The sequence below is a fragment of the Callorhinchus milii genome, unplaced genomic scaffold (assembly GCF_018977255.1).
Source record: "Callorhinchus milii isolate IMCB2004 unplaced genomic scaffold, IMCB_Cmil_1.0 Scaffold18, whole genome shotgun sequence".
Lineage (NCBI taxonomy): Eukaryota > Metazoa > Chordata > Chondrichthyes > Chimaeriformes > Callorhinchidae > Callorhinchus > Callorhinchus milii.
In genome coordinates, this window is record NW_024704759.1 from 7,922,885 (window position 1) to 8,044,780 (window position 121,896).

A 121,896-nucleotide genomic window follows, 5' to 3' on the forward strand; every position below is an offset into this window, starting at 1 on the left:
TCCTTCATCAGTCCTAGGCTATACTGTGGAGAAATGAATATGTCAGCAATATAAAGAGATAAACAACCGAGGGACAGATTCACAATTCTCTCCAAAGGCTTGTTGTGATATTCTCACTTTATCAATTCTTTTGCAGATCAACTTTTGGTGTCAGCTTGGCTCATCTCTGAGTCAAACTGATGTGGGCTCAAGTCCCACACTGGAACTTTCAACTCACACAGGCCAACACTCTAATTCAGGGCGATGGTTTCGTCGCATTGCAGGAGGTGCTGTCCTTCAGAAGAAATGTTAAACTGAGGTCCTGTCTGCCTATTCAAGTGAAGTATGACACTATTCGAAAAGAGAAGAGATTTACTCTCAATGTCCTGGCCAATACTCATATCCTGGCTGTCTGTTGGGCATTGCCGCGAGCAAATTGGCTGCTGCGTTCACCTGCAAATACAGTCACTACACTTTATATAAATCCTGTGAAGCGTTTATCCTCCTGATGTGAAAGGTACTACATCAAATATAATAATTAGTAATATTATTATTATCTTCTGTGCATTGCAGTACAGGCAATTTATCAGGCTCCTACCGTTCATTATTTTCGTGTTATCTTTAGCCCATATAATTTGTAATAATATTATAATTTGAGTTTTTAATTATTTCTATTCCTTGACTATTTCTACTGTTTACTTTTCACCTGTAAGCTCGGGTACCCATGCAGAATTGTCAAGCTCTTTGAGACATCCTCCTGATGTGAAAGGCGCAACTCTATATTTGTTAATTACATTGTATTGTAAGATCTTGATTTAAAATCCAATAGCATGTTGGAAAATTCTTAGCCGATGTTGTTTTCTGTAGTTTGTATCTTCAGGACAAAGAGTTTCCAAATCCCTGACTATCTGGTGCATTGGGGCATCCTCACGATACTGTAAAATACACTTTCCAGTATATTCTGCGAAGCGCTGGTTTAAGCCGAAGAGGAGAGCGCAATATAAGGCATCACTCACTGACTATTATATACGAGGTTCAGCTGTGATGGATTGTCAGGATGAAGGCTGCTTTCTGTGGCTCTAGACTAAAAGAGATGGTATCTGCCAAGAAAATATTGACTGGGAAAAAGGGAATCAAAAAAGTGACGCCTCTGACAGTCCTTCAATCTTCCGCCGCCAATAATGAGCTAATATATCTTTCCCAAAATGGGCGATGGGGTTGTGACGACTTCACTTCATACTGTCAGACAGAGGATGTGAGCTTCTGAAACACGCATAAGATTAGAATTTGTGTCATTCTGACTCTGAAAGTGCTCTGGAAGGCTGCAAAATGCTGGCATTACGGCTGTTAACCTCTTTTCTATTTTGTCCGTTTCAAAACCTATATAAAATAAATATCACAACTCTAATGAAAACCAACTATTCCAGTAAATAATTGGCTCTCCAGCCCAGTCCCTGGCTAGTTAAACATTGATCTGTCAGTGTAGCAAAGTAAGAGATTGGGTGCAGTATAGTGATGGAGCACAGAATGTGAGCAATGTCAGCCTGGCACTGCTGGTAATAATAATAATCCGTGCTATTTGATATAGCGCCTTTTTATGTCGTTGAGGTGTCTCAAATAGTAATCTTTCCACTGTCTTTATAATGGGATTTCATAGTGAAAGATTCACCACAATAGAGTGCCAGTTTTATCGCTAAATTGGAATTAGCCCCCATCATGGATGAGATAATTGGTTACCTGCAAAATACAAATTGGCTGCAGTACTACTCAAAAACACCTTCCATCATACTGTCACAAGAGTATCACACTGTGCCAATAATTCTCTCTGTTTGACTCTACCAACTTCTTTATTTGTTAGAATCTTTGCCACGCCAAGTCTTTGTCTCCTTTTGGCCCTCTTGCTCTCTGATTGTCTAGCTTTCTATCTCTGTCTGTCTCTGTCTTTTTATTTATCTGTATGTCCCTCACTCTGTCTCTGAATTTCTCTTGCTCTCAATCTCTGACTCTTTCCCCTGTCTCTAACAGTACAGTGTAACTGTGGTAGATTGCTAAATAAATGTTTACCTTCATATTGCTGGTTTACATTTTCACCGCGGGGCTAAATCATGAATCATATAACCTCACATGTGTACACTATTTGTTAGTATCAGTCCTCGAGTTCCATTCCATATCGTAGGAACTGATGTGGATCTCCAGGTACATAGCATTCTACTGCATTTTAGTAATCAGCAAAGACAGGTCCCAATCACAAAGCAACAACTTGCATTTAAATGGCATCCTTGATGTGAGGGAGAACTTCACCATGGCAGAGCCTGATGTTGTGTCGAGGGCGAGAGGAGGTGACCATAAGCACAGTCAAAAAGGAAGCTCTTCAACTGTGATCTGAAAATGGGGAAGGAGAGAGCAAGGCAGAGAGAGAGTTCCAAAGTTTCAGGGTGTAGTGGCCGAAAGCTGATGGTGGAGATGAGGGGATGAGGCACAATCAGGAGGCCGGAGCCAGCTGTGAGAAAGCAGCGAGTGATGGAGTGAGGAGAAAGTAGGCCAGAGAGGTAAGGATGTGCCAGGGCATGAAGGGATTTGTAGACCAGTTTGAGGATATTAAAGCCGATCCATTCTGTGATAAGAAGCCAGTGGAGCCTAGCGAAAACTGGTGCGATGGGGGTACAGAGTTTAGAGCGGGTGAGTACACGAGCAGAGGTGTTTTGAATTATTTGGATTTTGTGGATAGTGAGCTGGGGAGACCGGCGAAGAGGGCATTGGAATAATCAAGGTGGCAGATGACGAAAGCATAGACAAGGGTTGTGACTGCATCAGGTATGGTCGGAGGTGGGCAATGTGACGGAGGTGGGCAATGTGACGGAGGTGGGCAATGTGACGGAGGTGGGCAATGTGACGGAGGTGAGCAATGTGACGGAGGTGGGCAATGTGACGGAGGTGAGCAATGTGATGGAGGTGGAGAGACATCCAACACTCACAGTCATGCATAATGGTTAAATGCTCTGCTCCAGACTTTAACTTCGAACAAGCTGCTCCTACCCACCAATGTGTACTTCCATTCCCAACCGTCCAGTGAAAATACCAATTTGATGTCAGTAAATGTCACCTCCTTGCAATGCCAAATTGCATTAGCCTAAAATCTGATTTCATTCCCAGTGCCCCTGTTATTAATATAATCATTAACCTTATGCAACTAAGCAATGACGAGCGAGGTGAAAACGTTGATCATTGCTGCCTCTTAAATTTTCTGATGCAGTTACTGAAAATCAGAAAAAGTAAATTATAAATCCACTTAAAAATTGAATTGTCCTGAGAGTTGGGGATCCATAGAGACAGGCCTCACCATGGAGTGGAGCTGCCCCACATTCCTGCTATTTCATTAGTGTGGGAATTGACTAGTCTCACGCATTTAAAAGGCAGCAATAGTTGTTGTGTGCTAGAAGCACTGCTTGCCCACTACTGGGGAAATGAACCAGAAAGAGCAAGTCTATACTCAGAAATAGCATCTTGTTTTGTAGTATTTCAACAGCTCGAACTGTATGAATTTACATTAAACCTATTATGTAAATGATAATCCTTCCGTTCGAAATAGCGCCTATAACATTTTAAAGCTTCACATGGAATTGCTGGGTAGAAAAGTGACTGTGTACTTCCAGGCAAATGAGGCCAAGCATTTTAGCGCAAACAACTTACATTTTTATATAGCCCCTTCACACAGAATAACATCTTGGAGAACTTCACAAGGATCGTTGTCAGACACTGAGCAAGGATGGCGGTCGAAGAGGGAGGTTTTTAGGTAGGATTTAAAGATTGTTAGGGAGAAGGTGAGATGGAGGGGTAGAAGGAAGGAGTTCATTCCCGCAAACAGCCATGAGGTGAAAGATCAATTTCATCTGGGCCATTGTTGGAAACAATATTTACATTCAAATGAGTACTTCAACAGAAAGTACAGTCCCTAGAATTAATTTCCCCCATCGAAAGATTATATGGAATTAAGAAATCTTTGAATCCATGGAATGTAATATTCTTAGAATGGAAAAAAAAGCTCTTTTGTTTCCTACGATGAAATGCTCTTGTGTTCCCCAAAATATTCAAGCTTCTTGTCTAAATCATGTTAAATTCAATTTAGGTTATGAATGGAGATTTAGGTTATGTATGATTTATGTAATTCTAGCAGAAGTTAAATACCTAATTTCCAGATTCCCGATTCTCTTAATTTCTCTTATTTCTAAATATGGTCACGTTCTTTTTGGCTGTGATTTGCTGGGCATGAATCTGAATTCAGAAACCAGATCATCACCTGTTCCTCTTGTATATTCCTGGCTCAACCCAATACAATCCCCATTTTCCCCACAAAATATACAGTCAATTCACTTTACAGTATACTCTGTGAAGTGATTTGAGCCGTCTCAAAGACATAATAAGGCGTTATATCAAATGCAAGAATTATTATCATTATCCCCAGTTCATCCACCATTCTACCCCAGAACAAATCCCTGACCCAGTCCTCAGTTTGACTCCTGGGCCCAACCCCGATCTGGTCCGAAGCAAATTCCCAACTAAATCCCTGACTCAACTCATCGCAGCTCTTCAGTACTCATCTTATGGATTTGTGTTCTTGCAGCATAACTGCATAAGTAGTTTCTATGTGTATGTGTTTGTCACCTGAATGAGATGTGTGGGTTTCAAAATATAATTGTTAGCAAATCATTGAGCTACAGATGGAATAAGATATTGCGCTGGAACCCTACTGTCAGTAACCCAGAGGGTTATCAATCACAGACCCACTGTTTTTTTCCCCCTAATATTAGTGGGTATTACAGGCTGCTAGACAGACTGTGGATCTCTTCTCCCACTTAAGTGTCTCTATTGCTCAAAATGGAATAGAAGGAACATGGATCATTTTTCTTACTCCTCTTGGGATGTGGGTAATGCTGGCAGGGTTGACATTGTTTGTCCAGCCCTGGTTGGCTTGACCTTAAAGCACAGCAGTGCTTGTAATCAAAAACTCGAAAAGATTTTTTTTAATGATCTTATTGTTTGTGATTTGGGGCTGAAATGCCTTGTTGAGCTCCGAGGCAAAGGAGAACTCTGCTCTGCAGGTGTCTGTGCTATCAGTGTGAGTGCTGAAATCGCACATTACCAAATCAGTGTTCCATTTCTAATCACGTTGATGGGGCACAGAGTTCACCAAATGTAAGACAGAGTTGCTGTGTGTGAGAGGTTGCTCTAGAGACCACTTCACACGACCCAATTTCCCGCAAAAAATTATTTCAGTTCTACTGGGTGATTTGTATTCCAGGAGCCTTTCTCTTTTTTTCCCTAAGTGACCCTGAATTTGTGAATTTAATGTATCCATCTTGCACGTTTACAAAGGCAAACTACTGCCCTGTTGAAGCACTGGAGGCGATTTACATTTTGCTCCACTTTCATTACAATCCTTTAACAAACCTACTAATGCAACCTCAAATTAAATTAAAGAACAATTCTTTAGGCAAACTGTTTCTGCAGGACATTATTTTTGTTCCGTAATGGCTTTGCTTATCTTTCCCTATAAATTAGCTCGAGATCTCTCATCACTTTCAACTATATTTTAACAAATTGTTTGGAATTTGTTGAAGGAGCAATCCTAACATAAAACATCCTGTGCAATAATAATGGACCCCCAACACAGCCTTCCTTGCTGTTGATGCTCTTGCTCAGCTATTGGCAGGGATGAGGTGTGCCTGTTGTGGTCAAATCTGAGGCAACATAGATTTAACATCCAATTAATTTATCGAGGAGATGCAAGATTGAAGGGTGTCTAGAGCAGTCACAAAGGGAGCATTTATGATCAGTAAGAGACCACAATGAAGTTGTTTAGTTTTAAGTAATGTACCAATCGGTTACATTTATGAAACAGATTGAGTGGTTTTCACTTGACAAGTTGCAGTACTTGGGGAGCATTGCACTCTTGGGGTGCCATCCTTCATAGAAGCATAGAATTATACAGCCAGAAGGAGGTCATTCTGCCCATCGTGTCTGTGCTGGTTCTTTGAAAAGAGCTATCCAAATCAATCCCACTCCCCCACTCTCTTCCCCCATAGCCCTGCAAACCTGTCCTCCCCAAATAATTAACTTCAGATGAAACATTCCTTCTGCTTGTTCTTAAAATGGATGTGAAGTATCCCATACCACAATTTGAAAAGAGATGTGAGTTTCTCCCAATGATCAGCTAATTGAAACGCTTTCAGTTGTTGCAACACTATCAACACTGTAGAAATGCAAGTTCTTTCGTTTCTCGCATATCAGTGTAGCAGATATGCAACCAAATTCTTGTTACTAGTCAGTGGTTTCTCTGCACTGCCTCGGAAATATACTTAAATCCTAATCTCAAGTGAGGCTTTCCTCAAAGCAACATTCTGACATTTCTTATGCAGACAATTCTTTTCTCTCTCCTGCCAAGCCAGCATCCCTTCACTCTAGTTCAATTACGAAACTGTCCATGTCTTCTTTATCCTTTTACTGGAGTCTATATTCACTGCTCTCAGCAGAACTGGAGGTTAAGTTCAAGGTCTAAGGGATATGAATCTACAATGACTGGAAGTCAACTTTTGAGAGGGATAACAGCATCAATTAGGCAAATTTAAACAGCGCAATGCCCTTTGAAATCTTATGAATGAAACTTAAATAAAAAGGAACTCTTAAGTGCTCCTCTATTCCTCTTTTTTTGTCAGGACAAAACAAAATAAGAAAAAAATGAGGGAGATGGGAAAAGAGGGGTATGGGAGGGAGATTAAGAAGTGTGGAGGCTCATATGGTGTATAAATACCAGCTCTGACTGACTGGGCTGAAGAGTCTATTTTGATGCTATCGATTCAATGTAATGCTATATGAACTCAACATATACTACACATCAGAGTTCAGACACCACGCCCCAAAACTCTGGAACTCTCTCCCTCAACTCCTCCTCCATCTTGACCTCTCCTTCTCCCATTTTCAGATCAGGCCTTAAGACCTTCCTATTCGACTGTGCCTATGGTCACCTCCCCCCTAACTCCTCCTCCTGGCTCAGCATCAGGCTTCGCCACTGATAGCACTCTCAGACCTACCCCTTGTGAAGAGTGCCGTATAAATGTAAGTCGTTGTTATTAAAACTTTACTAGCCGCTGAGCTCATCCTGAATAACTCACTCACTCACTCACTCACTCACTCTTGCAGCTTGTCACTGATGTGACCTGACTGTCATGAATCTTGTGTTTCAACCTTATACTGTTGTACTTTGCATCAATTAGTTCCAATTGTGCCTGGTTTGATAAAACTACACCCAAGGCTACTCATTTGGATCTTCCTCAGACAATTGCTATGAGGACTGTACAACTGAGTCTTGGACAGTGTTGAAAGGAGATGCTAACCCGTTCTAAGTACCTGTATTTTTGAATGATTCCCTTCAAACCATCTGAGGGATTAGCAATAATGAGCATGCCTTTAGGAAGATGCCAAGCCTCTGCCAGTGAGTGCTGCTTAATGAAGGTGGATACGCTAAATGAGTCCTAGTCAGTTGCATCTTTGTTGGAAATTCCGAATGTGGGATCAAAACCAAGAGAATGAAACAGTTCGTGAAGATCTATCGTCATTGAATTCCCAGCTTTGCTGACAGCAGGCTGGGCAAGGTATTGCTGCCAGAAACAGCAAAAGAAGATAACAGCAATGGGCTGGTTTGAGCTGAATCAATTCAAAAGTGACAGTGCTTTTGTTGTCTGAATTCATGTTTTTGGAATTCATGTTTGTGGCAGCTGAGTACACATGAAAACAGCCTTCGGAATCAAACTTCAGTTACTTCAAATTCCCACTGTATTATATAATTTTAGTGCCACAGAAACTAAGTAATCTCCACTGACACGTACACAATCAAGACATTTATCATTTCACTTGGATTAGTCGCCAGATCATATGTCACAAGATCACAAAATTGGTCTTGGATGAAGAAGGCCTTTTGGGCCATTTGATCTCATCCTTCCACAATACCCAATCTACTGCCTTCCCAACGTCATCAACTACAATAACAACGTGCATTTACATAGTGACCTTCATGCTGGTAGTATCTCCCGAGTTTAATGCATCACAAACTCAAGCTGTGTTTGAAATGAGTCCAACCTTCCTGTTGTTAATCACCCTCTGGGTAAAGAAAAACGCCATGGGAGTCAGGTCTGTTATTCAAATCTTTTCTGGTCATTAAATATGTTTGCAGCATAGATTTCTATAGGCATCTCATGCTCTGACTTTTTGCAATATTGTCCTATATTGCTTTATTGGTAAAACAACAACAACAAGATTACATTTGTATAGGGCTTTTCACATCGGGAGGACGTCTCAAGGCACTGGACAGTGTACAGCATTTCAGACCTGAGCTGGGTTCAGGGGGGGAGAGGGGAGGGGAAGGGGGTGGTCGATGGCATGGTCGAAGAGGAGGGTCTTGAGGCAGGACTTGAAGGAGGCTAAGGAGGGGGAGAGGCAGAGCGACTGGGGAATGGAATTCCAGAGATTGGGGGCAGAATGGCTGAAGGCTCTCCCGCCAATGGTGGGGCGGGTGGGTCGGGGGACGTGGAGCAGGCCAGAGCCGACTGAGCAGAGGGAACGGGCGGGATGGTAGGGGGTTAGGAGGTCGCAGATGTAGGATGGGACGAGGCCATGGAGGGCTTTTTATGTGAGGACCAGGATCTTGAACTGGATCCTCTGAAGGATAGGAAGACAGTGGAGTCGGGTGAGAGTGGGGGAGATGAGGTCACGGAGTTTGGTGCGGCAGAGGACACAGGCTGTAGAGTTCTGGATTATCTGCAGCCTATGGAGGGAGGAGTTGGGAAGACAAGCAGGGTGTTTGCATAGTCGAGCCTGGAGGTGATAAAGGCATGAACAAGAGTTTCAGTGGCCTGAGGGGTGAGGTAGTGGTGCAGTCGGGCAATGTTATAGAGGTGAGGGAAGACAGAGTGGGTCATGGCTTGGATGTGGGGAAGAAAAGACAGTTGAGGGTTGAACAGGACACCCAGGTTCCTGACTGGTTTGGTGAGTTGTAGTGTGCAACCGTGGAGATTGATGCTGCTAGAACCTGAGGTGCAGAGGTCCTGGCGTGAGCTAATCAGGAGGGCCTCAGTCTTGTTCGCATTCAACTGTAGGAAATTTGCCCTCATCCAGGACTTGATGTCCGACAGGCAGTCTGTCAGGACAGAAGTGGTCCTGGAGTGGCGGGTGTAGGCAGAAAGAAAGGCCTGTGGAAGTTGACCCCATGTCTGTGGATGATGTCAGCAAGGGGGAGCATGTAGATATTAAAGAGGAGAGGGCCAAGGACAGAGCCCTGGGGGATGCCAGACGTGACAATGCGGGGGCTGGGGTGTACACATAGATCTCTTCCCACGTGCTTGTTCAGGTGAACACTACTTTAGCGACTTTAGCCACTGTTGATGAGAGAGTAGCCCGCCAAGCTCACCAATGGGAATTGGAGGGGCAGCAAGGTGGGAATAGAGATTAATCCCACTCAGCTCTTGTTAACTCTGTCAGCCAAAGCCTCAAAGGGCCGAATGGTCTTAGCTGGACAAGCAGTTTTTTTCTCTCTCAGCACAACGGTATTCTCAATAGCAAGGTATGTGGTTTTAGCAGGATAAACGCCAGCAATATCCCCAGTGCACATTCTGGGGTCCCCGAACCTCGGCTTTCAACAACTTGAGCCTAATACTCTCTGGAATTATCTAAGCAGGGTGTGTCTCTCCAGTGGAGAGTGTGCACTCCATTCTAGACAAAGAGAAATTTCCATGTATAGGTGGCATATATATCCGAACTCTCAGTCTAGGTGGAACCCTTAAACACGGTGATAGTTTTCTGTGTGTGTTATAATAAATAATAGTAATCCTTGCATTTGATATAGTACCTTATCATGTCTTCAAGATGTTTCAAAGCGCTTCACAGAATATACTGTAAAGTGAATTGACTATATTTTGTGGACGAAACTTGGCAGCCAATTGTGTTAAATACAGCTGACTAAAAATGAATCTCTATAAGATACTAACTAATATGTCTTTGTTCACGGCTGAAGAGCCCAAGTTTGTTCAATTGCTTTTTTGCTGCATCTTGTTCTGGTGCTCAGAAATATTACAATTCTCTTCTGATGCAGTCTTGATTCAGATTATGCTGAGAAGACAAGGAGCTTCCAATTCAGGTCCAATTACTGAATCAGACTTGAGTGATTGGAGCAAGCCATTTCCAAGAATATAGCTACACTTTCCGAGTGATAAAACCTCATCAATGTATTGACAAAGCCACTCACTGGCCTCACTTTTTGATGTAAAATTGAGCACGCTGCATCAATAAGTATCCCCAGACACAAAAAATTGACTCGTCGTTTCATCAACTGGAGCTTAAAAGTCCCTCATTGGCAACGTACGTTGGATACTAAATACAAATAGATATTGAGAGAACAATGTGATGTCTGGTGTGTTAATTGCCACCAGTGAAAAGTGAGCTTGAAAAACAGTCATATGATTTAGGTGTCAACACTCTCTCTACCTTACCTCCCTGCACCCTCTCTCTCACTATAATTTTGGCACAATACATGGACATTTCATTTGGCCAGCACATTTTGCATCCCAGTATTGAAGATAATCCTTTTCCATCCAAAGAGCAACCATAAGTAACAAGTGTGTTTCTGTTGGGAAATAAACAGAAGTTCTTGGAAGGGAGGGAGAGCAGGAGGGAGTGGGCTGCACAGCAAGTCACAGTTGTCCTTTGAACTCCTCCAGCTAGACTTGAATCTGGGCCAGACAGAGGGAGATGAAGGATGCCTCCTCTCTTCTGTATGTGAGAGTCCAACATGAAATTAATGTTGATTGTGAGTAAACCCACTTCCAAGTGGTTGGCATCAAATCAAGTTGGCAAGACACCTATGTGAAATTAACACTCTCACTTGGAGAAACTACAGGAATAGGGGCTGTGAGAAATTACAGTGTTACATCTGGGTAGTACGAGTGCTGTTTTGAAGATTTTGGTAAAGGCCACATTGTTGAAGCTGTACGTATATCGAACCTGACCTCATAGTCCTATCAGTGATCCCCAACATTTAGGCCCCTGACCTTGATGGGCCCAACAATTCACCTAAAAAGCAGAGAGGTGAAGGAATGTATGGTCCTCTATGTTAATAGGGATCCCAGTAGAACCTTTCAACATTGGCTGTACTTTGATTGTCATTTCCAATTTGCCAACTGGACAGGGCAACAATAAGTTGAAAAATTACAATGCTGCGACATGACTCTGAAAGTTGTCCTTCCTTGGAGATGTATTCAAAAGGAGCAATTACTATGAAATTAGTCTATCACTGTACATGGGGTGGGCTGTCGCTTCAGGTCTGCATTTCTTTGGGGAAATTAAAAGGAGCTGAGAAGATTTGCCTGTGGCTGGTTAAGGTGTCAGAGAACTGTGCAGAACTGAGAATGAATTTCTCTGATGGTGAAAGGATTAAAGTGTGAGGCACTCATAAACTAGAGGTATTTGTTATGTGATTGGTGTGCGGTTCCTTTTCATTTGTCTTTACATCACAAATCCGGTAGTCTCAAAAAATAATTCTCAGTAATAATAGTCCTTGCCTATAGCATTGACATGTCTCAAAGTGCTTCATAAGTATTACTGACAAATATAGTGATTGCATTTGTGAAGGGTGGTTCAGACGTAAACTAATTGATCAATTTACGATGGAGGATTGATGTCTAAGACAACAGAAGGAACTCCCTTCTATTTTCAAATAATGTTATGGGTTCTTGAATCTTTATTAGAAGAGGTACTCAGAACGTTGGGTTAACATCTCATCCAAAGAACACCACCTCTAACTAAGCAGCGTTTCCCTATCTCTGTTCTGTCGTGTCATCCCAGACAATCAGATAAAGTCCCAATGTGGTTCTCTTCTGAGCCAGAGGCGAAAGCACTACCAGCTGAACCAGGCTGAAAATAAAATGACACTTCGGGGAGAGAAAATTAGAATAAAGATATTAATGATATCAGAAAAGAATGAGGTCAATCCACGACTGTTTGTGGGACACTGCTGTGAGCAATTGGCTGCCGCGTTTTGCCCACAAGTATACAGTCAATTCACTTTACAGTCTATTCTGTGAAGCGCTTTGAGATGTCTAGATATCTAGGTTAGATATCTCAAAGACGTGAAAAGCGCTATATCAAATGCAAGGATTATTATTATTATTAAAGGTCTTTTCGAGACTGTTAAAGATTAGTCAATTACTATTAAACTCCAATATCTTTCTTGGTATCTCTTCATTTACACGGCAAAATACACACTCATTACACGTACAGTAAATCCAATAAAGCACTTTGGGATGTCCTCCTGACGTGAAATGCACTGTTTCAAACATCAGGCGCTCTGGGAGGCTACCTTGCGTGAGTGGTGCTATATAAATGCAAGTTGATATTGTCATTATTATTCTCCCACTGGCTGTTGTCTACTGACACCCCTTTCCATTAGGTCAGCTAAATTTGAGTAAAATAACCCTAAAGTAACAAAGCAAATAATTCTGTGGAGGAAACATCGGGGTAAATTTTCTATTGGATAATATAATAATAATCTTTGCATTTGATATCGCGTTTTTTCACGTCTTCTCGATGTCTCAAAGCACTTCACAGAATTTATTGTAAAGTGAATTGACCGTATATTTGTGGGCGAAATAATAATAATAATAATTACCAGTGTCAACTTCTTGCAAAAACTGCCAATACATCTACAGGACTTTGTGGAATTTGAAAACTTTGCAAGGTGACATTTTGCCCCCATTCAAATTGTCTATATGTATGAAATGAAAATGTTACAGAAATTAACTTCTCTCTTCTACAAATCCAAATCTTCGTGCTTGTGAATGCTTTTGGGGATTCTCACTGCTTGTCGGAGGATAAAAATAGAATATTTATTAACTTAAGCTACACTCCACAGATATACTGCAATTTTTTGTGACTTTATTGGCTGTGTTGTGTCTCTCCGGGGGGGGTTTTATCACAAATATGATTAAACCTGCAAGAGAGTGACAAGGAGCTAATATTAATATAAATATTGAAAACTGAAGCTACATTGTAGAACTGTAAATTGCAGTTACGATATATTTATAGGCAAATTGCAACAGTTAATTGCCAACTGCGAGGCGATGCTGGACTTCCTTGAAACCAAAGTCCACTCAGCTGGCTCTGTCCTTCCGTCTACTACCCCCTCCAAATCTCCCCCTCGTACCCTGGCTCCTACCCATCCCTCCCTCCACACCTTCGAACCTGTCTCCCACTCCTCTCTCACCATTACTATAACCCACATGAAACCGACCACCTGCTCCCTCGATCCAATCGCTACCCCTCTACTTACCTCCGAGGTCCACTTTTTTGCCTCTCTACTCACAGACATCATAAACCTCTCCCTGTCACTGGCACTGTTCCCACGTCTTTAAAAACGGCCACCAGCACTCGTATCCTTAAAAAAACCTCCCTGGACCATTCCTGCTCTCAAACTACTGCCCCATCTCCAACCTCCCTTTCCTTTCCGAGGTCCTGGAGTGAGTTGTTGCTTCCCAACTTCGCTCCTTCCTGTCCCGCCACTTCCTTCATGAACACTTCCAATTGGGTTTCCGTGTCGCCCATAGTACAGAAACAGCTTTGGTCAAAGTGACAATGGCATTCTGTTCATCTGCGACCAGGGCTCCCTCTGCCTCCTCATCCTCCTTGACCTCTCTGCTGCCTTTGATACAGTTGACCAATCTATCCTTTTCCACTGCGTCTCCTCTCAACTCAACCTTTATGGCTCTGTCCTTGAATGGTTCAGATCCTACGTCTCACACAGTATGCGGATGATACACAAATCTATCTCTCTGCCTCCACTGTTGACTCCAGGACCACTGCCGTCCTGACAGAATGTCTGTCAGATTCAATTCCTGGATGAGAGCTAACTTTCTTCAGTTGAACATCAACAAGACCGAAGCTCTCCTGATTGGCTCCCGTCAGCGCCTCCTCACCTCAGGCACTGACAGCATCACCATCTATGGTTGCACACTCCACCCCGGAACTTTGGGGTGTTGTTTGACCCTCAACTATCCTTTCTACCCCACATCTGCGCCATGACCCGCTTCGCCTTCCCTCACCTCCACAACGTCGCCCGGCTCCGCCAATGTCTCACACCACAGGCCGCCAAAACCCTCATACATTGAGGCTCGACTATGCAAACTCTCTGCTTGTCGGCCACTCCAACTCCTCCCTCCACAGGCTTCAGATCATTCAGAACTCTGCAGCCTGTGTTCTCTCCCTCACCAGGCTCTGTGACCCTATCACCTCCATCATCGCCCGACTCAGTTGGCTTCCCATCACACAGAGGATACGGTTCAAGATCCTGGTCCTCACCTTCATAGCCCTCCATGGTCTCGCTCCCCCCTACCTCTGTGATCTCCTAAGCCCCTACCAACATGCCTGCTCCCTCCGCTCAGCGGGCTCCGGCCTGCTTCACGTCCTCCACCTCGCCCTCCCCACCAATGGCGAGCGAGCCTTCAGCCACTCTGCCCCCATCCCCTGGAACTCCATGCCGGAATCCCTCTGCCTCACCCCCTCCCTTGCCTCCTTCAAGACCCATCTCAAGACCCTCCTCTTTCAAACAGCCCCCCTTCCCCCCCGCCCTCCAACCTTCCCGATTGCGACCCCCAGCTTGGGTCCGAAACATTGACTATCCAGCGCCTTGAGACGTCCTCCTCATGTGAAAGCCGCGATACAAATGTAATTATGTCATTGTTGTTTATCTGGGGAGACTGTTGGCCAGGACATAGGAGAATTTCCCTGCTCTTTTTCCAAATCTTTAATGCCCGCCTGTTCATGTGATTTGAATCCTAATCTTAAAATGCAGAAATATTTTAAAAATAGTTTTGTTTCATCCAGTTTTTTTTCTGACTGGAAGGAAGTGTGCAGTGGTGTCCCCCAGGGGTCGGTATTGGGACCACTGCTGTTTTTGATCTACATAAATGACTTGGACTTGGGTATAGGAAGTACAGTTTCCTAGTTTGCAGATGATGCTAAGGTAGGAAAAGTAGTAAACAATGAGGAGGATAGTAGCAACCTTTGCTGTGTGCATGATATACTAAGGTGGGCATTAAAGATTTGAAAACAAAAGCACAAAACCCTTGTGCATGCATTTGTCACCTCCCACTTGGATTATTACAACGCACTCCTCGCCAGTCTCCCCAGCTCCACCATTCACAAGATTCAGCTCATTCAAAACACTGGCGCCCACATACTGACCCGGACCAAACTCCGTATCCGCATCTCACCAGTTCTTGCCCAGGCTCCACTGGCTTCCCATCACCGAATAGATCGCCTTGAAAATCCTCACTCTCGTGTTCAAATCTATTCACTCCCTGACACTTCCCTACCTCTCCGACTTCCTCAGTCACCCAATCCACCACCCGGCGCCTCCACTCGACTCGCACTGGCCTTCTGCTTTTCCCTCGCACCCTCCGCCTCACCATCGGAGGTCTTGCTTTCAGCCGCTATGCCCCAAAACACTGGAACGCTCTCCCTCAATCCCTCTGCCTTGTCCCCTCTCTCCTCCTCTTTCAAGTCCCGCCTGAAAACTTTCCTCTTTGACCCTGCTTACGGTCACCACTGTGCTCCCCCCGGCTCAGAGACAGGATCCGCCACTATGAAGCACTCTGAGATGCTACCCTGCATGGAGGGCACTATATAAGTACAAGTTGTTGTTATTGTGGCAGACTGCAAGAGGACACAGACAGACTGGTAAAATGGGCAGACATGTGGCAGATTAAGTTTAATGTGGAGAAATGCGAAGTGATGCGTTTTGGGAGGACGAATGAGGAGAGGCGATATAAGCTGATGGTACAATCATAAAAAGGATGAAGGAACAGAGAGACCTGGGGGTTCATATAAGTAAATCTTTGAAGGTGGCAGGACACGGAGATAAAGCTGTTAAAAAAGCATACGGGGTACTAGGCTTTATTTTTAGGGCCATAGAATACAAAAGTCAGGAAGTTATGATGAACCTTTATAAAACATTGGTTGGGTCTGAGCTGGAGTACTGTGTTCAGTTCTGGGTACCACACTTTAGGAAGGATATCGAGGCATTGGAGAGGGTGCAAAGGAGATTTACCAGGATGGTACCAGGAATGAGGGACTTCAGTTATCAGGAGAGGCGAGAGAAGCCGGGATTATTCTCCTTGGAGCAGAGAAGGTTAAGAGGAGACTGAAAAGAAGTTTTCAAAATTATGAGGGGATTTGATTAAGTGAATGAGCAGAAATTATTTCCGCTGGCGGGTGGATCGGTAACCCGAGGATACCAATTTAAAATAGTTGTTAAAAGAAACAGAAGGGAGGTGAGTAGAAATTTTTTCACACAGCGAGTTGTTCGGATCTGGAATGCATTGCCTGAAAGGCTGGTGGAAGCCGATTCGATAATAACTTTCAAGAGAGAAGTAGATAGAAATTTGGGGAGTACAAGTTTGCAGGGCTATGGGGAGAGTGCAGGGGGAGTGGGATTGATTTGGATCGCTCTTTTCAAAGCCAGCACAGACACGATGGACCGAATGGCCTCCTTCTGTGCTGTATAATTCTATGATTCTATGATACTCATTGGAAAATATTTCTCCTACAGACATTAAAGATTCCATGGCACTATTAAAAAAAAGAAGTGATTTCTCCCATTCACTTCATGACTATTTGGGGACATTAAGCAATGTCCTAACACTTCAGGACATCCTCCCAATGTAAAATTTGCTCCACCAAATTATTATTTGTTGCAAATTCATTATATAGCAAAACCCTAATCGATTGGATTGTGCAACGGATTCACAAAGACTGATTATTAAGTCAGTGTTTTAAGTGCTTATTTATGACTTCTTAATAATAAAGGTACGACTTATAGGAACATAGGAACAGGAGTAGGCCATTCAGTCCCTCGAGCCTGTTCCGCCATTTAATTAGATCATGGCTGATCTGTACCTCAACTAATCCTTTCAATTCCAATTTCCCACTTTCCCCCCACATCCCTTAATACCTTGACCAGACCTATAAACGGGTAAGATCAAATGCTTGTTCAAGGAAAATGTAGCTATAAAATAGGATGTGGCCAGATTGCCTCATACTTTTATCATGGTCAAATAACAATGTGATGTGATAATTATGACTAATGGTAATTATCACATGGTGCAATTTTAGCCCCAATGCTCTTTTACCTCAGTGAATCGGGTAAATGTAACATGATGAGGCTGGGACTTGATAGTGTGAAACCAGATGTCGATTTGAATCAAAATGAGAAAGATTGAATGGGTCATTGTATTGAAGTCTAATATTCTTATCTTTCTTCTGAGAAAAATCTTCAATTATCTCTTCTCAAGTCTTTCCTGCTTCCCTCATGAGTTAGCCGGCTGAATCTGAAGGGGTTCTGATTAACATCCAGTCATTCTATCATTATGTTGAGAAGCTTTGACGTATTTGAAAAGTCTCTGCTCTAGAATATTGCAGACAATTGCTCAGAGGTAAAGCAATCACTCAGCCAATTCTTGATTGCACATAATTGGTCTATTTTATACGGTGCTAATTCAAAGGGCCTAATTTTGGTTGTTGATAATCGGCAATCAAAGAAAATGCTCCAAATGTCTTTCTACTTCACAGAATACATATCTATTCCAAATGCTTTTATTCCTAGTTTATTTTTAATGCTGTCATTGGCCTTTTGAACTGATTAGTATTCAGGACAGGAGCCTGCAGCACAGATAGGAACGGTGAATGCCAAAAAAATAACATGCATTCAAACTTTTTCTCACATGCAAAGTAACAGAGCAAAAAGATGTATACCTTTGTCAAGGTTCTCATCTGACTCAGTCTCACAAGGTCAGTCTGGCTCGTTTGGTAGTGATCTTTCCTCCGAAGCAGAAGGTGATGGGTTGAAACCCATATTGTTACTTTGAGCTGATAATCTCGACTGACATTCCAGTACAGAACTGGGGGAGTACTCCATTAAATCAAAGTCCCTTCTGCCTATTCAAAAAGAGAAGGCAGTTTCTCCTGGGGTCCTGGCCAGCAATGCTCAAATTGGCTGCCGCTTTCACGTACAAAATATACAGTTTACTTTACAGTAAATCCTGTGAAAAGTTTAAGATGCCTTCCCAGCATGAACGGTACTAAATCAAATGCAAGAATTATTTGATTTGATTTATTTTAATTCTGCATCAGAATGCTCTGTAGATTAGCATAGATGAATGAAATAGATGTAGAAAGAAATGAGCTTATTTTTTGAAGCATTAAGACATCAGGATCATAAAATACATATTTATCAGGCAATTAATTTTTCGTTAGCTAAGTGCTGCATTTACTGTCACAAGCAACTTATTATACTATGCGCTAAGTCGCCAGGCTTCGAAAGGTCAGCCTCTTCAACATAACAATGAGCCATTAACTCTCCAGGTCTTCATTAAAGTGAAATCATCTGTCAAGTAGCTTCGATTGAACACCACCTGTTGACATTCACTTTTTCCTTCGTGCCACATCTGTTTAATGGAGAGATCTTTAATAGATTAAAGGAAGATCCAATTCCATTTTCTGAAATAGGTTTCCCTGGACTGGTGCAATGAGCATCATGAATGAAACAGAAGAAACTTCACAGTCCATCGTGACCGTCCGGCAACTTTGGCAATTTTGTACATCCAAATCCTACTGAGTAAATTGTTCAATCACCTGAGCTGTCTATCACTCTCGCCTCAAAAAGAATTTCATTCTGGGACACTCCTGGTTCAGTTTGCATTTGAGAAAAACAAATGTACATTTCCCCCTGTTTTGAGTTTCTACAAGGATGTGCTGATCATATTGCAATTATGATTTTAATAATAATCCTTCCATATTGGGAGGGTGTCTCAAAACGCTTCACAGGATATGATAATAAAAATTGTGGGGTTCAGCTGACAGTCTAACACACGCGGAAACTCATCACCATGCTTAATAGTTTTCAATTTTATCAGTGGATAAATAAATTAGTTATAATAAATTATTTAAAGTTAAACCACAAGTCAATATACTGATCTTTCCTTGCCATTAACCCACATACATAGCAGTGGCAGCCTAGACTGTGAGCACAAAGTTTCAAAATGGGGATTGAACACACAAACTTCTGAATCAGAGCCGAGAGTGCTACCAACTGAGCCAAGATCACAGCAAACAGGAGACAATTAGTTATTTTTCTCTCCAGCCTCCTTTGCATCTAGGAACATCCATAACCATACAATATAATAGCCTCTAACGTATAATAGCTTTGTGTTTGGATTAATTAGATATTGTGCTTGACCTCTTGACCAGAATCATCATACTGTATGTGGGATGTGGCTGACCTGTAACTATCCTGCTATAACTGGAGAAATAAATAAGTGTGTCACATTAAAATACTTCATTCACATCGTTTCCACCCATGACTTGGCAAACCTATTAAGATTATACTAACTATGCCACATCAAAGTTACTGTCACGAGTAAAGGAAGAAAGGGGTAAGGAAGAGATAAGTGGAAGGATCATTTCTGTTTATGAAGCCTGTCCATATTTGTGCGCATGATTCTGCCAATAACTGAGATTAATAACAGGAAAGATTCTCACTCCACAGATAAATAGATCTCATGAGCAGCCAAGACGATATAATGCACGAGCACTGGGATTAATAACTGTAAGAGTTATTGAAGCAGTTCTACATGATACATCAACATGCTATAAGGCAACGTTCCAGTGGAGAATACACTTCAGTGAACTGAAGATTACAGGAGATAAAAGATATCTAGTTTTGTGGCTGCTGAGTTTTGATTGCTGGGAGCTCTGTAAAATTTAAAGATGGAGTGGAATATCAGGAGTGCTGACCGAGCGGAAGGTGGGGGAGAAGCAAACGTGAGCGAGGGGCAGATTTGAAGTAATAAACTGAGACACAAAGAGTGCAAGATCGATCATCCTAGAAATATCCCCTATTTCAGTTCCTACCAAAATACAGTGGAGCATGGTTATAATGTGGTAGTTGGGAGTCCTTAACATCTCAACCAGGACTATAATGGGTCACATTTTCTGGTCAGCACTTCACTGCACAAACGGTCAGAAAGATATTGACACTTCAAAGCACTGGCCGGCATGGTGGACAACAAAATGGCTGACTTCAGGGTTAATCAGTTTGCTCCTGATGTTGCTTCCTGCACCTTGTGCACACTTTGGATTTCTGGTAAATAAATATCGGGGTCCAGACCCGAATCATATTATAAGTCAACCCCCATTATAATAAAGCGTGTTTTAACAAAGTTCTACTATATTATGACTACATTTCTCTCCTGGTGCTAGACACTCAAGGAGAGAAAAAAAACACAGCCAATTTAAGGCGAGAAAGTAAATTGGATGCGTGGAAGAACAGAACGAGTAAAACAAGGGCTGGCTAACAGCTGGTCACACATTGTAGCATTGTGATCAGCTCTAGGGCTTTCAAACGAGACTCATAATTCATAAGCCACTGCTGTAAAGCTATGCTATAATACATGGTCAGTCGAATCAGGCAGAAGTAAAACTTAGACTTCAAATAGCCCCATTGTCTATAACCATAACTAGGAGTGCAATTCACTCCGGTTCCCTCTTTTCTATTATCATTCATCTTGTTTCAACATGTTGGTACAAGAAGCCCATAATCACAAGTTTATTGTGTGGTAATGTAACACACAGAATGTATCCTTTCCTAACAATGACAGATTATACGATGTTCAATGTAAATGTGCCAAAGGCTGAGAGCATTGTGTTTGAACAAACCTCATTTTTTTTCTTGAAGGATCTTTACACAACTAGGAATTAGTTACATTCAGGAGCCAGGCTTAAGACTTAATTAATTTTGGCCTCTCCTCCGCATGGTATTCCTGCCTTCCACAACTGGTGATATATTCCATTTCTTCACTTTTATATTTTAAAACGTTCAAATCCTGCTCCTTCAATGTTATTTAATTAAGCAAACGAGGAACTGGATTGGGGATTTTCAAGAAGATTGAAGTTGAAGCCAGTAAAAGTCATTTGGGATCACATTGAACTGAATTATCTCCTTCCTGACTGCGTAAATGGAGAATTAGTCATTAGCTGAGCTTGTAATTGAAAGAGTTAGACATGGAAGATTCACTGTTCATCACACCTGTCCCCAGAATAGTTTCTGTTTACTGAGTAACTCCCAAAATGCTTCTCAGATGGCTCTGTATCTTTCATGCATTTCCTACTAAGATAATCCACCATCAGCCATCTCTCCATCTCAGCAAATATATTCATCAGTTGAGAAAATAGAATTTGCTTTCAGTAACCCATTGTGTGACTCTACAGCCTTGCTCCTTCCTCCTCTGTGACCTGCTGACTCCATATCAATCTGTCGGCTCCCTCCGCTCAGCAGGCTCTGGCCTGCTCCACGTCCCCAGGCCAGCCTACCCCACCATCGGTGGTCAGACCATCAACCTCTCTGCCTCCATCCTTTGGAACTCCATCCCACAGTCCTTTTGACTTTCTCCCTCCCTTGCCTCTTTCGAGGCACGTTTCAAGATCCTCCTCTTTAACCAAGCCTATGGACACCGTCCATGCCTCCCTGCCCTCAACCCGCCCCACTTCCACCCCCTCGATTCCAATCCTCTGCTTGGGTCCAAATCTCTGACTGTTCAGCGCCTTGGGATGTGCTCCTGACGGGAAAGGCACTATGCAAATGTAATTTGATTAAATATATGACAGGTTTGACTATATATCTATCTATTCTGTTTTATTCAGCAACACGAGTGAAGGCAAAGTAACCCTGCAGTGTTGTGAGGCACCCTCTATGGAATCTAAATTAAAAAGATACACTTGAATAATCCAAGCAAATATCTTCCATTTTAGCGATTGGGATAATTAAAATCAGATCGCTAGCCTGGAAGCATTCATCAACTTCAGGTTGTCCACAAGTCTTGAGGACTGAAAAACCCATGTTATCCTGAATTGTCACTTCTAGGTTTTTGCTTACCTCCTCTGAGACCTCCCATCTTGTGAGCAAGATGTTTGAATTCTGTGTAACATCTGGAAGTAAAAACTGGTGGATTCTGAGCCCTTTGAGCAATGTTGCGATGTGTTTATTTGCAAATAGAACTGATCCCACAAGGTAAAAGATGAATTCCCACCCACTCCAGTCAATGCAATTATGGGTTATTGAAAGCAAATTCTATTTTCTCAACCGATGAATATATCTGCTGAGAACTAAATGCCATCAGCAGAATACATTCCGTTTGTCATTCATTTTAGCTTCATGATCAATCTATTGTGATAGAATTCCTGAACACCAATTTGCTAAAGCTTTACATAATTTATCTTATTTTATATCACCAACAAGAAGAACAAATCACATTTGTATGGAGCCTGCACATCAGGAGGACGTCCCAAGGCATTGATTCAGAGTGGAACCAAATAAATATCGAGGTTACCTCCAGTGTCTGCTGAGTTAGTTGCACTGTAATTTGAATTCATTCAGTAAATGGGCTGTCTAGACAACATAATTCCCACTACTATCTAATAAAGATGACAGCTGCCTCCAAATGGGCTGAGGGAAACATTGAGTATTTCATTGTAAATGGTGATCACATCTCCTCACAAACCCAATAGTTTACCTTTCCTACTTAAAGGTCAAATCCTCTGATGCTGCAGAGACAGTCACCATAACAAAATCAACGAGATCAAATAAAAAGGAGGAATTCATGGATTTGAAAGAGAACCAACTGGTTATCTCAGTGTAAATGAGTACAAGGATTGATCTACTGTGGTAATAAAGTTAAATATCTTATTTAAGGTAGCATGTGTTTATGGATTTAGCCATCAATAAGATATCTGGGTTCTGCAAGTTAACATCTGCCATATTTATCAATAATATCTGACGTCAAAACCCCTTTAGCACATGGTTAAGCGGGCAACTGTTCTGATTGTATTGTAAAACAATGAAGATTTAATGAGATTATTTTAACAGAGTTAATAATGTATTAGCTGGATTACGTCTGATTTATTGAACAATGTAATCGAACAAATTCCAGAGATTGCTGTGCTGCTATAAATTATACCTGCTGCTGTACAGTGGATTACTTAATATTTGCGATAGGATGATCAGCTTTGAATTCATTTGAAATTTAACTCCAGGGAAGTTGAGGATGGGATTTTATGTGATGCTTTTAGAAAACCCATCAAAAGTGATACATTAATGGGGAGATAGTCCATCAGAAATTGTTGTATTTATGTGTAGCATTTTAGAGCATCTAGAATTTGGCAAATTGATGAGTTCTACAATAATAATTGGAATGATACCTTAGTAATGGGAATCAAGGAGAAGATTAATTTTCAATCTGTTTTTCACCACTTTTCTAAGTTTATCTCAAATGTATTTAGCTGCTCACAAGCACCAAGTCATCTTGACTTTCTTGAGTTCCTCACTGGAGAAAACAATTGGATTGCACCCTAAACAAATAGATGTTTCTTGCATGACTTTGAAATGCAAGTTACCATCTGATCACACATGTATATGTGGATATTTGTGTTGATACGTAAAGTGTTTATATTGAGAGCCACATGGCTGTCCAGAGAATAAGTAGAATGGGAACAACTGTATTCCTAAGGGAGTAACATTAAAGGAAAGTGCACTGATGTTGTTTGGAATAACGTGTGTTAGTCCACAAGAACTGGTTCCATTATCTCTCTCCCACATCAGGTTTGAAGAGTTAGATGGGAAGGGGAAAGGCGTTGGGCCACTGAGCTCCTTAAGATTAGGTGTGCTGTGTGATAATAATGGAAAGGTATGAAAATCTAGACAATTGTTCTACCTTCGCTTCATCTATTTATGAACAGCTTTGTAACCACTCATCATTCTGTTTTTTTTAAAAAAGGCGTTGGACAAGCACCTGGTTCTGAATGGAATTCAAGGTTATGGAGATAAGTACTGACATAAATCATCAAATGCTCTGTGACTCCGATCCTGCCCTGACCATAGGAACATCACCACAGGAATGCAGCAATAATCTCAGATTGATGTTCTGTAGCTTTTTTATTCGATTCCACTCAAGGTCAGAGATACATTTCACAGGAATTTTGCCCCCTTAAAAGTGTTGCTTCCTGCTTTGGACTCAAGTCTCTGATTCAGCAACTGCCTCCCACTGGCTATTGGCATTTCACTCACTGCGATACGTCTTCTGTATGAACTAACCTGTGCTGATCCACAAAACACCAGATTCTTTTCAAAACACTCCCTCCATCATGGTAACAAAGCAAAAATCCACTGTATATGATTTTTCCACTTACAAATAAAACTTTCCTTCTTTATTAACAGCCCTTCAATAGCTTCTCCGACTTCAAACACATCCTCGCCGCCCTCCATCCCTCATGATCCCAATCCCTAGCTCGGGTGCAAATCCTTGACTGTCCAACAACGTGGGATGTCCTCCCAACGTGAAAGGTGCTATGCAAATGTAATTTGTTGTCTTTGCAAAAGCTAAATCCTGCCCGCAATACAGCAAGTCCAGCCTGAGCACTGATCAGTAAAGCTTTACATGCAGGATACGATCACAAGACTGGTTCAGATGAATAACTCATCCCATTTGATCTCATCCTTCCAGAATTCCCACCTTTTATTTGCTCAATCCGATTTACAATCTTATATACTGTCCCCCTATAAGGTGCTTTCTAAGGAAACATTGACAGGAACAGATGTTCAGTATCAGGCTTGTATGGTTCTCATTTCTGAACGAAATCTTAGAAAAACCTGAGGAACACATCAGTTTTTAAACCTTAGCTACCCTTACCAGGTTCAGGCAATCTTTAAAAGTTTCTTAAAAGTTAACGTAATAGTAATTAAACACCTCAGTTGGCCTATTCCTTCTCCATAGATGTTTTTGTAGGATATTACACGAGTAACGGGTCAGTCCCTGATAATTTAGTCAGGACTGCAATGAGAAAAAGAATGAGGGATATTTTTCTCTCTGGTTCTGTGTTGGTTGTGCTGATCATTGAGATGGAAAATGCAATTACAACCCTGAGTGGTTGCCAGGAAAATATATATTTCTTTTAAAAAGCTCTAAACATAGGCAGAATCGCATCACGTTAACTAACACTTCCAAACACTTTCGGGAGGAAAAGGAAGTATATTGTCACAACTTGAAAAATGAAAGTATGCTATCTTGTTTTAGATTTTGTGTTGATATTTATCACAGAAGGACTCAGTAATCCATGGGAATGTGGCTGAATAAAGACAACTTAATCATAATAAATAATAATAGTAATAACATTAATACATGTGCCTCAATGGCTTTCGTCACAGTTGCTCTTCTCGGTACAGTTACAGCAGATAAATAGTTAACACCCTCCAATCCTCAGATCTAAGTTTTAAAAAAAGTCAAACACCGACAAAGTCTCTGATATGCACCACAGATCAGGCTTAACCCCATGATTATTATTATTATGCTATTGCTCACTTACATGCAGATTAATGGCAGTGTTGAGCAATCAAAGAGCCCAAGAGTCAGTCTCAGACTGTACGAACTTGCCCCCAAACCAATTAGTACAAGACAGTGGTATTGTGTGTTTGGCAGTCTGTACATGCCTGTTGAAATCAGCGTTCATCTGCATTAAAGGAAACACAATCAATTTGAATTGAAAATTAGGCAATGGAGGATAAGAATAAAACAAACCAAATGAGTCTCTCATTGGTTTCATGGAAAAATGTCAAAGAGCTGCAATGACCGAATTAACAGGAGCTTTTCCAAAGGGAGAGTCTGTTAGGATCTTTCCCTGTTACCGACCGGGCTGATAACTTTGCTGCCTTGGCTTCCCTTGTGTTGAATATGCTCATTTTTCAGTTCAGTTCGTATAGAATTCATAACTCCTTAATCTGACCCTCTCAAAACACAAGGGCATGGGTTTATGGAACTTAATTAACCACATTGTCTGCATCCTGGGCCACTGGGTGAGAGATGTGCAGAAGTTGATCATTTGTCAGGCAGAAGGAGATAAATTAATGCAACGAAAAGGACAGGAGACAGGGGAAGCAGGAGAGCTAACAAAAGGCAGATAAACAATTGGAAGCACCACAACATGAATATCTGATAGGGAGAGGAATAAGGAGACAGTAAGAAGAGATGCTTTGTGTGAACAGGAAGAAGCTGCTGATTTGAGACACAAAAATAGTAATGAATGAATGTAAATTCAAGCCATAGATCTGATCTGATTTCATCAGTTTAATAGGGTTTGTTCCTTGGTTTGGTGCCAGTAAAGCTGAGTTTACTTAGTGATTTCATGCTACCTACAAATACACAGTCACTACACTTTACTTTGAGACACTGTGACAAAAACAAGAATTATTATTATTAATATTAAGTTATTACAGTTTAAATCACTCCGTGGTTTCTGAATGGTGTTCAGTGATGGGTCAGCCAGAACAATAACACTGCTAAGTTATATATGAATGCATGTTATGATAATAATAATAATAATCCTTGCATTTGAGATAACGCCTTATCAAGTTTTCGAGACGTCTCAAAGTGCTTCACAGAATATACTGTAAAGTGAATTGACTGTATATTTTGTGGGCAAAATGCGGCAGCCAGTTGCACACAGCGCTCTCCCACAAACAGTCGTGGACTAAGTAACCAAATTATTATTATTATTATTTATTTTAAGGGATTATTAACCCCAGAAAAACGATCCACAAATCGACTAACAACAGGGTTCCTACTTACTGCTAGGTATGCAGAGGCGTGGGAGTAAGGAAACTTGCCGAACGTTTCGGACTGCTGGGAATAGAACCCAGGTCCTCTCTTTCGTGAGGTGAGTGCTCTAACCAATCAGCTACAGGACTCCACTTTTCTGAGTGTGGATGAACTTCCTAAAACAACCTTTTTTTTTGCAGAAGTTGATATTTTCGTTCACTGGATATTTTGTCACACTATTTCTGAAGTCTTATTAACAGTTCCAGTTGTACCGATGATTATATGAACTGTATTTGTTTCATAGTGGCACATACGTCTGCATTCTATTGTAGATCGATAAATTTCCTTAACTAGTTCCTTATTTCTTACGTTGTAATCACTTGGGATTGCCACATCAATAATACAATCTAGTTGGTTCTGTATGGAGTTGTGAGTCCCAGATTATTGTGATGTTATTTTTCATTATTAGTAGTAGTAGTAGGAGTAGTATGCTGGGTCCCTGGAACAGAAGTGCTGTTATCTTGACAATTGTCCTGGAGTACCATTTGCTCAGTGAGAATAGGGAGAATAGGGAGTATTAGCAGAAATAAACAAATACTGACAGTAATCCTTGCATTTCATATAGATCCTTTCACAGCAGGAGGATGGCTCAAAGCACTTCACAGGATTTACTGTAAACAACAACAACAACAACAACAACAACAAAATTACATTTGTATAGCGGATTTCACATCAGGAGGATGTCCCAAGAGGCTGGATGGTCAGTGTTTCAGACATGAGCTGGGGTTTGGGATTGGGGAGGGTGGAGGGCAGGTGTGAAGGAGGGTTCCAAGTACAGTCTAAGAGGATGGTCTTGAGATTTGTCTTGAAGGAGACAAGGGAGGGGGTGAGGCGGGGAGGCTGACAAGCAGGGAGTTTGCATAGTCAAGCCTAGATGTTATGAATGCTGCGGTGTGAGACAGTGGTGGAGCCGGGCGATGTTGCGAGGTGGGGGAAGGCAGAGCGGGTCATGACATAGATGTGGGGTAGAAAGAATAGTTGAGGATAGCATTGTTCCTGGAGTCAAGAGTGGAGGCAAAGAGATACAGTTAGGTGTCATCCGCATACATGTGAAAGTTGGCCCCAAAAACTCCCATCTCTTTTTGATTAATGCCGCATGGGATATTTAGCATCCATCTGACCAAGCAGACTGGACCTCGGTTTTAGGTCTCATCTTAATGACGACACCTCCGACATTGCAGCACTCCCCCAGCATTGACTTGGCAACATAGACTATGAGCTCAAAGTTTCTGACGTGGTTTGAACCCATAACCTTCTGACACAGAGGCAAGAGTGCTACCAGTTGAGCCAGGCCAACACTTAAACCTTGACCATTCTTTTCCCTAATTCAGTGGGAGTGAGGTCAGTTGCACAATTCTGCACAGTCATGAGCTGGACTTGAACCTGGAGCCTGCCTGGTGAATGGAGCACAGTTTCATACCAGCTACTATATTCACCTGCTCACCTTCTGCCATTTAATTACTAGGAGGTCCTCATTAATCCCATTATTTATATCACAGTTCATGTGCCTGTTAATATTGTCACAAAAGGAGCACAAACTGTTCTACAGGGAAGGTTCAGACTCGGGCTCAGCCCACTATGAATATCTTTCGCACAAAATGCGATTTCTTGCCAGATTTCACAACATAAATGCCATCTGCTGCCTAGAATTATTGTGCCGAAGTTTCCTCTTGATGTGCTGAAAGATGTCTGTTCACAGTGCACGTTAGCTGTTGGGAGAGAAGAAGTGAGTTTGAGACTAAACACATCGGTGCAATGATAAGAGTTATGATATGGATTTGTACAAAGTGGTCTGCATTAGTTTAAAACCCAAGTGGGTCCTGACCTAACCACTATTACTTGACTTATTTTGTCTTCTCTCCAGTAGTTTTAACCTTGGTCATGTCCCGCAAAATAAATCTTGTATCTTCACCTGACTTCCGCGATTGTACAATAGAACTGACATGTCACTGAAATGTAGGACTTCAGAACTGATCGTCCATCAGTGCCCAATATCAGACATAACCCAAACTTATGCTTTGACTTCAAGTGTTCATTGGGTAACTTTGCAGCATGGATCCACTGGTAGCACTCTCACCTCCGAGTCAGAAGGTTGTGGGTTTAAAGCACACATCAGCACTTTGCACTCACAGTCTAGGCTGACATTCCTGTACATGCTGAACTTGCAATTGAGATGCATTATTCTGCCTACCTTTGGGTGTGAGTGGAATTCATTTCATTAAGTTGATGGTGGAAGTGATTCCCACAGGGAATAACCCGATTATGCCGACGTTATGTAGAGAGAGATGTTGCTTTGGCACATGTACTAAATCCCCTCAGGCATAGCACCCCAGTGATTCAGAAACCACTGGGAATTATCCAGAGTCTTTGAAAACTACAGGACACCTGAAACAATTTCAATCACAACACAATGGTAGAATAGCATCAGATGTTTCACATTACAGATGAGCTTCCCAAAGGAAAAAGGGTGGATTAAATAGGCATTAGAATTACTATTTGCAAATCTTGCTACAAACATCACAATTTTAACCCGCAACATCAAAATCTTGATTGTGATATATTAATTTGTTTAATAATTTTCATTGGTAGTAATAATAACTAATAATCCTTGTGTTTGATCTAGCACCATTCGTATCGGGAGGACATCTCACAGTGCTTCAAAGGATCTACTGTAAACGGCTGTGTATTTTGTAGGCAAATGCAAATTTGTGCACAGCAATGGGGGTAGTAAAAAAAATACTTCCACTGATCATCATTTCGGTAAACCCATGCCAAATATTGTGTTTTACCACCAGGAGTAAGAAAGGTGGGGGGTTCGAAGAATTTTTTCCCCCCAACCTTGTTGGAATGCAAAATACTTTTATACAAATGGTCGGAAAAGCTACTGGAGTTGAGTCCATAAGAACATTTGGCTCAAAAGGGAATAGAACAATTAGTTGTAGCAAAATAATATTAAAGGGCATGAAAAAAGAGCAGAAGAATGGGCTAAGAGTAGATAGATGCATTTTGGAGTGGGAGCTAATATCATCATAGATATGATAGGCCAGATGGTCCTCAGTGCTGTAAATGTTTCATGATTCTGTGAATTCTGAAATGAACATTTTACAAATGATGGTGTTATGATGTCAGCCTCTCCTTGTTTTTAAAGCCAGTCACATTCTGGCAATGACAGCACAAGCATTTCACTATCAAACAGTAAAAACTGTATTGGTACTGTACTTACAGAGCCTGACCTGGTGAATAGCAATGTTCTAAAAAGTCATCCTGATGTACTTCCATTTCCTTAATGAAGAATTCTGTCGCTGTTTATTGGTCCTCATTGTCTGAGGTTTCTTTGTTGGGAGAAAATAACTCAAATCTTTCTCTACGACCAATTGACACTTGCATTTGATCTGGAAATCAGAGAGTCGATATAAAACAATGTGGTTTTAGCAATTAGTTCAGAAATACAAAGATTCAATTTAGAGTATTTGCATTTTATAGCTAAATAAAAATGTTGTAAGTAGTGCTACTAATTTCACATCCCGCAAACACAAACACCTCCCACCGACCCAACTGTCCAGTGCCTTGGGACGTCCTCCCGACGTGAAAGGCGCTCTATAAATGAATTCTTATTGTTGTTTGTTTATTTGTTGAGAGTAATAAAGGAAATTACTGATGTTGAAAACAGAGTTAAGAAAACTATATCCTGGATAATAATAATCCGTGCATTTAGTATAGCTCCTTTCACGTGGGGAGGATGGTTCAAAGCACGCCATAGGACTTACTGTAAAGTGTAGTGACTGTGCATTGCGGCAACAATGTCCCATAAACAGCCATGACCATTTGAGACCTTTTTTTTTCCTCGCTGGGTGATTGTTGGCCAGGACACAGGGAAAAATTCCCTTTGTTTTCAAATAGGATCCTTAACGTCCACCCAAGCAGGCAGACAGGACCTCAGTTTAACGTCTCTTCAGAAGGCGTATGGTCACCTCTAACAGTGCAACACTTCCTTAACATTCTATCAGTGCGTCAGCCTCGGCTGTGAGTTCAAAGTCCCCTCATCTGACTCTGAGCTGAGAGTGCCGCAAACTGACTGGCTGTGCTAATTATCACACCATATGTGCTATGCCACATTTCAAATTTACCCCCTGTTATCTCGGCCGTGCTAGGGTTTTATCTATCTCACCCAAGCTTGTGTTTTAATGACTTGTAGACCATAGGAGAGAGATAAGGCTGAAAGAGAGAAGGAGTTTCACAGTCCTGAGGTAGTGTAGGAAATGATGCGTATCGTATGATCAAACGTGACCAGTTGGTATTGTTGAATATAAATCAGTATTTATACAGTATATATATAGTATTATATAGTATTTTCAGCCATTGGTGAATCCTCCAGCATTACTATTATTACTGTTCCTAACACCATTATTATTAAATGATGCTTCTATTTATATCTGTTTGTGATACATTGCTGTGTGCAAATTGTCTCCCATGTTCGCTTACACTACAATACAATTTACATTATATTACGCCTTTCACGCCTGGTCAAGATGATGTGTCAAAGCACTTGACAAAAGACAAAAGACAAATACATAGTCACTGCACTTCACATTAAATCCCACAAAACCCTTTGAGACATCTTCCCGATGTGAAAGGCACTTTATCAAATGCAAGGATTATGATTAGAAATACTTCCGGTGAGGATTATTATTAGGATTATTTCATTATTGTTATTATTATTATGTGACTGCGCAAATAATTTCAATGGAGTTGAATTTCAAATAAAAGTTAAGCAACTAAACAAAAAGTCACGGCACAAGTTGCTGATGCGAATAAAAATCTCTCCAGTCTGAAAGTTATGTGACCTGCTTTCACAATGAACCTGTTTAATTCTTCCACACAGCACACATGAGTGTTCTTCTATCATTGATGGTAGCGGTTTCCAGCAGTTGTCCTGAACATTACTTCCAGCTCTGATTTGACTGGATACAGCGACCCAATGAGTAACTAGAGATCTTCCTGTATAGGAACCATTCAGCTAAGCCATCATGCTTTAACAAGCTTTCTCCACTCAGCTCAAACCCAGCACAGCAGTGCTGCGATGGGTTGTTATTCAATTAAAACTAAAAATTGCCTGGCCTGGTAAAAGTGGAAAAACTCCATGTCCACATGATGCTGCCTCATGAGAGGAAAGGAAGAGTCAGGATAAGAATAACCTCTCATGGCTTATTCTCTGCTATACTTTCCTTACAAAACAATAATACAAATAAATAATAATTCTTTAATTTGGTCTAGCGCCTTTCATGTTGGGAGGACGTCCCAAAGCGCTTTGCAGCATTTACTGTGAAATGGAGTGACGTTTTTTNCTGGGCAAACACAGCAGCTCAATGTCCCACAAACAGCCATGAAACGAACAACCAATTTTACTCAGGGGATTGTTAGTCAGAACCCTGGGAGAAATCGCTGAACTCTTTTCGAGTTGTCCATGAGTTCTTTAACACCTGCCTGAATAAATAAGTGGGACTTTGGTTTAAACTGAGTCTCATTCAAAGGATATTGTTTCACACAATGCGATGCACAATGCAATGTCTCAAGGTGGGGCTTGAACCCACAACCCTCTGACTCAGAAACATCCCAACGCGAACTCCCAGTCGGCCTTGTGAAGCACATTGTGAAGCCCTCTTGACGCGAAAGGTGCTGTATAAATGTAAAATTGTTGTTGTTGTTGCCAGTGTTTGTTATATTCACAAAGAGGAACCAAATATCAAATATCAGGATTATTATTATTGAGTGTATCAGGGATTTATTTGTGGAGCTGAATATCTATGTGTTCATTATTCATAAGAAATGCATTATCGAAGGGTTTTACCCAACATTTCTGTAGGTTTAATAAAAAATTGTCTCCAATGGCTACATATTTAATGTAGAATTATGTAGACTTGAGTCATTTTACAGACCCATAAACACACAGCCAGGCTCTGGAAAGCTTCACTGCTCTCTGTTGCTGCTTGAAGCTTGTCTATTGCTGCCACTGCATTTAGAAATGTTAAAACAGAACCTTCTGCACTTGTTGGGTCACTGGAAGGCTTTCCCATGAGCTCAGTCTCTCGACAAATGCACTGGTTGTTTGACTGACACACTGAGAGATGGAAGGCTAGCACAGGCCAGGCGTGTCACTTGTTAAGCAGCCCAGAAGGTAAACGCAGCAGTTAGTTTAACAGCCAACGTACCCCTTGTATCTCAACTCAGGGAGGCTCTGAGCTCCTCACACAGGTCAACAGTCGACAACAATGACCTGGGCGGTATCTGCACAAGGCAGACCTTGTGTCTGGCTGAGGACCGTCTCACTACTCTCAGGGTAATCACGTTTCCCCCAACACCTACTCCCCTCATCATCATGCAGTTTAAGGGCCATGCAGTTTACGGTATTATCTGCCAAGCAGCTGACTCTACCTCAAGGCTTTTAAGCACTCAAGGTTTCCTTTTTAGGCCGTTTAAATAAATTGCCAGACAGCCGAGACCAGCCGAGGACCCAATAATTTACATTTATATAGCGCCTTTCATATCAGGAAGGTGTTTCAAAGCACTTCACACAACTGATTGAATTTCTTTTTTTCGGAGGGGGGGGGGAGAGGAAAGGTGCTGGTAGGTGTGGTCAAAGAGTTAGGGCTAAGGGTGAGTTTTGAAAGTACAGAGGAAGGTACAAGACAGGGACTCTGAAGTGGTGATTAAAAACTAGCTGAATACTGGACCCACCCATAGTGGGGTGAAGCAGGCCAGTGCAAGGATTACCAAATCCAAGGATTATTATTATTGTCGTATCTGTGAATATTCGTCTTCTCAATTCATTCTCTTCAGCGAGACACAAAAAAAAAGCTGTACAGTGAGTAATCCAAGCAGAAAATTATATGACTCCAAAGAGACTCTAATCAAATTTGATAAGTAAATATCCACTGCCTTCGGTGGCACTCTTGCTGCACTTTGTCCTTACCTCTATGATTTATTCTTCTTCCAAAATATTATCTGGAACAAGAGTTTATCAGTCTAGGAATGAAGTGTCGTGTGTCAATATTGAGTGATTCAAATCTAAGGGTCTGATCCATTAGGGCTGCTCCAGTGTTTGAGCCACCTGTACGTGTACAACATAAAACATCTAATTAATTCAAATCCCATTTCATACATCTAATTTTCCAGTTGATTATGCTTTCAAAGATCGAGTGACTGATATTTGCAAATTATAACAATAATGTAGACCAATAAATCATAATGCCATCTCCTTTTATGTTTTAAATCTTTCATTTTAATGATACAGTTGGATTTTCATTTTTTTTCTTAGCCAACAATACTACAGTGGCCAATTCTTCATTAGTGCAGAATTAACCGCAATAGCCAGCTTTAATGTAAAAACCACCAATCATTTCCACAGCGTTTAATCCAAGATTAATATTCCACGTTTAACCAGCAAAATCCATTGTATGATGAGGACATGCAACTGGATAAACCCCCAAATGTACTGGATCAAAAGACATTCTGGTATTTCTAACATGTGGATTTAGAATAAAACAGAAAATTGACTAAACCTTTGCAAATTTCCTCAGGGAGATAAAAGAATTAGATGTGCTCTCGCATTTTGCCCTGAGGAAGCCCGGCTAGGTGGAGGCTTGGGACACACACTACTTTATCTGATGCTATTTGATGTTTCACTCTAAATATTCAGTAGTTAAGTTTTATAACTCAAGCAAGATGGCATGATTCATTCTGGCATCAGCATATCAGGCAATGCAGCACGTCAGGTCTCTCGCTCTCGTTACTGCACTTGTTTGAAGAAGGACTGCAACATTACAACAGCAGCAAAACACTCCAGCCTGCATGTAACGGAAAGCATTTCAGCAGGAATGTGGCGGCCATCATCACTTTGAACGGTTGTAAATGGATCAGTTGCAAGTGAATGTGGCAAGTTCTTTATTAAATGGAAAGCAGGGCCGAGCACAGGAACTTGTGAAACAGCTTCAGCTGAATGATTTGAATTGTGTATTCTCTGCACGTACCTATTGCACACTTCAGAAGGTACCTTACAATAGATTGAACACCACCTTTTCTTTTTATTTTATGTAATCTAATTTATACGGTGGGCAGAGAGGGTTGGGGGAAATGAAAGCACCATCTAGTCTCAAAGATAACCTAGATCTCAGCCCATATACACTTACCCATTTTCACATTGAGGCTGTATTTTTTGTTCATCTGTTCTATCTATCTTCCTTTCATTGCCCTCTTCTTCTTCTTCTTCTTCTTCTTCTTCTTCAATTGTATTGCTTGTGTGATGTTGCTGGCGATGTGTTAGCCCAGCTAAGTCAGCAGGATGTGGGTTCAAGCTTCACATCAGGACTTTGACTTCACATAGTCTAGACTGATACTCCAATACAGTGTTGTTGGACCACTTCAGTGTGGAAGATGCCATCGTTCCGATGAGACATTAAACCGAGGTCCTGTCTTTATATGTTAAAGATCCCCTGGCTCTATTTGAAAAGAGAAGGGAGTTTCTCCTGCTGTCCTGGCCAATAATCCCCCAAATAAAATTTGTCACACATGTTTGCCAATATAACAGCATTTGCTTTCATTTCTAATCAGTTTTATTTGATGAAGGCCTTTGAGCATGAAATGTGCCATATATAATGCAAGTCAGTATTATACTTATTATCATTATCTCCATAAGTCCCGCAGTCCACACCACACATCAAGCTCCACTGGTGGATGAGTTATCAATCATGATAGGTGTTTACACACAATATGAACAACAATGATTCTTACAGACGTGTGCTACTTTACACTTATACAGCTGGAAAGATCTCATGTTAGCTACCTTCTCTACAGCCCTATTGCACACTTTGAAATTCAACCCACACTATTTACCCTGCATACTCTCACCACCCTGCTATGTTCTTTGGAAGATAATTAAATATTTCACTGTCTTTCCAAATCTAATACAAATGTTTGCTTCTCCTGTTTAATCAGGTTCCCATATGCATTTGTCTGACATTCTTGTTCAGTTCCATTCCATACTCTGATTAACCTGGAACCGTATCTGTTGCACTTTATTGCCTGAAATGAAAAAATAATGTTTTTTTTAATATACAGACTTGTTTAAAATGTATGAATTTTGTCCTGTCTGTTTTGCCTCTGCCATGGGATTGAAATGTAACTGTGAATGAAATGCATTAGTGCAGCTTGTGTTGATATATTGTGGGAGGTCAACTATACCCTGATATGGTGGCATCCTGGGCAAGCTTCGATATTATGCAGTGATGGGCACTGACAAAGTTACAAAGCTCATATTGAGCTCTATTACCATAGAAATGGGAGTGATCTGAAAGGTGCCATATAGAGTAATAGGCAACAGAGAGTGTGCTACAAGGCTATTTCAAAGCCATTAGAGGACCATAAGCCAACAGAGCAAACTGTTACAGAGAGAGCTGGGGCCATCATAAACTAGATTAGCATCACTGCAAGTGTCAATATTGTCAGTTCTCATGTATTTAACAGAAGGCTAGTGATTTTAATGTCTTTAAACTGCACATTTGCCAGTGAATTGGCACTGTAAATGGGGGAGACTTTAAAGAGTTGTATAATGTGATGGTTGTGAATCCTACAAGGCTCTCTCGTGAAACTTTCATGCTCTGGTAATTTTGATCGGAACATTTTAAAATATTTTTAAATATAATAGAAGCCGACTGCATGACCATTTCTTTAATAATGTTATTGATAATGATAGTTTTTACACCAGATATAGTGCTCTTCACATCAGGAGGGCCATCTTAAAGTGCTTCACAGGGTGTACTGTAAAGTGACTGTGTATTCCGTGGTCAATGATCTAATACACATGTTAAATGACTAACACACATGATTTTGGTGCTTGTTGCTTGTGCACAGAATGTTGAAAAGAGAAGGCAGAAATTCCAGCTGACGCATACAATATAAATTTACATTTATATAACGGCTTTCATGCCAGGAGGACATCCCAAGGCACTGGTTACCACGGTATAATATCAAAGTAACTGGTTATTAGCTGGAAATTCCATTAGAGACGAAACATCATCACTATTTCTACTTGCAATGCTGCCCTCCAAAGAGGCTTCTCGATCCATTAGATTACAACAACAGCAATTTGCACTTATAGCTCTTTTATATAGGAGGACGTCTCAGAGGGTTAGACAGAGATGGAGTGGAAGTCATGCCGGGTGGAAGATAGTTGGTCGGGAAGAGGTGGCCAAAGGTGCATTGAAAAAGAAGTTTTTAGGTAATGCTATCAGACGCTACCCTGCGTGAGGGGCACCATGTGAATGCACGCTGTTGCTATTATTGTTGTTGAAAGAGGGAGGGAAGGAGGAAGGGAGAGCCAGAGTGGTCAGAGTGTGAGGAAGAGTAGAGTTGACAGTGTTAGGGTGAGGAAACACCATGCGGTCATTTGTTTGAAGATTCACAAAATTTTCTCAGGGTGGAAAAACAAGCTCAAATTAGCCTTTTGAACAAAAAGGAATGTCAAAAATATTCTGTTCAGTCACATGTAGTTAGAGTCAAAGGATAAATTAAACGATCCGACATGGCGAAATGGATTTCTGTCTTGAAGCTCCAGTGCAAAGCACATCCCATCAAATCTCAGTTGGTTCAGAGGCTAAAGTCATCGCCTGGAGCCAAACTCAGCCAAACAGATCCAGGGAAGGTTAAGAGAAGATCTAATGAAGGTCGTCAAAATTCTGAAAGGATTTGGGAGGATAATAAGTGAAAGATGAGTCCAGTTGGTCAGTAAATCAGTAATAACTGGATGTGAACTCAAGAGAGTCCCTGGGAGAATCAAGGGGAAGGTTGGAAGAAACCTCTTCATGCACAAGAGTTATTCAAACATTAAACTCCAGACTACGAGATTAGATTCCTACGATCCTTTTAATATATTATTATTTTTTTGAAGCAATTATTATCCCAGAAAAGCGATCTGCCAATCGACCAGCAACCGGGTTCCTATTTACTGCTAGGTGAACAGAGGCGTGTGGAGTAAGGAAACTTGCCCAACGTTTCGCCTGCCCGTGAATTGAATGCTCGCGAGGCGAGTGCTCTAACCACTAAGCTTTTCCGGGGTACTAGTCCCTTCCAAAATAAAATAAAAAATAATAATAATTTGGTCACTCTATCCAAGACTGTTTGTGGGACACAACTGTGCGCAATTGGCTGCCGTATTTCGCCTACAAAATATACAGTCACTACACTTTACAATATATTCTTTGAAGCGCTTTGAGACACCTCAAAGACATGATAAGGTACTATATCAAATGCAAGGACTATTATATTATGATAATATGAAGCTCTCCTATTTTTATGAGAGTTCTAAGATTGAGATATCTGCGCCCTTATCTCCTGATCTCTTTCAGTTGCCTCAGGCTATCTATACAAGCTTTGCTGCAGGTTGGTTAATTGTCCCATTGCTGACAGACATTTGAGTAGGCACAGAGTAACAGGCTGAGAGAAAACCTGGCGGAAACAAAGAAAACCTAGACAAAAACAATTGAAGAGAGAGAAAGTAAGCAACAAAAAGAAAATAAGACATAAGAAAGAAATATAGAGAAAGAGAAAAATGACCGCAGATATGATTTGAAAAGAGAAAAGCCTCGGGACCAAAATAAGAAGCAAAAGGAAAGAAGGAAAAGACAATACACAGAAGGAAGAAAATTCAGATAAGAGAATGAAAACCAAGTGACAGAGATTCCCAAGAAGCTTGCCAACGAAACAAGAGTAAAAAGGAGCCTGAAAGTGAATTCCAGACACGGATTGAAACACTGAAACTTTGAAATGTCACAAGTACCATTCCACATTTATTACCAAACATCAAGGAATGCCCCTTCCTGGATCTCCAAGAGATCTTTGTTTAACGCATGCTGAAGCAAAATTCCTGCTCGACTTGCAAATGCTGGACCTGGTTTTACCCCACTCAGACCAGCCTTTCAACCTGTCAGCCTCAGATATTTTAATATTGTTCCTGTAAGTCTCGGTGGAGTGGTTGGCTGCACAGCTCTAAGTGGTGTCTGCACAGATATCCATTGTTTCAGACACCAGTGCTTGTATTTGCAATTAATGCTTCCTGACAATTTCAATATACCCCAAAGAGTTACTATATTTATTACAATAGCAGCAGCTCGCACCATGTTTCACGAGGCCTGAGTGTTGATCTATGTGAAGCTTGTAAATAATTGAATTTATTATATGTGTTGAAATGGCACTTATGTTATTCAAATACTCGGCACTCTCACTGAAGTAGCTTGCTCCATAATTCATTGCAGGAACATACTTGTTTCTTCGACTTTGAAGCCAAGGTTAAGTCTCGAGTGAAAATGTACAGATAGTTATTCATGGCAATGAAGAGTCACTGTTAATTCTGAGGCCTGCACATGTAACTGCCTGGAGCTGTCCTGGATAATAGTTGTAGGGTGTCACCTTTGTCTGTCAATTTAATAAAGTGTTGCATCAGTTCAAGACAGGGGGGAAAAACATCAAGTAACAATTTCAGGTTTACCTGAATTGGGGATTGATCAACCACCTGCAGTAAAAATGTTACTGAGAGTTTAACAACTCTAGTGATCACATCATAAGATCACAAGATTGGTTGAGAAGAAGGCCCTTCGGTCCATCTGATCTCATCCTTCCACTGGCTGCTGGGTTTGGAAAATACAGTGACATGGGCAAGGGAGGGATCTCACAACAATTCTGGAAGTCTTACTTTCTATCTGGAAAGTAAGACTAGAAAATAAAGTACTGTGTTGAGAATACTTCTGAACAGAGTAATTTTTCCACCATGAATCAGTGATAGCTATTCACAATCTGCTTCACAGTGGGGAGAAGCACGAAAAGACATATTGAAAGTCAGATGGTGTTTTAGCATTCAGTGTTGGATCACACACCAATCACCAGTCAATCACCATACCTAATGTAAACATAATTGGTGCACGTGGATACAGGATGAATATATCTGAGCAGCCTTTAGAACCATTTTCTGCCGGCATTGGCCGTTTCCAAGAATTCTTCTGCAGTCGAAATGTGCTTCCTTATTTGAGGTCAGTGGAAGCATATCACTTAAGTCTATGTTGGTTTTTGTTTTGGCTATGTGCCTGTTGTGTCAGGTATCTGCACTTTCTCTCAATCAAGAGTGTCCACCTGGCTTAGTTGGTAGCAATCTCTCCTCTGAGTCAGAAGCTGGTGGGTTCAAGCTACACATCGGGATTTGGGACTCACATGCATTCTTTGGATGAGATGTTTAACCAAGGTGCTGATTGCATTTTCGTAGGACTGTTCCCATAGGACTATTCAAAAAAGGAAGTGTTTACTGGTAGTCTGGCCAACAACCACTCAGGTGAAATTGGTTATCACTTCATGGCTATTTGCAGGTTATTGCTGCTGCAATTGGCTGCTGCGTTTGCCTACAAAACACAGTCATGACACTTCACAGTAAATTCTGTGAAGCACTTGGACAAATCATGATGGCGTGATAAGGTACTATGTTATTATTATTATTGTTGTCCAAAGTGAATTCTCAACATCCATGGTTCACTTATAAGTGGCGAGCATTTTGCATTCACAAAATAATAAAAAATAAATATAGGTGAAAAAAACAACAGATGGAAAGCATCCAGAGCTGGGATAAAATAATACAGATTATTATATTATAACTCTGCCTCTTTTGTGATCTCGTTTCCTCCAATACCTGAATTTCAAACAATCCTCCAGAGATGTCTCTTACAGTTTGCTTTGTGGTAGGTGAAACGTAACTTAAAACATACCTTCTCCTGACTCATCTCTTCCTCTAATTGGGGAATAAAGAGAAAGTGACCCATAGAAACAGGACAAGCTTTTAATCAGCATAATTAATTGTTGTCTTGGTGACAAGTTAGAGTCCTCATTAGGTCAATGAATACTAAACAATCAAAGCATTTATTTGAGGCCATGTCAACTCAGATTTAACTTTCAGCAGTCAGCTTCCACTGCTACTGTCAATAACCCCTTCATTTGCAGAGAGATTCAATTGACAAAGAGGCCAGCGACAGAGAAACATCCAGCTTTCAATTGAGACTGTCTCTCTGTTCAAATGGATGTTAAAGATCCCGTGACACAACTCGAAAAGGAGAAGGTATTCTGTCCACCAATGTTTCTGATTGATTAGACATTCACTTCAAGGTGCCATGTATACACACCTAAATTTGTTTAGTATTCCCAGTCCAAATCAGCTTCTGGAAGAAGAAAACTGGTAGAAATTCCCCCCAAATAAAATTGGTTATTCATTTCATGGCTGTTTATGTGACATTGCTGTATGCATATTTGCTGCTGTAAAAAAAAGCACAGTCACCACACGTTATAGTATATCCTGTGAAGCTCTTTGAGACATCTATGTGACATTAAAGATGATATACCAAATGTATGGATTATTATTATTATTATTCCCATTTTACTGTCCGTTTCAACACATCTTGAGACATGCAAAATGCCAAGAAACCTTCCACTGATCCCATTACCTTAAACTCAAGGGGTCGGGATGTTTAGATTGCAGGCGTGTAGTTGACTGGCTTGTGAAAGAAACAATTGGTAGCTGTGTGAAAAGCTGAAACCTCTGTTACCAGAATGGAAAATGAAAGTTGTACAAGTTGACAATATTTCTTGGTCCGTAAATATTATTCCAACTCAGCACCGCACCAACACTGACTATTACTTTCATGTTTCCGATGCAGTGACTTGACCTCCTCCCATGAAAGACAACATAATTAGTTGCTAAGGAAAATCTCTTGACAACTGCGCAAACTGAGACAATCAGTAAAGCTGAATGAATAAACTGAATAAAAGGCTTTTCACTGGCCCCCAGAGCTGAACTCCCAGTTACAAACTCTTGATTTATTTTCTTTTCGCACCATTTTGGTCTTTTAATGAATTTTCCAAATTGACTTTACTTTGTCACTCATTATGCTTTATTCCTCAGCTCTTTATTCCTTATTCCCTTTCCCTGATTCGATTCATGTGCCTTCACCATCAGAATCATCTTCATCCTTTTTCATCTGAAGGCTGTGGTCGGATGCCTCTTTCACCTCCTGCATTCCCCGCCATTCCCCTCTATGCAAAGCCAGAATCTTTTATTCTTGACCTGTCCCCTGTGTGCCTCGTTCACCTCTTTGGCAGCAGAGTGTATGACACACTATATGAATAAAGCGTTCCTTGTCTTCCCGCTGAACGTCTTTACCTTTTCTGCGTTGGTCTCTGAAGTACATTGCACAGATTCTGTGCTGTGGCCATTCTGTTGCTGGCTTCGGTTTCATAACCTGTTTGTACACAGCTACCCAATTAGTGGAGGATTCTCAGTGGGGAATTGTATAAACCATGTGTATCACAGGAGCTGAGGAATAAAGCATAATGAGTGACAAAGTAAAGTCATTAGATGCCGTGTCGTGTGCATTGTCTTCAGGAACTCTTTAACCTACTTATTATAGCAGATGATCACAAGCTGCCTCAACTCTCAGCACACCTCCGCTTTGGATGGTAAGACTGCCCGAGTTCTCCCCAGTTGCACTCACCCACACACCATTGCTTTGTGACTCACTGCAAGCTTCATCCTCTCTGTTCCCTTCATTGCCAAGATGTGACTCACTGTTAGAGATGCTGGCGACGATGTGTCAGAAATAATAAAATAATAATCCTGACATTCGATCTAATGCCTCTGACATCAGAAGGACTTTTCAAAGTGCTTCACAGGATATTCTGTAAAGTGTAGTGACTGTGTGTTTTTTTTGTAGGTGAACGTGGTAGTTAATTAGCTCACAATAATGTCTCACAAACAGCCATGGCGTGAATGACCAACTTTATTTGGTGGATGGTTGGCCAGTCCCTCCACTTTTCGAATAGCGCCATGAGTTTAAAGTCCCATTGTGGAGACGTTAGGAAACTTGTGCTCAGAGGAATTAGTCCTGCCTCCTGCTCAAACTTGGAATAGTCTCATTCAGTGAAATTATAAAAGCAAGATTGAGATTATGAAGTAACATTTTGGGGTTCATCACAGCCAGTATTGCTCGGTTGACAGGAAGGGTGGTTGAGGTGAGGATGCTGGACTCACTTAAGAAGCAGCTTCAGACTGTAATGGGAGCATGGTAGGGTAGGGTAGGTAGGTAGAAGAGCCCTAGCTTGTCCAATCATTGAAAGTGAGCTCACAGCTCACTACTCTGACACTGGGAATCATCTTCGTTGCTCTGCTCTCCTCTGCACTGCCTCTAGGTCATGGGCAACCAGGATAATTGGAGAAGTTTTCTCCTGCAAAAGAGCCGGTAAAATAAGCATAGGATTCCTCAGTAAATTCTTCCAGCTCAATGGAATGTGAGGTTTGATTGACAGTATTGTAAATGCCGTTCTGCCATTTCAATTGGAAGCCAAGAAGCATCACACTATAATTGCCGATTGTTCTTATAGCCTGCCAAGTCCATACGTCCCATTGGAGATTGTGGGAGAAAATAGCCATCAATAAGAAAGAAAAGGATCTTGTTTAACTAGCACTTCCAGTAGCAATGTAAAATGAACAAATGCCTCCTGTCGCACATGTTTGCACGCCACATATACAGAAGCAAAGCAGCAGCTACCGTCTTACATATTCACAACTTAAAGATCATTAGGGACTGCAGTGAATCATCATAATGAGCTGTAAAAAGTGCATCATCCTTTCCAGCAAAGCCTGGAGGACTTGAATTAAAATAATTTTATGCTCAGTCAAATATATTCTTTGGAGAATGATCATTAAACTGCTGTGGATCTTTCTCGTTTGTTTTACCTTGGGGATGACTTTCTCATAGGTAAATTCCGCTTGTCTGTTTACAGCAATGTTTCCATTTCCCTCTTTGCAAACATAGGCAATAAGGAATGGTCCTTCATCAGCTTTTAAATTGACAATTGGATACAAGAAGTGGACCACGTATTGCTAATAAATCTCTGTTAACTGCGAGGACTGCAGCACTATTTCTGCACTGGGCTGAAACGACATTACAAAACTCCATTTTCTATTACCACAACGTAAATTGAAAGAAAACACATTATGGTGTTTTTTAAATGTCAGTTTTTTGTTGTTTTGTTCTACAATATTTGCACCCAATCTGCATTCCAGTCTACCTGCACCGAATGACTGAGATACTACAAGTCCTAAATTAAATTATCATCCTTATATTTAATTTAGAACCTTTCACTTCAGGAGGACATCTCAAAGAGCTTCTCAGGTTAGACTGTAAAGTGTGGTGACTGTGCATTGTCTGTAGATGAATGCAGCAGCCAATTTACACACAGCAGTATGCCTCACACAGCCATGAAATTAATGATCAATTTTTATCTGGGGGATTTTTGGTCAGGAGAAACTCTCTTCACTTTTAGAATAAAGCTATGAGATCACTAACGTCTACCTGAAAAGCATCATTTTAATGTCTCACCTGAAGGACGGTACATCCATAATGTAGCACATCTCCAGCACTATACTGGAGTGCTGGCCTCGGTTGTGTGTTCAAAGTCCTGACTTGGGACTTGAACCTACAACCTTCTGACTCTGAGGAAAAAGTGTTACCAAATGAGCCAGGCTGACACGCATACTACATGTGTTACTTCGTACCATGATTCCTTCATTAGGAATCTGAGTCACGTAAACAGGGATTCTTTCCGGTAAGCGACGGACATCCAGTTGATTTGCGGCAACTCTGCTCTGATGGTATCTGCGTCCACAGTGGAATTCCCCACAGATTGCCACAAATTTCAATTGGATTACTTCTTAACTGAAAAAATACTGCAAATTAGATTCCACTGAATGCTTAACTGGAAAATGTATATGCATTTTTAAGCTTTGAGAGGAGTGACACATAGCCTTTGGCTACTGGGATGGAAGAAGTGGCACGTGGGTGCCTTGTCCTGCCTCACTTAGAGAACCTCCTGTCCAAAATAGTGAATACCATCAGTAACACCCAGTCACCCTGCATCTTGATGCTACATTTATCAGGAAGTCAGTCCGCTAATTGTGTTGAAAAGGATGTGAAGAATGCTGAGTTTGCTCACTGGAGCCCGACTGTGTCATTCGTTTGGTTGTCAATGAGTTAATTCAGTGGCAGAAAAGTTGTTTGTGATGGTGCTTTGTTTCAGGAATGATGGGCATCGCTTGTGATAGATGAGTTTGCTTTCTACTTAATTATTTATGACTGTACTTTGAGTGTAATTTTAATGAGATTCACTGTGTTAAAATGTAAATGTCAGTGGCCGGACTTGAGTTGCTAGTCTGTAGTACTATAATGCTGCCAAGGCGTAGATACAAAGGCTTTATAAATTTAATAAAAGTTAATGGAAAATAACATTACACTGTAATAGCCACTGTGAAGAGCATTAATCATCTCAAGATCTATATGACTCTGATTTGGATCAAATTCTATAACAAATTGTGCAACGCTGTTGGAATATCAATGCAAATTTGCCTTTTTAAATTGTTTTCTCATTTGTATTTTCTTCCTTCAGCGAACATATGCCATTGCACTTCACTATGGGAATGGATTGTATTGACTTGCAGGTTTTACTAGAATAACCATCACTAGTGAGTGCTGTGTGTTTAGTAAGCAGGGGCTCCAGTGAGCTCAATTCTGTCACCTGCTGCTTCTTTTTTGAGATGTTGTACCTTGGTTTTCCTTCGACCACAAAATAAACTGTGTTTAGCCCACAAAATATACAGTCAATTCACTTTACAGGATATTCTGTGAAGCGCTTTGAGACATCACAACAATGTGATAAGGAGCTATATCGAATGCAAGTATTATTATTACCAGTGACTCTTAGAAATGAAGATAATTGAGCAAAGAGGGGCATACAAACAGTACTGAGAATGAACTCTACAACCTTCTTACAAGGAACTGAGAGCTTCTTCGCTGCTGTTGTTCCCAATACATATCCTGGCCAATGATCCCCCAAATAAAATTGGTCATTCACTTCAAGACTCTTTGCAGGACATTACTGTGCACAAATTGGTTGCCATGTTTGTCTACAAAATTCTCGGTCACTATACTTTACAGTGATTCCTGTGAAGCTCTTGAGATGTCCTCACGGTATATCACACGTAAGGATTATTATCCTTGCATTTGCTCTAATGTCTTATCACATCGTTGAGATATCTCAAATTGAATTGACTGTATATTTTGTCCACAAAATATGCAGTCAGTTCACTTTACAGTATATTCTGTGAAGTGCTTTGAGATGCTCAATGATGTGATAAGGCGCTAAGTCAAATGCTAGGATTATTATTATCATAAAGTGCTTCACAGGATTTAATGTAAAGCGTGGTGATTGCATATTTGCAGGTGAAACCACAACTACAGTATATGTTACTAATATTAATACCTTGTAGTGTGGATGTGCACAAACCCTTCGAGCTTCCAGAGTACACTTTACATTCTGCAATATATCAGCATATTTTTCCATGTAGTAAACTGCAAAAAGAGATCATAATGATGAATGCAGCCCATTTGCATGAGGGCAACATGTGGAATAAATTGTACATTAAGCTGGAGAACCGTCACCAATAGCTATTCCACTGAGACTGAGAGGGAGAGGAAAAAAGGACATTACCAGTGAAGCAACTTATAAATCTGAAATACGTTTGTTATTTGATGCTTTGTTGAAGGTTTCACAATATTCTTTGTTGCGCTAGACTGCTCCTGTCAGTGTATTCAATTCGCTTTGATAGGCACAAAAGGTTCACTTTTAAAGGGGGCATTTAACTGAAAGTCTGAACTCCAGGCTGTGAAGTGTATATTGCTGTATCTGTCGGAATGACACTTCAGAATCAATTCTCAGAGTGATTAGATGTGTTTCAAGTTTAATTCCTGAGACAGAAACCGCTTTATTTTCCAGCACAGTTTCAGACCTCAGAACTACAGATCTAAAATATCCTGCTATGCTTTTGATACAATTCTGACTCATCTCCAAGTCATAGAACCAGTTGTTGTTCTTGTTGTTGGATGAAAATGGCAGACTTTCAGTCAGAGAGTTTGGGTTTATTCCAAACTGAGCCTAACTATTGAACCTGAAACTGGACCCAAAACGGCAACAATATAATTGCCTATTTAAAATAATTAAAGAGAAAAAGGTAACTTTCCTACTTAATACAGCTGTAACAAAATATCACTTCACAGTCACTACACTTCACATAGATTGCTATAGTCCCTTGGTTGCAGTATGTCAGCTTTATCTTTTACTGCCTCATCTCTGCATGACAAATCAAGGGTTATTGTTAGGAACGGCTATTCAAAACAGTAAAATTATCATTAATGTCTTCAGGCATTGTTCAGTACGAACAAGTGGATTTTAATGATTTCTGTATCCTGCTTCACATGATATTCCATTTATTTCTATTAACTTAAAAACCATTCAATATATAGATGTCAGTTTAGGAGCCCGTTCAGCTCTGAGCCCGAAGGTTGTGGGCTTCAAATTCATTTGAGTGCTTTGTGTTTATGGATATTGTGTGCAAAGGCTATAGAAGCATAGAAATTTACAGCACAGAAGGAGGCCATTCAGCCCATCGAGTCTGCCCCAGCTCTCAGAGCAAGCTGTTCATTCAATCTCACTGAGCTGTACCCACACACAATCTCACAATGTACAATCTCACACCTATACACCTTAAAGTCTTTAAGTTTCATATACCTGTCACCTGCCATATTGAAGCCCACAATGGACTCTATTTCTACCACCTCACTTGCATGGCATTCAATATTCCAACAAATAAAAGAAAATCTGTTTGTAAAAGAAAATCTTCTAAACTCTCCTTTCACTCTTCTTGTGACTATCTTAAATCTATCTATCCCCTAGTCACTGACTCCCCTTACTAGTGGAAATAGTTTCTCCCTATTCACCCTGTCAAAACTCCTGAACAGTGTCAAATTCTCTTCAGCTGAACCTCAGCCAGCTATGTAAAGTGCATTAAGATGTCCTCCTGACTTGAGAGGCGCCTTGTAAATATAAATTGCATTGTGTTGTCTCGCTTTCCTAAGAATAATATCATTGTTTGTGACGAAGGTACAAAGTGCACATCAGTCCCTTGTACAGCATTTAGCACAGAATCTGTAAAATGTTGGCAGTTGTAAGTTTCTCCTCTAAGATGACAGCATTTAAGAGTGTCAATTCTCTACAATTACAAGCTTAATAGGACAGACTACAGAGAAGTTCCTGAAGTGAATCTCAGGGGAATGTTTCGGGCAAGGTGAAGCAAACCATGAGAACAATTATAATGATACTTGACATTTATTTTTAGGAACTTATTTTAAGAACCGGGAAGAAACTAAAAGAAATGCATGAAGCAGACAGCAACATAAATCTCAAACAAATGTGAAGTTCAATTCTGACCTTCAGCCAGCTGAAATACTATCTTATGTTCTTCAGCAAAAATAATGATCAAAATATGTATTGCAACTTAATATTGCAACAAAAACACAATACAATTTACATTTCATGTAATGAGGACGTCTCAAAGCACTTGCTTTGAACTTAAAGCCTATAAATCCACCTGGTCGTAGATTAGACTACATTATTTGGATTTAAAATGTAAGATTGTGCAAAATACAAAATTTCAATACAGAGCTTCAATACTTCGTCCATGCAAAGAATTATAGGATGATATTAGTGCTGCAGTCAAGTCGTCTCAGTGTATCCCATGGTCACAATTACACTAGAATTTTATGCCGTTGTTAATTTTCCAGCTCCCTGCAGGTGATATGGCGGGGATTAATCCAGCATCTATCTCCCAGTGTGTGGTTCAAGTAACATATGTTTTGACTAGGATAACAAGTTAACATCTGTTTTTCAAGGACCCCACAGCAGCGACATAAAATGAAACATGAAGCGTTTTTTTCAGGTAGAAGACTTTCCATATGCTTTCAAGGCAATCAGATGTAAACATGTGGCCCTTTGGTCCACCTGCACAAGATGAAAAGATCTTTTTCAGCCTGATGTCGATTCACTCAATAAACATGTGGCAGGTGGGCTGAAATGCCAAGAATCTCAAAATTACTTTTAGAAGAACCTTAAATTAATTAGTCCCTGATTGGTATTTTCTCATTAGACACACAGGTTTCTTTTCGATTTAATGCTTCCCCTTGTTGTTTATTAAAGATGGCTTCATTGCATTTCTGCCCGAATACAGCTTCACAGTGTCGCCCCCCTCCCCTCCCCCCACCATCCCTCAGTCATTCAACTTTAATATTGTCGCCTTCAACTTTGTAGTTTTGTTTCACTCTACTTCTGTCTGCGATCTGTTGCCGTCCTACTCCCCCACTCATTCCATCGGCTCTGCCAATTCCGGCTTTCTTCATGTCTCCCACTTGCTCTGTCTCACCATCAATCAGAGTATCTGAAAGCATGTCGCTGCCCGCATTGTCACCCGCACTAAACTCCGTACCTGCATTACCCCAGTCCTTGTCAAACTCCATTGGATCCCTGTCACAGAGCAGATCGATTTCAAGATCCTTACTCTTGTATTTAAGTCCCTTTATACCCTGGCACCCCTTATCTCTCCAACCTGCTCTCTCCCTACACTACTACCAGCAGCCTCCGCTTGACTGGTGGACCCCACCATCGAGGCTGTGTTTGCAGCCACTACACCCCGAAGCTTTGGAACACTCTCCCTCAATCCCTTCGCCTTGTCTTACTCTCTCCCCATTTTCAGGTTGAGCTGAAGACCTTCTTTTTCGACCGTGCCTTCGGTCACCTTCCCCCTCCCCCTGGCTCAGCATCAGGCTCCGGCACTGTTAAGTGTTCCGAGATGCTGTCCGGTGTGAAGGGCGCTATATAAATGCTATTTGTTATTGTTTTGTTGCTTCAGATGCTTTGCCCCTCTCTCGGGAATTCCCTTCCAAAATATCTCTGCCGCCCTTCCTTCCCATCACTCTCTGCTTTCAACCCCCACCTCACGCCCTCACCCACCAAATTCAACTGCACCTTCTGCTCACTGGGTAACAGCACTCAGAATGCTTCTCAGTCGGCAATACATAGGACAGTCCTCAAGTCTTTATGTGGCTAAAGAGCAAAATAGAGGAAGATGTATCAGGTGAACAAGGATCTGAGCCTTCAAACCAACCAAAGGAGTTGCAATTTTTGTTTCTGGCAAGAATTGTAGATCTTGTTATTCGATTCTGTTCGGTTTCATTAATCATTCACCTAAGTGCCATTAGCTATAACCATAGCAATCCATCTCTCATTCCACATCGGCTACCTTGCAGAATGCCCTTGTTCCTTGTTGATTGCTGAGGGGGCAGCAGTTGCTAGAAAAAGTGTCAGTCTCTCCTGTTTCAAGTAATTATACAAAAAAGTCCCAAATTATTGTTGACGTCACCTTGGCTTTAGCTTGCATGTATTAAAGTTGACGTAAAGTGTCTGTAAGTAATTTAGTGCCATTTCAAATCTATTCTCCTGCCCTTAAATTATCAACGTAAATAGATCCTTGTGTTTTATTTTTGTGCCAGGCTTATTTCACACTTGAACAGCTACATATTATTTTGATTAACTCAGGTTGCAAACGCTGATCAATATTAAGCAGCGAGTAGTGCCCGTGATGTAACCAAAGTTTAAAGGGCCATTTATGTGGCACTAAGAATGGGAAGGAGTTGGTTAAATGCAATAACAGCAATGTGAATGATTGCTGCAAATATAATGGTAAATTGTTGGCTAAATAAATACCATTAATACCATTGTACCCACGTCACTAACAAAGAAAACTAAGTCTTTAGCTGTGACACAAACACATGGATATTTAAACTTGTTCTAAAAATAACCACAAACATTTAAAATGAAATAATAGTTAGTAATGGTTAATAATAATTACCTTACAACAATCATTTCAGTGTCACTATCAGTGTCACACAACAAAGAACTGGTAATATTTAAAAGTACTATTTTCTTGTGTCTATCTGTAAATAATATGGAATTAAGCCTGGCTCGGGTCCCCAGCCAGCAATGTTAAGTGCTTTAAAATGTCCTACCAGCGCGTAAAGCATTATATAAATATAAATTGTATTGTATGACACTCATAGAGATCTTTGTACTTCATTTTGTATGTTCTGGATGTCAGGGCATTTCTTTTCAAACACTATAAAATATTGGTTGTATTTGTACACTATAATGGTGTTTTGGTACTCTACTGGACTGACATTCCACTTAGCTTGTTAAAACCGCTTTGTGGTAAATTCTGCAATTCAGTCTTAATTTGGAAACTGGTTCATTTTAAGAACCGCAACAACGAGGCTTTCAAATTGAAACTGATTTAAGCATTTTCCATAATTCTGCACAACCTGTAAGTATAAGACTGAGTGCTCTTAACAGGGTACAACCAGTCACCCTCCTATACTCCAACACTCCTGACACACCCCACCCCCAGCTTGGGTCCAAATCCCTGACTGTCCAGGACCTTGGGACGTCCTCCCAACCTGAAAGGCCCTTTATAAATATAATTTGTTGTTGGTGTATGACTGGATGGAATCACAGGCCATCAATGTGAAACTCATCACATTTTGTATTGGAACCTCCACTTATGATACGTTTGCAATTTAACCCATGGCTGATGATCTGATGGTGTACTTTAAAATAAGTAATTTCACCTTCGCGTACACATAGTGGAAACAAATATGAACATTGATTAAAGTATGTCGTCTACACCGAAATTTACATTACGATTCTCCGGAAGCATCTTGTAATTTCTGCAATGTTACAACAAATTTGAACCTGCGTTGATGAATGTGACAAATTAAGTTTTCAAACACTTGCCTGAAAATTACAATCTTCTCTGCTTGGAAGATGATAGTGTAGATGTGTAAGGGATCTGATCTGATGAAATTGAATGGACACTGCAGCTTGATTATACCTCCAGGCAATAAGCAAGCTGCAACGGTGTAGTACAGTAGATTAGTGCACTGTCCTCTGGGAGCTGGGTTGGAAAGGATTCCATGAAGTTTCCTCATTGTATATGAATCAACCCAGGTCCAAGTAGGATTAAAGTTCAGACCTTGAAATGGAGAAATAGTGAATGGCACTATATCTTCTGAGGTCGTGTCGTCTTTGATTTTGACAGATTGTAGTCTACCTTGCACCAAATCACTGATAACTATTTGTGAAGTGTTTTCTAATGTCAAATCTTTTGTTTGCAGCTTCACTCCTATGCCATATCTGCTTGTTCCAGGGACGTTGCAAGCATATTCTGTTTCCGTGCACCTGATATCCAGGCTGGTCTGTGCTACTGCAAGAAAGATGTACAATCTAAAACCAAGCAGATAATAATAATAATAATTCTTGCATTTGATATAGCGCTTTATCACGTGTTGGAGGCATCTTAAAACGCTTCGCAGAATGTACTGTAAAGTGAATTGACTGTATATTTCGCGGGTGAAACTCGGCAGCCATTTGTGCACAGCCAGTGTCCCACAAAACGTCGTGGATTGAGTGACCAAATTACTATTATTTTTTTTTGAAGGGATTATTACCCCCGGATAGGCAATCCGCCAATCGTCTACTTACTGCTCTGTAAACAAAGGTGCGTGGAATAAGGAGCCTCAGGTTTTGTCTTGCCCAGGTGATCGACAAAATGGAAAATAAATATTATATGAAGCTGCAGTCCACATTTTACATGCTGCATCTTCGCTCAGTGCACAGTGTGCTGAATGCCACAGGCTTGACCCTGACTGGCTATTGTATTTTTTCCATTCTTCAGCACGTTTTGCCACACTGTGTCAGCACATTTTGGACATGTGCAAATGAGACATTTCACCACTTAATCTAATGCTATTTCCAATTGCTTCATTTATGGATGTCGCATTAGTTGTATTGATTGTTCTCTGACACGCACTGTTTTCAGAGTTACACTCAGTGAGTAAATATTGTCCGAACAATTACAAGAGGATTTGGAATGTCAAGAGTTCCATGAATTATTCCCTGCCGTTGTGAGTAAAAATAGATCACAATGCTCACCTTTGATGCTAGCAGTACCCTATAGACCTTCAGAAGAACAGCTGCATTGAGCATTTTGTTCAGTAAGTGATGCCCAAAGCAATTGCTTATCACCACTGCTCTTGCTCTGGAAATTTACTTCCTTGGACTCCAGACATCTACACAAGAGTAACACAAAACCAATGAAGCTTCATTGTTGATCTGAGTTGTCTTCAGTTTGATTGACTGTATGACTTGCACCAGTAGAGAATGCACACATCCAAAGCAATGGAACAGCTTCGCATTCTATTAGAGATCATTGATGCTGTAACAGCCATTGTCTGTCCATACCTTCACAGCCATTTTATAAACTCAACCAAAAAACTGTGGAATTCAGCCTGCACAGTTAATGCTTTGCATGTTCATCATTGATCATCTAAACGTCACACCCTTCAGTACAATTAAGGAAGTCAATTAAGTTCTCTCAGCCTTCAGCTCCCCTCTCGACTCTCTTCCCCCTCCTCGCTCCCTCCCTTCCCTCCCCTCACCCTGACCATTTCCCCCCTGCTTGGGTCATGACACAACTGTGCAGCGCCTTGGGACATCCTCCTGACGTGAAAGGCGCTTTATAAATGGAATCTTGCTGTTGTTGTTGTTGTCAGTACAATTAAGCTTCCGTTAACATGATTTGATCAATACAGAAAACTTAGAAATATGTCTGGCTCATCACTTATGTGAGGTATGACAGTCCCAGCACTGGAACACTTTGGTAACATTGGGTATTCCTAGATCATTTAACGGATGGGCTAGATGCAAAGTAATCTACACTATTGTAAACACATACCTCAAGTCCTTGACTCTAAAGAGCAATGCTAATGCAGCTGTTTGCAAATCCACCATTCTTATGACCCATCTGAGTGAGATTTCCAATTCACTGCCAAACTGTTCAATGTCATTTCATGTAGTAATAAGAATAAGCTTGCATTTGATAACATTGTCAAAACGTCTCAAAGAATTTCACAGGATTTTTACTGTAAAGTGTAAGGGCTGTTTACGCCTTGGGAGATTCTCCTGACGTGAAAGGCGCTATACAAATGTAATTTGTTATTCTTTGTTGTTGTGTATTTGTGGGCGAACGTACCAGCTTTGTTGAAGGTTGGAGGTTTTCTTTGTTGGATGTTGGAGGTTTACGTTCCAATAGGAAATATGCAATGGGTGGGATGACTGTGTTACTGAGTCTCCGCAGTAGACTTTTCATTCATTATATTACTTCAATGCAGTAATCAATGATAATTGTTTTACTGGAGATTTTCACAAAGTACATTTCACAAATCGATAACCTTTTGGACTAATAATCCAACAGCATGGAAAGACCACACTTCACAGGAAATCTATATGACACACAAAATCAATGTGCACATTGGATCAGTATCGTGTTTGCAAAGAGATTAAAAAAACAGCTGCTAACAGGCAACGCATGGTGCATGGATTATAAGAAATAGGTAGCGTGCTGCTTTTTTCAGTAATATAACCTTATCTTCAAATTGTAAACGGGTGAGCTTAGCTGCTGACTCCATTTATTCTTGTGTGTTTTGAACTAAATGGAACAAAGACAGGTGGGTCACGATTTCCTATTGACATCTTATGCCTTAATATTCCTGGAAGGAAAATGGTACCAATTCCAGCAACAGAATGATGCAGAGTGGAGAGCCTGAATCTTCTCATTTCTTAATACATTGGCTGGGGGCAGTTGAGCACTCACATCTTGTATTGCCCAAAGAACATGCAGAGAAACGTGAAACAAGATGTTAGCTCAAGGTTGTTCAAGAGAAACAGTTGCAGGACCTTTACTAGCATTCATAAATGGTCCCTTGAACATTCTTGGTTTGGTAATGGGCCACTCAAAAACATTTAAGGGATCATTTGGAAGCGAAGCAGGAATTGATTGCCTGTGCAATGTTTTTACTGCAGAGGGATGACTCAGAGCTGTAAAAGGCTCTTCATGGTGGTCTCAGTAGTCAACTCCAACATGATTCGATTGCAAGTGGTACTGTTCAAGCAAGATTTATTTTGATTTGCGGCACAAACACAGCACTGTTTGCCATGACCAGGAACAAGAATTTGAACTGCATTCATTCTTCTGGAGCTACGTTGTTTCAACCTTCAGCACAACACAGAACCAAATCTTATCAGCCGTCTTCAGTGTACAACAGGAACAATAGAACGGGCATGAGGCTGGCGGGAGGTTGAGAGATAAGATTGTGTTACACTCCAACAAGATCGATGGGACATTTATCATGCCTTTTCTCAGTGCGGCATGAAATAACCTGAAATTGTCCGTAACTCAGGAACCTCACTGCTCCATAAAGTATTGCTGTTTAATGTGCAGGTAGTACAATGTAGCGTAACGTATTGGCTGTTATTGTTTGTGTTGAACATTTTATGAGAATGCAACAACAACAACAGAATTACATTTGTATAGCGCCTTTCATGTTGGGGACAGTCAGTGTTTCGGAAAATAGATTAGAGTTATATATGTATCCTCATAGTAAGCCAATCCAAGCTTACCACACAATCCAAAAGGACAGAGTATTGCACTATTACACCCAATTTAGAGCCTTTGTCAGGTAGCACACAAGAATAATACAACTGCGACATTGCCACATAAATTGAATACAATAAATGAGTTGTTTAGAATCATTGTTTGGAAAGATGATCCCGAACATATTCGGGAAAAGTAAATGCCAAACAAAGAAGATAAAAGTGCAACAAGAACAACTAGAATTAATATAGTGCCCTTCACACGGGGTGAAGAGCGCAAAGAGGTAAAGTAAATATAAAATAACACTCACGGGTTGTTTAGACCAGTCAGCCATCAAGTAATTTTTTTTAAATGAAAGTGATTTTTAATTGTACAGTGGTGTACAGCTCCTCTAATTAAATACGAGACTATAAGTGCTGTTTTGGCAGTTGATTTACAATAATCCTTGCATTTTATAAAGTGCCTTTCACACTGGGAGGATGTCTCAAAGGCTCTTCACAGGATTTCCTATAAAGTGTAGTGATTGTGTAGGCGATCAGGGCAGCCCATTTGCACCCTGGGGCCAGGATACTGGGAGAAAATCCCTTCTCTCTTCTATTAGTGCCACTAAACGTCCATCTCAACAGACAGACCGGACTTTGGTTTAATGTTTCAACTGAAAGACAGCACCTCTGACAGCGCACGATATTGAAGTGTCAGACTAGGAGTTCAAAGTTTCGATGTGGGTCTTGAACCCACAAGCTTCTGCCTCTGAGACAAGAGTGCTACCAACTGAACTAGGCTGACACCTAATGCATCAGATATTGAGTAAATATGGCTCTCTTGGATATTGAAACGTGCCATTACAAATTTCACTTAATTTAAATTCCAGACATTGTCCAGAATGCTGTCAAGTGTTGCGAAACAATACTATTGACGATGTACAACGTCCAGACTGATTGAAAAGTCAATTTATCAAATAGAGCATGACATTAAGATGATCACCATTGCCTTATTAATCAGAAGTGTTTGTTTGATAAATGATCCATCTCTGGTGAAGAATAAGGTTTTTTTTTAAAAAGCTGATATTAAATAATCAGGAAATGCATTGGTGCACTCTAAATTGGTGTTTAGGTTCTTTTCGATTCTCATTGTAGAAGTACTGGAAAAACATTAAGATTTAGAGATATTTAAACAACAACAACAACGACAATTTGCATTTATATAGTACCCTTCACTCTGTGTTACCCGGATGTAATGAAATAGAATGCAATGGAGAATTTGAGACAAGGTCAAAGAAGGTTGCATATTGACAGATTTTATTCATATTTTTGGTTCATTCAGATTCCCATGTAATGCATTTAAGGTATGCTATCCATAAGAATTTACACAAAATGTATTAAACCCTCCAACGCTGAAATCCGTAACCATGCTTTCAATCCCTCAAGACTGTTTTTTATTCAGTGGCCTAACGTTGCGCCTAATTACAGTATTAAATACATGTGTATACCCATAGCTTGGATGCCCATCCACAACTGTGGAGTGCCTTGAAATGTCCTATTGACATGAAAGGTGCTATGTAGAAGTAAATTATAATGTAAGACACTGAAAGAAGAGACTGAAGATCACATTCAATAGTCCCGCCTGTCCTTTTTTTTCTAAACTATTTTATTTTGTCTCCCGATTGTTTTATTTAGTGCCTCCCGTTCCTTCTGTTCTGAATTAGTCCAGTAACAAAAGTTTCCAAAACACAAAGTCCAGCTCCCCAAGCTGCATCAAAATACACTCACAAATCCAGTATCACAAAATCCAGCCTCTCAAAACACCAAAGCATGTGGAATCAGTCCTATGTCATGTCAAAGCAGTAACCATGTCAATATGATCGATGAGCTGGATTAATATCCGTAACAAATCCGGTTAATATTCCACTTGATTTTACCCAAATCCTTAGAGGATGTCTCAAAGCACTTCATATGATATACTGTAAAGAGTAGTGACTATGCATTTTACAGATGCACATTTCAGCTAATTTGCTCATAACAATGTCCCACAGACAGCAAATGCCTAATTTTTTGGGGGGTGAGAAAATGTCTTCTCTTTTCAAATAGGGCCATGGTATCTTTAACATCCCCCTAGATAGGCAGAAACGACTTCAGTTTAAAGTCTCATCCAAATGACAGCACCTTCAGCAATCAGCACACCTCATCATTGTGTTGTATTGTCAACCTAGACTGTCAACAATCCTGAAATGAAGCTTGAACCCACAACCTTCTCATTTGGAGGTGAGAGTGCTTCCAACAGAGCCAAGCTGACACCAAGATGGAACTGAAAAGGCACAGAAATCTGTGATTTCCCATGCAGTTCCAAGCAACAGCAGGTTATCGTGATCTAATAACAAAGGTTTCAAATTACTTGCCTCAGCAATCAGTGGCTGCTCACAGTTAAACGGAAGCTTGTTTTTACAGTACAGACAGAACGATAAAATTAATCATCGAAAGATACTGGATGAGCATTCTGCGCATTAAATAAGGTTTGCGTGGCACTTGGAATCTCTCAAAGATAAGTCCTTCTCATTTCATTCTGGCATGTCAAACATAATAACACTCAATTGCATGTCAAGACTCAGAGCTTTTTTTTGATGAACTGTGTGAGGGTCAAACTTTCTCATTTCCTATGTGATAGAAATAAATGCTTATGGAAAGGCACATCCATTTAGGGGAAAATAAAAGAAAGTTCCTGCCTCAGTCTTATGTTTTTTTTTAGTGAATCTTTTGCTTGTGTTTCTGATTCAGTGCTGGAGAATTGATCATTTATTCCATTTTTATCACCTACTGTCAGCTTCAAGCACTCCCAGGTTAGCTTCAGCATGGAGAGAGGCGCACTAAAGCTCTTTCTGTGCTGGTGAAGGCACGCAGATATTGCATTTGTCAGCTTTTCCTTATTATTTTGTTAAAATTAAACATACGCTCCATTCTTAAATAGAAACGCAGATTTCAGCACAGAAGGAGTTCATTCAGCCCATCATGCCTGTGCTGTGCTATCTCTAGGTGTTATCAAAAAGAGAAGGGAATTTCTCATGGTGTCCTGATAAACAATCCTCCAGATAAAATTGGTCATTCACTTCATGGCTGCTTATTGCTGTGTTCAAATTGAATGCTACGTTACACTACAAAATTCACAGCCATCTACTTTACAGTAATTCCTGTGAAGCACTTTAAGAAATCCTCCTGACATGAAAGGCACTATATCAAATACAAGGACTATTATTATTACTATTATCCAGTCTACCCATTTTTCTCCTCTTTCCCCTTTTTTTTATCTTTAATACAATAAATTGTTTCTCTTTGTATTAGGAAGGACAGCACCTTTCCTAAGGTAATTCTTATGAATGTGCTACAGTGTAGGAAACTGATATACAGATTCCAGCCCAGTGCTTGCTGTCAATATAACGTTTTTGCAGTACAAAAGTGTATTGAACTCCTAGTGAGGACTTTCTTTAGAGAAACCTCTGAAAGCATTGCCTGCTTGCAAGAAGACAAAATACTGTAATCAATTTCATTAGAAGTACTCGGCACTGACATTGGGTAGTGCTGGATTTAACCTCCAACGCTCCCACATCACAGGATGTTATTTCGAATTGCTTTGAGGCTCCGAAATCAGCATATGGATGGACATAGCTGTTGAACTATTGGAATCTATAAAAATAAAATACTGAAGGTGAATTGGCAGTACATTTTGGCCACTCAATGTATAATGTACATTGCAAAATGTACACAAAATTTGGTCACTTAATCCACCACTGTTTGTGGGACATTGCTGTGTGCAATTGGCTGCCTCGTTTTTCGCACAAAATACACATTATATTCTGTGAAATGTTTTGAGATATCTCAATAACGTGATAAGAAGCTATATCAAATGCAAGAATTATTATTATAATGAATCTTATTATTTTGCATTGCATTATCTGCTAGTCCACAAGGGATGGCTCAATGGTACCATTCATGGTTATTGTATCAAATATTTATTTGCTCATAAGTATAATTATCCTCTGATAGAAGTTTTTAAGAAAACAATAAATATCCTGGGAAAGGGCACGATGAGTGACTGTGCAATTTCCATTTATCTCGTGTCTTTCATGTCAGGAGGAAGGCTCAAAGCAATTTATGCAGCTGGCTGGACAGATGAGCCGTCAAAGAGGACCGAAAGCGCTGTCAAAGACAGTCTTTAAGGAAAGCTATTACAAGTTTGGAAAAAAAAATACAACACTGCAATCAAACTTAAGCACCGCAAGACACGACGGGTGCAAAGGATGCTATATAATAATAATAACCCATGCATTCGTAAAGTGTAGTGACTGTGTATTTTGTGGGTGAACCGTGGCAGCCAATTGTACACAGCAATGTCCCATAAACAGTGGCGGAGATCGGGTGACCAAATTATCATTATTATTATTTTTTGGAAGGGATTATTACCCCCACAACCGCCCCCCCCCAACCGCCCCTTGGAAAAGCGATCCGCCGATCGACCAACAAATAATGAGTGAAGTTGTCGTTCAGCGTTGCATCACTGCGAACAGCAGAGAAAACCGAGAAGCAGTATATTTTTATTGATTTTTGATTTTTTTAAAAAAAAATAAATAAATTGAAGTCAATGACAACGTTTGGGCGCATCTCTTCACAGCCACTGCGCTGCCCCTCGCAACTGCTTTGCGACAATGTGACGTGCGTGAGCTCCACCCCCCGCGATTGCGACAGTGCCGTGACTCGTTTGCGGCAGTGTGGCGGCCCACTCCTCCTCCTCCTCCCCGCTTGACGGCAGTGTGGCAGCTGCTCGTTGCTGTGGACCGGTCGGCGGCGCTTTCGGCCCCGAGTTCCAGATCTCATGGACGTCGGAGAGTTACTGAACTACCAGGTAAAGGCCTCGCTGCCTCCGCGCGTTCGGTGCGAGGACCCTCACACCCCACCCGCACACCCCCACCTCCACCCCCCCCCCCCCCACTCCAGCCGAAAAGCGACCCGACGGCCGCGGCGGCCACCTGGGCCGCGAGGCCTCGAGCTCGATTTGTGACCGAGCCCCTTGGCCCGGTGACGTGCGAGGCTCAGCCGGAGTCGGGGGAGGGGGGGGGGGTCGGGCTCTGGGGGTGCGTTTCAGGGCCGAGGCCTCGGTTGACCAGTTAGAACTTGCTGGGGGATGACCACCTGCTAACCCCCACCCCTCCCCCACCCCTTCCCCCCCCCCCACCCCACCCCCACCCCCCCCCCCCCCACACACACACAAGAATGTCACAACAGTGCTGGGAGTTAGGTGAACTCACTCTTAACAACAACTTGTGTTTATTGCGCCCTGACCCCCCCGGGGGTGGCGTCCCGAGGCGCTTGACAGTGGCAGAGTCTGACCTCGAGCCCGGGTGTGGGGGTGGGGTGAGCGGGAGGGGTGGTGACCGACCGTGTGGACGATCAAAAAGGAAGGTTCCTTTGGGCGGCGTTTGAAGGGGGCCAAGGCGGAGGGATTGAGGGAGGAAGTTCCAGAGCTTCGGGGGCGGGGGGGGGGGGGGGGTGTCGTGGCTGGAAGCACGGCCGCTGATGGTGGAGCGGAGGGGGGGGGGAACGACGAGGGACGGACAGGAGGCCGGAGGGTGGCCGAGCGGAGGCAGCGGGTGGTTGAGTGGGGGCTGAGCAAGTCAGGAAAGGTAGGGAGGCGCGAGGGCGTGGAGGGATTTGAAAACGAGTGAAGGGGATCTTGGAAGTCGATGGGTTCGGTAATTGGGAGCCGGTGCCGCCTGGCAAGGAATGGTGCGATGGGCATCCGGAGTTTTGTCGGGTGAGTATCCGGGCGGCGGAGTTTTGAATTCATTGGGTTTTGTGCGTGGTGGAACCGGGGAGACCAGCGAGGAGGGCGTTTGAAAAGGCCAGCCGGGAAGTGACAAAGGCATGGATGAAGGCTTTGGCTGCTGTAGGTGTGAAGTATGGAAAGGGAGTTTTTCTGTCCCACTGACAATCCCAGGATAGCGTTGGTCATTCGCTTCATGACTGTTTGTGGGATGTTGTTGTCCACAAGTTGGTTGCTGTTTTGTCCGTAAAACACGGTCTATCCACTTTCGAATACAATCCTGTGCATCGCTTTGAGATGTCTCGGTCTTGTGAAGCTGCTATAATCAAACGCAAGATTTGTTATAAAGCCTTAAGTCTGGCGGTTTTCACATATGAGCTGGAGAAATATAACCCTCAATGAATGGACTTTACTCATTTGGAAGTGGCACATCTTCACTTGTATTCAGAGATTTGACTCTCTTCTCCCAACCAGCCTCTGGCATACACACACAACAATGCCTTTCTTAAACATGGTTTCAAGTTTCCTTTTAAAAAAGAATGGATTTGCAATTTGTTTGGTTGGAAGTGGAGTACAAGTGTCAATTAACAATGGAAATTTAATAAAACTCAATTCAGTTCAAAGCTAAGACTAGGCCAGAATATGATGGTGGGTACAAGTATGATTTCCCAGCAACAGCCACTGGATTTCTGTAAGTCGGTCAATCTTCCCTACCTTTGCAGTGTAGCCATGCATTCTGAATTGAGAGCAATGAAGGTGATGCACTGTAAATTGGAAATAATTGTATATTTTCAAGAAAATCCTCACGGTCAATGGGCATTTCATTATAGGAAAGAAATCAGAGCCATGGAGAAGTGCAAAAGAGATTTAGTGAAATATTACCACTTCTTGGAAAAGACTGGAAACACAATATTATCAAAATTAATGCCACAATTTAACTGAGATTATCATTTATTTTGGTTTACAATAGTTGCAAAAGAAACTATCCTTTCCTACAGGAAGCCCAAGCTCAAAACATGAGTTGACAGAAATATTTTTCTCTCATCTGGACAAAAAATAATACTTTCTGTGTTAATGCTGCAATTAATGATAGTCTGAATCCAACCACTTCGTAACATAACATGTAGGAGCAGGAGTAGGCCATTCGGCCCCTCGAGCCTGCCCCGCCATTCAATCATGGCTGATCTTCTAATCTAACTCCAGGTAATAACCTGAACCTGCCTTATCCCCATATCCCTTAATCACTTTTACACTAAGAAATCTATCTATCTCAGTCTTGAATATGTTCAAGGACTGAGCGTCAACAGCCCTTTGGGGTAGTGAGTGCCATACATTCACCACCCTTTGAGTGAAGAAGTTCTTCCTCAACTCAGATCAAAAGGGCTGACCTCTGATTTTAAGGTTGTGACCCCTGGTTTTAGTTTCTCCAACCGGGGGAAACAATCTCCCACTATCTACTCTATCATTGCCCTTTGATGATCTTATAGGTTTCTATAAGATCCCCTCTAATTCTTCTATATTCTAGAGAATTGGTCAGCCTATCCTCGTAACTCATCCCCTTCATCCCTGGCACTAACCTAGTAAATCTACGCTGCACCCCCTCCAAGGCAAGTACATCCTTCCTTAAATAAGGAGACCAAAACGACACAGTATTCCAGGTGTGGTCTCACCAGGGCCCTATACAGTTGCAGCAAGACTTCCCTACTCTTATACTCTAATCCTTTCATAATGAATGCTAACATACCGTTTGCCTTCCTAATTGCTGCTGCACCTGCAGACTAACTTTCTGTGATTTGTGTACAAGGACACTCTCTGGATGCTAACACATTCCAATCTCTCCCCTTCTAAAAAATAACCCGCTCTACTGTTTTGGCTACCTAGGTGGATGACTTCGCACTTCCCTACATTATACTTCATCTGCCACCTACCTGCCCAATCGCATAACATTTTTATATTAGTATCATGTAATGTCAGTTATTCTACTCCACTATAAATGTTATATACATTTCAAGTGTAGAGAGAACTTTCATATTAAAAATAAAATGAAGAAGGGTTAACATTTTCATGCAATCTTGAAATTTATACAGCAATACATCTTCAAGTTATAATAATATAATCCTTGCATTTAATGTAGCACCTTGTCACATCTTAGCGACGTCTCAAAGTCAATTCACTGTAAAGTGAATTGACTATTTTATAGTACTTCAATTGTGTCTTGTGTGTAAAAAAAATAATTTGGTCACTCAATCCAAGACTGTTTGTGGGACACTGCTGTGCACTATTGGCTGTCGCGTTTCACCCACACATATACAGTTAATTCACATTACAGTATATTCTGTGAAGGGCTTTGAGACGTTGAGAAGACATGAGAAGCGCTATATCAAATGCAAGGATTATTATTATATCATTTACATCTCATATCTTGTTTGAGTGATGTTTGAGTTCCATCCTTTTGTATTACCACCTTTACAGGTGTTATTTAACGGAGAAAATAAATCCATTAGGTTCAAGCTTAGTAAAACTCAACACATGGTGGGGGGTGGGGACATTATTGATTTTAAAAATGTAGATTAACTGTGAAGGACTATGTCATTACAGGGAAAGATGAGGTTAAAAATAGTCACAAAAATAGACAGTTACCTTTACTCAACAAACATCAACTTACTTCATGTCACCTACCTGATCCTCTTATTTCCAAGCTTTACAGAAAACTGCTGCATTGAAAATAACATGTTGACAGTGGTGAGAACATGGAAAGTAGTCCTTTCTACTGGAGTTTCAAAGTTATGATTTTTAAATAAGATATTTTAAAAAAATTAGAACATTGACTCCATCTAATGGTCACTATGCAGAGGAATTGTATTCTACATTATAATACATTTGATATACAAAATTCTTTACAGAGATATGCGTATTGTGTTTCTGGGTAAATGTTGGATACAAAGTAGAATTTGCAGTGCCATTACTGGTGGTGGTGTAGTGGAACAGTTTATGATATCAGCTGTAGGAAATTGTTTCATGGAATAGTTGAAGAATTTGGTTTCTTATTTCCCAGGTAACTCAACTGCTCCTATTCTCAAACAAAAACAGAAGTCACTGGGAACACTCAGTAGGTCAGGCAGCATCTATGGAGAAAGGAAAGTGAGTCAGAGCATTCTGATGAAGGGTCGTGGACCCGAAATGTTGAATTAACATAAGGAATTATGTTAAGATTTGTCAGAATTCCAAGTACACATTCGGACTTTATAATTCACATTCTTAATATTAATCACTCGGGTCATCAGCAATGAGCTACAAATTATAATTAATTGTTATTTTTTNAAAATACTTTACAATAGTGATCACAACCTTTTACCTCTGGAATCCGATGCTGGACTTTGATTAAACTCCTTGCCCTATGATTTTGATATTTAATCATGGTCGTTACTTAACTCGGAGATACTTGGCAGATGTAAGTTGCTGCTTAATTGACCAACAACAACCTGCATTTATACAGCGCACCGCAGTGCAGCGTCCCAGATAGGAGTTTTTATACATAGTTTCTTTTAAGGATATATCTTCAGCTAGATGACATTTAAAAAGGTCAACTTTTCAAAATCATCCACAATAGGAGAAAAACCTGCAGTTTTTTTTTGTCTGGAAAAGAATGTGTTGCTAATTTTGTGTTTTTGTCATCTAATTGCGGTGATGTCTGTGACTGAGTAATTTGTTTTGAAGAATAAGTCTTGTTCCAGGTGACATTTTATTAAGATTTAGTTTGTTAAATCATCAATAATAGCAAAAAAGACTGTTGCCTCAAGTATGAGAAAGATTCTGTGGCTAATTTGGTTTTCATGTGCAAAGCCTGACAGAGGTGCAAAACGGCCCCGTGGTGCTGATGAAGATGATGACGATTTAAAGGTATCGCACAAATATGGTACAGCCAGGGACAGAAGAAGTTACTATGAAGATGCGAGCCTTCCAGTGGATGAAGAGGATGAAGAAGGAGGCAAGAAGAAAATCCTAGATTTAATGGAAAATGATGAGGTAATATCTCTGAATTGCTATGTCTTGTTGATCAACCACATTTGAGAGTGGTGTGATTGTATTTCAGAATTTTCCTTTACATAGAACGTTGGAAAGATGGACAGTATGTTTTCACCTATGAAGGTGTTTTATTTAATTGAATTTGATGCTTTTTAGACTTTGTTCATGCACTCTGCATAGAATGAAATTCTTGAGGCTAGGTTTGAGCCTCAGCTGTCCTTCCTTGAGACGAGCTCCTGAAATGAAAGGCGCTATACAAATGTAATTTGTTGTTGTTCCTGCTTCATATTTGATGGTTGACCAAGACTGCTTTCCTTCACTTCTGCCACATTGCCCAGCTCCACCTTACCTCACATCTAATACCACTGAAACCCTCATACATGCTTTTGTCACCTCCCGCTTTGACTTCTCAAACACACGCCTCGCTGGTCTCCCAGTGGCACTAGCCACAATCTCGAGGTAATACCAAACACATCACCCACATCAAAGTCCTCATGGGCAACCCTAATCTTTGCCAGACTCCCCTAGCTCCCTGGCTCCAAATGGATTGGATTCAATGTCCTCACCTTCACATCCAAATCCCTGCATGCTCTAGCACCTCCCTACCTCCCTGACCTCCTCATAGCCCACTCCTCTCCCACTCCCTACAATCAGCTAACATCGGCCTGTTGCTCATCCCACCCCTCTCTGTGCCACTGTGGGTGGCTGCACTTTCAGTATTTACACAATCACCCAAATTCTGGAACTCTGCCTCTATCCCTTCACCTATCCACAAATCCCACTTGAAAGCCTACCTCTTCGATAAGGCCTATGGTCATCTTCCGCACCGCCTCCTCTGAGCTCAACGTCCAATCCCACCGCTATGTGTGTCTCGGAGACGTGATTGCAAGTTGTTGTTGATGTGAAATTGTTGTTGGGTGCTAAGCGCTATTTTCTTCCAATCAGTACATTTTATAAATATGTTACAAGTTCATCTATAGATGCAATTCAACAAGCGTTCTTTAGTTTTATTTTGTCATTTCATTCATTATTTAAAACTGCATTATATTTATTTGTAAATGAAGCAGGAATACATTGGCAGAACTCACTGAATGGAGCAGAATAGCTCGCATGAAAGAATTGTATATAATGATCATAACAGCTGCTCTGTGGATGTTAACGATTCCATAGCACTATTTGAAAATAAAGTTTCTCCCATTTATCCTGGCTAACAATCCCACAAATAAAATTCTGCATTCACTGAATGAAAGTTTGTGGGATTCTGCTATGCAAACTGAATGCCATGTTACCCTACAAAGACACAGTCGCAGCACTTTACAATACATCCTGTGAAGCACTAGGAGATGTTTTAGTGATGTGATCAGGCATTATATCAAATGCAAGGATTAATTTATGATTATTTACACTATTAGTAACAAATAAAGTTCCCAAGACTGTACTATTTCCATTTGGAGTATCATTGTTTGTAATGTAGAGCTTTTACCCTCTGGTATATTTTTTTAAGATTCTTATTTTCACGCAGCGAGCATATGTTCTATGCCACTGCATTTTATGCAACCAAGTTGGAAAGAAAAAAATGGGTTAGACTAAATGCTGTCTTCTATGAAGCAATGGCTGCTTCCATGCTGATAGGAAGCTGTGCTTTGTTTATTCAAAATGTTACTGATTTAGGCTATGTTTCCCCAAAGATTTGGCATTATTGATTTGTACTCCCAGCTCATTGTGCCTCCAGATCACTAATTTGAATCTTTGCATTTCATATCTGTTTTGAACCTTGTTGCTTTCTTGTAGGATGATCTTCCTTTTCTCACCTTTTTCCTAGACTCGAACTGCTGCTTTTTCAGACACCGCGGCATACTCTTAATGAGATTCTCATCTGGTTTCTAACTCCTGAAACCTCTTGCTGTTGAACAGAACTCTTTCAATTCCCAACTGAGCTATTCAGTAAATGATCTTCCAGCGAAATCTTTGGGATCATTGACCCCTATAATACAGTTTCAATCCCACCAGCAAATCTTTTGCTAACTGTGAAATGGTATATTTCAGTTGTTCAATGTTCTGTACAGAAGGTTCTTTAAAATGAACAGGATAGAAGGTCTGTCACTTTTATTTGTCTCCCTTGGGAGTAACTGAATCCTAGATGTCTTGTCGGTCATCTATTCTTCATAGAGTGTCGTTTATGATGGGGGTTGGGGTGGGGGAGGAGTATTCAGGTCACTATAATGCATTGAACTGTGAGTGGTCTTAATTGTTCCTCTGAGCCTTTTTTTTGTTTTTTTCTTTCCAAGTATCTACGTATTTGTTTTATTCAATACTGAAACAGTTGCTGCTTAAAACCAGGATTGAATGTGCTTTTGTGATTTTATGGTGCAGATTACAAGTTTGGAATCCTGTTAGATTTATTGATGGCTGGCACTTGGAGTCCTGTAGCTCAGTGGTTAGAGCACTCGCTTTGCAAGCGAGAGACCTGAGTTCAATTCCAGGCAGAGGGCGAAACCTTGGGCAAGTTTCCTTACTCCACACAGAGCCTAATAATAATCCCTCCAAAACCAAAAACAATAATAAATTGGTCATTTTTAATCTACGATTGTTTGTGGGACATTGCTGTGCGCAATTGGCTGCTGCGTTCGCCCACAAATATACAGTCAATTCACTTTGCAGTATATTCTGTGAAGCGCTTTGAGACGTCCAGAAGACGTGAAAAGCGCTATATCAACTGCAAGGATTATTATTATTATTGAATCAAAAAAGCTCAAATATAGTTTTATAGTTTGATCATGAGTGATTATTTGACATCAGACCCAAGAATAGTTTACATTTGTATCAAGAATAGTTTACGTTAATCTTAATAATATCCCTAATGTCCTTGAGCAATTTTTTTCTCTAATTCAGCCAGCTTACACAAATGTATTTCTTGTACAGAAACATTTATAAGTGAGATTTTGATGGAAACTAGTACGTATGTATACACCTAACATAAGTTTCCGTGTAGCATTTCAGATCGTGAAAGCAGTAGTGATACATTTCAGATAGGAGAGATGATGTAGTTTACAGGTTAGCAATTAGAAATCATCTTGGACTTTCATTCAAAGAATTCAATTTGGAGCACTGTACCTTGAAAGGAACAAAGGCACTGGAGATGGTTTATAGATGAGCAAGCATGACAATTTGAGATCTTGAACTTTTTAACTTATGAAAAGGAGGTTTTCAATCAAAACTAATTTGGGTTTGGTTATGGAGTCCATGATTGACTGCGTGTTTTGTGTGCAATTTTTTGAAGCGAATGGGCTTAATGAGCCAAATGCTTGTTCTTATTCCATATTTTCTTATATTTGAAAGTGTAAAATGAAGTTTCTTACTTTATCTCTCTGGCGCAGTGTTTATTACATTAATAATCCTTACATTTCATTTGGTACCTTTCATTTTGGGAGGACACCTCAAAGTGCTTCATGATATACAATGTGAAATATAATGACTGTATTTTGTAGGCAAATGTTGCAGAACAGTTTTGAGCTTTAGTTTTGCAAATGTAAAACAGAGTCCTGTTGCTGGAAAATATGCTCAGTTTGTATTGCAGGCCATATTTCGGAGAAGCCAAAATCATTTTAGTTATGAGCATTAAATAGCTTGTTCAAATTTCAAAATAGATGGGTCAGTTTTAATTTTGGAGCATACTTGAATGTTCATTTTTTATATAATTTGATTTGGATTTTACTTCGGATTTTATGAAGCACAGATAGGAGTAGGTATAATTTAGAAAACGATTCTCATATTGGGATAATATTTTAAACTCAACTCAATAAAATTTTTTACTGGTCTAGGTAAAGTGGGACCTGCTGGTGTTTCTGTGATGGGGAACTGACTTATGTACTCAGCACTGCAATTATTTGTGATATCCATTGATTGCTCCGACATGTAAAGAGTCTTCAGAAGGACTTGAGACAAAATAAATACTCATTTTTGTCACTACAACCTACCGCACTTTCAATAAGAAGTTATTTTTCACCACGTTAAATTAAATTCACAAATTCCAATTTTTTTTGAATTTCAAAATGTAGGATCTAATTAACAATTATACGTGTGAACCATATCAACAGTGATTTGAAATTTTTAAGGCTATCTGTTAATTAGTGTTGCTAAATATTGTGTCAAATTAGAGCTGTGAAAATACACCCAGAAAATGAATGAATTTGTAATATCATGGAGAGAAAAATGAGACCATTCTGTTTTAGGGATTGCTGTGCAGTTCGTGTAAGAGTAACTCGGTGATGAGGTATTGCAGAATGGTGCACGTTTGGTTATGGGACTTGGCTTCAATTCCATTACCAGATAGGTAGACTGAAAAGCTTTTCTATCTCAAGCTCTTGATTTTAAGCAAAGTGTGCGCGAAGTGGCAATATTCTGCATTGTAGATATCAGCCATAGTACACAGAGCTTGCCCATGTTCACACATCGTCCACTCTGGCCTGATGAGATTGGGAGTTTGCAGTGCATTAAACTACAAGGATCACACTTATATTTGACTGCTCTGGATTTCATTTAAGCGTCTTGCTGGGTCAGGGCCAGGAGAAGAAAACGTACTTGCCCCATGGTTTGCCGACCTGACTTTGTGTTCATGTTTTAACTGGGTACAAAGAAGAAAAATGTACCCCTAATGAGTTTGTTCAATATTGTTTTTGCTTCAGGCTGAACCTTTAGATGAAAGCTCAGTGAAGAAGATGATTCTGACGTTTGAGAAGAGAGCCTATAAAAACCAGGAGCTACGCATTAAGTTTCCAGAGAATCCAGAGAAGTACGGGTCTTTGCATTTTACCAATTCTCACAAGAATTTTTGTTATTTTGTTTAGCAGAAAAAAGTCAAGACACTTGGGTGCATTTCTGTCTTTCATATTCTAATAGTATTTTGTAAGGAACCTTCTTTGCTTTGGGAATGAATTTGAAAGATGACTTATTTATCACATGAATGTTATAAATATTTGGGATGATACCAAAAGATCTTCTCACTTTCATTCCCCAATATTAATGGAACATTATAATCAATCTGATTGACTTGCAGGTTCATGGAGTCAGAGTTGGATTTAAACGACATCATTCAGGAGATGCACGTGGTTGCCACTATGCCGGATCTCTATCATTTGCTTGTGGAGCTGAATGCTGTGCAGTCCTTGATTGGTCTCCTCAGCCATGAAAACACTGATATCCTTTTAACCCAATAGCAACATGTTAAATGCATTCGGGGAGAACATAGCTAGGATCGTGAGACTTTGTACATCGCTTGACATAAGTGACCTAAATCTGATTTGTTCAAAGTATTTGAATATGTTGGAGAAATCCAGTTAGGTGTTCATACCCAATGTATGTCAGAGCCAATTGAGGCTGCTTAGTTTAGATCGCCTAACTCAGCACAAGGCATGAACACATATTGTGACTAATAAAATCTTCTGTAGCATTGTTTGTCCACATTGTGTTGCATGTAAAACTTTACCAGCTTGATCCTTAACCGTTTCTACATGTCTCCATTGCGGTGGTCGACCTACTGCAAGAGCTGACTGATATAGACACGCTGCACGAGAGTGAAGAGGGAGCCGAGGTTCTTATAGATGCTTTGGTGAGTGTGCAGCACTTCCCGTTACTATTGATGCATGAACTTTGACTGTGGATCTGTGGATAGAACAGTGATGTGTGTGTGACTACTTGTGTCATGAATTGTTTCCTCTTAAGTACTAAGCAGCTGAAACCCTTGTGCATGCGTTTGTCACCTCCTGTCTGGAGTACTCAAACGCACTCCTCGCCGGTCTTACCAGCTCCACTATTCAAAAGATCCAGCTCATTCAGAACTCTGCCACCCGCATACTTACCTGGACCAAACTCCATTCCCACATCTCACCAGTTCTGGCCAGGCTCCCCTGGTTCCCTATCACCGAATGGATCGACTTCAAGGTCCTCACACTCATGTTCAAATCCCTTCACTCTCTGGCACTTCTCTGACCAACCCATTCCGAATCCACCACCCAGTGGCTTCGCTCGACTGGCACCAGCCTCCTGCGTTTCCCTCGCACCTTCCGCCCCACCATCGGAGGTCGAGCTTTCAGCCACTGTGCCCCGAAACTCTGGAACACTCTCCCCCAATCCCTCCGCCTTGCCCCCTTTCTCCTGTTTTTCAAGTTCCGCCTAAAAACCTTCCTCTTCGACCATCCAGGGCTCAGAGTCAGGCTCTGCCACTGTTAAGCGCTCTGAGATGTGACCCTGCGTGTATTTCAATTTTCTAATCCTTAGTTACTCATTCTACTTTTAGTTGTTTCCATTTGGCAGTGATGTAAAAATTATGCTTGGCTTTCCATACATGCAATGTCAATCACTGTCAATCAATCCACAATCTGGTTAAAATGATACCCACACCTCCAATGGACCACAATGCAAATTGAAGAAACCATTTTTCAGCCTTCTCTTTCTCAGCTCATGCTTGGATTGCAAGGACTTATGAAGCGAAGAAGAGAGTAGCTTTTATGTGCAATAGAATGGACACATCCAAAAAGCAAGATGGTATACATGTCCATTTATTACAATCGGTTTGTGTCAGGCTGAGCTGAATTAGATGCAGTCTCCCTAGGTTTGCACTCATAGTTTACTTCCTGCATTGAGCCGCGTCAGATACATATTCTCTACAGAAAATGCCAGGAAGATGTACATTGAGGTCTATATTGCACAATTCAGGAAAAGGCTTACAGATAACTGATCCTTTAGGAACCTGCATGTGTTTTGTGCCTTCCCTTCCCCGCCCCAGCCCATCCCACCCCCTGCCAAAACTTGCCTTGTGTGTTTACTATAAAAGAGACTGTGGTTTGGTGAATGTAATTTAAATTTCATTAGACAAACGTGCAACAACAACAACAACAACAACAAGATTCCATTTATAAAGCGCCTTTCACGTCAGGAGGACGTCCCAAGGCGCTGCACAGTTGGGTCATGACCCGAGCAGGGGGGAAATGGTCAGGGTGAGGGGAGGGGAGGGAGCGAGGAGGGGGGAAATGGTCAGGGTGAGGGGAGGGAAGGGAGGGAGCGAGAAGGGGGAAGAGAGTCGAGAGGGGAGCTGAAGGCTCGGTCAAAGAGAAATAAGAGCAAGGATATGCTGCATAGATATTTTGGATTATATGAGCATTTTATGCCTTTTCTATACCTGCGTTGAAATGTAATTACAACTGAGTCTTAAGAGAGGGATTTTAAAAGTTTTGTTTATAACGATTGTTAACTATTTATTTAATTGTGAAGGTAGGTTTAATTATTCTTATTATATACACCCTAAGAGTTACTACACTTGGAAGGAACACAGTGCCATACTGTGACTTATTGAAGGATTATAAAGGTTTGCACAGAACGTTGTTAATAAGAAGCTAAATGTGATTCATGTCCATTATTTAGAAAAGTACAAAACTTGTGTGAGGTAACACAAAAAGAAACATGGGAATCAGATGATGTCTCTGTACTGAGCTGTTTTCTTGGCCTGTCAGCAGATTCTGGGCTGTTTGATCATTTGTTGGCTTGGTGTATCTGCTTGGAGACTGAATTGCTTAAAAAGGCAAACTGAAATTTGCAGATGGTTGGTAATTTATTATTTAGATCTACTGGGAGAAGTGCATGCATTCATTTAAATAATGACCCAGTTAAAGGCTGCGAGTAACGATAGTTACAGTGGCTTATTAAAGGAGCAATCCGGTCTAAAGTGTGGTGTTAGTTATAAATCTAGTCATTTCTGCCACTAATGTCCAAAAAGAATGCGTTTTCTTTTCAACAAAAAGTTAAGAATCTTCCCAACCCCTCAAAAACATTGTAGATAAACATCAGCTCAAGAGTAGTACAGCTGTGCTGTCCTGTTCCCTTGGCACCGATATGGTATGGTGGAAGACGCGATAATTTCAGTGCAATTACTATTTCAAGGTGATCTTTAATTGCTGTAAAGCTTTGTCATTTAAAGGTGTGCTGAATTAGATTTTCAGAATAACAAATGATTAAGGATAAATTAGTTTTTGTTAAAGCAAATTACAAACTGTTCCAATAGCTTCAACCTTTTCTACCCTATTGATTCTTAAATGGGCAGCAATTATTACCGTAGCTTTATATCACTGTCAATATCCAGTAAGTTTCTTTTGAATAGAAATAAGACATTTTTATGACTATGTGAAATTTGATAGTGGTGTAAAACTAAAGAGAAACGATAATTAAAAAAAACTGTTCTACAAGAAGTTGCATGTTAGTAGTTTGGGGCTATTTGGAATAATGTTTAAACTTTTTTGAGTAATTAAATATTTTTGGATCAAATTTCTTAACTTGCCTAGATTTATCTTGTGTGGCAAATTATAAAGATTAGAGAAATGCAGAGATGCACAATATTAATTAAATTCTTCCAATTTGGCCTGTTTTAATGCATTGCTAGTTGAAACTGAAGCATTATTATTGTTCTCAAGAATAGTATAAAATATAATTCCAAGCTCTTGCTTTGGTACTTTCTGTTTGAGTATTTCAGCAAAATGACCAGAAAGTGTTGCATTGAAAATTTTCAATTAACGTTTGTAGATAATGTTTGTTCTCTGAAGGTCTAAATAGACCATTAATGAAAAAATCAATTGGATACTATCACTTTGAAGATAAGCCTCTCAGTGTATTTTAGTTCTTGCATGTATGTGTTTTTATTATTTTTGATTTTGCTCAAGTTTTCTCTGGTCTCACAAGAACCCCTTTGCTTCCTCTTTCACAAAATAGTTTGTATTTCTGTCTTTTAGAAAGCAAATGTGCAATTTTGAACTTGAGTTGCTATACAATTAACATTTAGATTCTTGAAATGTTGCAAAGTTTCTCGTTTTTTCATTAATTTTTTTTAAAAAATTGCTTTCCTTTGTGAAATCATTAAAATATCTCAGAAGAAGACTTTCCTAAAACAGGTCAAAATATATTTTAAGAAAATCACTGACTAACTTGGAGGCAGGGTGTACAAAGTAGTGGGGCTTAAATGGAACTTGATGACTTGTTTTGGCATATTGTTTGGCCACATGATCCAGAGAAGCGCTAACCAGGCTCGACCCGTCTGCACAGAATGAAGAGTAATTCCCACACAGCAGCCGAAAGAGCTTTAAAAATTGACAACTTGGACAACCGCTGCAGGTGCAATCATTTAAAATTCATCTCTGTGCCTGAGAGTGTCAGCGACTCCAGAACGAAAAGGCTGTCTCAAGAAGATCACAGGGAAGTTGATGTGGATGCTGCTTGACTGCTCGTTCAAAATAGAACTGTTTCACTAACCTTATCGGCTTCAAAGGCTTCAAGTTCGGTTTTTCAATCTTGGTGCTCATTGATTTGATTCAATCGGGGGAAGGGGGAGATTTTGTGCAGACTTCGGAATGTAAGATTTTTGACGGACAGGAGCAAAGTATTGAGATCTGTCATCTCCAGATTTGTTCATTGTTGCAGATAACATGAGCTGCCAATCTGGAAAAGGGAAGAAAATTTGGCCGGACAAACTCCCCTGTCTCTTATCTCAAGGGTTCAATTTATTGTTTGAAAGTGTCTGACTCAAAGTACAGCTGTACAATTTGTACAGTTACTAATTGTGGGTTCAAGCCGGGACTTGGAACTCATGCAATCTAAGCTGATACTCCCAATGAATTGCTTGGGGTGTGCGGTAATGTTGGAGGCACCATCCTTTATGTGAGACATTAAACTGAGCCCTAAACGTTAAAAATCCGATAACACTATTTGAAAAGAGAAGGGAGTTTCTCCCAGTGTCCTGACCAACAATCTTCCAAATGAAATTGGTTGTTTTTCATCCTTTTGAGGGAAATAAATGGAATACTATGACAATGACAAATTGTGCATCTTCTGAATGTTTTTCTAGGAATAAATAGGGGAATACTAGTGGCACTTTGAACCAGATTATTGAGTACTCATTTTTTTATAAAAGAGGTTTTAATTCGCTGATACTTCAAAGAAGGTGAAACTGTTACTACTAATGACTAAAGAATTTATGCCCGCAAATGTAGTACCTTATATCGCCAGACTACAGCACTACCTCACCCCTCACGCTGCTGAAACTCTGGTCCACGCCTTTATCACCTCAAGGCTGGACTATGGGAACTCTCTACTCGCCGGCCTTCCCGGCACCTCCCTCCACAAGCTGCAGGTCATTCAGAACTCTGCAGCTCATGTACTGTCCTGCACCAGACACCGCGACCACATCACTCCCACCCTCGCTCGCCTCCACTGGCTCCCCATCCCCCCGAGGATCAATTTCAAGGTCCTCATCCTCACCTACAAGGCCATTCACGGCCTTGCTCCCTCCTACCTCTCTGACCTACTATCCCCCTACCTACCTGCCCGTACCCTCCGTTCCTCCGGCTCCGGTCTGCTCCACATCCCCCGCCCCAACCGCCCTACCATCGGTGACCGGGCCTTCAGCCTCTCAGCCCCCAGGCTCTGGAACTCTATCCCCCAGTGCCTTCGCCGCTTCCTCCCTTTCCTCCTTCAAGGCCGGTCTCAAGACCTTTCTCTTTGACCGAGCCTTCAGCTCCCCTCTCGACTCTCTGCCCCCTACTCACTTCCTCCCTTCCCTCCCCTCACCCTGACCATTTCCCCCCCTGCTTGGGTCCTGACCCAACTGTACAGCGCCTTGGGACGTCCTCCCGCGTGAAAGGCGCTCTATAAATGGAATCTTGTTGTTGTTGTTGTACCTGGGCTTTTCTGTTGCATGCTACAGTACATACTGCAGCATTTCTTCTTCAGCAGTTAATGGTTACCTTTGCATCTGAATTGCACACCAGGGACATAGCTGTAGACAACTAATAGCTCAAGCCAGAGAAGCAGTGTGTAGACTATTCCGGGTGGACTTGATTATAGTGGTTTCATAATTGGTTCATCCAATTCTACAATCAGAACTTTTCTTGATTCAAAATACATCTTTGATTACTGATATTGATATATACTGACCAGATTTAGCAGGTTTCTCTCTTAAGGTGCACCAGTTAGAATTTGTTGTATACTTGGCTATTGTCTAATGTTACCTATTTCGGTGCTTTTTATTGTCGAAACTAAAACAAATATGTGTTTGTTTCCTTACTCCGCACGCCTCTTGTTTACCTAGCAGTAAGTAGGAACTCATTGTTAGTAGATTGGCGGATCGCTTTTCCGTGGGTAATAATTTCTTCAAAAAAAAATGGGTCTCTTTAATCCACGACTTTTTGTGGGACACTACTGTGGGCAATTGGCTGCCGGGTTTCGTCCACAAAATATACAGACAATTCACTTTATAGTATATTCTGTGAAGCGCTTTGAGATATCTCAAAGACGTGATAAAGCGCTATATCAAATGCAAGGATTATTATTATAACAAAGAACTTAAAATAAAGCAGGCTCTTTGTTGCTCTGTGTTCGCTCTTGTGGTGAAAACTTCAAACATGCAAGCCAAAACTTTGAAGTTTTAGTTGAAGGAAAATGGAAAATATGTTTGACAAGACATTCAAATAAAAATAGGTTGAAGGGAAGGGCAGCAAGCGACTAATAATTGAGCTTTGAAACTGCCCTTTATGCCCTTGAATCTAAATGGATTGATCAAAGTCTGGAGATTTTTATATTTGTTTAAAATGGAATCTGGGTTTCAATCCTTTTTCGTCGAGGTAACTTTGTATAAGAAAGATAATTTAAAGTTTCATTTAAAGAGCACAGAGTGATGTAAGAACAGTCGATATGGATTTAAAAGTAGCTGGTCATGCTTCACAAATATACTGGAAATCTTTGAAGAGGTGACTAAGCTTGTTGACTAGGTCAGTCTTGGATAGAATCAATTTTCTTTCACAAGACATTTGATGAAGTTCCACAAATGAGATTTATAAAGCAGGTTATAGTTCATCGAACTAATGGTAAATTAGCTAATTGAATTTAATGCTAACTCTGCAAAATGAGCAAGGTATGATAAATGTCTGGGGGAATTGACTAGCAGAGGTTGATGCCATAATATTTCAAAATGTGCTGATGGCACCAGGCTATGTGGAGTAGACACGTGCTGGCATGAGCCTAACAAACATCACAAGGGCTGACAATGAACAAAGCTGGAAAAGAAAATCATAAACAGAAGTGATGATGATGTTAAGGCTGTTAAGTGCTGGGTGTATCTTGACTAATAACTGGAAACATTTGTTTCTTATCTAGTGTAAACATTATGAGGTTACATTTCAAATATTGCATGCATGTTGCAGAAAATGCCTTCTAAGAAGCATTCATAAATAAAGGTAGGTTTTGGAGAAAAGTAGGAGAAGATTTGGGAGTTGAGTACTCAATGTTATGAGAGGAAACCCACAGAACTGAACTTGGGAGAAGACATCATCAAGGTTTCTAAAAGTGCTCTCAGGAATCGTGGAATGCCACCAGGTTATTTAACTTGGACCATCAGTGCAGAACCAGATGGTGTTAGCATGAAATTCACAAGCCTAAGGCAAAACTTCAGATTTAAAATAAAGTTTTTCCTGCTACGGTGATGGCTAGGTGAAGGAGATTCTCTGATAAGGTTATAATGCTCCATTGGTTGGTCCCAAAAAAGAAAAAGAGACAGATTTGTATTTGGTTAAAAATAGGATTGAGACTTATAAGGATAGCAATGATCAAATACTATATGGAGCATGGAGGCTCTTAATCTACTGGGACCATGAAAATGTTATGTCAAAGATGAATAATGTTCGAGAGATTTCGCAGTTCTGCTTAATTTCACTATGTGGACAGAGAAACTTTGGAGAACATAAAGTTCATGATGTATAGTCCATGTGAATATTGGGCCTAATGGTCTGACTCATTCTTTGTCTTTCCATGCTTGCTAATATTTTGCTTGTAAATTCAAAGAATATTATTGCATTGAAGAACAAGAAATACATAATAATAATCCTTGCATTTGCAAATAAAAGCAAATATTACATTGACTGCTCTACTGTATTACTGTACAATACAATCACAGCAAATAGTCTTTATAATAATAATAATAATCCTTGCATTTGATATAGTGCTTTTCACGTCGGGAGGACGTCCCAAAGCGCTTCACAGAATATACTGTAAAGTGAATTGACTGTATATTTGTGGGCGAAACGCGGCAGCCAATTGCGCACAGCAATGTCCCACAAACAGTCGTGGATTGAAAATGACCAATTTATTATTGTTTTTGGTTTGGGAGGGATTATTATTAGGCTCTGTGTGGAGTAAGGAAACTTGCCCAAGGTTTCACCCTCTGCCTGGAATTGAACTCAGGTCTCTCGCTTGCAAAGCAAGTGCTCTAACCACTGAGCTACAGGACTCTGTGTCAGGTCGACTCTGCCTGGGTCACGCTCGCCAAGTATATTAAGGTAAATTAACCTCAGGCACAGCTTCTTGCACTGTTAATATTATCTAGCAAACCACCTGTGAGCAAGCAAGTCTGCTGGGCAAGCACACAACTTTAGTTGTACTTACTCAGTTATGAAAAGGATTGACATTTTTCTTACATTGCTACTTGTGTTAATTTTAGTTGGACGGTCAAGTGGTGGCACTGCTGGTTCAGAACCTGGAACGATTGGATGAATCGGTGAAGGAGGAAGCAGATGGTGTTCACAATACCTTGGGTAATATTGCTGTTCCTGAATTAATGAGTATTTTTATATTCTGAACAGTGTCCTGTAGTACGTTTTGTGGCTAAGGAGCAGTGTTGCTGGTGGTATTTGTAATAATTCTACTGCTGAAGTGTAATTGTATTGTACGTTATCTAAAAAAGATATATCCAGCAGTAAAGTAGAAAATAATTACAGCAAAAGAAATTCCATTCCATCTCTAAAAGTTGAAGTATACCATAAGGCTGAAGGACTCCCAACTGGCACATGTAGAAAAATGGTCATGTTGTTCAACATTTCTGATTGTTTTGGAAGTACAGACTATTCTTGTAAGACTGAATTATAATATTTCCTGAGATATTAGGTTATTGAACCTTAACTCCCAATCACTTTGTTTCACATTGCATCACGGGACATCCACAATAACCTTGAGAATAAAGCAAAGTAGCAAGCTTATCCCAAATGGTTTAGGCATTCGTGCTCCTGTTGTAAGAGTAAGAAACGTGCATGAAAGTCACTCAAACCAATCCACCAACAAGTCCTGCCCTGACTGAACAATAATTTGTAGATCGATTTGATTATACTGCCAGCCAGCTGGCTTATTGACAAGATGTAGTTTAGTATTTCAGAAAGACGTTCTGTGCTTTACTAATGATCTCACGCTGCTTACAAAACTGCATGGTTCTGTCAATCATTCCGTGTATATAAGAATCATTTTTTTCTATCTGGTCAGAATGCAAAAGTAAGGCAAACAGAAGAAATGCTCAGAACCAGCACAAAGGGTTTACGAGAGGCAATTGCCTGATTTTGCAGTCATTGTGCAGTTGAATTCCAAATCTTTAAGCATCATTAGTATTTTCCTAATTTTAGGATTCCAGACGGATAATTCACAAAATGCCACCAGCAGCCATATAATGATTGGGAATAGTGGACCCTGTGCAATTCTATATCAGTTCTGTCCATTATTTTGCCGTTGAGCCAGTGCTCAACATGCCAATGCAATGTGCAGAATCACTGTCAGTGGGTCCAAGACCCAATCTGGAGGAACTGGTCAATCTGTAGATTAATTGTTTTTTCTAAATCCTATTACAGTCCATGGAAAACCTGCTCCCATAGAATGTTTACTTGTTTTGTGTTGCAATGCCTTATATTGGGGAAGAAGCAAAGCAACGTGGTTGTCAAATCCACTTAATAATTTCAGACGGAAGACCCAGGTGTATTATAAATGAAACCCACCGGTGGGAATACTAATGGGGATGCTACCTGGGGACACTAATTGTTTGTGACATCAGTTCGGCTGTTTGCACACTTCTATTACCTTTAATTTATTTCATTCTGAACTCTATATATCAGAACGCTTCACCTGCCTTGGCCTCATTTTGGTTGAATGTTGAGAAACCTCCCCTGACTTACAGCCTTTGTTAAAGGTTTCGGGCTGAAGCCAGTTGCTTGCAACTGTGAAAGAAAATCTGAGTTACAAACAAGACATCGTCTATAAAAATGTTAATCTTCAAAGTAGGTAGGAAATCAGGCTGTTAACTTTTAACATGAACATCCATGATCTGAGAATAAAACCTGTCCAAATCTGTTGTTGCATCCTGTTGCTGGGCTTCAAAATGGGATTTGGAGTCCACAAAATCATAGAAATTTACAGAACAGAAGGCCATTTGGCCCATCGTGTCTGTGCTGGCTCTTTTTCAGAGCAATCCTTTCAGTCCCATTGACCTGTCTTTTCCCCATACCCTTGGTAACTCATTCCTTGAAAGGTATTTGTCTAGTACTCTTTTGTAAGCTAATATGGAACCCAGTGGCAGAGGTTTGGAGCACAGCATGCACTGATGGAACAGTGAAGAGCCAAGAGCAGCCAGATGGTTTTCTGTGTATATGTGCAGTGATATCACTGGTAATGTTATCGGCATGATATAGAGTGGCTCTTGATCATGTCTTGATAAAGAAAACCATCTCAGTATCAAGTCAGGCAATCGTATTTAATTTCAAGTTGCTTAAAAATTTAAATAAGTATAACTTGGGTTTTCACATATTAGATAATAAAATTTAGATCATTAAATTGCCCACAAAATATACAGTCAATTCATTTTACACTGTATTTTGTGAAATGCTTTGAGACATCTCGGAAGACGTAATAAGGCGCTTTATCAAATGCAAGGATTATTGTAACATTTGCAAAAAAAATTGGGAATACATTTTTTGAGAGAAAGGGTAGGAGGGAAATAGCTAGCACTTGCAATGGTATTAATTCTCAGATGTTAAATTGCTCGAAAAAGTGGAAGTGCCTGGGAAACTTAACATTACATTTGATGATGTTTTGCTGATCACCCAGTGTTTATATTTGTTTGTTATAGTGATACAGTACTAAAATAGATTTTCATGGCTTACCACCGTGGTCCATTCTTTGCATTTTACCAGATTTCTATCACAGTTGTATATTAACGTAATGAAAAATCAACAGCATAAATAGTACTGAATTAAAATTATGTCAGTCTGTTTCAGTCAGTCTGGACTGATGCAAAGGCATCTGTGTGCATATTTGGTGGGGACATGAAGTGCGGATTCTGTACACAATGCAGGTTTATCAAATCTCTTTGTAATTGTTTGATTTGAGATTTTAAAATCTTTTAACAAAGTTACACTTTTACACAGCTGCAACCTTGAGCCTTAAACAGCTCCCTGACATTGTTCAGTTTTCTCTGTTCCAAACTTTGAACAGCATCCCTTTTTAGTGCTTGCTTCTTTCTCTGCCATGCATGATTGGTCTTTTGTGTCAATCACGGCTGAGCAGTATTTAATTTGATGCAGGACCTCTCAGTGCGAATCCACCCATTTGGTCAGGTGGAATTTTAGTCGTGCCTCATTTTTTACATCCTTTTTACTTTGTGGACACGAGTGAATGAATGGTCTCTGCTTTGCAACAGCTGTTCACATTGTGCTGTGGCATTTCTTTACGATTTTGATTTTCAGTTTCTCCAGGATAGACTTCTAAATAATGAGGTGCAGAGCTTCAGCATTTTTGTAAGCTCTGTCCATCATAGACTACATCCATCAGAGATAAAAGGCAAAATACTGCAGATGCTAGAAATCTGAAATAAAAACAGAAGTCGTTGCGAACACTCAGCAGGTCAGGCAGCATGTATGGACTGATGAAAGGTCATCGACCTGAAACGTTAACTTGCTTCCTCTCTCAATAGATGCTGCCGAGTGTTCCCAGCGACTTCTGTTTTTATTCCATCATAGGTACTTTGTCACCATTTAAATATCCTTTGATGTTTTTTGAGCTTCGGGGTTCAGAGCTGAAGAGCTTCCTTTAATCTATATCCTCTAAATCTGCCCAAATGTGGCCTTCTTGTCTTTACTCTTCACCATAACCTCCACTCCCCCCCAACGCATGCCACTGACCTGGAAAAACTGTGTTGAGTAAGAAGATTTCTATAATCTATTATTTGAATGTTTCCATTAGAAAGTGTTTAATTGAAAAAAATGCATATGTTTTTAAACCAGTTTAGCTTCACTGCATCAATGCAAGTTGTTATTGTTTGTGTATCTTTTTCTCTCTCTCTAATCCTGTATTTACCTGGATCGCGTGCTTCTGGTTTACACTCCAGCTTGTGCAATTCAGGTTTGCGATTTACATTACAGCTCCATGTCACTCCTGTCTTCATTGTGAATACATGGGCATATGGATATAGATAGACAGTGTGCGGTTTTACTGTATTTCTACTTGCTGTTTTTAAAATATGACGAAAAACTTGCATGAATACTTTTATGTTTACCTTTAAAAAAGACAAATGGGGAGGGTGGCAGGAAGAAGCCTCAACTAAATGTTCTGCTTGAAAGAAGCAGACTTGTGCTTCCCCAGAACTCAGCTGCATGCAATAGGTCAGCAAAAGGGTTATTGTCACTTTTAATTTGGTCCTGAATTTTGCACTCACTGTGGATTTTCTTTTTCACTGCAGCTATCATAGAGAACCTGGCTGAATTCCGCCCAGAGATGTGCACTGAGGCAGCCCAGCAGGGTCTTATGCAGTGGATGCTGAAAAGAATAAAGGTAGCCCTTGATTAAAATAAAGTATTGTTCAAAAAGCCAGAGTTAAAAGTTACCTATTTAATATTGGCAGAAATTTATGCAATCATTTATCTGTTGTTTTAACATCTTTTCTGCTTGGTCAATACAGTTGATCTTTCACATATTTCATTGTATTTTTGGAGAACTTTAATAGCTGTTTAGTGCTAAAACTGAATTGTCTTGAAACTGTTTTGCCTTTCAATATTGAATTAAAAAGTACATTGGAACCAGCAAATTGGAAGTGGAGGAAGGAGAGGTATAGCAATTTTTTTAAAAGAAAATTAATAGTATGAAATGTGATTCAAAATTTCTTGCTTCAGGACTTAATTTCTCTTCCTCCACCCCAAAAAATCCAGGAGATCAAATTTGCTTCCTTTCCTCACACATAGCATATTATATTTGTCTGTCCAGTTTAATTAGATTCGTGTCAATAGAAAGTCCACATTCGTAAGGATGTTCTCCTTGGGAAGTTTAGCATTTCAACTGCAATTAATCAGTTAGTACCCACCGTTTTAGGGTTTTGTTAAAAAAAATCTCCATTTCAGTCAATAGAAGGACTACTGATCGTCACCTGCAGGCTGTTTGGTCCACGGTTTCTCATGTTTTCTTCTACTCAAAATTGATCAAAAGCAATTGATTTTATTTTACCAAGTGACCTTTTATACAAACTTGTGACACAGAACAACAACACCCACAAGCAGCAACATTGAACGGCACTTGTCAATTCTCTGGTTCAATTATCTACAGCAGTGAAGCGTTAGAACGTAGAAATTTTCAGCACAGAAGGAGGCCATTTAGCCCATCATGTGTATGACACACCTACCTGTATTATCACCAATTGATTATTAATCCTACTTTCTAGCTCTATCCAAATATTATTACTCCTCAGGTTCTTAGCCACATTCCTTCTGAATGATTTTATTGATTTAACCTCAGTAGTCATTTGTGTTAATGAATTGCATGTATTATCAATGCTCTGAAGGAAGAATTATGTACTAACGTCCTCTGTTTTTGCTTATGGTCCTGAGACCTGCCACCTACTCACCTATTCCCCAAAGGAAATAGTTTTTCCCTATTTATATGGTTATGCCCCTTCAGAATCTTAAAGATTGTATCACATCCCCTCTTAGTCTTCTCTATTTCAGTGAGGAGGAGGGTTTAGGAAAAATAACTTAGCCAGGTGCTCTTCATATTTATTTATATTGTTTCACATCCACGCGCTCTATCTCAGTAACATCCTTCCTTTAATGGGTAACACAAAACTGAACAGAGTGCCCCAGCCTCTAAACACTGAGTTATTTTCTCACTGTGAGCTACCTTGAGGAGCTAGTCAACTCCTGATATGTTTCAATTAGCTGTTGTAAGCAACAGTCTTCATCTGGAACAGGGTTAGGTCAATTGAGTAGTATTCAGACTAGACTGGACTAATTTTACCTTTTGGAAGTTGCTTGTTGTAAAGAGTGAGATCATAGTGCTTCGTTTCATAGATGACATGTACTATACTGAGCTGTGCAATGTTCGTTTTTTTTCTAATTGTGTTGCGGAATTTTTGAATTTCACCTCCCCGTGTAGGTATTCGCTAGGCTCTGTTGGTAGATTTTTGCCTCTGGGCCGAAAAAGGAATGGGTTCAAATCCCATGCTGGGACTTGAGCTCATAGTCTAGGCTGATGACACTTATTTAAAACACGCGAGTTTCTCCCATTATCCTGATATACAACCCTCTAGATTAATTGATCATTCGCCTAATAGCTCCCTGTGAACCTCACTGAAGAAAATGGCTAGCATTTCCAAATAAAAAACAGTCACTGACATTTGACAGCAATTACTTGTGAAGCTTTTAAGATAATTGAGAAATTTCAATGTGATACAGTGCTTCAAAAAAAGTTTTTCTTTCGTACCAACTCTATTATGGAGGGTGTCATAATCATTTGATTTGATTTGGATCTTAATCTTACTGAAATTGTTTCCTGGGAGACATCCGGAACCATAGACTTTTGTTTCTGAGGAAGAAATCATTCCTTCGACTTCCAACAACAAATGCATGTAGAGAAGAGGCTGCTTTACTTTGTATGTTTCTGACTTGTTTGTGTCTTGTGTACGTGGGTTATCTTCTTTCAGCAACTGCTAATCAGTTTGTTTTTTTAATTAGGCCAAGATGCCTTTTGATGCCAACAAACTTTACTGCAGTGAAATTCTTGCAATTCTGCTTCAAAATAATGATGGTAGGTTTACATTCTGTGAATTAACTTCTGGGGGAAAAGTACCGTCGAACTAGTATAATAGCCAGATGGTAAATGTTTTCCTTCCTCTCCCCAAGCCACGATAGTTTTGTCCATCTGCTGGCTTAATCTGTACATCTGCTCATCCATTCATCATCCTGCTGTCCCTATGTCACAAATGGTAACTTGTCACCTTACAACAGTTCACAAGTTATTGTATCATCTGGCTTTGGGCTGCTTTCAAAACTGTTCGTGGTCAGAATCCTGATTTGACCATTAACATGTTGTTGTGCATTACATCTCACTGAGAACTAACCGTAATTGATCTGAATTATACAAAAGTGTCTAAATTAACTATGTAACTAAATTTCTTCTACATTTACTGTATTTTCTGTTTTCAATTTTTTCAATTTTATTTTAGATGGTGTCTCATCCATCTTGCTACATTCACTTCTTATAACCCAATAGTCTTTGTCTTCCACACTCACTTTTCTTCAGTAATATCTGTACCAAATATATTGGGTTGTTTGCAGTAGCTGACGTCCATTATAATCGCCTTGCATGCCTTACCTCAGAGGAAGGCATGTGGGCTTGTACCTTAGACTTGACTTATGCATCACAGTAAAGCTCAATTTCCTGCAATACCACAAGAAGTTTGGAAGGAACTCAAAGGGGCAGGAAAAAAGAAGTGTATCCAAAATCTGCTGGTTTCTCTGAGTTTAGTTCATTACACATAACAAATCGTATATAATCTAACAAAAAATAGCAACCGTACTCACAAGGGTGTGATGAAGATTCTCAATAAGGATGCTGGAGCTTGGTTTGTAGGCAAGCAGAGGAGCCTTAGACTTGACTTGGATGTGTTGCATCCTTCTACTGCAAGAAAAATTCTTTCATTCCCCAACATTAACATCCTTTCCCTTTAAAACATGACTCTTTCTGCTCTACATATTTTGGGCAAGGTTAAAATTTTATATTACTTTGGAATTAATCTCATTTTGATGTTTTTCTCAACTAATGAACTCTGCACTTTATTACCTTAAGACTTGTAAATGAATTGCACAAAAGATTGAGAATAACCAATAGTTTAAAGTTTAGCTACTTGCACTACAGTTAATCTTTGGGTGAGGAAATTCCTCTTGCTCGAAGAGAATCCATTAGAAGTTCACATCTTCAAAATGCATTCAAGCAGGAATGCAATGTCAAGCATTCCTCGATAAAAATACTAGATAAATCTCTTATCCTGGTGGAGGGTTTACATCCCACTAATTATTGGCAAATTCATAGCCTGTCTTTCCAGTTTCTTTGTATATCTTTTGTAGTATGTCACGCAGTATTGATTCCAGGTGATGTATCCATGTTTGATGCTGTAAGATCTGACAGCGGCTCCACTTCTTTCAGCCAACAGAGAATTACTTGGCGAGCAGGAAGGGATCGACGTGTTGCTGCAGCAGCTGTCAGTGAGTATCTGTGGTTGCCTCCAGTGCCTGACCAGGCCTGCATCTTAACTCATTGTGATGCTTCACAAGATTTCCGTAAATCGCTGTATAGTTGAGGGTGGGGCGGAAACTCGTGTACAATGTGGAGCAACATGTACCATTATTCAGCATTTTAAATTATAATTTTAACCAATATGGCAGTTCTGTATTTCGAAATGAGCAAAATAGAAATTGTGTTCCGACAGTTTAAATGCGTAAGTAACAATTCTGTGTGTTGAATACAAACATCACGATGAATGTGTTAACCACAGGATTCACAGTGATTTACTGAAAGATTCATTTGGAAAAACCACATAGGTTTTTTTTTGGGGGGGATGTTCTGAATTATGAAGTTTTGATGCTTCAATCACTGTTCATTCCAACAAAGGGAGCAATTCCTGATCACAAATCTGATCTGGACCTGTTCAAACCTTCAGACCTGAAAACTGATGGCAGCATTTTACTGAATCTTAGATTGTTATAGATCTAGTACAAACATTGTTGGGTTATTAAATTGTGAATGACTGCAACCGAGTGCCACTAAAATGGCAAAGGAATGAAACCCCAAACACTTTACCTCCCGAAGCTAGACAGGAAGTTTAAAATCTGGCATTTACTGTTCAATCCAAAAGGTTACTTTGACCTAAGGGGTTGGTGTATATTGCTGCGCTCTTAAGTATTTTGAAATCTTGTTGTTTCAAAAAGTAAGACAATGTTGAATGAGAAAAGGCCTTTCGATCCATTTAGCCTGCTCATTTCACATACCAGTCAAAACCTATTTGGATTTCATCCCATTACTTCAGTCTCTTGGGGAAAGTTCTGCTTGGATACTGAGATCCACACAGGTTAAGTAAGAATTGCAGAATGTTTCCATCTCCACTGTAACAAAGCTATATTATGTATCTCTCCAGGCAACATTTCCTCCTCTGCATGAGTAGCTGAAAGTTTTAATTAGAAATATAGTTTACATTTATATAGTCTTTCATGCCAGGAGGATGTGCCAAAGTGCTTGACAGAACTGAATGGGCACCTGAGCTGGTGGTGGTAAGAGGAAAGGTGACTGAAAATGCAGTCAAAGAGAAGTACATGTTGAGATGTGCGTTGAACAAAGCGAGAGAAGGAAGGAGTTGTAATGTGAATAAAAATATTAAAGTTTCTGTGAAATCAATCAATGCACGTTTAGTTAGTCTGAAAATGTCTGTATTTGTTAAGATTGTTTATGTGGAGCAAACAGTGCTCTGTTCCAGCCATTGATTTTTGAATACTGAATCATCATTCAGTTCCAGAATATGTACCTCATTTATTCAAGCTCCACATTTTGATAGGGTATTACTGTTATAATCTTGGACAAGAGAATCTCCTTGAGATTCTGCCCCTTTGGAATGATTGCATTACTTACTGCAATTTTGAATAGCTGCTCCTTACCACTACTGTATAAAGGAGTTATTTGGAATCGCATGATGTTTTTTATTTCCTGTTTCTTGTTGCTGTCCACACCATTTCAAAAAGGTTTCAGTTTCTACATTGCCAGGCACTCAGTGAAATTTGGTGCTAAAGGGTTCTAGCAATAGATCTGTAATAGTCTTTTTGAAGACTCGCAGATGGCACTGATTTGGCAGGTAGATTATTTAAATAGTAGGGGTGTCCAGAAAATCACGATAACATTCCACAACAAACAATTGCTGAGATAATGCAGTCAGGACTACGGTACAGTGATTCTCAACAGATTGTACATCTCTTATAATATAGTATTTTGTATTTACAGCAGGAATCCGGTTGGAGAAAACTGTTATTCCTCCTCGCTTTAACCTTGTTGAACAAGTTAAAAGTATAAAACATGAGAATTTGCCAATGAAAAGAAAATTATTTGTGCTTTCAAGCCAATGGAGCACAGGAGAGCCATAGTACTTGGCATCCTGTGCTGTCAAATCGAAACATTAGTGCTGGTAACTGTCTTATAGAAAGCTCCACGTTTGCCTGGAAAGTGGGCATAATTTGACTTTCTCTTCTGTGTCCTACAAAAACAAGAAATAATGCAACGAGATGCATTTCACTGTCCAATTTGCTGACCTTGGTTTATTGATGGGTTTACCCAAAGCTTTGAAAATTGACAGTAGCCTAGATTGATGTAATGTCTGTGTTTACATCCAGTGCTGAAATTCTTTGTACATGAAGCAAGCGATGCTGCCTTTCAGAGTTAGAAATATTAGGTAGCAGCTTTGACTTATTTTCTAAGAAAGGTGACTTTCTATACAGTTTAGCAAAACTACAGGTGTGTTTTCAAGAACTCCCCTATCTGCATGCCAAATTAGATACAGTTAATTGTCTCAGTGCTCATGGGCAGACCTCTTTCAGCCAACCTGATCGGGTTTTGGCATTGTTAGTTTTCTGGATGCAAGGCATCTCATTACCTCACTATCATTGCCTGCAGTATGTTCAACTTTGATAGACAAAAAGAATATTGTGTTTATGTTTTGTGGTTTAGTGAAGATTCAGAGAAAATGTATTCAAACCATTGTTAAAACCAAACACTGTTCTTCTGCCACCAAAACACTTCCCAAGTATTTGAGATGGCCAATATACTCGAAAAATATAACTGTTTAAACTGATTTATGGATTGCATATTCCGTTTGAGTGTTGTCCACTTCCATGTTGAATAGATGGGTTGCTGATGAAGGAAGAAAAGCCAAAATATGTTGCTGAGACTATAGAAAGTGTGCCCAGTAATATGAGTCCTTGAAATGAAGTGGGTCGATGGCAGAGAATCATGATTAGATTTGAACCCTATTTGGAAAAAATGGTCAATACATAACCAGATGTCACTTTGCTTTTCACACCTGGAAATTGGCCTTGTTTGCCTGCCTTGTGCAGCCTCCACCTTCAGACCCGCAGGCAAATAGTAGCAGCTGAATCCAGTTGCTGGCTTAATATCTCCTGTAGTAATGACTCAAAACAGTTTGTTCTCTGGTCAAGTGTGTTTATTTTTCCAGTAAAACCGCTTTCAACTGGTGTAGAATTTCTTGTAGAAGTAGACTAAAGTTTCAGTAAGAGATTGTACTTTGTGTTCTCAGGAGTTATAGTGCTATAGCTCTTATCTGAATTATTTATCTGCTGGCAGCTAAATGTTTTAGGATAATTGACGGGTGGGGCTTCTGCCACTCTGCCCCCACCCTTTGGAACGCCATCCCGCAGTCCTTCCGCCTCACCTCCTTCCCTGCCTCTTTCAAGACCCATCTCAAGACCCTCCATGCTTTTGATCACCCTGCTTCCCCTCCCTACCCTGCACCCTCCCCATCCCGACCAAGCTCGGGTCCGAAACTCTGACTGTCCAGCGCCTTAGGACTTCCTCCCGACATTGATATAGTGAAAGGCACTTTACAAATGTAATTTTGTTGTTGTCATTTAAATAAAATAGTGTTTCAAAGCAGTTAACTGTAGGAGTAATGTCATTGAACTGATTTCAAAGTCACCATAGTTGATGAAATAAGCTTGTTTGGAAAGTATTGAAATAGGTAAAGAAGTGGCAAGGCAAAGTGATTTTGAAAGATTAGACTAGGGACAGAAAATGGTCTGATGGCTGATTCATTGTTTTATGCGTAATAATGTGAGTGAGAAATGATAATGCCTAAACCTCATCTGCAACAACTACATTTTATCCACTTTGGGTATTTTTCCCTTATTTAATAATCTTGTTTGCTTGAAATACAGAGCTTCACTGCACTTTTCCCATCAGTGCTTTTTGGCAAGGAATTCTATATTTTGGCCTTGGATGTGCAATTCATTGAATGTGAAGTAGTAATAGGTTCTTAGTTGATTAATTGTAGACAGATGCTCTTTCGCATTAAGAATGTTGACGATAATTTGCTTATATACAAATTGCATTCAGTAATTGGACCTTGTGTATATTAACACTTCAGGATGAGGGATCTCTTCCCATTTTGGGAAGCAGCCTAGGAATTGTTCTTGTTAATTAAAGGGGCCAATTCAGTGACAGACCTGAAATAGTGTGATGCTGATATTGCTTAAATTGGAGCAGCACCATCCGGTTTCATTGCAAAGCTCATTGAGCGCTTTGAGGCCGCCAAAATATTTATTCTCTGGATGGGTCAGATTCTATAAAATCCAGTGTAAAACATGTTTTATATCCTCTTAAAAATAACGGTTTGTTTTTTACTGATTTGCAACAATAAAATCAAGAATAGCCTGGCACATGGGGGTTTGCAATGCTTAGTGAACAGCCAGCTGTTTGTTGATTGTGCAGTTGGATATCGTACAATGACCAGAGGTTATTTAAAAACCTGGCCAGAGCACATTGCTTTCTTATTCAGATATTTTTCATTGTAAAATAATCTTTGTAATTGATATCTCACTTCACTGAAGCGTCTTGAAGCACTTCACTGGGTTATTTGCTGTGAAGAGTAGTGGCTGTGTATTTGCAGGCGAGCTATAGTGACTACTGCTACTGGTGAACCACTAGAATTTATCAGGTAAACCTGAAGCACAGATGTCCATCATGAATCAAGTAGTTATTGCGGATGAAGTAGGGTGATTGTTTCTGACTGTTGGCAACAGTTTCTTTTTTAAAAAATTATCCAGTGTATAAAAGCATCTTTTAAATTCAATTTTTCAGATAACTTCCATCTTATCATTTAGTATTCTCCATGAAGATTCACTAGATTGGACCCATAGAGAAGAAGTTCATATGTTTTGATTTAAAAATGTAATTTAATCTCTAAGTTATTAAATTCTCAAGCTTCATTTGTGTTGTTTTTGCCAGTATCAGGACACTTGATAGAATTTTACATTTTAATTTCTCCAAGGTACTAATTATTCTCTTTAATTCTTAGGCCGTTCCTACTTTTAGAAAATTATAAACTTGTTCAGAAGTGGGGTATATTGGTGTAATTGGAGGGAAAATGAACATTCTTTCAGCCTCCACATGCAAACAGAAAAGCAACCATTCACTGGGGAAATCGCCTATTAAAATATTCCCATCCCCCAAAACACAGCTGTTATCACCACTATCCTAAAAAAAAATGGACGCATCCCTGCTAACTAACTACTGCCCCATCTCCGTTATCCCTTTCCTTTCCAAGGTCCTTGAAAGAGATGTTGCTTCACGCCTTCCTCTCCTGCCACTCCCTTTACGCACCCCTCCAATTGCGTTTCCGTGCTGCCCGCAGCCCTGGTCAAGGTGACAAATGACCAGGGCTCACTCTGTCTCCTCATCCTCCTCGAACTCTGCTGCCGTTGACATTGACTCTATCCTCACCCACTGCCTCTCTTCTCACCCTAACCTTCAAGGTTCTTTCCTTGAATGGTTCAGATTCTATCTTTCACACCGGCTCCACAAATGGCTTCTCCTCCAGCCCCCGCATCGTCTTGTGCAGTTTTCCTCAGGGCTCTGTCCGAGTTCCTCTCCTCTTCAGCTCCCTCAGGTGACATCATCCGCAGACGTGGGGTCAACTTCCACATGTACATGGATCTCTTATCTCTCTGGCTCCACCCTCGATCCCAAGACCACTGATGTCCTGACAGACATCAATTCCTGGATGAGAGCCAACTTTCTACAGTTGAATGTTGGTCAGTAAGACCGAAGTTCCCCTGATTGGCTAGTGCCAGTGCCTCCGCACCTCAGGCACTGGCAGCATCAGCATCTAAGGATGTACACTCCAGCTCACCAAGCCAGTCAGGAACCTAGGCGTCTTGTTCAACACTCAACTGTCCTTTCTCCCCCACCTATGTGCCATGACCCACTCTGCCTTCTCCCACCTTCGGAACATTGCCCGACTTTTGCCATTGCCTCACCCCTCAGGACGCCGAAACCCTCATACATGCCTTCATTACAACCAGGCTCGACTATGCCAACGCCCTGCTTGTCGGCCTTGCCAAATCTTCCCTCCACAAGCTGCAGATCATCCAGAATTCTGAAGCTCATGTCCTCTCCTGCACGAGGCTCCGTGACCCCCATCACACCCACCCTCGTCCGGCTCCACTGGCTCCCCATCCCTCAGGACCGAGTTTAAAAATTCTCGTTCTCAACTTCAAGGTCCTCCGTAGCCTTGCCCCCTCCTTCCTCTCTGAGCTGCTAACTTATCAACCTGTCCGCTTCCTCCGCTCAGCGGCCTGCTCCGTGTTACCCGCGTGGCCCACCCCACCATCGGCCTTCAGCCTCTGCCCCCACCCTCTGGAACTCCATCCCTCGTTCACCTCATTCCCTCCCTTTCCTCTTTCAAGGCATGCCTCAAGACCCTCCTCTTTGTGTTGTTTGTTGCATAGCCAAACATGAGCAAAACCTCATGCAAATGTTTGAACTCGCCCATGAAAATAATAACGGGTTGAATATTGTAGCAATGAATAATTACGAGACATTTGTCTTTGGTTAGCAAAATTCAGATTTCTTAAATTATTCTGAGTAACATAATTTAACAGCAGTTCTGTATGAGCAACTACACAGAAAATCAAGGCTGTGTTTTATACTTAAGATGTTATAAAACTATACGGAAATATTGTTGTGTTTGGAGTATACATTTACTATCCCGGATGCTTGCCCCTCTCCAACAAGAGAGGGACGTCTCAGTGCTCCACAGTGCTGCAGGATCTTAAAAAGACAGCAGTGAATGAAAAGATAAAAGTATTGCCCCAAATACAATTACATTGACATACAGCATTTGCTTCCCTACAACATGACAACAGCTTGTTCTAACCCAGCAAAGGTAAATTGGCTACAGTATACAGCAAATAAGAATGTCGCTGCGCTAGTTGGAAGTGTAAATGGTCTGCTTAGTGCAATTTGAAGTCTTGGTGGCAAGGTAACTTTAATGAACTTTATGTTCTGTACCTACTTTAATGAGAGGGTAAGACATTTATTGGACCAAGTGAAAAACACAAGCAGTGGATCATTTGTCAGCATTTCATGATGTGAACTGAATGCTTCTCCGGGTGATAGTGATTTTATTTACCAAAGCCTATGCCATACCATCATTTTATCCACCAGTTCTCTCTTCACATTTCTTAGTGTAATAACCCTGAAATTTTAGTTATAAGGCATCAGACTTCCCATGCTATAAATGTAATAAATAATACAATGACATGGATAATTTATTCCAGTTAAGAAACCAATGTGAAAATTCTGGAAAAAAATTGATCTTTTATTTACCAATTTCTAGCATTGGACATTAGAACTTCAGTTTTCCCCCTTAAATGCAGGTGAATTATTGAATCAAGCAATACAGAACTTCACGTATTGTATCAGGAAATCAAGTATATTACAGATAGTCTGATTAAGAGACTCAAGGTGATGGTCCAATCCTTCAATCCCGTGACAACCCATACTCCATTCCAGGGACAGCACTTATGACATTTTGTTATTGACTTGCATCTTCTTTACTTGAATTTCATCTAAAGATTGCTATAAAATTGTCATATGGTACAAAAGATAGCAGTACACACAGGGAAGAAATCCATTTGCCTCTCAGGTTTGTGTAGGTTAAAAACTTCATTTCACCGGATGTTTTTATCTGATGTTCATTTTCATTTGTTGATCCCTTGAATTGTGAACATAAATGTCTAACCTTTTGTTACATATATTTTGTGGCATACTTGCTGCATCCAAACCTCAGGCCTCCCAACGCTTTACCTCTTAAAGAAATTTAAAATTTGCAGGTGCTCTGATTTAATATTGATCCAATGATAGCTTTAAATTTTGTTATAATGGCTGAAAACATTAAACAAATTCCTTTGATGGTTTTAGGTATTCAAACGTCATAATCCAAGTACTAATGAAGAATTTGAGATGATGGAAAACCTCTTTGACAGTCTCTGTTCATGTCTGATGCTGAGCTCAAATAGGGACCGATTTCTAAAGGGGGAAGGACTGCAGCTCATGAACCTAATGCTCAGGTAAGCACACAGTTCCATAAATCTACCCAAATTATGCTTGGACTAAGCAGAGTTGTTTAGATGTCACCATCTTACACCTATTGAGGTTTCAGTTCAAGGTCAAGTGATCACGGTTACTGAGTACCAGTCAATCTCAAGGCCGTATAAGTACCAAACTTACCAAATATAGTGCCAGCGATAATGGCTCAGTGAGAAGCAGAGACATACAGATTGGTAAACATCTGGATTTGTTTGAACCTGGATTTGAAAACAACCGAAATTCCTGCTCCTGTTTGCTCCCAGAACCTCAGCTGGATGGTGCATATGTGTGGTCTATGGATGAAGCTAGAACCTGACCCCATCAGAATGGACTGTAGCAGCATCATTGACACTTGGACTACTTACTGGAGGTTCTCGACTGCTCATAAAACTTGTAAATAAACACTTTCAGGAGGGAAAGGAAAGGTAACGGTATCTGAACCGTGAATCAAACAAAATAGTGACTATATGATCTGACAAGTTCCATTATCTGTTGCTATTGTTAGGATAAAGAGCAATAAATATACATTTGGGCGTTTTAAATTATTGTCATGATTGAAAGCCGTTTAAATTGGGGTTTGAGACCTGGGTGTTGTGAAAACGAGGCATTTGAAATTGTTCTTTTTAAGACTAACTGTTCATCTCGGTCCATGTCTTTGGCTCACTGAAGTTGAAAGCTTCTTCATTTCTCTGGGAGAGTGGTTACAGACAGTTTAATCAGCTTGCTGAAATTTGAGAATTGACTTGAGGTCCGAAGAATAAATATTTCAAACATCAGCTGGGGACAGTCTAATCAACTCATTATTGATTTCCGAAAGGGTAAACACTAATAGAATGAATATATCTGCTATCAGTAAGGAATGGTCTCTGAGACCCAGAATCGATTGACCAGCCAACTTGTAGGTAATAAAGTAAATATTTCTCAAATTTGTCAACAGTATAGAAGGTAATTTTCTACCTTTCATTGATTTCTAAATATAATCTTTCTTTTATTTATTACGTTTATCTAGGATTAGAACAAATGTTGGGTTGACACTGTAAAACTTGGGTTTTAATCATTTATGCAATCCAAAATGCAAATGCTCTGGCATTTATTTAAGTATATGGGAGACAATTGAGTGCAGAATATTTCTGACACTGAACCTTTTTTGGTTGGCATATATTACCTGTTGCAGTTTCCTGCATTAAGATTGTAGAAATTGTGTTCATTGCAGCTATTTTCATGGCTTTTTTAATGAAGATTGCTATTAATGACAAGCAACTAAAATGACGGCAAGAGTCATTTCTATGGTGCCATTAACGCTGTTCAGTAATAAAAACATGCATGCAAACACAGTAAAACTGCAGATACTGTAGAAGAGATGTTATTATAATGTGAATAAACTTTGCTATTCATGTGCACTTTTATCACATCAAAATGTCTCAAATCGCTTCGCAATATTTTCTGTCGTATTGAGTGACTATTCATTTAGAGTTTTTTTAAACTGGGGTATTATGTATTGTTGACCAGACACTAGAAGAAACTCCTTTTTACTTTTCAAATACAGTAATCCAATCCTTAATATCCACCTGATTAGGCATCGCAAAAGGATAATTTAGGACCATTTTAAGGAAGGCTAAAGTTTGATAAAAATCTAGAAATGCAAAGATTTGGCAAGCTTATTGGATTTAATCATATAAGGAGCCCTTTATTTTTCTGACAATCTTTCGTACACTTTTTTAAAAAAACATAGTTTGTGCCCTGATATTTGTGGCTGTAAAGGCATTGCTCATTGAACCGCATTGTTGTTCAGAAATGACTGCCTGGTGCATTGGGAGAGCAGGTAGGTTACATGGGTCAACTGGGTACGACAAGCATGTGCATTTTTTGCAAGACATTCTTTCAGAAAGGACCATTCTTTGAGTGTATTAAAGAAAAATGTTGAATTCATTGCAGAACTGCTGTGAACAAGACTGCTGGAAAAACGGAATCAGCCACTGTTGCGTTATCATGAGTTGCCGTTATGCTGGGCACGTGGGAGTACTGCAGTACTGCAATGAAATTTTGAGCCAATTTGATTTTTCTCCCTCAGGAATCAAACCTAATAAAGATTTTTTTTTTAACAAGTTACTATCTGTACCTGAAGAATTCCTTGAAAGAAACTATATTGAACTTTTACATTAAACCTGATCTTTGGTAGTTTATAACTTGTACACAACAAAAGCTATTTGAAAAGATTGCTTAATTTGTATAACGCCTGGATGCTGTGGACACTTTTCTGGAATGTGCTAAATTTCCGGTCAGATAGAGAGAGATTCATTGGGTAAGTTGGCTGCTTTCCCTCAGGGATGGGGAAAGGTGTATTCAGTGCTTTTGGAAGGTTGATCAGGATTTTGGAAAGTTAAAAAGATAATTAAAAAACTTGTTATATTTCATTTGTTTTGTTGTGAGCTTGATGAGAAGATCTTGAGTCCCATGCTGGTGTTGAGAACTAATAAATTTGCTAGTGCAGCATTGTAAGATTTTTAATTAAATTAGTTCAGCAATTCTCCTGTCTCATATTTCCAAATATTTTGTAGAAGTTTTGTAACTGCAGAGGCATATCTGCGCCAATATGAATAAGAAGTTATGGACCTAGAGTTCAGTTTCAGAAACTTAATTAGTAAGCAACGAACCTTTTTTGTTATTCATATTGTCTCTGATTTGTGAAAAATGGGATTAAAATATTATAACGAGGACTATAAATCTTTCTGCTTATTCATCTATTCAATTTGAAATGATTTTAATTACTAAAGTATAATTTGTCTTCTAGAGAAAAGAAAATGTCTCGAGCCAGTGCCTTGAAGGTTTTGGACCATGCCGTGATTGGTCCCGAAGGATCTGATAATTGCCACAAGTTTGTGGATATCCTCGGACTGCGGACAATATTCCCTCTCTTCATGAAAACACCGAAGAAAATGAAGAAAGCTGGTATGACAGAAAAAGAACATGAAGGTAAGCTGCGAGATCCTTAGATACATGATAAGTAAAGGAAGAGAAATGTACATTTAAGTCCACTCCTGGAATAAATCTTCCTCATTCACCTCCAAATGAACCTTCTAAGCAAGCTTCTCTTGTGGCACCAGCCACTCAAAGGATCCAGTCTGCTAACATCTCAAAAGCTCTAGTGCTATTCCTGCACAAAAATGAAACCAGATCAGAATGTAAGTCTTTGAGGTTAGTCATTGCTACCGTTTTTTTTTCCTGTACAAGCATATACTAAGATTACATTTTGTTTAAAATTCCTCCTTTACTCTTTATTTTCGCTCCTGCAAAAATCTCTGAATTGAATCCTGGGAATCTTCATGAATAACAGTCAAAACTGTGGGCACCGAAACTTTTTGCTTTTAAGTTAACAAGTTTTCTTTTCTTCAGGTCTCTGGTTTTGAAATTCAGGACGTGTGCACCAGTGTCCTGTTGTGCATCTGCCCATTAAAATACGAGCCAGAATCGTTACAGTATAATGTTCTGGTGTGATTTCCTCAGGCCCCATACCGCTGCTACTGCTGTCACAGAGCAGCAGATAAATCTGTATTCGTAAGGAGTTGGCTTGAAAAGTTGAGACAAATCTAATTAGAGTTTGTTAAACAAGGCTGAAAATTGATCAAAGCCTGCCCACCGGATAGGATAAAGAAATGGATGTTTTCAGACCATCCTCTTCTGCTTTTAGAGAGCACGCGTGGCTTTAATCAGAAAGGTTCAGAAGTGGAATGCTCAAGAAGTCCCATTACTGATTGATTATAAGCTTTGAAAGTTCATTTTATTAGTTGCTGCTATGAATCTTCAGCCACCTTGTGATTTTGTAACTGCGCAATTTTGTCTATATGGCTGTTCATTTTTCAACCCTTGAGACATTTGGCACAGGATTTGTTGATATTACCAGACTAGTTTTGGTGTAGCCCTTAAATAGGATCCAGCCTAACGAAGGATTATGGCTAAAATTAATGTCTTTTGACCTGCTGAGCTATTGGAAACATTTGGGGTGGGGGGGGGAGGTATTTTAGATTTTCAATGTTTTGTTGCTATAGTTTCTTTTATTGCCAGTTATGTGCAGTTCATGTTCAGCATTGCGTGGGTGAACACGTTTTCTTTTTTGGGTTTTGAGGATTTTCAACCCCCAGTGAATCAAGTTCAAAATCATCATTCACACCTTCAAATCCCTCGACAGTCTCACTCCCACTCTATCTCCACGACCTCCTTCAACCCTAGTAACCTGATAGCTCCCTACACCCAGTTTTGTGCCCCCCGCCCTATCCAGCCCACCATGGGGGCGCTATCCTTTGCACCCACCTTTGGCTTCAACCCCCAGCTCAGGTTCCCAGCCAGCAGTATTGAAGTGAAAAGCTCCCGAAGTGAAAAGCACTATATAAATTGTATTGTAAAATTGTATTGTCATGGTCAATTGTCCTAAACTGAGTGCCATCTTGACTTAAAAAACATTTCAGAACGCAGAGTGAAACTCACATCTCCTCAACCAGGTTAAGAAAAATCTAACACTAAACCCATTTTAAGTGATGTTTTACTGTACCATTGCACTGTAAGAAGGGGAGACTTTTAAAATTGGGTTAATACTATTATGATCTAATGTATCTAGCAGCCAGGCTATGGCACGGGGTGGCTGGCTCTCCAGCCAGATAAAATCACATGCATCTGGTTGGCTTTTCATGTTTTTAAGTGTTTGCCCCTGGGAAAACCTTCTTGAAGTTTTCAATACAAAGTCATGAAATCTGATGCATTTCCAGAGGCTGGTAAATTTTTAAATCCATTAATCCTTTTACTTTGCTTAATAAAATATTTTACATTGGGGTTATTCCGTCTTCAAAACATTCTGCAAAAGATAGTCTTTTAGAAATGCTGCAGCACTCTGCACTTTGTGTTGTTATGCCAAATCTGCATTGAAATAGCACTGTAATGCAGTCAGAGTTGACTTACATTGGCTAATGTTATTTTTTTCTCCCCTCCATTCTCCGTGGGTTGTGAAATGATGATAATCTTTACATTTTGTATAGCTCCATCTACATAGAGAGGATGTCCCAACCTGCTTTGCAGGATATACTGTACAGTATACTGACTGTGTTTTGTGGGCGAATATGGCAACCAATTTGTGTACAGCAATGCCCCACAAACATCCTTGAAGTGAATGAGCAAGTTCAATTGGGGGAATATTGGCCAGGACACTGAGATAAACTATCCGCTCTTTTTTGAATAGTGCCTTTAACACCCACCTGAGCAGGTAGACAGGGCCACAATGAACATCTCATATGAAGGCTGACACTTCGCACCAATGCGACACACCCACGTCCCAAGCACTACATTGGAGGTCCTGATGTGTGTGCGGCTTGAACCCACAGCCTCCTGACTCAGAGGCGAGAATGCTCCCACTGAGCCAGGTTGACACATACACAATTAGGTGCATAATTATGGGCATCTGTAATTTCTTCTGCCTTTTAAACAACTCATATAATACACATGGTTTACAAAAGTCATTGCATTCCAGGCAAAAGGAAAATTGCATATGTAGGTGACAAATATGTGGAGTTCTGAGGTTGGTTTGGATACTCTTTAAGCAAGGCGACAGGTTTCCATCTGTGTCAGAAATCCAGCTACCAAAACACAAAATCACTATCATTGTTCTGAAAATACAGAGAAATAAGTTGATATCTTTATGGAGTGTGTTAAGCTATAAAACCTGGCAAAATGTTTATCTTTAATGTAATGAACTTCCTTTATGAAATAACAGTTTGGAAGAAGAGTCTCTCTCCTCTCTCTCCCCCTCTTTCTCCCTCTCTCTCTTGCACATTCCCGTTCACCAGGATGCACAATCAAGTGTTGAAAGCTGAGAGAAATATAGAATTTTTGACTGGAGTTTTTTGTTAGTAAAGTTGCTTGGCATGTGATTGAAATTTCAGGACAACAAATTATTGGATATTTGAAAACTGCAGTCAACATAACAAGAACATTGTTATTCTAAAATGTTATTTGGGAGGCAGCTCAGAGTAATGATGGAGGGATTGAAGAGAAGGGAGAAAAACCCTAATTGATACTGAAGCAAGTGGTGCATGAAAATGTTCCTTGGGCAAACTAATGCACCAGTTTCTGTAATTATTTTCAACTTGGGCTTTTTGATCTCCTTAGTTTCCACATGAATTTCAGAGAAACTCGTGGCTTAAAAAAAACTGTTAGAAAAGCACATGCCGCTTCTCGGGCTGCATTTGCATGTAGGACTCATAAAGTGAAACAGCCCTCATAGAAATTCATATAATTTACATTTATATGAAATAAAACAGCATGGAAAATTTCACTGTCAGCTTTTTGTGCGTCTGTGCTTTGATGAATATTGACGGGCACCAGCATTTATTAAGCTTTTAGGAGATGAAAAGATACTCGGTTGATGGACAGAGTTGCTGCATAGAGTTGGGGTCTCACAGAGCCAGACATTTTAGCTTTCAGATTTAATTTCTGTGGCTCAGTAGAATGAGGTTCTGTTTACTATATATATGGCAGAAGATCAGATTTTGCAGCTGGTAGAAAGTGATATCACAAGTGGTGTAAGAAAGCCTGGATGATCAGAGACCAAAGTATGCTTATGGAGAAATGGGCCTTTTGAAGCTTTAATTTTAGCTTTGGAGCTCCGAGTTTTGTCATATTTTAAGTTCTCTTCCATGACAAATTAATCTGGAAATAGTTTCTTGGCATAGTAATGATCTGTGGTAAATTAATGGTGTTGTGTAGTACATATCCTGGAAATCCTGGTCCATGACTTGTCTCTTGGCATAGTAATGATCTGTACAAAATGGATGGTGTGTATGGTGCAGACGATGCATATCCAGGAATCCTAATCAATTACTCCTCTGCTGGTCAATGTATTCAACTATTTCTTTTGTTTTTATCCTATGGATTTCTGCCCTTTTCTATTAATAGCCGAGTCACTATTTGAAGAGGAAATTCAGGTGATGATGATGGGATGTATCCCAGACATTTAAGTTGAGGGAAAAGCACAGTGACGTCAGTTAACTTACTAACTGACTGCAAGTTAACTTGGTAACTGCAAGTTACTCATAACCCACTCTGACCTTCTGAAATAAATATGTGATTAAATATATGGAACTGAATACAGTTATTAAAGAGTAACTCGGTATATTTTTCATTTTACAGCTTTCAAATTGTGGAAGTTTTATTTTCAATTATCTATAACTTAACATCAACAACTTGCATAACCCTAACCATAATATAGCGCCCTTCAATATTAATTTCACTGTTTAGCACAAGAAATGCAGGAGTTTCATATTGAAATCCAGAAAGCAGTGACTCTTGATCCATGCATTGTTATAACCACAAACAGAAGCTTATCTGCTAGTTTATTTCAAGTCTGAATTTATTTCTTCCAATGTAACGAACCTAGTCTAAGAAGCAATGATGAACCATTGATAAACTTTATGAAAACTTGCTATTTGAAGAAGGTTCAGGCTTTCGTTCTTGACCCCCATGCAAGGCATGTTCAAGCTCATCAGTATCAATGTGTGTAAAGGTTGACACTGATTTGATAATATCTAAATAGAATATTTTGCTGTCTGTTTTCATTGGCATTTAAAAGTGAAAGTTAATGCATTTTGAGCTGTATTTACAAAGCATTTAAGTTCATTCCGGCTGGTAAAGGATACAAAATTTCTACTAAAACACAATATTTGAGGAAGGTGGAAGGATGATATTGGTTTCAGTCGTACGCTTAAATGATTTGTGTGTTGCATTTTTGTGTTTCTTTCGTTGTCTTCATAACAGAACAAAAGCAGCTTAAAAATAAACATATCTAAAACCCGTTGTCAGATGATTATATTTCCCATTAAATCTTTGCAATTTTAGAGGTCATAACCTCTTCATTGCATTTTTTTTTAGAAGTTAATGGATGTGTCGGCCTATTTTTCGATTTATCTTTTTACAATATTTATTTCACCATTTACATTTGAGTGCAGGATTACGGTCTATATTTCTTTTGTGCTTATGCATTGCCAACACTGTCTGTTGTTGATACATTCTATGTCTAGATTTGAAACCTCCACACATTTTCAAAGCTGCTAACATTCAGTACTTGTTGTGTCTAACAATGATGGGGCTTGCTGGATGCCTGAAGCATCAACTTATTGATGGAATATTTTCTGTATTGGAACATATTAAGAAAATCCTGTTATTATTTATTGCAAAGCTGACTAAATCCATGATAATGACTGTTTACTTTTAGTTTGATCTTTCTCAGTGGGTATAAATGTCATGACATCATATTCTTGCAATAATGTATTCAGAATATATGAGCATCATACATTTTTGAAGGCATTGTTAAATATTTAAAACTAAAACGTAGATAAATTATGATTTTTCCATCTAAATAATTTGGTTCAGAGGCCTCTTGATTTTGTAGTGTCACTGTGGATTCATAAAGTAGCTTGATGCAGTTAAAAAAAAATGAAAGCTGTTGCCAGTTTCACTCGTTAGGAATCTAGTTGGGTAAGGACTTGCTATCCTTCATTTAGTAGGGGAGGGGGTTTGAAGAATTGCTATAATATTGTTGTAATTCACATGGATTAAAGCCACACACAATGCAAGTTTTGGGGAGTTTTAATTTAATCTGGTTCTCCAGAGTTCTATGGTACTGAATTCTTGCACCTGTTTAAACACTTGGAAACAAAGCATGGTGCCCTTAGCTATAAACTCATTCTATTCCTTTTCCCATCAGCAGTAATTAAACAAGGATAATTCATTGCTCGGATGATATTTGGGATTTTTCAGTTCATAAGTGAAATCTTCAGATCATCCATGTTTAGTTTCCTTTCCTGGAGTACTGGCGATTAACATACGAATAATTATGATTTTATTTTCTCCTTGTAGAGCATGTTTGTTCTATTCTGTCATCCATGCTACGGAACTTGAAGGGACAGCAGCGAACACGGCTACTCAACAAATTCACTGAAAACGACTGTGAAAAGGTAAGTTGTCTGTCTGTCTGTCTGTCTTTCCAGACTATGGTTAATTGCTAAGTGGAATTACTGTATCGATTCACAGCTGAAAAAATATGCATTACTGATATTCTGTCCTTTGCTTGGGAAGGGAAAATGTATTAAAATGTGTGGAGGTTTATATATTGCCCGAATAGGATTGCTGTATTGGTTCATCTCCTGATCCGTTGATTATAATTCTGATTATATGTGATCCATCCAAGTGTATCCTGAATAAATTGAATTGCTCCTGTGTACTGTTTGACAGTAGATCAAAGTCTGTACATCATATGGAGAGGAAAAAGCAAGTACCAGCATTTTATAGTCTCCTATCACTTCAAAACAGCTCAAAACATTTCACAATAATTACCGTCAACTGTCATGACTGATTTTGAGGCAAAAAAACAAAATCTATTTACGCAGAAAGGTGAAATGTATTAATGTTTGCAATTGATATAGCGCCTTGTCACTTCAAACAACTCAAAGCACTCAAATTATGGTGTGTGTGTGTTTCTGTAGGCGACCGCAAATGTCCAATTGATTTGGAGGATTGTTAGTCAAACCCGTAGAAACTCTTTCTTCTGTTCGATTAATGTTATTATTCGTACAATTGACAACAACCCGGTTGTTAGTTGATTAGCGGATCATTTTTCTTGGAGTAATAATTCCTTGAAAAAAAACTATTTGTAGGACACTGCTGTGCGCAATTGGCTGCTGCATTTTGCCCACAATGTATACAGTCAATTCACTTTACAGTATGTTCTATGAAGCGCGTTGAGATGTCTCGAAGACATGATAAGGCGTCATCAAATGCAAGGATTATTATTATTAATGTCATGATTTCAGTGGCGTGCACAAGCAAATATAATCATGGTTTAACACCACTTGATAGTGCAGATGTATTGCTGTATTCTGTTTTACTGAATGTCCCAGGCACTTCATTGACTCATTGCTCAATCTAGTTTACATTAATTTGTAATTTTATGATTCTGTAAATCTTTTAATACTTGAAAATGGCCATTGCTTCAATGCTAGTTTTGAGATATATTTTGTGCTCGGAGATGGTAGCTCACCTAGATTTCTGTATCGGATTAAACATGTTTGTACTGTTTGCATATCTACTGCAAAGCACAATAGTGCGCGGAGTGGATCAAAAATAAAATGGATCATAAATAAAAATCCTTGCCTTTTGATGTAATGCCTTATCCCGTTATCGCAATGTCTCAAAGCGTCTGAATGGTTCACTCTAAAATTAGTGGCTTAAATCTAATCTAGATGTCGGGTATGCTGCCTATTGTACATTAATACCACCAAGCGAGCTTGGTTTAGTTCATGGGATATTTTTTCTCAATGACAACGAATCCTCTTTACCCCTCTCCGCCCAGAAACTAAGGCAGCCCCGATCCATCGAATAAAAAGGGATTTCTCATGAATATTTTGAAGGATTGATTTCTCTTGTAAATCACAATATAATGCTCTATTGAAACTGCATTTATTGCTCCGTTTCCTGCAGAGCAACACATCATGCAAGCTTGAAGCATAGCTTGCGCATCACAATATAGCCTTCTTGCTACTGAGAGATGCTTACACTGATGGCTACATAAATTCTAGGCCGTAAAGTCTGGTTCTGTGACACCGTTTGCATTTAGCAACAACATACTATCGGCGGATGGAGCTGCCAGCCTCTGCTTGGTTTGTGGTTGATGGTTGTTTGTGTTTCCCACAGGTCGACCGACTGATGGAGCTGCATTTTAAGTACCTGGAAGCTGTGCAGGTGGCTGACAAAAAGATTGAAGGAGAAAAGCATGTAGGCATCACTTAAAAACCATCAACAGCCTGGGTTTCTGCGTCTCTAATGCTTATATTTAGCAGAGTGGCTTACATACATTCTGCATTGTAGAGGGGTTAGAGATGCAGGTTTTGGGGGGAATTAGGATGTCAAAATAAATTGTATTAAAACTAGCCTACCCACTTGAGTATATTACACCTTACTTTTTTAAAAGTGAAAATGCAGAGCTGTGAGGAGAAGGTCATATCACAGTCGATAATTCAGCACTAAAATGCATTGCTGCCAACTCAGTCCTGCCACTTATCAGATAATAACTGTAAATTGAGCTGTTCAAATAATGTGTGTGCATGCAGTATAGTTATTGATTCCTTGCACAGTGTAAGAAGGGAGCTGTAGCAATGAAAAATCATTGCCTTATTGTCTGAATGCAAAATGCCTTGAAGGAGAAGGAAAGCTTGGGGGAATAGTTCAAGTACCAAGTACTCTCTATGTATATATAGTTTTTAAAATCTTCAATTCAATGACGTACTTTCCCTCCCTGAGAGACTCAGTATTTTGGATCCTCTCCACAGTATAGCTTCATCTAGCATTGTCTACAACAAAAAGACTTCCATTCATTAATATGGTGTGAGTAATTTTAATACTATAATTTTACCAGTATGGGCTGGCTAAATAGGGAAAGATGAGTACAAAACTGGATGAGAACTCAACAAGCATTAGTTTCTTAGCTCGAGTGCCTTTACATTGCTTCTGAAATTCTGTGGAAGACCTGCTTCCACATTGGTGACCATGGTGCTTCAAGTTAAAAGTGCTCTGGCCATTAAACATTGGAGTGACTAAATACACTGGAGGCTTAAGATGATGGGACAAGGATTAACAATTTGACAATTCATCCTACCATCTTACAAATATACTCCTTTTTAAGAAAAATACTTGGTGGCGTAGTTTATACTGAAAGCATTTCTCAGAGAATTTCCTTCAAAGTATTAAGATCTCTTCACCTGCAGGATTGTAACTGTGAATTGGTACTTCTTATTGAATTTACTTGTCTTGTTGGTTGTCTTTTACGGAATGGCAAACTCTTGAAAAGTCAGTGCCTTCGCGAAGAGGTTGCTAATATATTTGAGCACTAATCTTTAAGGTGGCGGGGAAGTGCTCTGATGCCAATGCATTTGTTCTCAAAGTGAGGTTTCCACCTCAAAGTAGCATTTGAGCTCTTGTCATGACTATTAATTTAAGTTGATTTCAATTATAGAAAAGTATGATCCACAGACTAGAATAATGGATGTTAGAGGCTCAGTTGCAAGGTATAATCTCAAGGTGCTCAGGTCTCCTAAAATATCATAATACGTGAAAGGCGCCATACAAATGTAATCTTGTTGTAATAAGCGAATACTATCTGACAATCCCTACAAAAAAAGATTAGATAATAGCAATGAATAGAGCTGAGAAAATTGATGCATCAGAAACCAGACTATGTATTAAAGTTCTTGGGCAAGTTCCAGTATCTTTTTTAAGATCTACTGAGAGGTGCACTCTCCTAGAAGTTAATGCCTAGTTTTGTGATCTCTTCCAATGTGACTTGACCTGGAAACGTGAGACTGTTTAGGGCACAGCCGTCGACAGTGCTGCAATCAACTGCAGTGAATATCGGTCAGTTTTTAAGTACACTTTGGTAGAGAAGAAAACCAACCCTTTCTCTTTACCTTCTTCATGTTTTCATCATTTTGAGGTGGTTGGACTATTTGAGAGCATAGGGGGAAGGACATATTCATGAAGTAAAACTAGCACAAAGTAATTTCTTGTTTTTGTTATTTAATACACTATCAAAAGTTTGTAACCACAAAAATAACCTTTTTTTCAGGACATGGTCCGTCAAGGGGAAATAATTGATGATGACATGGAAGATGAATTTTATCTGAGGCGCTTGGATGCTGGTCTCTTTGTCCTTCAGCTGGTTTGCTACATTATGGTTGAGATTTGCAATGCAAATATCCCTCAGGTAATTAAGAATTGTTTCTATAACGTTAAGGCAGTTCTCTCCCTGGGTAGATTTATGAGGCCAGGATTTTATTAGAGAGTCTAAAAGAAACTTGAGATTATCTGCAAAGAAAATAGATTGCGATGATTCTTTTATATGTGAATTATGTAGGAATTAAGTAGAAATATAGTTTAACAACTTTAACTGAACTTAATAGTCTCTTGTTGGAAATCAGCAGAATAGATCCTATAATTAAAATATTTTTCCCCCTTATTGAATGAACAAGGTATTATATGCTCATGGGGTAGCGATTTGAAACAGCATTCTGGTCAAGGATAACATTGAATCTTGCATTAGTTGGGAGGTTTGTTGGATTTCCTAACTTTGAGCGATGTTGGAGCTCATTCACTCAAAGGATGCTCCTAAGATTTTGCTTTCCCATACTCTCCATAGTGTTCGTACCATATGTCAACATTAATCACAGCCACAGTATTGTCGGTTTACAACATTGTGTCACAAGTTCCTGGCCTGAATTTAATATTGTCCTTGTAAAATAAAACCAGTCCACGAACCTTACAATTTGCATTAATTACAATGCAAGATTTCCTGGGCAGTTTGTCCAAGCTTGGGAACCTAAATGCTTCTTTTAGGGAACGTTGCCATTAGAACAAATAAAACAATCTCTCCAGAAATGAAGGAGAAGAATGTATAGTCTATTTTTTCACATAGTCTAGTTTTTCTTTTCTCTATGGAAAAGCAGCTGATTCTATTGCTGCCTCCCTAAGGTAAGTCAACTTCAAGAACTATCCAAGTTGCTTGTGAATAATTCCTTGATTGCCGAGCAAATAAAGTTTGGAAAATGTAATTGTGCTTTGTCGTGGAAATGACCAGTGACAAAAAAGTGTAATGGTTCTTATTTAGTATGTTATCTTTGGATACAAAATTTCTTGCTTCTTTCTGTCTAGACGTTGATCTTGTGATATTGGTTCTCATCATTTGTTTATTTAGATATTAGGTGGTGTTAACGGATTGTAGCCGGCGGTAGCAAACAAGGGCCAGCATTTCATGACTTCAGCCTTTCTGCTTGCTCAAAGAATCATCTTGTGAAATGTACTGTAGTCCGACAGGCAACACCGAGATCACCTATAGTCATGGTTTATTATGTGATTAACTCCTCTGTCTTTAAACTTTTGAATACAAATCATACAGCGTTCCAGGTGGCAACACACTCTATCAGGGAATCCACAGGCAAGAAAAGTGATGTGTATAGCTTTGCTGCCAGTGTTCTGAGCAAACCTTTTGAATTAATAAAGAGTTTCTATAGCAGCTCTAAATTTACTCTGTTGAAACCCAGATTTAAAACGTGGGAGATTTTGTTGACTGGTAGATGAAGGTGAATCTGAAGTTCCAACGGTTCTGTGTGTTCTGTCTCAGAATTAGAGTAAAGGAGCATAAGATTGCTTCTTAATTCTAATAATAAATTGTCAAGTATTCTAGATTATGTACTCCATTAGTGGAGAAAGGTGAATAATGCTCAAAAACACAGGGAAACAAACTTGTGTAGTAGAATTAAGCACTGTACACTTATTGAAAAATAATGCATAAAGTTTCCTTTGGGACTTCCTTTCTTCAGCTCAGTAATCATAGTGTGTGGAGAGGAGAATCATTTGAAAATCGGGTCTTCCACACTCTGGATATTTTGTTTGAGCGCATGCAAGTCCATTTTGGTTTCTGCTTTCTGCTGCAATTATATTGCACAATTTACCCCCCAAAACGTGCAGTTTAAATGTGGGTTGGGTCGGCAGTGGAAATTCACTGTTGAAATAACCTGGAGCAGGTAGTTTAGGAACAGCTTGACTTGTCTATTGCATTAATACATAATGCAGTAGATAAAAATTGAAATCGGGCTCTGCGCCACTCATAGTCATTTGAAAACTCTGGGATGGCTAAAGAACTTTCAAAGGACTTGCGTCTTTACGTGTTTAAAGTTGGAAGTGCAATGTCTCATTAATAACATTAAAACAGTAACTTCTGGTTTTGGCATTCTGTATATACCCTGAGGTGTGCATGACCAAAATTTCAAAATCAATATTGAGGGTTTCTTTAAAAAGCAGGAAGTATAAATCTGTACTGCAGGATGGGAGACCATTGTGTAAATACTGCGTCAGTCTGCAAGTTTCTCAAGTTATTAATTTCTAAATCAAAAAGCTGCAATAAACTAATATATATTACAAGGTTCTTGTGTGTCAGGAATAACCATATTAATACAATATAACTCCATCTACACAAATAATTCCCCAAACATTGCCTTTATTGAAAGCTTTTTATTTAAAAAAAAGTGTTGCACTAAATTAACTTTTTTTTGTATACTTTTACTGCTGGTAATAAAAGGAAAATGTGTTCCTTTTTATAGGCTTATCTGTAGTATTGTCATGTCTGTGATGCTCTGCAGAGCTGCTAATTTAATCCCTCGCTGGCATCAATACGTATATAGGTTTCAGCAAAAGCTTGGCACTTCTCCATATTTAAATTTTAACTACCTTGATATGCAGAAGGTTGGCACGTCTATATGGCATTCTGTGGGGAGGAGGAAAAAAAACAAGCGTAAAAAAATGTGGCTCCATAGGTAGGAACTCACCTGGGATGTGCTTGAGCCAATTACAAGAAAATTCTAGTTTTTATGCCAGTATGATGTTTGTGATACTGAGACTGTTAATGTGTTTGTTTCTAGATTAGGCAGCGTGTGCACCAGATCTTGAATATGCGAGGTGGTTCCACCAAAGTGGTCAGACACATCATGAGAGGTAAGTGTTATAGCTGCCATTTTATTCATCGACTCTGACACGTTCAGTTCCAAGTTGTATCAGCATAGCACTAATATGTAAGTGTTCTGTTCCAGCAAAGGAGCAACAGCACCCTGTGCTTTATGCATGTAAATTGCGGTTGATTCTAGATTTGCACTAACTCAGTCTTCTGACTTCCTATTGTTCTGTTCTATTCTGTTTAATTTTGGGGGACCAGCTGGGCACCTGATACATGAGGACACCCAACACCACACTTAAGAGTATTCAAATCAGATTGAGGATGTGCTTGATACCCACAGATGGAAATTCCCGTCTTTGGAATGGAATGCACATTCCCTGGAGGAACGAATCGTGATTACCTAATAACGGAGATATTAGCCGTACGTTGGCGAGATCCAAAGCTTGGGGACCCCAGAGTGTGCATTGGGGTAGTGTTAAGACCTCCCCCCCCACACCCACCCTTAGTTATGTACAGCAATTTAGAAACAGTGAAGTATTATAAATTGGTAAAACTTCCCCCATTGAGAATGAATGAATTAGTGGTTACAAATTCATTTGTGCAAGCCAGTCTGCATGCATTTTGTGGCCAGGTAATGTAGATTGTATGCAGTCAAGCAAATGTATTTGTGTTTGGTGTCCCTCCACCTTGCGCCTTCCCTTCCCATCTTCAAAACCCACCTTGAGACATATTTTCGACTGAACTATTAGACTCCCTCCTCCCCCCCCACCCCCCCCCCACCGATCAGGCTTCCAGCCAGCTGTGTGAAGCACTTTGAGAGATCCTCCCAACATGATATAAATGTAAATGATTACTGTTCAGAAGACTTAAGTTTTTATTCATTTGTGAAATTATACCAATCAGCAATCAGAAAACACTATGACATTACTGATCACTGATCCTTCTCATTTGTAAAAAAAAGTAGAACCTGTGGTTCAGAATTATTTATTAAACAAAATGAGCTAATTTGTATATGTTGCTTTTTAATTAAACCATTTTCTTTCTGAAAGATGAGAACTTGTCTGGTACATCCCCTGTAGCCTATTATCAAGCCTTTTTTTTGTGGAAAAAAAAGTGATTCTACTGGAGGCAATTCTTTTAAGTCAGATTGGTCCAACCTTTTGGTTGCTGAGGGCCGGATGCTCTATTTGAGAAACATCTGCAGGCCGCATAAGCAATATTTTGTGTTTCCCATCCGGAAACATAACATTTATGGGTCATGGAGGGAGCAGGTGAGCCAGATGAAATGGGGCTGGGGTGGCTGGGGCTGCCCAGTTGAACCACCCTGCTTTAACTCATTGTGTGATTACTTTCTACCAAAGTGCTTTTTACATTACTGCTGCAGTCATGATGCAATTGTGTTTGTAACTAAGCAACAAGCCCAATACAACACACTAACTTGAAGTGAGAAGCTTTGGAAAATGAATATCCCTCTTTTCCCCCATGTGATTTCTTGGAATCCCTTCCCGTTAGGTTATGGGAGGGGTTATATAGCTGCAACAACATGAAAGAAGAGTTCTGTATTCCAGTCCATCTTTGTTGTAAATTGTTTATTCATCACAGGAGCAATTCTAAAAAGTGTTTTAATCTTCAGTTATATCAGCAGAAATGACTGCCTCCTCCTCACATAACATTGTCTTTCATGGAAGACAAAGTTTTTCAAACACAGCAAAAAATCATATACAAACAGCCCACGCTGGGACCTTATTCAGCTCCATAAGCTTATTTACTGGAATATTCTTATTATTATTGCATGCAAATAGTTGCTTGTGGTTTTATATTACCCACGTTTGTGCTAATTTTCCCGTGACTGTGACAGTCTTTGGGCCCGAGGGAACTACATAATGGTGGAGATGCAGCTGAAGAATAATAGATTGTGGGTTCATTAACTGCATATTCGCAGCCTAATAAGTTCGTGTTTGTTTTATTACGTCCCCCAGCTATGTGTGAAGCATACTCCCATGACAAATGTGTTGAAATCAGCTGTAAAGCAGACCCCACTCAGTTCTCATTCGAGTACAGAAGTGGTTCATTTCAGTATGAGCACTGCTCTCCAAGGAGCAGGCCTGTATCAGCACTAGAAACTGCATCTATAACAAGCCAAGGATTTCTGAATGTCATCGCTGGAAATAACTGTTTAAACAGGCCTGTGAAGGACATTGTAATCCATGTGCAATTCATTAAGGGTTTTCCACCGAGTTAACCAATAAACTATTATTTAGCAAAATGATTCCTATTGCAAACACCCCCACCAGCCAATTTATATAGTCTGGCATACAAGCAGTAGAGAGCACATCTCTCTCAATTGTGTTAGATGTGGGATGTTGATTACCTCACTTAGGTTGATATCTAAGGCTTTTGATATCTCTTGGCCATAATGCCATTGTCTGAAAAATGTTAAGATCCTACAGAATTTTTTAATATTCTTAAATTGGGTCTTAGTTTGGAAATCCATTCTTTCTAAGAGCTTCGGAAAAGCAGCTTCATAATTAAGATTTAATTAGATTTTTCAAAATTCTGCACGGTCTTAGAGGAATTTCTGGCCTCCAGTGCCTTAACTGGGACACAGGAATAAATGTTGCAAATTTCTAATATGTACGAAAGGGGATACAAACATTGGTTTGAGAAAAGCAGTGATGGTATCTGGAATATTTATTCGTGTTGTAAGTTGCCTGCCAGCTGTTTTTACTGCTGTGTGTTCAAATTAGTACTCTAGTGAGAGCTGCTTTTCATATAGCTACAGTATACTGAGGAATATTTGGATTTAGAAATAGATACTGGACAGGCTTGAGTGGGATTCCTGCTTGAAGCTGATCTTTTTGCCACTGTAAACGGGGTAAATCATTTGACTCTACATTGCTTAGTAGCAGTAAATTGTTTGTGATCTCAACCAGGCAAATGAGGAAATGCTCTTTCATTCTCTCTTGAGTGGGAAATCTGGCTTGTTTGACTTGTCCCACTTGCCACCTGGGAGTTAATGACATCCCAGCATCTGTATGATTGAAGACAAATTTAGAACCAGTGCTGTTCCACACTGAAGGGGGGTTGTGCTGCATTGCCAGGATGGCTGCAATGAATGGAAAAACAGTGACAGTGCGGGGGAATAAATTGTTAAGAAAGTTTCTCAGATGCTGCCATGCAGATAGTTATTTGTGGTGTGACAGCCTAACCCATGTCACAGTTTAAGAATCTAATCGCACTAGGGGACAGAAATTCAAATCAGAGTTGAGCTGGTTAAAAGTGGCTCCAGAAAATATTTCTTCGCACAAATTGTGGTGAGAAAAAATATTTCTTCGCACAAATTGTGGTAAGAATGTGGAATAGTTGGCTATAGATGCAGAATCAATTGAGGGGTTTAAGTCAGAGTGTTAAGGTATATGGAAAAGAAATTGAGGAAAGGGGTTAGACAGGAGCTGTCATGAACTAATAGAATGCAAAGATTTGATGAGCGAAATGACTGAACAGTGTCCTGCTCTCAGAACTGACTATCTTACATAAGAACGTAAGAAATAGGAGCAGGAGTAGGCCATTCGGCCCTTCGAGCCTGCCTCGCCATGTAATAAGATCATGGCTGATCTTCTAACCTACTTCCATTTACCCGCCCTATTCACATATCCCTTAATCCCTTTAGTTTTTAAAAATCTATCGATCTCAGTCTTGAATATGTTCAATGACTGTCTTGATATATGTTCTTGTTGGCCAAATGTGGGACAGTATTGATGGTGGCAGTGAGTAAGTCCCTCCTCCACCAAACTGGCTGGATGAGCAGACATTGGTCAAGGCCTTGGAGGAAGCTAAAGGGGGTGAAAAGAAAAAAAGTGAATGGCACATCTAACTTGTTCAGGAAATTAGTAGTAACACTGATCAAAACTTTCTAAAACCTTACCAAATGTGCGTACAAAAAGTAAAAGCTTTGCTGGTAATAATAATCCTTGCATTTTGACATTTCACGTCTTAAAGGCGTTTCAAAGCACTTCGTAGAATATACTGCATATTTTGTGGGCGAAATTATATGTATATGTTGCCACAAAAGTGAGTGTAAATAGTCCGAATTGAATCACTTTAATTGTTGTACATTAAAGCACTTCAGTTTTGCCCAAGGGAAAAAAGGGATGTTCGTATCCCTCAACAAGGTAAAGCAGCACAGTTCCTTTGGAATCAGCACTTTTTTTCTTAGGCTAAGAACAGTTTTTTTAGTTTAAGAAAAACATGATTTTTTTTATTGGCGCAGGGTTGACGTGACATTATAGTTTTGCAGCCAATAAAAAAGTAATAGCTTGTTAACCAGTTGGCCTGTCAAACTCTCATGTCTAATCGTGTCTCTCAAGCAGGAAGTGGGAGCTGTGAATCGGAACACATTGTCTCAAATGTGCCGAAGTAAAGATTTGTTCATGCTCTTTGAAATGAACTAATAAAAGTGGCATATAGTCAAGGGATCTAAATTTTGAGATCGTTATTATTGGGTGCTCATCCCTGAGGGAAGAGGACAATGCAAGTTCTTCACCACTACTTTAGTCCGGAAGGAAAAGTACTTTTGTATCACCATCATTGCAGGCATTTTCAATTCCATTTCAGAGGTTGCAACTATCGTTACAGAGTGTTCCTTTCAATTGCCCGCGTGTTAACAAAAATGGACCTATTGTGGTGGATTTGAGAGAAGCCTTGGAGCAGGTTGCCCGGCTGCCCTCTTACGTGCAGTTGCTGCATTATTGGGGAAATCACATGATTCAAAGTAAAGTTACATTTTCTATCAGAAGAAACAATTGCATCTTATTCTGATAGATTTTAGGAAGATTTGCAGTGTTGAATGATTGCAGTGATGCTAGAGCCAAAGGAAATGTCACATCTCGTTTCAGGTCGAGCTGAGTCAGTGATGAGTACGGCACTTCACTTTTCTGTATCGTGAAATTCTAGGATCGCTTGGCTGAATTTGTTTATCCAAAATTTGCATTGAATGTATACATAAAACAAATAGCAGTGTATACATAAAACAAATATCCATGGCAAATGCAGAGAGACATTGGGACTTATGTATCAGGAAAAAATATGTATCAGGAAATCACTTAAATAGGACGTGTTTCAGTGCATTGTAGACGTGTGCCATTTGCTATTTACAAAATGCTGGGTTTGAATTTTAATACAAATTGATAATTTAGGTAGCAAGGGATTTTGAAGTAATATAATTTCATATCACTAAGCGTCAGATTTCCTGCCAACATCTTTGTACCGGTGATGGTTTCATATTTGATTTTCCCTATCTACCAGAACATGTTGGTTTTCAGTCTTTTGAGTTATTCTCAGAGAAGAATAGTCCAAGTCTTCACTGGACGGAGCAGAGAGTTAACAAGGATAATTCAGAGTCTATTAAATCAAAGAGAAAGGTGCAGTGTGCTGCAGACTCAGAACCAAGAATGCCCCCAAAGAGACCTGGGGGAAGGTGAAACACTGTAGATATTCAGCACGTTGCCAGAATGCTTTCATATTTGATCCATTTTGCCCAAAGACAATACAGTTTTGAAAATGGTGCTTGCTTGATAGTTTTCCAGATAGTTTTGAAGCTGAATATCTGCACCACCTGCTATTCGGACGAGTTGGGAAACGCTTTTGTTATTTTTATTTCTGTAGAGCTGTTTGATGTATCTTAAATGAGTGCTGATATAGAAATCTGATTTTGTTTTCTAAAAAGAGTTGCTGGAACTCTAGAGCAGGTCAGTCAGCATCCAAAAGAGGAAAGTAGGGTGTCATTCTGGGCACGACCCTTCATGAAAAACTGTTCAATTGTCTTATTGAGGGATGTGCATGAGAAAACCTATCCTCCTTTCGGATGCTGAGTGACTTCCTTTATTTCGGCACCTAGCGTTTGATCCCGAATTATTATTTTTTTCCTTAGTACTAATGCTTATTATTCTATTGTTTTGGGGTTTATGTACAATTTAACTCATTCCTGACTTAGCAGGAATGAGTTAGATGTACAAAATCCCCAAACAATAGAGTGGCTAGTTTTCTTCACATTGTATAACTGGTTCATATCGATTTGGACAGCTTTGAGCACTATTATCTATCATCTATCAGCGCCTTGGTACATCCTCCCGAAGTGAAAGGCGCTATACAAATGTAATTTTCTATTGGATCATCTCTCATTGCTGTGATGCGAGTCAGCACATTGCTTAAATAATTTAGACATGAATCACCAAGTCCTTTTTAAGAAGGTCCATCAAAGCTTTCAGAGTATGAGACTGTTGTAAACTCTGACACCAAATTGCATGCCTTTGTACCTTCAGTGGAAAATGAAGAACTTCCTTTTCGTTCTTAAAAAGTAACTTAATATTTATGAATTATAACCTTTTTTATGTTCTGGAGATTTCCCTTAAGAAATCTAACAGTACTCAAGTCACAAGCAGTTTAGGTATTAATAATTGAATAGGGAACAAAGGAAAAGTTGTTGGCCATTCAACTCCATCCAGCCTGATGGAGTAATAATTGTCTGAAGCTTTTATGTAGTTTAATCTGCTGTAGCCTACAATATATCATGCACTTGTTTAAATTCACAAAGCACACCCTGTGTTGAAACATTTTTATATTAAATTACATTACGTTTCCTAAATTCGTGCCTCTAATTTATATCTACGCTCCTGACTATAATCACATTACATTTGAGCTACTGAAAATTCTAAATTATACAGTCTAAAAAAGAGGAATGTACCAGAGTGGAAGAGCCAACTGTGCCTCAACTTGCCTGTCCTCAAAGGTTAAAAAAAAAATTAATAATTTAGTCACCCAATCCACGACTATTTGTGGGACACTGCTGTGCGCAATTGCCTGCCGTGTTTCGCCCACAAAATATAGTCAATTCATTTTGCAGTATATTCTGTGAAGTGCTTTGAGATGCCTCGAAGATGTGATGGGCGCTATATCAAATGTAAGGATTATTATTATAATCATAGGATGTGCAATCATGTGATCCACTAATGCTATGCAGAATTTCAGTTGATAAGCACAATCAAATAGTGTCACTTGACAGATCTACTCATTAAATACCATTGCAAATGGATACCTAATTGGATATAAAAGAGATAGCCTATTGTGTGTTACAAGACAGTAATGAATGCATCAAGAAATTAAGATGACGTAAGATGTGTTTTCTCGTTTGAGATACTCTCCTGCCTGCTGTTTTATATAGTAAATGCTGATGGAGGATGGTTTGATTCAATTCTTGCTAAGTTTATTTTGCTAGCACCACTTACCCTGGACAGTGATGGATAACCCCATTCTGTGATTGAATGAAATCATTTCAACCGAATTGCTGTTCTATCACTTGACTTGAATTGCAACAATATCTATCCCGTCTGTCAGTTTATCTCAGATTGCTGCTGGTGTTTGGTGGTAGGGATTCCTGCCTAGATTCAGTGATGTTAGAAGCATTATAGTTATCGTGCCGAGAAATATGATTGTATTGTCACAGCAATCATTATTGACTCTTTATCTCCAGTCCTGTTACACAGCCATTTCTAACACAGACCAGACTTTGTAGTACAGTTCTTGCTATCTTGGTTACTCTGCTCTCATTTATTTGGGTCTGATTCGTTGACCGTTCCCACCTTTACTTCCTGCAATAGATGTAAAATAGGTCTTCGAAGATGTGGAAGCCTGTAGCGTATTGGTTAGAGCACTCGCCTCACAAGAGGACCTGGGTTCAATTGCTGGGCGGGGAGAAAGCATAGACAAGTTTCCTTAGTCCACACGCCTCTGTTTACCTAGCAGTAATTAGGAACCTAGTTGTTAGTCGATTGGTGGGTTGTGTTTCTGGGGGTAATACACCCATCAAAAATATTTTTTTTTAGAAAAAATTATTTGGTCACTCAAACCACAACTGTTTTGTGTTACACTGCTGTGTGTGATTGGCTGCCGCGTTTCACTCACAAATTATACAGTCAATTCATTTTACAGTTTATTCAGTGAAGTGCTTTGAGATGTCTTGAATAACTGATAAGGTGCTATATCAAATGCAAGTATTATTATTATATGTTCCATAGGCACTATCTCCCTTAAGAGATAAATCACAGTTACTGTGCAGCTGACTTTGATTTTCGGTGAGTTTCTGTACCGTAGTCAGCTCATCTCTGCCATGGGGACTGTCTCTAGACAAGGAGTGATATAGATTGGGGAGGGTTAGCATGCTTGAACACAATTCAGTGATAAAATACAATTCAACTTCTTAAAACTTGGGGTTTGACTGAAGTAAAGGCAATTCAACTAGAATAATCAACTTACTTTGTTGATTTCTTCCATGTGAAGCTGAGTAACGGATGACTTCATGCCTGTCTTGCTAGCTGTCAATTTAACAGCAACATCACTATGGCTGCGGCTCTGCAAACTGAAAACCTTTTGACTTTTTTTAGCCACAAATGACTGTCTTGTTTTCCTCTTCCCCCACCCCATTCCCAAAGGAAGGGATTAAATACGTCAATTCAGAGGAGGTTGGTTATGCCAACATAAGTTTTATTTTATTAACTACTATCATTTTACCATGATGTATTTTAAGTTTCAATGTTTGCTCTTGCTGATTGAACATCACTTCCACTAGGTTAAAAATCTCTGTGAAGGACTTGCTTGAATCTGACTAAACTAAGCAGTGGGTATCAAGAAGTGGCATTTGAGTGAGAATTATAACCACCTTCCTTCCTGAAGCTTTTCAGTTAAGGTCAAAATTTAAAGCATGTTAAGCATTTAATGTGATTTGTTTAAATAGCTAGGCTTATTTATTATTTAATGTCTTACTGGAATATTTTGGAGTTCTGTAGCGTAGTGGTTAGAGCACTCGCCTTGCAAGTGAAAGGACCCAGATTCGATTCTCGGGCAGCGCAAAACCTGAGACAAGTTTCCTTACTCCACATGCCTCGGTTTACCCAGAAGTGTGAGCCCAGTTGTTAATCGATTGGCAGGGCAGCTTTGAGCACTACTCAATCAGCATAATACTAATTGCATTTGATTATAATACCTATAATATAAAACATTTAACAGGGAATTGCTGTAAAGTGTAATGACTATTTGTAGGCAAGCACAGCCAGCCGGCCGCCAGTTTGCACATAGCAACAACCCTCAAACAACTACAAAATGAATAACCAATTTTATTCTGGGGAATTGGTGTCCAGGACAGCAGGCAAACCTCATGTCTCTTTGAATAGTAACATGTTTAGTTTTGTGCTGAAAAACAGTTAGGAACTATCCGTTAATTGCTGACTTGCCGATTAGTGAGGGAGGAGAAATTTTCATCCAAAGTTCTTGGCACTGAATTGTATCTTACTTTCCTTCTTTCTTTCTTGCTTTCCTTCCTCCCCATCCTCTCTGCTATCCAGCTTTTCATGAAGTTCCATTAATTGTTGCTCATTAATATGCCTGTAAAATAGGTCTGCGCAATCAGAATATGTTAATTACACACAGACTTGAAAAGGTTTCGGTCTAAATCGGATTTTGTTATTTAATTTGACGCATATTTGTTATTAATTCCATGAAGTACCATTTTCTTTCTCTCCTATTTTGCTCTCCTTTACTCCCAATCTAAAGACGACTCATGCTTGGGCATGGTTTCAGAAATCGCAGCAGCCAAGTACTTTAGCCAAGTGGCCTTTTTGTAAGTCAGGAAAGTGAGTATTGTTCTGGCTGTTGTACCAAGCGTTCACCTCAGTATTACAAAACATAGGTCCCTAGTTAACCATCAGGAGTGTTTTTCCCCTCCTCCACATAACTAATAAAGGTCCCACATCAAGTGCAAATAGGAAAAAAAATACAAAACGTAACCAACTATCTGTATACTTTGGAAACTAAGGTTTTAAATCCTGCTTTCATGTAAAATCTTGATGTAATGCCCCAGAAATGTACAGAAAGAAAAAACGGCAACACTTAGACTGATATGAGTCAAAGCATCTCAATTTAATTACCAACCAGAAATTGAAATTATCTTTGATATGGTTATTAATCACAAGAGATTCAGATGAACACCATTTGATCTTGTCATATGAGAATACTAACCCCACTAACGATCTTCTCATTACTCATTATCAAACTGCTTATTAAATGAGTCCAATCTATTTGCCTCTGCTACACTTCCTGGTAACCCAGCCCAGCTATTAATAACCTTCTGTAAAGTAAATTACTTCCTGAAATCTGGCCTCCACTTCCTTTTCACAACCTTGAACTTGTGTCTGCCTTGGTGTACTTGAAAATCAACTTGGGAATTACCATCATACATTAGCTGATGTTTTTCAGATGTGTCGCAAATTACCTCATGATAAATTCTAAGGCTAATTTATTCAGCTGTTGTTTACATTAACAGAAAAGCATTGAAAAACAATTCAATGATTTCTGAGGAATATTTCAATATTCATTATTTTCAAAAATCAGCATTAAAATATTGCAATGTATCTTGTAACAAAGACTTTTTTTAAAAAAGCTTTTAAGTAAATCTATTTCCAATTGTGATTGCCTCTTCACATGTTTTCCTGTTTGGTTCTACTGATGTTGAGGCTTTGTTCATCTCATGACCAGAGTTGGTATTTTTGAAAAATTCATTCGTAAATGTTTAATAATTATATATTTGAAAACAATTTGATTTACTGCTATATTTCTTAACACGCACCGCACATTTGAACACTGGATAGTAGCTAGATCTGTTAATAACTGGATGGTTAGTGCCTTGCCCCTCACTCTGTTAAAATCTGTTTTACAGAATACACCGAAAACATTGGAGATGGAAAGACTGATGAGTATAAAGAAGCTGAACAGAAAAGAATTCTGGATCTGCTTGAACATTTCTGAAAGCAAATGCTGTCGGAAACTGTTACACACTGCACTGGAGAAGTTTCAAGAAACTCAATGAAAAACTTACAATTGGAGGTGGCTCTGCCCATTCCTTTCGAATCTCACTGAGCTGGGAAATGCAAGTTAATTGGAATCCACTGCATCATGTATTTAAAAAGTGAGCCTCCTCTTCAGCAAGAACTGTGGTGTTCATGGCGTTGCAGAACACTTTGCTCAATTAAATTGCCACTCTTACAGCAGAGGATTTTTTACTTTTGTAATACAGTTGTCCTATCAAATCACATTTGTTTGTTTTTTTAAAAGAAGACTATTTTCCAATCCTTTCTTTTTCTCATAGTTCATTTTCAGTATCTGTGCCCTTCCTTCTGACTGTCTCAGAATTGATCTCACCATTGTTTTACTGTTGAGTTTATCTGGGCCAGAATTCGCAGTTACAGTACATGTTTTTTAATATGGTAGTATCACAAATATACCAGAAGAGAAATTGGAAGGTTTAGAAACCTACAGGGAAATTAAGTGTACGATGTGCTAATTATCAATGATAGTAATTATAACCAGGGATAATTATCACATGGACAGAAAACATGGTTGATACATATTCTTGAAACCTGTTCTTTATCGATCTGTTAAAAATTGTGGAGTCCTGTAGTTTAGTGGTTAGAGCACTCACCTAACAAACGAGAGAACCTTGGTTCGATTCCTGGGCAGGCCGAAACGTTAGGCAAATCCACACGCCTCTGTTTACCTAGCAGTAAATAGGAGCCCAGTTATTAGTCGATTGGCGGATCGCTTTTCCGAGGGTAATAATCCCCTTTAAAAAAAAAGAATAATTTCATCACTCAATCCATAACTGTTCGTGGGACACTGCTGTGTGCAATTGGCTACTGCATTTCACCCACAAAATATACAGTCAATTCATTTTACAGTATATTCTGTGAAGCGCTTTGAGACGTCTATCAAATGCAAGGATTATTATTACTATAGAAGTATTGTGAAATCCCCGTCGGATTAAAGGCAGCTCCCATTCCTTGCTTGCTTAAGCAAAAGGCATTCCATTTGAATGTTCCACT

General features: G+C 39.8%; 1 protein-coding gene across 1 annotated transcript; it reads left to right on the top strand.

Annotated features, from left to right (window-relative positions):
* The first annotated feature begins 60,090 nt into the window (after nucleotides 1-60,090).
* ctnnbl1 (catenin, beta like 1) lies at nucleotides 60,091-121,101 on the top strand. The gene is made up of 16 exons (NM_001292644.1): nucleotides 60,091-60,177; nucleotides 64,939-65,121; nucleotides 69,807-69,913; nucleotides 70,178-70,317; nucleotides 70,632-70,729; nucleotides 78,653-78,746; nucleotides 82,703-82,794; nucleotides 84,963-85,035; nucleotides 86,434-86,492; nucleotides 94,264-94,412; nucleotides 97,223-97,404; nucleotides 103,330-103,427; nucleotides 105,163-105,243; nucleotides 107,090-107,227; nucleotides 109,938-110,010; nucleotides 120,735-121,101. The coding sequence occupies exons 1-16, from the start codon at nucleotides 60,148-60,150 to the stop codon at nucleotides 120,821-120,823; spliced, it is 1,686 nt and encodes a 561-aa protein (NP_001279573.1). The 5' UTR covers nucleotides 60,091-60,147; the 3' UTR covers nucleotides 120,824-121,101.
* The last annotated feature ends 795 nt before the right edge of the window (nucleotides 121,102-121,896 follow it).

What these genes read in the sequence shown, in the direction of transcription:
- ctnnbl1 (NM_001292644.1), top strand. Translation starts at nt 60,148, where the DNA reads ATGGACGTCGGAGAGTTACTGAACTACCAG. An exon ending in TCTGCTTCAAAATAATGATG is followed by an intron (nt 85,036 to 86,433) that starts GTAGGTTTACAT and finishes CACTTCTTTCAG; the next exon opens with CCAACAGAGAATTACTTGGC. An exon ending in GCAATGCAAATATCCCTCAG is followed by an intron (nt 107,228 to 109,937) that starts GTAATTAAGAAT and finishes GTTTGTTTCTAG; the next exon opens with ATTAGGCAGCGTGTGCACCA.